At 43.9% G+C, this 111852-nt stretch overlaps 5 protein-coding genes and 1 long non-coding RNA gene across 11 annotated transcripts; 5 read left to right on the top strand and 1 right to left on the bottom strand.

Annotated features, from left to right (window-relative positions):
- Positions 1-495: 495 nt before the first annotated feature.
- On the top strand, positions 496-41698 carry kcnh2 (potassium voltage-gated channel, subfamily H (eag-related), member 2; the record flags this gene model as incomplete). The annotated part of the gene is given in 17 exon segments (NM_001124676.1): positions 496-646; positions 2994-3224; positions 8223-8375; positions 8550-8653; positions 8868-9207; positions 9295-9345; positions 10040-10239; positions 34687-35112; positions 35275-35692; positions 36020-36219; positions 37036-37288; positions 39178-39371; positions 39736-39823; positions 39955-40239; positions 40362-40551; positions 41223-41430; positions 41642-41698. Coding segments are annotated over 17 exon segments (3474 nt in total), but the record flags the coding sequence as incomplete, so codon positions are not given.
- Positions 41699-45348: 3650 nt separating this feature from the next.
- On the bottom strand, positions 45349-59434 carry LOC110486684 (DDB1- and CUL4-associated factor 7). Of its 2 annotated transcripts, none has more exons than XM_090196973.1 (7): positions 58875-59434; positions 56898-57470; positions 56573-56684; positions 55591-55709; positions 47093-47302; positions 46859-46976; positions 45349-46757 (listed from the first exon to the last, which is right to left on the bottom strand). In XM_090196973.1, exons 2-7 carry the CDS (start codon positions 56970-56972, stop codon positions 46585-46587), a joined length of 807 nt encoding a protein of 268 aa, XP_090053099.1. In that variant the 5' UTR covers positions 56973-57470; positions 58875-59434; the 3' UTR covers positions 45349-46584. The 2 variants fall into 2 exon arrangements, with proteins under 2 accessions (XP_090053099.1, XP_021414128.1); XM_021558453.3 differs by having other exon boundaries at positions 56898-57056.
- Positions 59435-59978: 544 nt separating this feature from the next.
- Positions 59979-66388, top strand: LOC110486683 (PAT complex subunit CCDC47). The gene is made up of 12 exons (XM_021558452.3): positions 59979-60388; positions 61349-61650; positions 61777-61869; positions 62049-62345; positions 62432-62497; positions 62637-62738; positions 62866-62976; positions 63163-63248; positions 63413-63471; positions 63594-63703; positions 63861-64028; positions 64160-66388. Exons 2-12 carry the CDS (start codon positions 61357-61359, stop codon positions 64238-64240), a joined length of 1467 nt encoding a protein of 488 aa, XP_021414127.1. The 5' UTR covers positions 59979-60388; positions 61349-61356; the 3' UTR covers positions 64241-66388.
- A 2673-nt stretch (positions 66389-69061) lies between these two features.
- setd1a (SET domain containing 1A, histone lysine methyltransferase) lies at positions 69062-83560 on the top strand. 3 transcript variants are annotated; one of them, XM_090196971.1, is made up of 21 exons: positions 69062-69135; positions 70019-70163; positions 70261-70359; positions 70469-70739; positions 70938-71062; positions 71229-71485; positions 71664-73350; positions 73489-74433; positions 75298-75471; positions 75689-75770; positions 75866-76026; positions 76335-76371; positions 76515-76713; positions 76874-76929; positions 77032-78359; positions 78774-79116; positions 79511-79692; positions 80116-80226; positions 80602-80721; positions 80906-81043; positions 81269-83560. In XM_090196971.1, exons 2-21 carry the CDS (start codon positions 70026-70028, stop codon positions 81440-81442), a joined length of 6627 nt encoding a protein of 2208 aa, XP_090053097.1. In that variant the 5' UTR covers positions 69062-69135; positions 70019-70025; the 3' UTR covers positions 81443-83560. The 3 variants fall into 3 exon arrangements, with proteins under 3 accessions (XP_090053097.1, XP_036797287.2, XP_036797286.2); XM_036941392.2 differs by having other exon boundaries at positions 78771-79116; XM_036941391.2 differs by having other exon boundaries at positions 69096-69808; positions 78771-79116.
- Positions 83561-83882: 322 nt separating this feature from the next.
- LOC149978940 (uncharacterized) lies at positions 83883-86813 on the top strand. The gene is made up of 2 exons (XR_016486025.1): positions 83883-85066; positions 85428-86813. It is a non-coding gene; the product is annotated as an uncharacterized LOC149978940 (long non-coding RNA).
- A 3172-nt stretch (positions 86814-89985) lies between these two features.
- Positions 89986-102798, top strand: hsd3b7 (hydroxy-delta-5-steroid dehydrogenase, 3 beta- and steroid delta-isomerase). 3 transcript variants are annotated; one of them, XR_016486024.1, is made up of 8 exons: positions 89986-90711; positions 94325-94587; positions 98491-98646; positions 99874-99982; positions 100403-100502; positions 101068-101230; positions 101411-102592; positions 102677-102798. XR_016486024.1 is itself a non-coding variant. In XM_021558451.3 (7 exons), the coding sequence occupies exons 2-7, from the start codon at positions 94428-94430 to the stop codon at positions 101821-101823; spliced, it is 1101 nt and encodes a 366-aa protein (XP_021414126.1). In that variant the 5' UTR covers positions 89986-90711; positions 94325-94427; the 3' UTR covers positions 101824-102798. The 3 variants fall into 3 exon arrangements, 2 of the variants coding, with proteins under 2 accessions (XP_021414126.1, XP_090053096.1); XM_021558451.3 differs by having other exon boundaries at positions 101411-102798; XM_090196970.1 differs by lacking the exon at positions 89986-90711 and having other exon boundaries at positions 94288-94587; positions 101411-102798.
- Positions 102799-111852: the final 9054 nt, after the last annotated feature.

Genomic DNA, 111852 nt, shown 5'->3' with positions numbered 1-111852 from the left:
ACTCCCCCTGCCCGCGCAGTGCTTGGTCAACCCTGTCAAATGGGGAGGGCATCCGAGATTCGCCAAATAGTAGCTTATTCTACTGAAACGTAGCGGTTAGGACTTCGATTTACCCCTTTTCTTTCACTTCTCTTTGATCTTGTTGACGGGGAGGGCGGTGTGGGTTTTTCTCCTCTTCATTAGATGATAACGACTGTCAAGGATAGACTAATTCTAGAGCCTGTTTATTATTTTGTAGGCAAAGTTAAACGTTTTATGACTTTTATGACTATGAAATACCGTTTTTACACTTTCCTGTGTACCGCACGCAAAAACCGTCTTCCAGTTCTCTCTCCTGTGGAGCGAGCGCCTTTTTTTTATCGCCCTAGCAACTGGTCCTCGCCGCTGCTGCCTTGTGACATTTCCTTGTCACTTTGCTCACCAGCCATCGGATATTGAATTTGACTTTTTGCACCCGCCTGTATGCGGGGCCATTTTTGCATAGGGTATTTCCCTACTTCGTCTATAATTTGATTTATTTAAAACTCTGGAGGTTCATGCGTCGGAGAAGTCTCATCTTTCTGCGTCAAAATGCCTGTGAGACGCGGTCATGTAGCCCTCCAGAACACTTATCTGGACACCATTATCCGGAAATTCGATGGACAAAGTAAGCGGACACACTTTACATTATGACTGAAAAAGTAATAACATAATGTGACCATGAGCAAGCTGTTATAACTGTATAATCCCAACAACAAACAATTAGACTGGTTAGATTAGAAATGAAAGTGAATGCCTTTTCCACGTAACCTTTCAACCATGCAAAGTGTAATAAAATGTAAAGACAAATGCATTTGTCTAGTGGTTTCTATTGATCCTAATATGAGTGCTACAAGGCTGTTTCTGTAATCAAGCAGATGATTCAGTTTAAGTCTGTCTGTCTGTCTGTCTGCCTGCCCGCCTGCCTCTGGCGATACTCCTATCTCCACATTTGATTTACAGTTCAAATTGTCCGTATGCATGTGCTGAATATGCCAAATTGTCATGTTAATACTATAGGTTTGTGTGTTTATTATGTCTTTGCACCTGCCTATGTTTTCCACATGTTGCATGAATTCACATGCTGCACTAGATTATATTGCATGAGTTAACATGTTCTCCGTTCTTAAACTGGTCAGACCACTGGATCCTGATAGAAACTGTACATAATGTATTTGATTTACAGAGTTTGCATGTGACCACTAACCACTACTACACACTCTGTTAGTGCATATAACTGAGTGATATCCTTCTTGAACAGGACCTTACGCAGCACATCACAGCACGCTTTACACCCACAGTGCCTCTTCGTTTTCGTGCTTTTGTCTTGAATTAAATGGTACCGTAGAAACTGCCCCAGAATTTCTTTGCAACCCACTCAAACAAAACATTATTGATCCATTCAGCAAAGAAGAAATCCAGTTGTTTAAAAAAGAGGAATGGCTCTGATTAGCACTGAACTTCAATTACAGTAGAGCCCTATAACCTAGCTCAATAGAGGCCTATAACCTAGCTCAGCAGAGGCCTATAACCTAGCTCAGTAGTGGCCTATAACCTAGCTCATTAGTGGCCTATAACCTAGCTCATTAGTGGCCTATAACCTAGCTCAGTAGTGGCCTATAACCTAGCTCAGTAGTGGCCTATAACCTAGCTCAGTAGTGACCTATAACCTAGCTTAGTAGAGCCCATAACCTAGCTCAGTAGTGCCTATAACCTAGCTCAGTAGTGGCCTATAACCTAGCTCAGTAGTGGCCTATAATCTAGCTCAGTAGTGGCCTATAACCTAGCTCAGTAGTGGCCTATCTCTATGCTACTGTAAGTCTGACTGTGACTACTGTGCCTGTCACTGTCAGTGTTCTTCAGTCACAGTGTGAAGGCAGTCTGTTGACCACAGGGGTACGGCTCAAAATAACCCTCTCCACATTAAAGAGAGAAGATGCAATGTTCCACTTTTCACCTCAATTTCATGTTAAAGGATTTCAGCCTGTTTAATTTGCTGTGCTGGCAGGTGACATTTCGGAATTAATTGTGTTACTCTGGGATTTTCAAAGCTCTCTGCAGAGGGGTCCTCAGAGACAGACCGATAAGTCCCATCAAACTGATGTCTTCCTTATCTCTGTGTGCGTGTGTGCGTGCGTAAGCACCCTGCCGGGTGATGCGTGTGCCAAACCACTGCTGCTTAGCAACAATCTGAGTCTGGGTGTCTGTGTTCTGAGGCATTGATAATGACTTAGGATTGGATGTACTTTCCACCAAACGACCTCACCTATTTACTCTACACAGAGCAGCAAGGAGGGGGAAGGGGTTCTGCGTTTTCTGGGTGAAGCTCCAAATCGCTCTCCTCATATTTGTTTAAATGGGGAAGAATGAGAGATGTGTAACTCAGTTTCACGAGGGGATAAAAAGAGGAGTAGAGACAGAGTCAGAGGCACAGATGTTTGAGCAGCTTTTCAACATAAACTGTACTGATTGAATATCACGCTGTACGACAATATCAGTGTAGCTGATGTGACTTCGAAGGCAATTGTCATTAGCTCTGGAGACAATAGCCACACTCATGAACCTAGGTAAGGACAGCTGAAACCTATTGCAGTATATTATAATCTTGATTGCGGACTGTCACTGCTGAGTCCAGCTGCTCCGTATTAGTCCCTCTGGGGCCATCTTGAATCATTGCACTGATATGATTTGTGCCGCAGAGGGACAGACTTGATTACTCCAATTTCTACTTGATGTTGAGGTGAATGTGATTAGTTGAATGCGATACTGAAATGAACACAGTCCAGACTTGAATTGGATCTGATTGAGAGACTTCTCCTTGAAATGATCATCACCTGATTATGATAACTGAATGTTTCTGAAATTGGATAAACTTTGATTGTCCGATTTTGCATATTGCATTTGATGTAATAAGCCTTCAATTATAATTGTACATTTTCATATCTGCTCTGACTCTCGCCTTGGTTTCCTCCCAGATCGTAAGTTTCTGATAGCCAACGCTCAGATGAAGAACTGTGGCATTATCTACTGTAACGAGGGCTTCTGCCAGATGTTTGGCTTCTCGCGGGCAGAGATCATGCAGCAGTCCTGCACCTGCCAGTTCTTGGTGGGGCCTGGCACCATGAAGACTGCCCTGGCACAGCTGGCACAGGCCCTGCTAGGGTCAGAGGAGCGCAAGGTGGAGATCCTCTACTACAACAAAGAAGGTAAGGAGAAGGTGGAGGGTTAGACTGAGAGAAAGAGATGGAAAGAGCAAGAGAGTCAAAGTGACAACATTACTCCCCTTCTTTATAGTGGGGAGTGCTGTAAAGGTCACATACAGAATATTTTGGTCCCTCCAAGTGTCATGGCTGTCTCCCTCTCACTTTTATATAATGCTTCTGTATGATGCAGTGTTACAGTATGTGGAGCCAGCTGCTGCAGACTCAGTGAACTCTCTTCTACTAATTTATCTGTCTGGGGAGTGGACATGGTGGAGCTGTCTTGGCCTGCTTATCTCACCTGCAACATGTTTATTCATCCCCTATAACAACACAGGGCAAGACCCAGATGCAGACACAGGAGGCAGATGGTTAGAGTCTCTGATATTTATTAAACAACAAAGGGCAGGCAAGAGGGCAGGTCGAGGACAGGTAAAAGTTCAGAACCAGGTCAGAGTTCCAAACGGTACAGGGAGTCAGGCAGGCTCAAGGTCAGGGCAGGCTGAATGGTCAGGCAGGCGGGCTCAGTGTCAGGGCAGGCAAAAGGTCAAAACCAGGAGGACTAGAAAATAGGAGACAAGAAAAAGCAGGAGCACAGAAAAACACGCTCGTTGACTTGACAAGACAAACTGGCACAGACAAACAGAGAACACAGGAATAAATACCCTGGTAATAATTGGGAAGATGGGTGACACCTGGAGGTGGGTGGAGACAATCACAAAGACAGGTGAAACAGATCAGGGCGTGACATCCCCACTCCCCATTCCCATCCTGTGCATAGCTGCACTAAGTAGTTTGGGGGTGGGGGTGCTGCAGGAGGATAGGGGGGGTGCAGATTATTTATTTTTTGCACGCTCTACGGAAGACTATATAGGTCCGCTAATACAGGACAAGTAAAGGCCCAGTGCACTACTTTTGTGATTTTGTTTTATTAAAAAAATAAAAATACTTGAATGCTCCTGTGTTTTGTCTCTTGTACATGTACACAGGGCCCGGGGTTGGAACCAAAATTATTTTCCAATTGTTTTGTTCTGAACAGAACCATATATAATATTTTTCGTTACACTGTTCCGACCAGCAAACTACAGTTCTGAACCGGTTCAACCTCCCCAAAGTACCTGTTTATATCGTTACTTCCTGTTCCTTTTTAAACCTTTATTTATTTTCCATTTAACTCAACATTAAATTACTTTTCCAATCATGCAGTATGGATAGAGATGCTTTGTCACGACTTCCGCCGAAGTTGGGTCCTCTCCTTGTTCGGGTGGTGCTCGGCGGTCGGCGTCGCCGGTCTTCTAGCCATCATCGATCCACTTTTCATTTTCCATGTGTTTTGTCTTGTTTTTCCTCACACCTGGTTTCAATTCCCTCAATCACTTGTTGTGTATTTAACCCTCTGTTTCCCCCCATGTCTTTGTGTGGGATTGTTTATTGTAAGTGCTTGTGCACGTGTTGATTGGTGCACGACGGGTTTTTGTACCCAATATCTTGTTATTTTTTATGCCGTTGGTTTTGCGATTAAACTGCTCCGGCTATTACCAAGTTCTGCTCTCCTGCGTCTGACTTCCCTGCCACCGGTTACGCACCCCTTACAAGCTTGCTATAGAGCTGGCACGCTATAGCTCAGTGAGTTGTTCACATGCGTTATGGAAAGACAAGTGTAGGGCGTGAGATGCAACTGAAATTTTGCGAGTGGGGAGACAGCGAGAGAGGGTGGAGGAGGAGGCCCACAGATTTATACCTACGGAGGAGCGGTTTCTAGGGTAGAATTTTGAATGTCTTTGAACTTCAGAGTTGGCTTAACGTTGGACCAGAGTAGCTGGCTAGCCAACAAGCTTGTGTATGCAGAGCGGCACCTGAATTAAAAACACATCTTACCTTTTTATAGTTAATAAATCTAATGTGAACTATAGGATCCCTAACTAGCGTTGAAAAAGTTAATCCATTCTTCTGTAATAAAACATCTCTCTCCCTATCTTGTAGATTATGTCTGTAATGTCCGCAGGCTACAGCTATACTTCTAAGGGGCAGATAGACTACACGCACACACTCTGGCAAAGATTTTCACCTGGCAGACTTTGGAAGAAGTTAATGATTGACAGAGGGAGAGCTTTGCATAGGCGCTTTGTTGCATTTTTTAATTTTAAATAATGGTTCTGTTCCAGAACAATATAGATCACTTTCGTTCCCTGGTCTGGTTCTGATTCTATTCCTTAAAAATGTCATTATTTTCCAGTTTGTTTGCGACCCCTGCAAAGGACAGAGGGACAAGCAAACAGACCTGGCTAGTGAGGCTGTAGACACAATGCCGTTACGTTGGTCATTTGGGCATGAGAAGTGCTGTGTCGGAGAGCTTGTTGTCATGGAAATATTGTCAGTGTGCCAGCTCAAATCCACTGAACATCTATTTATTTTGTATCCCAGTAATGCATACAGTCATGAACGCAGGTGCCCACACAAGCACGAATGAATTGTAAATGGGTACAATTCATCATACACAATAAAAATGCATTATATTGTTGTACTTGATTGATCTTAATTGATCAATCACTGAATGCATGTGTTTGTTTGTTAATGTGTGTGTGTGAGTGTAAAACAAGGACATTTCCTGGGAACATTACTCCGAGAACATTTTGCCAGTCCCCAAAATGAAAATGGCTGTTTTAGGCTTAAGGGTTAGGGTTAGGGGTTAGGGTTACAATTATGATTAGGTTAAATTGGAGTTAGGGTTAGGGTTTAGTTAAGGGTTAGGTTTAGGGGTTAGGGAAAATAGGATTTTGAATGGGAATCAATTAGGCTTGGGCAGTGGTTTTTCAATACCGTCAATACCTTTGAAACTGTTTCTTTCAAGTCTTTCAATAAATTGTAATATTTGTGTCTGTTTTTTAGGTAAATACCTGCAGTCAACCTGTGCAATATGTTAGGAGAGCGTTAGGAGATAAAGCAGATTGTGTTCTTCTTTTCACCTGTCACATTATTTTACACTATGAGACTTAGTAGTTCCCCAGAACAGTTGAGCCAGTCACATGTTTGTTCGTGTTATAGCACAATGGGAGTAAGCAGGAACAGGTGAGTCCATCTGTGTATTGACGAGGTTGTGTTTTATATTGAAGGTCAACAATGCCAAAGGTGCTTCAACAAAGTACTGAGTAAAGGGTCTGAATACTTATGTACAGTAAATGGGATATTTCAGTTTTTTATTTTTAATAAATTTGCTACAAGTTTTTGTTCTGTCATTCTGGGGTATTGTGCGTAGATTGATGAGGACAAATAAGGCTGTAACGTAACAAAATGTGGAAAAAGTGAAGGGGTCTGAATACTTTCCAAATGCACAGTATCTAAGTAAGTGCTGAATTAATAAGGTGACGGGGCATCATATTGTGTTAGCTTTCTGCCAAGTTTGAGAAGTCAAAGCCCTTTGGATGAGTTATCTGTACAACTGCCACTATCTTTTTTTCTCCTCTCTGTTCTCGGCCCATCTCCTCCCCCATTTTCTCAGAGCAGAACAGGCAGGTCCGTTGCCCTAGCGACTCCGGACTCCACACAGACACAGCGTGTACACATGCTGCTCCAGAGCCAGTACTGTTCGTCCTTCAAACAAGCATGCGTCAAACTTTGTTCATTTGCACAATGTCTCTCATTCACATACACTTGTAAATGTCCAAACTCACCCAAAATGTTATTCGTAAGCTTCTACCTACAGTACCAGTCAAAGGTTTGGACACACCTACTCATTGCAGGGTTTTTCTTTATTTTACTATTTTCTACATTGTAGCATAATAGTGAAGACATCAAAACTATGACATAACACATATGGAATCATGTAGTAACCAAAAAAGTGTTCAACAAAACAAAATATATTTTATATTTGAGATGACAACTTTGCACACTTGGCATTCTCTCAACCAGCTTCATGAGGTAGTCACCTGGAATGCCTTTCAATTAACAGGTGTGCCTTGTTAAAAGTTAATTTGTGGAATTTCTTTACTTCTTAATGCGTTTGAGCCAATCAGTTGCAAAATATAGCCCTATTTGGTAAAAGACCAAGTCCATATTATGGAAAGAACAGCTCAAATAAGCAAAGAGAAACAACAGTCTATCATTACTGTAAGACATGAATGTCAGTCAATGAGGAAAATTTCAACGTTTCTTCAAGTGCAGTCGCAAAAACCATGAAGTGCTATGATGAAACTGGCTCTCGTAAGGACTTCCGCAGGAAAGGACGAGCTAGAGTTACCTCTGCTGCAGAGGTCAATGCGGAACATTTCAAGAACTTGTTGTAGGGGGTTGTAGTTCCGAACAAGCCAATATTCTACATAGTTTAGAGCATAAAGCATGGTAATTAACTACAATGACTATAATCCATTGCACATCAACTTGTTCTGTCTGTGTTTAATTTACGCCTACTACAGAAGAGACAGAAGAATGCACCTCAAAAGCACTAATCGCTCAGTACTATGATTGATATGCCACTCTATTCCCCTCTCTTCTGTAGTTCTCTTGCTGTCTTTCTTCCTCTCTCTCTTTCTCTAGCTCTCCCTCTCACCCGCTCTCTCCCTCCCCTCTTCCTACAGTCTGTCTACGTTTTGATTGGTCTTATTCTCTATCTCCCTCTATATCTAATTTTCTGCATCCCCCCTCTATCTGTTTCTCCTATGCTAGGACATGTTGACAGCCCTCACCCTGGCTTCACTTGAACAGAAAGGAAGGTCTCATAAATGCCCTGGGAAAACATCCAGTCATGGAAAGAAACTACAAGACTGTACTGCTGTTTAAAAAGGCCTCTCCACATAAAACTGAAATGAGATGGCAGTAACAGCCCACCAACCATGAAACCTGATACTCTGAGTCTAAATGTGTTCAGTGTTAAAGAGAGCACAGTCAGATAAGATTAAAGAATATTTATAGTTACTTGAGCTGTCCTGAAGTCTACTTAGTTAGCTTTGAGCCCAGGTTCGGATGGCCATTAGCAGCTTTACAATGTTATGTCTCTCCCCCCTGCAGGAACCTGCAGGCCCTGTCTGATTGATGTTGTTCCTGTGAAGAAAGCAGAGGGACAGGTCATCATGTTCATCCTCAACTTCCAGGAAATCATTGACCCCTCCCTCAAGAAACCAGGTCTGAGACAGAGGGTGGCCCAGGGCTGGGTATGGGCAGGTCAGTGTGGAAGTGTGTGTGTGATACTGTCTGTCTGTCTGCCTGTCTGTCTGCATCAACCTGTTGATGCCATGTTGAATGTAGCTGTGTTATAACATACAGAATGTGACTACCTCCTGGTACTGTAGGTGTATGTATGTAAAGTGTATGTATAAGCACTCTGTGGTTTCTCAGGGCAGAGTCGCAGGCTGAAGTTGAGACTGCCATTGGTACGTGCAATGCGTCGGTCTTCCCTCGCCAAAGACCAGTTTGGGGGGGTGGTGGTGGACTACCCACAGGTAAGGTGGCCAGAGACTCCCATACACACACAGTTCTATACACACAGTACTCATCTAAATATGACCTTACATATAATATATCTTGATTATCTCAGTTCCTGTATCTCTTATGTTTTGTAATGAATATAGCTTCAGTCACATACATTTAGCAGTAAGTAGAAATCTAGTACAATATTTAACCTATGATTGTCCTCTTCCTCCTTCCCTAATTCAGCCCAACAGTGAAGAGATCCCTCTGAAAGAGTTTCGTATCCCGTCCAAGGAGAGCTGCATGCAGTCTGAGACAGAGGCGCTGATAGAGCAGGACCACGAGTTCTCCCAGCCTGCAAGCCACTACTCCCCCAAACTGCTGTCCCTATTGTCAGAGCGGCTGGAACCCAGCGTGCCCTTCCTCCCCAGCAGCCCCTTCTCCAGTGCAGCCTTCCCCAGGACGGTCCTGCCCCGGAGCCGCTCCAGAGAGACTGTCGGCAGCCTCCGCAGAGCTTCCTCCCTGGATGACCTCGGCAGCATGAGGGCCGAGTCGGGCCGACCAGGAGACCCACGCTCCAACAGCAGTGAGTTCGTGTGTGTGTGTACCCAGACGTCTGTTGCCATTTTTGTACCCCCTCTGACAGGAAGAAATGTGGCTGTCTCCTTCACAGCTCCATCTGAATCAAAACAAACCAAGCCAAAGCTACCTGGGCCTGTTGGAGGTATTCTGTTCTCTAGAAAATGCAAATCTTCACTCCAATTCCTCAAGCACTGAGCATGTGCAGCAGCAGGGTCACTAATCAATGTCTCTAACCTATAGCCTATGTGTGTGTGTGTGTGTGTGTGTGTGTGTGTGTGTGTGTGTGTGTGTGTGTGTGTGTGTGTGTGTGTGTGTGAGTGTGAGTGTGAGTGTGTGAGTGTGAGTGTGTGTGTGTGTGTGTATGCCAGGTCTATAGGAGTCCCAGTCACTCAGAGGCCATCCTTTACTCATCAAACAGCTAATACTATGGGCTATGGAGTGTGGGGCTGTGGACTTCCCATCTACCCCAGGGAAATAATTTAGAGGAATACATGCATCCCCGCAATGCATTAACACACTCCCTCTCATTTCATTACTCTATCAATTCAATTTAATTGTCTTTATTGGCATGAGAAACATATGTTTACATTGCCAGAACAAGTGAAACAGATAATGAACTCTCTCTGTGTCTTTCTCACTCAGATGCTTTGCTCAGTATAAACCAAGATGTTTCTCACCTAGAGGAATGGAAATTGCATTATAACACATTATATTTTTAGTTCTGAATGTGTTACTTGCAGTTTAAATAAAGGATTTGAATGATAATATAATATGTAAACTAGTCGTTGAAAGTAGATAGAGACACAGTAATGAGAGATGAGTGTTGTTGTGTGCAGACCTGAAGGCCGGTACTCTGAGCTCCACCTCAGACTCGGACCTGATGCGACGCAGGACCAGCACTCGTAACCCCCTCACACTCAGTTTCGCCTCCGACCTCTTGCGACCGCCCTCGCCCACTGAGATCGAGATCATCGCTCCCAGCAAAGTAAAGGACCGCCACCGAGACGTCACAGAGAAGGTCACACATGTCACACAGGTGAGACACATGGTCCTCAATAGCACTCATATCACACAACCACAACCATGTGATTGCCTGACTCAACCTTTATTCTGCTTATATATTAAGGGATTTTTAAAGTGAGCTTTTTCAGAACGGCACTGTGTACACAGGATGTTGTGTAAAAGGAACGTTGGGTTATTGAGAAGTGGTGGATTACATCTCTTCGGTCTGACTTCCTGTGTTGCAAGCTTTCTGCTGAAGAAGCAGCTGCATGTCACTCAGGAGTTTCCACATGCATCCACACACACACACACACACACACACACACACACACACACACACAAACAGGAACGATATACTGTATATAAAATGAATGTTTTTTTCAGTCACTGGTGCTATTTTCAAAAGTATGTGGTGCATTTTCTTAAAACAAAACTCCAAACTGGTAACACTTGTAACAGGGCAAGTCTCATAAAGCGTGTTATTGTGCATTTATTTCGTTTGAATGCATCTTTCACCACCCAACCATTCATCCAACATATAAATGTACTGTCAAATACTATGTGAACATTTATTTAATCATCAAAACACAACATATTAATATCTTCTCAATGTAGTTATTTTAACAGCTAGTTAATGGAAAAAGGAAACCGCACACTGCTCTTGGTAGTATCACTGATATTTAATAAGCTAACGTATCGGCCTCGCGGCCTTCGTCACAGCTAGTTAATCCAATAGATAGATATACATGTTTCAAAATGCCCTTTGAATATAATATGCTACAGTACTGTTTTCACATTAGACAATACACTTGCACTATCTTTTGAAATTGACTGAACATCAAATTTCAATCATTTCTATCCCATGTGTGATCTTTCACAATCGATGAAAAGAATATCTGTATTGTTCAGATATAATTCCAACATAGGTGTACTGTAATCAAATGAAAGAAACAGCATTAGTTTGCATCAGGCCTGTCTTGAGCATTTGGCCATTGGTTCTCATCGACATCGCAGTAAATGTACTCATTGTTCATGCATCTGGGGAAAAACCTTTTGGCATGGAGAATCCAAGCCTGACGAAGCCTGGATTGATGTCATTACATGACTCATTCATGGCCTGAAGGAGCATGGTACGCTCATGGGGATGACAATCATATATCTCCCACCTGTACTGTAATATGTATTGTATTTTACAGTATTGTATTGTACTTATGTATTGTAGTGGTCCTGTATGTGGCTCAGTTCATAAGAGCATGGCACTAGCAAGACATGGCACTAGTAAATGGAATATATTACAGTATTACAGTACTGTACTGGCCAGATCACCATGCGCAGTGCCAAGTGTCGGCTGGAGTGGTGTTAAGCTTGCTGCCATTGGACTCTGGAGCAGTGGAAACGCGTTCTCTGGTGTGATGCATTACACTTCACTAGCAGTCAGACGGACAAATCTGGATTTGGTGGATGCCAGGAGAACACTACCTACCCCAATGCAACCCCATCAAACACCTTTGGGATGAATTGGAATGCCGACTGCGAGCCAGGCCTAATCGCCCAACATCAGTGCCCAACCTCCCTAATTCTCTTGTGGCTGAATGGAAGCAAGTCCCCGCAGCAATGTTCCAACATCTAGTGGAAAGACTTCCCAGAATAGTGGAGGCAGTTTAGGCAGCAAAGGGGGGACCAACTCCATATTAATGCTAATGATTTTGGAATGAGATGTTCGACGAGCAGGTGTCCACATACTTTTCGTCATGTAATGTGTAAGAGGATATTATCTCCTGTATGAACATTTTGTTGGCTACATGTATGGGATGTTATTTAGCATCACTACTGTACTATATGCGCTTGTCTCTCTGCATGTATATGAGGGAGAATGGGGAAAAGACAGTTTGTATGCGTGAAAGAAAGATCCCACCTTCCATAGTGTGACATCTGTGCCAGCAGAAGAACTTTTCACACCCACATGTCATCACACTAAGTTTGAGTACATTGTCATAACCTGTAATGCCATGGAAACACTAACGCAGTGAGATGGCCCCACAACTCTACTGCGTAGCACACTGACCCACATGTCTGTGGTGGGACAGTCTGAGTGGCCACCAGCCAGATGAACCCACACACTAACCCTGGCTGCTCTGACTTCACTTGTCCACTACAAGTAGAATAATGTGACTCAATATTAGGGATTTTTGTGGTATTACTAGATGTGTGTGTGTGTCAGGTGAACATACATGTCTTATGACAGTACATTTGAGTGTTATAACGGGGGTTTATATCATCAGAATTTAGTTGATTGATTGTGAATGGGCAGTTGGACTTGCTGCTAATGTTAGCATTGCTCTGAGTGAGAGGTGAGCTCTTTAGGTTGCTGTGTCAATGCCCTCTGTCTTGCTCGCTGGGTGCACATGGGAGGCAATTTGGCGTGCCTCTCATTCCTACCAATGGAAAAATCGATCGGGCCAATAGATGCCTCCCTCTCCACTTCCTCCAAACCTGCTCCTGGTAGAGTCCTCAGCTGCTGATCACCATAAATACCACACACATGTACTCTCAAATTATATGAGCTGTGGTGTTTGTTTTTTATTCACCCTCACCAACAAGTTCACACATCTAGAAGATAATTAGACTGGAGAAGTCATCAGGTTTGGCAGGACATGGAGTGGCAAGGAGTGAAATGTTAGCACAAACAGACTGGATTTCTCCAGTCTGATTATGTTGCCTTCCCAGGGTTGGGGTCAAATCCATTTCAATTCCAGTCAATTCAGAAAGTAAACCACGTTTCAATTCCAAATTGTCCTCATTGAAAAGCATTGAAGAGAATTGGAATTTCAGAGAATTCCTGAATTGACTGGAATTGGAAATGGAATTTACCCCAACCTTGTACCTTTCCAACTGATATTTGACGATTTCAACAATTTCTTTCTAAAAAGTAAGTGTTTTAGAGATAATGTACACGAAACAAAAATATAAACGCAACATGTTAAGTGTTGGTCCCCCTATTTAATGAGCTGAAATAAAAGATCTCAGAAATGTTCCATACCCACAAAAAGCTTCTTTCTCTACAATGTTGTGCACAAGTTTGTTTACATCACTGATTGTGAGCATTTCTCCTGTTCGAATATGACCCAACTACCTGACAGGTGTGGCATATCAAGAAGCTTGTGCTGAGGACAATAAAAGGCCACTCTAAAATGTGCAGTTTTGTCACACAACACAATGCCACAGATGTCTAAAATTTTGAGGGAGCGTGCTATTGGCATGCTGAACAGGAATGTCCACCAGAGCTGTTGCTAGAGAATTTAATGTTCATTTCCCCACCATAAGCCGCCTCCAACGTCGTTTTAGAGAATTTGGCAATACATCCAACCGGCCTCACAAGCGCAGACCAAACCATGTGTATGGTGTTGTGTGGGTGAGCGGTTTGTTGATGTCAATGTTGTGAACAGTGCTCCATGGTGGCAGTCGGGTTATGGTATGGGCAGTCATAAGCTATGGATAACAAACACAATTGCATTTTATCGATGGCAATTTGAATTACCAAAAATACTGTGACGAGATCCTGAGGCCCATTGTGAGCCCCATTTTTTAAAAAGGTATCTGTAACCAACAGTTGCATATCTGTATTCCCAGTTATGTGAAATCCAGAGATTAAATCCATAGATTAAATTAACTGATTTCCTCTGTAACTCAGTAAAATCTTTGAAATTGTTGCATATTGGTTTATATTTTTGTTCAGTATAGAAACATGCCCAGCCCGGGGGTGATACAATCTTCGGCAAAATCATTCGCAAGGAGATTCCTGCAAAAATATTATTTGAAGATATGATGATGATATATGATGAAAAAATATATATACAGCACCAGTCAAAAGTTTAGACACCACTACTCATTTCAGAGTTTTTCTTTATTTTTACTATTTTCTACATTGTAGAATAATATTGAAGACATCAAAACTATGAAAAAACACATATGGAATCATGTAGTAACCAAAAAAGAATAAAACAAATCAAAATATATGCCTTGATGACAGCTTTGCACACTCTTATCTTTCTCTCAACCAGCTTTACTTGGAATGCTTTTATATACATATATACATATAACACACTATTACAAACATATATAATATACTAGCGCAATGACCCAATAAATACTCAATCTAAAAAATATTGATTCTTCATCTACTATAGTCCCACATCATTTTTATATACTATATTTAAATTGTTTTAAAATAATGTTTAAATGTATATATTGAAAGGTTTCTAGTTTGCTCAGTTTCTAGTTTGCTAATTTATTCCATTTCTGTATTGCTCTAAATCTAAATGTTATTTTGCCTATTTCTCTCTTCTGTCTGGATAACGCATAGATGGTGGACAATCTATTCCTAGTATTTACGGAATGTCTGTCTCTTACCAACTGAATACCTTTGTGAATAGAACTTAGCCGTTATAAATTATGTATATTATAAAATAAAATAATGTTTTTTTCAATTACCTTGTCGATTGATGACCAACCAAGAACACTGCGCATGACTGCAACAGAAGAACCATATCTCCACCTTAAAACAATCCTTGCTGCTTTATTCTGTGCATTCTGCAGCCTCCTAACTTCACTTGATGATGCATTTCCCCAGACCACCGAACAGTAGTTCACCTGACTCTCAATTAATGCTTGTGTTATTTGCTGAATAATTTTTCCTGGTAAATATTTAGCTATCCTTCTGATTATGCATGCTGTTTTAATTTTATTTTTTTACATAGATTAGTTATTTGAGACGACCATGACCATGGTTTCTGCCACTTCTTCAATTTGTACTCCTCCCATACTTAATTGTATCCCATGCTGTTTTGGCCTTTTCCTGGTTGAACAGACCAACATAACTTTGGTTTTCTTGATGTTTAAAACAAGTTTGTTTTGGCAAACCCACTTCCTGATATTCTCCAAATCTCCTTGTAAAGCCTGCTGTACCTGTTGAACCGATTGTCTTGCATAAAATTGTAGTATCATCTGCAAATATAGTAGATTGAGTTTCAACTAAGGCATATGGAAGGTCGTTGGTATATATTAAATAAAGAAGTGGCCCAAGGCATCTGCCCTGCGGTATTCCACAGTTTAACACATTAGGGGAAGAAAATTAACCATTGATATAGGTGGACTGTTTCCTGTCACTTAAAACCATAATGCATTAATTTTGTCAAAATTATTTCATGATCCACTAAATCAAATGCTGCACTGAAATATAAAAATAGTACACCTACAAATTTGCCATTATCCATAGCATTGAGCCACTGGTCAGTCATGTCAACCAATGCAGTGGTAGTGGAATGGTTTTTGCGATAAGCATGCTGATTGGCTGTAATCAGATTCTTTTCCATGTACTCTCACATTTGTCTACTCACAATACCCTCCAATATCTTACTGAGTGTAGGGAGTAGACTAATTGGTCGACTATTGGCAGGAGTAATGTTTTTTTTGCTGTCTTTCAGAATAGGACACAGTTTTGCATGCTTCCATACATTTGCAAACAGGTTTAGGTTTAACACCTCCTCCACTGACACCGTTTGTAGACTAAAAGAGCAGATCTTCTTGCTCATAATATGATCATCAATCCATTGGACAATAGCTTGTTTGGAAGAATATATGTCTACATTGTTGCTCAGTGATTTAATTTTCTGTGTAAAAAAATCTGCAAAATGATTGTCAATACCAACTGGTTTTGTTATTATTCTCCTGTCAACCTCCACACTAGATGGGCATGATGAGATAGATGTACCAAGTAAGCCCTTAACTGTGTTCCATACCTTTTCAGAATCATTTTTACAATCAATAAAAGCATTGTTGTAAAATAACTTTTCTTTCCTTTTGATTCAATTTAACTGCATAATTACGCAAAGTTCTATAATTCTGTTCATCAATTTCTAATTTTGACTTGGCTGCTAAGACTTTTGCCATATTTCTTTGAGAAAAAGAAATGACCCATTTCATCATCAGGCTGGTAACTCTAATGAACTTATCCTCTGCAGCAGAGGTAACTCTGGGTCGTCCTTTCCTGCGGCGGTTCTCATGAGAGCCAGTTTCATCATAGCGCTTGATCGTTTTTGCGACTGCACTTGGAGAAACTTCATTGACTGAAACTTCATTGACTTTCCTCATTGACTGACCTTCATGTCTTAAAGTAAGGATAGACTGTCATTTCTCTTTGCTTATTTGAGCTGTTCTTACCATAATATGGACTTGGTCTTTTACCAAATTCTGTATACCACCCATACCTTGTCACAACAAAACTGATTGGCTAAAACGCATTAAGAAGGAAAGACATTCCACAAATGTACTTTTAATAAGGCACACCTGTTAATTGAAATGCATTCCTCATGAATGAAGCTAGTTGAGAGAATGCCAAGAGTGTGCAAAGCTGTCATCCAGGCAAAGGGTGTCTCCTTGGAAGAATCTCAAATATAAAATATATTTTGATTTGTTTAATTCTTTTTTCAATTTAAAGTTTTATGAAGTTTTCTTGTTTTTCAATCAACCAACAAAACACATTCCACATTCACAGATGTGACAGGCTTTAAAAAATAAAATAAAATAAAAAAATAATAATACTTTTGAAAAAATAAAAATACAATTAAAATGAATGATAAAGTCAAATAAAAGCATTTATTTTTCTTAATCTATATATTTTCCTTGGTACATATATATGTACATACATACATACGTACGTACATACATACGCACATATACATACACACACACACCTACGCACACGTACTCAAAAACTAAATTAAAATAAAAACACACACACAAAAAAAAAAAAGTTGCAGCAGCACTATCAAGGTTCTTATCAGCTATTTCAAGCATTCGCTGAGACGACGGGCCAATAGTTCGTTTTTAGGTTTTACAGTACCTTACACAACATGTATCTGCGCATTTCCCTAGTCACCCCGTTCACTCTGTCCAGTTTGAAATATAGTTGAATAGTGGAGACCAGAGTCTATCAAACTTGGGCTGTCTCTTGTGGAGGTCATAAGTGAGCTTTTCAAGAGGGAGAAAGTCAACAATCTGGCCAATCCACATTTTAAATGTAGGAGGGGTATTAGAGGCCAACAATAGAAGAATACATTTCTTAGCAAAGTATGTAATAGTCATAAGCAAATTTTCTCTGTCAGGATCAAGAACAAAGTCCTGCTGGGCATTAAGAAGATAGATACACGGGGTCATATCAAACTGTACATCTAGTATTTTCTGTGCAGCAGTATGTACAGATTGCCAGAATCTGGCAATCTCCCTACAGCTCCAAAATACATGCATATAGGTTCCACTTTCAGAGGTACATCTTTTACAGTTAGGAGACATATCTGTTTTCATTCTATGGAGTCTCAAAGGAGTATAATAAAATTTGTACAAAAATTTGTAATTAGATTCTTTCATTTTTACACTGGTAGAGGAGCAGTATACCCTGTCGCAAACCTCCGCCCATAACTCATCACTGATAGTCAGACCAAGGTCCTTTTCCCAGATTATTTTCAAAGGAGTAAAGGAGGAGCTTCCTTTCTCAGAAAGGAGTCTATAGATGTAAGATATTTTGCCTTTAATGGATTGTGCTGTGACAAGAAGGGTTTCAACTTCATTCAACTGAGTTCTAAACCTCCTCTTGGAGGTAAATGAGGAAATTACATGTCTAATTTGAAGATATTTAAAAAAATGGGATCTTGGCACATCGAATTCACTGCAGAGCTCTTGAAAGGATTTCAGTGTAGTGGTTTTCTGATGAAATAGGTCTGAAAAGGTCCTGATTCCTAGAGTATGCCAAAGATTAAAGTTGGCATCCCTCAGGGCTTTTGGCAAGTCTGGGTTGCCTACTATAGGCGAGTGAGAACATATTTGGGAGGAAATGCCCAGGTATTTCTTACAGTCCCTCCACGCTAGTAGGGTGCTGTAAATCGCAAAGGTTTTGGCTATGTTGCCCACTTCACTAAAGTTATTAATTAATATAATTGAGCTTAAGAACCACAGGATTGGGCTTCTATCTGAATCCACGTTGACTCTTGTCTGTTTGTGATCCATGTTAGCATGCTGCGGATTTGGGCAGACCAGTAGTACAGTTGAAGGGAGGGAAGGGCAAGACCACCTTTAGATTCAGGTTTTGATAAAGTGGAAAACTTGATCCTAGGTTTTTTATTGCCCCATATAAATTTGGTGATACTTTGGTTAGTTGTTTTGAAGAAGGAAACTGGGAGATAGCATGGGAGCATCTGAAATAAGTAGTTTAGTCTAGGGAGGACGTTCATACGGATTACATTAATTCTTCCTACTAAGCTAATTGGGAGGGAGATCCAGGTTTGGAGATCGTTCTTGATTCGATCCAGGAGTGGAAGATAATTTTCCTTAAAAAGGCTATTCAGATCTGGTGTTATGAAGATCCCGAGGTATTGAAATCCGTGTGTTTTCCATTGGAAAGGACAAAGTGTCTTCATAGAGCTGGTGAGTGTAATATTGAGAGGGCAGACAGTGGATTTGTTAAAATTGATCTTATAACCTGAAAACTTGCCATACTGAGCAATTGTGTCTAAAATGAGAGGGAGGGATTTCTCAGGGTTGGATATGTAGAGCAAAACATCATCCGCGTAAAGCGAAATCTTGTGCTGCAGGCCACCTGCAGAAACACCCATAATACTTGGATTGCTCCTTATCAGCTCTGCCAGAGGCTCCGCCCCCAACAAGTAGAGCAGCGGGGACAGCGAGCACCCTTGTCTTGTGCCCCGTTCCAGAGGGAATCTGTCAGAGTTCAGTCCATTAGTAGTCACCATGGCATTTGGATGAGAGTATAATGATTTGATCCATTTAATAAAATTTGGGCCCATATTGAACTTTTCTAAGACTGAAAACAGAAAGCTCCACTCCATCCTGTCAAACGCCTTCTCAGCATCCAGTGAAGCCAGCAGGACAGGGGTCTTCTGTGCGTTTACTTGATCAATAATATCAAAAAGACGGCGAATGTTATCAGAAGAGTATCTGTCTCTAATAAATCCAGTTTGGTCCGCTTTTATTATTTTGGGAAGAAGAGTGTTTAGTCTTTTGGCGAGCAATTTGGTAATTATTTTATAGTTGAAATCCAACAAGCTTATGGGCCGGAAGGACGAGCAGGATAGGGGGTCCTTGTCCTTTTTTAGCAACACTGTAATGCGAGCTGTGTGCATTGAGTCTGGGAGAACTCAGTTTTTGCAAAAATCCTCCAGCATTGGCATGAAGATAGGGCTGAGCTGGGGCCAAAAAGCTTTGTAGAACTCTCTGGGGAATCCATCTGGGCCTGGGGACTTATTAGGTGGCATGGAGGTAATTGCCTCCAGGATCTCCTCAGGAGTGAAGGGGGAGTTGAGATCTTCCTGGTCGGTCTCTGATAGTTTAGGTAGCGAGATTCCCTCTAGGAAAGAGTGGAGTTCTGCCTCTGTGTGTTTTCTCTCAGAGGTACATAGTTTGCAGTAAAAATCATGAAAAGTTAAATTGATCTTTTTTGGGTCATATGTGACCTCGTCCTCTGCTGTTCGGATAGCCATGATTGTACGCTCTGACTGCTCCTTTTTTAATTGGTAAGCAAGCAATCTACTGGGCCTATTGCTATACTCATGGTATTTCTGTTTAGTAAAGAAAACTTTTTTTTTTATCTCCCGAGTGTAGCCCAAATTCAGTTTGGCGTTGGCTGCTTTAAGATGACTCCAGGAGGTGCTGTCAAGGGATTGTTTATGTATTTTTTCACAGCATTCCAGCTCCCTCTCAAGATCTAGCCTGTGTGCTTCCATTGCTTTTTTCTTAGAGGAGGCATATGCAATTAGATGACCTCTTAGTGTGGCTTTAGCAGCGTCCCACATTGTGGCCGGAGAAACAGGAGAGTCTTTATTGTCTTGTGTGTAGTTGTCTATCCATGTAGTTACCAATGTATGGAACTCGTCATTTGATAGCATGGAGGTGTTGAATTTCCAGCTCTTTGACCTCGGGATGTTTTTGCAGAGGTCAAAGCAGAGGTGGACAAAGGCGTGATCTGAAAGTGCTATGGGTCCGATTGTACATGTGGCTGAATTTATGAAACTCTTTGGGATAAAAATGTAATCTATACGGGAGTAGGTGTTATGGACATTAGAGTAGTATGTATAGTCCATAGATGAGCTATTATTCTCTCTCCAGATATCAGTCCCATCTCTTTAGTAAGAGAGTTCAACATCTTTGCAGATCTAGGATTTGTGGTGGGGACTTGAGATGATTTGTCTAGGGTTGGGTTAAGGGTACAATTAAAATCTCCGGCCACCACGCCAAAGGAGACACAATGCTCATTGAACAGGGTTATAATTTTTGACATGAAGGCAGGAGTATCTGTGTTAGGGGCGTATATGTTTAATATAGTAATTGGTTGACCATATAGTGACCCAGTTATCAAAATAAATCTCCCCTCCGGATCAGATATGTTTTTGTCAATTATGAATGGAACATTTTTATGGATAAGTATGGCTGTGCCTCTACTGTTTGATTTGAAAGATGAGAAATACACCTGTCCCACCCAAGCTCTGCGGAGTTTGGCATGTTCAGCATCACAGACGTGTGTCTCTTGTAATAGCGCAATGTCTGCTTTTTCATTTTTTAGAGCACATAGTATCTTTTTTCGTTTTATTGCATGCCCTAGACCATGGCAGTTCCATGTCAATAGATTTAAGGTACTAGTCATCGTCATCGAGCAGTAATCGAACTTTAGTGCAGGTCATCGCTGGGTAAAAGTGGATAGTAATTACAGCTGCGTTCACATAAAAGGAAAATAAATGGTGTACATAAAATAATAATCTCTGAACACCCCAGCCGAGTTCCCAAACAACTCGACACATCCCGTTGGATCTATTACCCCCCCCCCGCTCAGTCTCAATTCTGTGTTCCGAATAAAACAAAAACCGGGAACAGTTAGCAACGCACAACGTCTCCCCACCAAAGAAATGCCTCATCCTCTCCACCCCGCATTGAGTAAATAACACAGTTGCCCTCGTCCAGACCCCAGTAAAAGAGGGGAGAAAAATAAAATCAATAGCCCAGCCTACATATGCCTCTCCCAAGGGACATAGGGAACCCCAGGTAATAATAGCAACAACAAAAAAACAGGGAAATAAAAGTAGGCTGAAACATTAGTAGGCCTAGGTTAGGCTATACAGCCCATCCCTCTCAGTTAAAGGACAATAAATATAAATTGGACGGCTATAATGACATTTAGGGGGTGGATCTCTGGATATCGGCTATATGTTGTCTTACCTCCTTTAGTAATGGCATTAATCAAATTTAGTCATTGGTCTGTTTCTCATTGGCCAGGATTTTCTTTCAAAAAACGTTTTGCCTCTTCGGGAGTTTTGAAGTGTCGCAAGGCTCCCTGGTGAAGAATCCTGAGCTCGTTTGGGTATTTGAATCCCCTGAAGATGCCTCGTCAATGGAGTATTTCTTCACTTCGTCAAATTCTCGGCGCGTTCGGCGTATTCCAGCTGACAGGTCCTGGTGTAAAGCGAGTTTGGCGTTTCCCACTGTGATGGTGTTGTTTTTCGCCGCCTGTAGGACTCGTTCCTTGTCGGTGAATCTCAGGAAACGTATGGTGATTGGGTGCGCTGGTTGTCTGGCTGCTGGTGGGGGCCTCAGTGCTCGGTGAGCTCTCTCGAGTTCTATGGGCCTGTCGGTGGGCAGGTGGAGCCACTCGGGAAGTTTGTCTTGCGGGTAGCGGATCAGTGGCATGTTTCCCTCTTCTTTTTCGCCCAGATTGAATAGAACACAATTATTCCTTCGCCCCCTGTTTTCCAGGTCCTCTGTTTTCTCTTCCATATGCTCAATTTTCTTTTTAGCATATGCTATTGTTTCCATGGCATCTGTCAATAAGTTTTCCATGGATAGGATTCGCCCCTCTGCCTCGTCCAGGCGCCCCGCGTTTATGGTTATCTTGTTGTTGATGTCAGGCAAAGCGTTTTCCAGGATTGTCACCTTGCCCCCTATCGCACTGAGCTGAGAATTAATGGCATCTAATTTAGTGTTTAGTTCTGTACGTTGGGATCTCAACTCAGAAAGGATGTCTTCGACAGAGTGCGAGGTTGGCATTCGTTGTGCCTCGTGGGGGAGCGGGTTCTCTTGCTCCTGGCTAATGGCGCTAGTTTTTTCTGAAGCTAGCTTCTTCTTGGAGGCTTTTTCCGTCGCTAATACTCGAGTCCGGGTAAAAATGTCACCTGTAGTGTCGCCTTTTGTAGCCGCCATGACTTTTTCTTGCTAAAGCTAAATGAGTGTGAACTTGGAGTGGAGGTAAGATTAGGAATTGGAAACTACTTGTGCGGAGCTCTTAGTTCATGCGGCCATCTCGTTCAAGGGTCACGTGATCCCCCCCGATTTGTTTAATTCTTGATACTAGCCATCCCGGATCCGGGATCATGAATACAGCCTCAAGCTCATTACCATAACGCAACGTTAACTATTCATGAAAATCGCAAATGAAATGAAATAAATATACTAGCTCTCAAGCTTAGCCTTCTGTTAACAACACTGTCATCTCAGATTTTCAAAATATGCTTTTCAACCATAGCAAACAAGCATTTGTGTAACAGTATTGATAGCTAGCGTAGCATTTAGCGTAGCATTCAGCGGGCAACATTTTCACAAAAACAAGAGAAGCATTCAAATAAAATAATTTACCTTTGAAGAACTTCGGATGTTTTCAATGAGGAGACTCTCAGTTAGATAGCAAATGTTCAGTTTTTCCAAAAAGATTATTTGTGTAGGAGAAATCGCTCCGTTTTGTTCATCACATTTGGCTACCAAAAAAAACCGAAAATTCAGTCATCAAAACTTTTTTCCAAATTAACTCCATAATATCGACTGAAACATGGCAAACGTTGTTTAGAATCAATCCTCAAGGTGTTTTTCACATATCTCTTCGATGATATATTGTTCGTGGAAGTCTGGTTTCACCTCTGAATCACATGGAAGAATGCTTGCAGCTGAAGATTACGCACCAATTTCGACAAAGGACACCAGGCGGATCAATCTTCCAATGATATGCCTACAAATACGTCACAATGCTGCAAACACCTTGGGGAAACGACAGAAAGTGTAGGCTCATTCCTTGCGCATTCACAGCCATATAAGGAGACAATGGAAAACAGCGCCTCAAAAATTTTGCTCACTTCCTGTTTGAAGTTTCATCTTGGTTTCGCCTGTAGCATCAGTTCTGGGGCACTCACAGACAATATCTTTGCAGATTTGGAAACGCCAGAGTGTTTTCTTTCCAAAGCTGTCAATTATATGCATAGTCGAGCATCTTTTCGTGACAAAATATTGCGCTTAAAACTGGAACGTTTTTCATCCAAAAATGAAATACTGCCCCCAGAGGTTCTAGAGGTTAATACTTTTTGGGTTACTAAATGATTCCATAATAGTTTTGATGTCTTCACTATTATTCTACAATGTAGAGAATAGTAAAAATGAAGAAAAACCCTTGAATGAGTAGGTGTGTCCAAACTGACTGGTACTGTACAGTCGTGGCCAAAAGTTTTGGGAATGACACAAATATGAATTTTCACAAAGTCTGCTGCCTCAGTTTGTATGATGGCAATTTGCATATACTCCAGAATGTCATGAAGAGTGATCAGATGAATTGTAATTCATTGCCAAGTCCCGTTTTGCCATGCAAATGAACTGAATCCCCAAAAAACATTTCCACTGCATTTCAGCACTGCCACAAAAGGCCCAGCTGACATCATGTCAGTGATTCTCTCTTTAACACAGGTGTGAGTGTTGACGAGGACAAATCTGGAGATCACTTGTCGTGGAAATTTCCTGTATTACCAAATCATGAGAGAGCAAACCACACACGTCAGAGTTATCATAAAGTCCATCTTTAATTATATGAGCTTCACCATAGCCCTGTGACTCTCAGATCACTTCAGTGTCTATAAATTAATTCCCTGAGAGTGTCAACATAATGGCAACTGAGATCCTTTACAGCAAAGATCCACCCCCTAGTCGACATGACAAACCACAGGTCTTAGGAAAACTGCACAAAGGAAGGATTTTACTTGAGATAGGAGTATCCCATAGCCAGACAGCATTAGCTATAAATTATTGTTCAGTTTGCTCTCTTAGATGAGGTTCTACTTCTCGTTCTTGGTACAACATAGTACCAAAACATTACCTCCTCCAATGGCATATATCAATTGTCAATTATCGATACTCCCATATCAAATACAACCACTCCTGGACAAGATCACAGAGAGGAGTGACTGGCACACAGACATTGTGGAGCCAACTAACTGGTTCCCCTTTAATCACGCCATCCCTTCACATGGTTTTAGAATAGTTATAGACACATTCACAGATAAGACTAACCTGAACTCTCCCCTCTCTGGGCCCCAAGTAACTGAGCCCTAGCTGAGAAGGGATAATTGCATACTGCCAACACTATTATTCAAAAAGAAGACATTCTAATGACAATAAATAAGATAAAACATCTTATTTACAGTGCCTTGCGAAAGTATTCGGCCCCCTTGAACTTTGCGACCTTTTGCCACATTTCAGGCTTCAAACATAAAGATATAAAACTGTATTTTTTGTGAAGAATCAACAACAAGTGGGACACAATCATGAAGTGGAACGACATTTATTGGATATTTCAAACTTTTTTAACAAATCAAAAACTGAAAAATTGGGCGTGCAAAATTATTCAGCCCCCTTAAGTTAATACTTTGTAGCGCCACCTTTTGCTGCGATTACAGCTGTAAGTCGCTTGGGGTATGTCTCTATCAGTTTTGCACATCGAGAGACTGAATTTTTTTCCCATTCCTCCTTGCAAAACAGCTCGAGCTCAGTGAGGTTGGATGGAGAGCATTTGTGAACAGCAGTTTTCAGTTCTTTCCACAGATTCTCGATTGGATTCAGGTCTGGACTTTGACTTGGCCATTCTAACACCCGGATATGTATATTTTTGAACCATTCCATTGTAGATTTTGCTTTATGTTTTGGATCATTGTCTTGTTGGAAGACAAATCTCCGTCCCAGTCTCAGGTCTTTTGCAGACTCCATCAGGTTTTCTTCTAGAATGGTCCTGTATTTGGCTCCATCAATCTTCCCATCAATTTTAACCATCTTCCCTGTCCCTGCTGAAGAAAAGCAGGCCCAAACCATGATGCTGCCACCACCATGTTTGACAGTGGGGATGGTGTGTTCAGCTGTGTTGCTTTTACGCCAAACATAACGTTTTGCATTGTTGCCAAAAAGTTCAATTTTGGTTTCATCTGACCAGAGCACCTTCTTCCACATGTTTGGTGTGTCTCCCAGGTGGCTTGTGGCAAACTTTAAACAACACTTTTTATGGATATCTTTAAGAAATGGCTTTCTTCTTGCCACTCTTCCATAAAGGCCAGATTTGTGCAATATACGACAGATTGTTGTCCTATGGACAGAGTCTCCCACCTCAGCTGTAGATCTCTGCAGTTCATCCAGAGTGATCATGGGCCTCTTGGCTGCATCTCTGATCAGTCTTCTCCTTTTATGAGCTGAAAGTTTAGAGGGACGGCCAGGTCTTGGTAGATTTGCAGTGGTCTGATACTCCATCCATTTCAATATTATCGCTTGCACAGTGCTCCTTGGGATGTTTAAAGCTTGGGAAATCTTTTTGTATCCAAATCCGGCTTTAAACTTCTTCACAACAGTATCTCGGACCTGCCTGGTGTGTTCCTTGTTCTTCATGATGCTCTCTGCGCTTTTAACGGACCTCTGAGACTATCACAGTGCAGGTGCATTTATACGGAGATTTGATTACACACAGGTGGATTGTATTTATCATCATTAGTCATTTAGGTCAACATTGGATCATTCAGAGATCCTCACTGAACTTCTGGAGAGAGTTTGCTGCACTGAAAGTAAAGGGGCTGAATAATTTTGCACGCCCAATTTTTCAGTTTTTGATTTGTTAAAAAAGTTTGAAATATCCAATAAATGTCGTTCCACTTCATGATTGTGTCCCACTCGTTGTTGATTCTTCACAAAAAAATACAGTTTTATATCTTTATGTTTGAAGCCTGAAATGTGGCAAAATGTCGCAAAGTTCAAGGGGGCCGAATACTTTCGCAAGGCACTGTATCTATGTTACCTAACTAATTCTGATTCTGCTACCACACACTCTGTCATGCTGATTGAGTTTGAATAACAGATTGGAAGCTTCAAAAGGAGGATGGTGTTTGGAATCATAATTCTTCCTCTGTCAACCATGGTTACCTGCAAGGAAACGTGCCGTCATCATTGCTTTGCAGAAAAAGGTCTTCACAGGCGAGGATATTGCTGCCAGGAAGATTGCACCTAAATCAACCATTTATCGGATCATCAAGAACTTCAAGGAGTTCAATTGTTGTGAAGAAGGCTTCAGGGCGCCCAAGAAAGTCCAGCAAGCGCCAGGACCGTCTCCTTAAGTTGATTCAGCTGCGGGATCGGTGCACCACCAGTACAGAGCTTGCTCAGGAATGGCAGCAGGCAGGTGTGAGAGCATCTGCACGCACAGTGAGGTGAAGATTTTGGAGGATGGTCTGAAGGGCAGCAAAGAAGCTACTTCTCTCCAGGAAAAACATCAGGGACAGACTGATATTCTGCAAAAGGTTGGACTGGGGTAAAGTCATTAATGTCCCGTTGGTAGGATATCCTTGATCGGAGCTCATCCATTTTGTTATCCAACGATTGCATGTTTTATGTTTTAACCCGGAAGCCAGCCACACCAATGTGTTGGAGGACACCTGGCAACCATTTCAGCGAGGATGCGCCCGGCCCGGTCACAACAAAATCTCAGCCTGCCAAACCCTCTTCTAACTCGGGCGATGCTGGGCCAATTGTGCGCCGCCTCATGGGTATTTCAGTCACAGCCAGCTGTGATACAGCCTGAGATTGAACCTGGGTCTGTAGTGATGCCTCAAGAACTGCAATGCAGTGCCTTAGACCACTGTGCCACTCAGGAGGACACCACAAATTGATTTTAACAAGCATTTGGTCCCCAAAAAAATGCGGCCCACTGTAGAATTTCAAAATCCGGATTTATCCCTCGAGCCCAAAAGTTTGCCCAACCCTGCTCTACATGGTTATAAAGCGAATTAATGTGCTTAATTTTAAGAAGTTATTTGACCACTTTAGTTGTGATACAAACCTTAACAAAACACATAGGCCTTTGGGCTAGGCTACATGAGGTGTGCGACTATGATTTAAAAAAATCGCAATAGAAAGGCATGAACTGTTTCTTGCGTTACAAGCTGGGCATCATTCACAAGTGATAATATATCATTCAGAAGTGATAGGCTAATATTGTCACCCATCAGACTATTCTTGATTTAATCTTGTCTTTACATATACTAAATAGCATATGTGTGAAGTTTGTTTTGATTTAGAATGGACCATTATCATGCCCCTGTCTCGGAACAGGGGCAGGGGAAAAAATACATGTAATCTATGCACTTAAATAGAGAATGGAAAATGCTTTTCCCGTGGTTCCTTTTCATGCCAGCCAGGTCGACTATACTCCTGTTGTAAAGCGAAGCAGTGTGCTTAATATTAGGAAAGTTGATAAATAAATATAGTAGGCCTAGCCTATAGAAAGCTGATGAGATCCTCCTCTTTTTAATAGAGGCCATCAAAACTGTTTTCTCACATAATTGCATAGCCTATAGAAATGTTGCTCAACATGAGCTCATGGGCTCTCATGAAGTGTTTTATTTTATTTTTGATAACATTTGCATTGATGTCAGAGTGATTATAGGGACAATAGAATGCTCAGTACCAGGCAGTTAGCAAGTTTGGTAGGCTACTAATGACCATCAGCAGCATCAGAGCTTGGAGAAGCCTAGTTACCGTGACTACAGTCACATGGAATTTGACTGCGGTCATATGACTCGTGACTGCAGGTGTGACGGTAATACTGTCACTGTAATAGCCCTATGCTCTGGAGATACTGGAAGGGGAGGCGTTGGGAGGCAGGTGGGTATCGAGCGGCCCTCTGGTGATGCTGGAAGGCGTTGGGAGCCAGGGGGGTATCGAGCGGCCTCTGGTGATGCTGGAAGGGGAGGCATTGGGAGGCAGGGGGGTTTTGAGCGGCCCTCTGGTGATGCTGGAAGGGTAGGCGTTGGGAGGCAGGGGGGTATCGAGCGGCCCTCTGCGCGGCCTGACACTGATGATGACCTTGGCCTCTGGTACTAATGGAAGTAGAGGGCAGCAGAGGTCTCTCTCTCTCAGTCTGTCGTCTGTCTGTCTGTCTGTCTGTCTGTCTGTCTGTCTGTCTGTCTGCCTGTCTGTCTGTCTGTCTGTCTGTCTGCCTGTCTGTTTGTCTGCCCTCCACTATCTCCTTTATGTTTGTTGGTGTCTACAAGGTGTCAGTCATTATATTCCATCACCTCTCTCATCTATCTCTCTGGTTCTTCCCCTTCTCCTTTTCTCCACCTCCAGTCCATTCTCTCTACATGTTGTTCTTACTGTATCCCTGTATCGTTTGAAGAGCTACAATGTTCTGAACAAGGACAATCTCCACCATGACATAATGGTCTGTTTTTAGGTCAAACAGATCGTTATCACTGCAAGAGCACATTACAGAGGCTAACTACTAAACAAGTATCCATTGGTCAAAATAAATGGTCTGAAAAAGCAGTCAACATGGCAGTTACCTTATCTATTATGAGTACAGAATACATGTAGGATTTTGCCTGGGTTACGTCTCGTTACACAACTGAGCTTCTTGGTAATCCCCTGTTTTATAATTGAATTTCGATTTGCGCCTTACTAAAAGAGGGAAATAATCCCTGTCATTGATCTTTGCTGGTATTGATTAGTCTGCGTAAGATTAAGCACATTATGTGATTGACTGTCCCTCTTCCGTAGAAGAGGGACAGATGGTGAATGACAGTCAGTGAGAGAGACAGACCCTACATCTCCCCCTACTGCGCCCCCTGTCTCTGACTAAGTCTGTAGGGTAGAACAATTCTTACTAGAATAACTCCAGACAACAGGAGGTTGGGGGCACCTTAATTGGGGAGGATGGGCTCGTGCTAATGGCTGGAGTGGGATTGATGGAATGGTATCAAATACATCAAACACATGGTTGAATAACATTGCATTCGCTCCGTTCCAGCCATTGTTATGAGCCGTCCTCCCCTCAGTAGCCTCCACTGCTCCAGACGTTACCTACGGATATTGTTTATGTTTTTCTAAATTAAAACATGCTGCATGATTCTGCGTATACTGTATTTGTTTGTGTTAGCTATAGGTTTGTGTGCATATGTGTGTTTGTGTGTGTGTCTCAGTTTGTGTCTGAGTGTACTGTATGTATGTATGTATTTGTATGTGAGTGTGTGTGTGAGTCTGTGTGTGTGTGTGTTGTGCATACTGTATTAGCAGCAGTGTTGCCGCGGGGCTCCAGCTGTGAAGGCTGGGCTGCCGGGTGCAGAGGGAGAGGGAGAGTTTTCTCCCGCCCTCTCTTCCAGCCACACTCCTCAACATGAGCCTGAAACAGAAACTCCAACCTGTGAGTACTCCAACTCTACTCTCTCACTCCCTATTCTCTTCTTTCTTTCTCTTCCTGTCTCACTCCTGTCCTTTTCTGCCTCTCCTCTTACCCTCATGGTCATCTGGTGGTTCGTAGCAGGCTACCTAGCTCCATCCTCCGTATTGACAGTGAGGCAGGGACAGTGACGGATGTTGTTAGTCCTGTTGTCACCTTGTTGTCGTCATAATTTGTCTTGTGTCACTTGTCGCCCACTTTTTTTTCATAGGTGATAAATATGTTGATGTTTTGTGGGCTCCAGGGTACTTGTTGGTCTCTGGAATTTGGAATGTTCATTTGATTAGCATGAATCAAATTTGATTTTGTTCTGAAAATGATTATTCTAATTTAAAGAGAACAGTTCACAGTACCTTAGTGGTGTTTGTTTTGGTGTATGAAACTAAACTTGTGTCAGAGGTTTTTAATTTCAGACTGGATTGTTACTGAAGTATTAACATAGTTAGGTGTTCTTTATGCAAATAGCTAGTGTTTGTTTTTAATCTTTAAAAAGGTATTTGTTGTATTCTATGTCAGATGTCATTGTATTTTCCAATAAGGACTGTTAACTGTTATAAGCCCTGAGTGGTTTGGGTAAAACATTGTGGTGCAGACAGCATGGATCTTATTCAGGCTGTCATTATGAAACAGGACTGGAAATGATGTCAATAATCTGAAATTACCCAGATGAGTGAATCTGGGTAACACACACGCACACTGCCCATCCCTCAGCTTGCTCCCACAGGTTCATCATGTTAGATGTTAAACTCAGTCCTCAGGGGGAGAATCCTGATCATTGGTACGAGAGCGCATCGGTCAGAGAAAGAGCACAGTGACACGTGGAATCACAAGCCTCATTTAGCCACAAACATTGGTAGCAATAAGGCCTAAGGTCCTGAGCCCGATGTAGCCCCCAGCAGTCAGGTCTCCTTTCATACGGTATGTAGCAAACAGTACTGCAGGTGTACAATCTTCATTTCATCATCCTGTTGCAGGAGAACTTTCCTGCAATGCAGAAAATGTAAAGCGTGTTGTGTATTTGAGGTTTAAAAAGGCTTCTGAAGTTTATAATTTCCACTTTGAAATGCCATTCATTATAATCCACATAATAATTCACATTTCCTGTTGCTGCAGAGTTATTTTCCTGCTGTATCGAACTGGCTAAAATGAAGATCCTACATCTGTACAGTACTTTAAATGCTCTGCTATGAGAGGTTCTGCAGTGCATTTTGACATCCCCAGTCTTCAGTCAATCGTTTCAGTTTGTTGTTTCAAATTGTTTATTCAGGGTAAGAAATGCATTAACTGAACTATCCATTTAATTAAAGCTCAGTCCTACTATTCCCAGTATTAGATTAGTTTACTGACTACTGGAGCAGCACCCCCTGGACTGGATGAGAGTTGGGTCATAGAGTGGTAAGTGGGCAGTGTGTAGTCTGGATGGGAATCGATAGGAGACTAACCATGTGGTGTCATTTTACCACCTCTAGGACTGACTGTATGTGGGGACTTTAGCCTTACAGGTTTGTTCTCTTACTTTGAGTCTGAACATCTTTTCCATTTAAGAATCAAAGCTGTGAGGGCTGAGAGAGGTCAGATGTTCTGGAAAAATGTGGAAATTGTCATAAGAAGCTTTCACCTTGTACTCAGGTTATTTAGTAGGGAAAAAACCTTGTAGCACTGAACATGCCACATTTAATGTACCTCTATTTTGTGATCCAGCTAAGTAGGGATATTGGAGAGGGTTGGCAGCAAGGGCACCCTGGTACTGCTGTGTGTTTTTACAGATTATTCTGTCACCATGGCTATGTTCATAGTTATGCAAACTATACATGCAAAGTAGGATGAGCCAGTGGAGGTTCCACCAGCCTAGCCTGCAGAACATGTTGACTGTGGAGGTTACACCAGCCTAGCCTGTAGAACATGTTGACTGTGGAGGTTACACCAGCCCAGCCTGCTGACTGTAGAGGTTCCACCAGCCCAGCCTGCAGCACATGTTGACTGTAGAGGTTCCACCAGCCCAGCCTGCAGCACATGTTGATCAGGGAGGTTCCACCAGCCCAGCCTGCTGACTGTAGAGGTTCCACCAGCCCAGCCTGCAGCACATGTTGACTGTGGAGGTTCCACCAGCCCAGCCTGCAGCACATGTTGATCAGGGAGGTTCCACCAGCCCAGCCTGCTGACTGTAGAGGTTCCACCAGCCCAGCCTGCAGCACATGTTGACTGTAGAGGTTCCACCAGCCCAGCCTGCAGAACATGTTGACTGTGGTGGTTCCACCAGCCTAGCCTGCAGAACATGTTGACTGTGGTGGTTCCACCAGCCCAGCCTGCAGAACATGTTGACTGTGGTGGTTCCACCAGCCTAGCCTGCAGCACATGTTGACTCAGTTTCCACCAGCAAAGGCTGCAGGTTCCACCAGCCCAGCCTGCAGCACATGTTGACTGTGGTGGTTCCACCAGCCTAGCCTGCAGAACATGTTGACTGTGGTGGTTCCACCAGCCCAGCCTGCAGAACATGTTGACTGTGGTGGTTCCACCAGCCTAGCCTGCAGCACATGTTGACTCAGTTTCCACCAGCCCAGCCTGCAGGTTCCACCAGCCCAGCCTGCAGCACATGTTGACTGTGGTGGTTCCACCAGCCTAGTGTGCAGCACATGTTTATCAGGGAGGTTGCACCAGCCCAGCCTGCAGCACATGTTGATTAGGGAGGTTGCACCAGCCTAGTGTGCAGCACATGTTTATCAGGGAGGTTGCACCAGCCTAACCTGCAGCACATGTTAACTGTCATGAATCTTGAGTGAGACAACAACAGAGTTTATTTATTTTCTATTGAACCTTTATTTAAATAGGCAAGTCAGTTAAGAACAAATTGTTATTTACAATGACAGCCTACCCCGGTCAAACCCAGACGACGTTGGGCCAATTGTGCGGCGCCCTATGGGACTCCCAATCACATCCGGATGCGATACAGCCTGGAATCGAACCAGGGATTGTAGTGACTTCTCTTGCACTGAGATGCAGGGCCTTAGACCGCTGCACCATTCGGGAGCCCATATGGGTGATATCAGAGAGCACATTGTGCACCATTGTCTGCCTATGTCCAGAGCTGTAAAAATACTTGAAAGTACTACATAAGTAATTTCTTGGGGTATCTGTACTTTACTTTACTATTTATATTTTTTACAACTTTTTTTTTTTTTTCAAAAGAAAATTATGTACTTTTTACTCTATACATTTTCCCTGACACCGAAAAGTACTCATTACATTTTGAATGGTTAGCAGGACAGGAAAATTGTCTAATTTACACACTTATCAAGAGAACATCCCTGGTCATCCATACAGCCTCTACGTCAAGCACACAGACAGTTTTGACCAATACTGCCCTCCTACACAAGCACTCACAAAAGGTGTTAGTGAAAATGAACCAAAATCACCCAGCTCTTTGCAACAACCCCTGTCGATTTGCTTGTAAATTAGGGCACTTACCCTGCTCTGCCATTGGCCGAGGGACAGTGCAGGGGGTCACATGGTGTGGCAGGTGAGCTGCAGCAGGGTCTTTTAAAAGGCCAGTGAGCGGGGTGGGGCGGGGGATAAGGGTACAGACAGCCAGGCAGCCAGAGAGGGTCCACTCCCCAGCAGTGGTCTGTTAGAGCTGGGCACATAGGCACTGGGCCACTGGGTAGCTGATCTGGAGCATTGTGCTGGACATAGTGGGCTAGGATGGAGCAGGGGAGGACCAATATGTTCCGGGGGAGACAGGGTGGGTTGCTGGGGAATTTGAGGGGGACCAGGGTGTCGTGCTCCTCCTCCTCCTGCTGCTGCTGTGGTCGGGACCAGGATAGACTGGAGCTCCTGGATATGGAGGCTCTCATCGTTGTACCGGTTAGTAGGAGCACTAGGCTCAGACTGATTGAAATGGTCTATGTGAGTGTGATCTCTGATTGAAATGGTCTATGTGAGTGTGATCTATGTGAGTGTGTGATAGGTTATTGTCGTCCATTCAGGTACTGTGGTTTCGGTGATGGTGTGTGAGGAAAATATACATTTTTAGGTAATATTATGGTCTGCCGTCACTATGAGAACACAATCAATCCTCTCTGTATTTCAATTTGCTTTACTTACCTTTAATTATAGTTGATTTGGTTCCTACTTGGCTGTACTGACTGTGTTGAACACTCAGAAATCAGACCCCCGTCAACCATGTAGATATTTGTCTTGTGAAAAGCTGTGCTTCGGCTTCTACATTGTTTGTGTTGAGTCCTTTGAGACAGATATTGTTTATACTCCAGGACATAATTGTCTTCATGACAACATGACTGGCTAGCTGTGAGACTGAGGGATGTTTGTGTGAACATTTACACTCATTGCATTGTATTACACACACGCACGCACGCACGCGCACACACACACACACACACACACACATTAATTCTCCCTCTTTGTCACTCACTCTGGAATACACATGAACTCTTTTTTTTGCTGCTGCTGTTCTAGTTGTGCTGAGGTGATAGACATGTGGGTTGAAGGCCCGCGGTGTCAGACACAGTAGGTAGTTAGACAAAACACAGTTGCTCCCCTTCCTTCCCCCAAAGGGCACAACAAAGACAATATCAGGTCCTGTTCTGCTCCTCTCTTCTGAACTGTCTTCTGCTCTGGTTCCCTGAACCCATGTCCCTCGGGTTTCTCGGCACAGTTCTCTGACATGACTCACTCTCTTTCCCATTTCTTATACTGCTTCCCATTTTGCTAAGGCTGTTTGGCTTATCATCTCATATTCTTGGGGTTCTAATCAAGGCCTTTTCAGCAGGGTGGTGAGGGGCCATTGTAAAGATATTCCGTTTAAATTATGTTTCACTTTTACTGCCCATGATTAATCTAGATTCAGTAGGACTCTCTGACCATCTCTGCCCTCTCCCCGTTTAGGTACTGTCCCTAGGGGCTGATGTCCTGCCAGAGTACAAGCTCCAGGCGCCTCGCATCCACAAGTGGACCATCCTCCACTACAGTCCCTTCAAGGCGGTGTGGGACTGGGTCATCCTCCTGTTGGTCATCTACACGGCCGTCTTTACCCCCTACTCCGCTGCCTTCCTGCTCAACGAGATGGAGGACGAGCTCCGGCGCTCCTGTGGCTACACCTGCAACCCCCTCAACGTGGTGGATCTGGTGGTGGACGTCATGTTTATCGTGGACATTCTCATCAACTTCCGGACCACATATGTCAATCACAATGACGAGGTGGTCAGCCACCCGGGGCGCATCGCCCAGCATTACTTCAAAGGCTGGTTCCTCATTGATATAGTGGCAGCCATCCCCTTTGACCTGCTCATATTCCGCTCTGGCTCTGATGAGGTGAGATGCATGGAGAAGGTGGATCATTTACATCTATGTGTAGTAATGGTCCTTTTTTTGCAGTGTTGGTCAGTGTACCAATTCAACAAAGACTCTCTCATAAATCTTCTTGTTCTTTCATGTGAATTGCTTTATTTGTACTTTGAACCTCTCTCCTCTCAGCCCCAGACAACCACTCTGATTGGCTTGCTGAAGACTGCTCGGCTGCTGCGATTGGTGCGTGTGGCGCGGAAGCTGGACCGCTACTCAGAATACGGCGCCGCCGTTCTCTTCCTCCTCATGTGCACCTTTGCCCTCATTGCCCATTGGCTGGCCTGTATCTGGTACGCCATCGGCAATGCGGAGCGCACCAACTCGGCCCGCATCGGAGGCATGAAGATCGGCTGGCTGGACAACCTGGCTGAACAGATTGGTAAACCATACAACGACACAGACCCTGCCTCCGGCCCCTCCACCAAGGATAAATACGTCACAGCGCTTTACTTTACCTTCAGCAGCTTGACCAGCGTGGGCTTCGGCAACGTTTCCCCCAACACCAACCCTGAGAAGATCTTCTCCATCTGCATCATGCTAATCGGCTGTGAGTACATCACCAGTGTGTCTGAGTACGTCACCAGTGTGTCTGAGTACATCACCAGTGTGTCTGAGTACGTCACCAGTGTGTCTGAGTACATCACCAGTGTGTCTGAGTACGTCACCAGTGTGTCTGAGTACGTCACCAGTGTGTCTGAGTACGTCACCAGTGTGTCTGAGTACGTCACCAGTGTGTCTGAGTACGTCACCAGTGTGTCTGTATTGTGTCTGTGTGTCCAGAGTGTTCATATGCATTGCTGCATTACTTTAAGTGTAGTACCACCTATCATTTTAGGTGGATGTCACTGACATGCCTCTCTGTCGTCTCCTGTAGCTCTGATGTACGCCAGTATCTTTGGTAACGTGTCGGCTATCATCCAGAGGCTGTACTCCGGCACGGCCCGTTACCACACCCAGATGCTGCGTGTCAAAGAGTTCATCCGCTTCCACCAGATCCCAGAGGGACTACGCCAGAGACTGGAGGAATACTTCCAACATGCCTGGTCCTATACCAATGGCATCGACATGAACGCTGTGAGTCACTCTCAAACACACATTCATATACAGCCAAACACACACACATTCATATACAGCCAAACACACACACATTCATATACAGCCAAACACACACACATTCATATACAGCCAAACACACACACATTCATATACAGCCAAACACACACACATTCATATACAGCCAAACACACACACATTCATATACAGCCAAACACACACACATTCATATACAGCCAAACACACACACACATCCATACGCACGGGAAAAACACACACGTTCATATTCACTCTCAAACACACATTCATATACAGCCAAACACACACACATCCATACGCACGGGAAAAACACACACGTTCATATTCACACGAAAAACACGTATTCCTACTTGCCACCTGAGTTTTTCCGTCATTGGGTGCTCAGACAGGGAGACCTAACAGTGGAAATGATGTGCGTCATATCCTTTGTGTTAGTAGATAGATAGCGTCCTGCTGGTTGCAGAGAAGAGAAAAGCATTAGCCCTCTAACACCACAGGAACATGACGTAGCAGAGAGCACGCCTGTCAATTCAATCTGAACAGAGTTGATCACATAGACACTGTGTGTGTGCATGTGTCCCCTTGTCAATAGTGAGCATCAACTGAAACCGCTCTCCCCCCACTCGCTCTCTTTCTCTGTTTCTCTCTCTCTCTCTCTGGCTCTCTCTCTGTCTTTCTCTCTTTCTGTCATTCTGTCTCTCTGTCTCTCTCTCTCTCTCTCTCTCTCTCTGTCTCTCTCTCACTCTGTGTCTCTCTCTCTCTCTCTTCTCTCTCTTTCTCCCTTTCCCATTTCTCTAGGTGCTGAAGGGTTTCCCTGAGTGTCTGCAGGCTGATATCTGCCTCCACCTGAACCGCTGTCTGCTCCAGAACTGCAGGGCCTTCAAGGGGGCCAGTAACGGCTGTCTGCGGGCGCTGGCCATGAGGTTTAAGACCACCCACGCCCCTCCGGGCGACACCCTGGTCCACATGGGAGACGTCCTCTCAGCTCTCTACTTCATCTCTAGAGGGTCCATAGAGATTCTGAGAGACGATGTGGTGGTGGCCATACTGGGTAGGCTGAAGGGTGGTTGTGGTTACTGGGTAGGCTGAAGGGTGGTTGTGGTTACTGGGTAGGCTGAAGGGTGGTGGTGGTTACTGGGTAGGCTGAAGGGTGGTGGTGGTTACTGGGTATGCTGAAGGGTGGTTGTGGTTACTGGGTAGGCTGAAGGGTGGTTGTGGTTACTGGGTAGGCTGAAGGGTGATGGTGGTTTCTGGGTAGGCTGAAGGATGGGTGTGTTTACTGGGTAGGCTGAAGGGTGGTGGTGGTTACTGGGTAGGCTGAAGGGTGGTGGTGGCCATACTTGGTAGGCTGAAGGGTGGTGGTGATTACTGGGTAGGCTGAAGGGTGGTGGTGGCCATACTGGGTAGGCTGAAGGGTGGTGGTGGTTACTGGGTAGGCTGAAGGTTACTGGGTAGGCTGAAGGGTGGTTGTGGTTACTGGGTAGGCTGAAGGGTGGTGGTGGTTACTGGGTAGGCTGAAGGGTGGTGGTGGCCATACTTGGTAGACTGAAGGGTGGTGGTGGCCATACTTGGTAGGCTGAAGGGTGGTGGTGATTACTGGGTAGGCTGAAGGGTGGTGGTGGCCATACTTGGTAGGCTGAAGGGTGGTGGTGGTTACTGGGTAGGCTGAAGGGTGGTGGTGGTTACTGGGTAGGCTGAAGGGTGGTGGTGATTACTGGGTAAGCTGAAGGGTGGTTGTGGCCATACTGCGTAGGCTGAAGGGTGGTGGTGGCCATACTGGGTAGGCTGAAGGGTTGGTGATTACTGGGTAGGCTGAAGGGTGGTGTAGGCCATACTTGGTAGGCTGAAGGGTGGTTGTGGTTACTGGGTAGGCTGAAGGGTGGTTGTGGTTACTGGGTAGGCTGAAGGGTGTTTGTGGTTACTGGGTAGGCTGAAGGGTGGTGGTGGTGGTTACTGGGTAGGCTGAAGGGTGGTGGTGGTTACTGGGTAGGCAGAAGGATGGTGGTCATTCTTCCCTTTCAAGCTTATGTGGTTTAGTGCATCCTCTGTCTGTTTGCCTGTCTCTGTCTGTCTGTCTCTCTCTCCCTCTCTCTCTCTCGCTCCCTCTCTCACACTCACACACATCCACACACACACTGCTGTGTTGTGGTGTGCTGTTTAGCCAGAGGTGTTTGGGCACGGCTCCACTTCCATTCCACAGTGTCATTGATTACCGATCACCCGATTGCTCAGACCCACTCTCTCTATGCTAGCCTGTCTCGCTTTGATTCGTCTCCCCTCTGCATTTAAGTGGACACAAAGTCAGGCCTAACTGGAATAATGTAGAGCATTAGTGTTATTGTTCTACTCTCTGAAAAATCTAGAAATAATCCAGAAGAAATGATCTATCAGGGTAGTCTTGTAGACGGAGGCTTTCACTTCCCCTGGTGGTGTACAGTGGGGCAAAAAAGTATTTAGTCAGCCACCAATTGTGCAAGTTCTCCCACTTAAAAAGATGAGAGAGGCCTGTAATTTTCATCATAGATACACTTCAACTATGACAGACACAATGATACCATTTTTTTTTGAAAATCACATTGTAGGATTTTTCATTAATTTATTTGCAAATTATGGTGGAAAATAAGTATTTGGTCACCTACAAACAAGCAAGATTTCTGGCTCTCACAGACCTGTAACTTCTTCTTTAAGAGGCTCCTCTGTCCTCCACTCGTTGCCTCTCTCATCTTTTTAAGTGGGAGAACTTGCACAATTGGTGGCTGACTAAATACTTTTTTGCCCCACTGTATGTAAGTGAGCTTATGAGTGTTTTTAATGCTTATGTTGTCCAATTAGTTTTTTGTTCAAACATTGCTTTCTCCATTGTCCTTTTCCTCTTCACCTGTGTCACACCTTTCAACATCTCTCCATTCTCTCTCTCTCTCTCTCTCGTTCTCTCCGTAGGTCAGAATGATATCTTCGGGGAACCCATCTATCTTTTTGGGCGTCCAGGGAAGTCGAGTGCAGACGTCAGGGCTTTGACCTACTGTGACCTCCATAGGATCCTGAGGGAGGACCTGCTGGAGGTGCTGGACATGTACCCAGACTTCTCTGACTGCTTCTGGACCAACCTGGAGATCACCTTTAACCTCCGAGATGTGAGTACCATCAAGGGGGGACAGAGAGCACCCTCTCCAACCACTAGTAGGTACTGTCCATGTTGGGCCGGTTTCCTGGACACAGACTGTGTAGTCTTGGACTAAAAATTCATTCTCAATGGAGAATCTCCTTTGAATGGGCTTTTTAGCCCAGGACTAGTCTTAATTTGTGTCTGGGAAACCAGCCCTTAGTCATAAAGAGAGCTTAGCACAAGGTCAATGAGTTTTAGTTAGGCAAACTAATGCAAAAGCATTACTTCTTGAATATTTAGTGTGTATAAAGCTGATGATTGATGAGGTGTGTATAATGTGTTGTAAAGTGTGAGTTGTTTTTTGTTGAGTTACTGAATCTGATGTGTATTAGGTAGATAGAATGAACCAGGCACCTCCCAGTGAGGATTCTGAATGTGGATACCGACGGCCGCGTCCACGACGCACGAGAAACCGGCCTGGTGAGTGTGTGTGGTTCTGCTCATTATGTCCTCCTGAGTTTCTTATACATCGTTAAAAGTTGAAGTAGTGTTACTATCAATGATATGTCTAAAGCTGTGGTAATCATTGTACCTGTCCTGGTTGTGTGTAGACGGCATGGACCGTGAGGACTCATTTCCAGACCAGTCGTGTCCTTTGGGGAACCACAGCGGCCCGGACACAAGCTCCCACTGGGAGGGCATGTGTAGCAGCGCCAGCGCCTGCTCTCAGTCCAGTGACGATGAGATGAAGCCCCTGGGACATAGCAAAGCAGAGCTGTACCCCTCTGTGGACGACACCGATGACTACCCCCCTGCTGTGATCAGCCTGCTGCCTCCCAGTGGACCCTCAGCCGGCATGGGGCCGCCCCTGGACCGAGGAAGTCACCAATACACAGGTAAAGAGAGACTGAGATATAGATACACAGTATTACGCATGAACTACTAAGATCAGTGGACTGTAATATGTTATAACCTGCATCAAAGCATTCCCACAGGCATATCTGCTCTTTCATCCCAGCTGCAGCCCCCATCAACATGCCAGGCCCAGGGGTGTATGGGTATTGGCCTGACCGGAGGACCAGTCAGTTGTCAGATCCCCAGCGGCGCTGCTCCTCAGTCAGGGGCACATACCACTCTCCTCCCTGTGCAGAGAACAGGCCCAATGACCTGGAGTCCAGAGTGGAGCTGCTACAGTCCCAGCTCCACAGGTATAGAGGAGATGAGAGAAGAGAGGAAAAGTGAGGAGAGGAGAGAAGAGGAGGGGAAAAGGGATAACAGGAAAGGAGAGGAGGGGAAAGGGATGACAAGAAAGGAGATGAGGGGTAACGGGATGACAGGAAAGGAGAGGAGGGGTAAAGGGATGACAGGAAAGGAAAGGAGGGGAAAAGGGATGACAGGAAAGGAGAGGAGGGGAAAAGGGATGACAGGAAAGGAGAGGAGGGGAGGGGAAAGGGATGACAGGAAAGGAGAGGAGGGGAGGGGAAAAGGGATGACAGGAAAGGAGAGGAAAAGTGACGAGGGCACAGCAAAGGGGATCTTTAGAAAGGAACTGTGAGGAGAGGAGAGGAGAGGAGAGGAGAGGAGAGGAGAGGAGAGGAGAAGAGAGGAGAGGAGAGGAGAGGAGAGGAGAGGAGAGGAGAGGAGAGGAGAGGAGAGGAGAGGAGAGGAGAGGAGAGGAGAGGAGAGGAGAGGATTTACAGACAGGTAAAGGAAGATAATAATTGGAGAAGAAGCCAAAATAAATAATGGAGGAAGACCAAGAAATTATTGAGAGAGATCACAGAGGAAGAAATGATTGAGAGAGATCACAGAGGAAGAAATTATTGACTTTATTCATCTATTCCTCTCCCACCCTGCCTCCATCCTTGGCCCTGCCCAGACTGGAGACTCGGATGACTGCAGACATCCACGTGATCCTGCAGCTGCTCCAAAGGCAGATAACCCCAGTGCCCCCGGCCTACAGCACTGTGTTGCCCAGCCCTCACCCTGCTCACCCCACCACCCTGTACAGCACAGCAGCCCCCACCATCCACACTGTCCCCTCCATGCCCCCAATCAAGATTGACAGCATGCCTTCGCCACTGCAGGTGGGTACTGGTATAGTGTACAGATAGTACAGTATATATCAGTTTTTGCTTGCTACAATGCTCTGTCCTCGAAGAGCTAAATGATATTGTGAAACAGTGGGCTGATAAAATGAGTGAGAGCGAGGTATTGGTATTAAAGGTTGTCCAGTATACTGAGTTACTGAATCGCTTTTGTGCTTCACCTCTCTACCCCCTGTTTCTTTCTTTGCAGAGCCCGGACTCAGAGAAGCACAAGTCCAAGGACTCCCTGTCCAGTGGGATCCACCTCACGGTGGCCTCTGATGACACCATGTCCATGTCCCCTGAGACAGAGCCCCTTCCAGGGTCCTCCATGGGCTTCAGCCTCCCCCATGTCTCCTGCCAAACCCTGGGGCCCTCTGGACTGCTGTGTGGCAGCCTGCGTTTCCCCTCCCTCCCTGACAACCTGGAGACCTCCACAGAGGGGCAGGAGATTCAGAGGCACATTTCTGACCCCATCCTGCCAGGCAGCTAAAACCCTCTGACCTTTAACCTTAAACCTGATCATCCCTCACTCCTAGCACCCCCTGCACCACCACAGGAGGACAATCATATGTTGGCAGAGTCACTTCTCTAATCGTCAAATCTCTCATTCCTCCTCTCCAATCCCCACCCAACCCCCTAACCTGTACCATGCTGCTGATCAACGTGGGTTGCCTTCCACATAGCTGAGAGGAGGTTCTATGGAGGGCCCCCTCTCACTGACTCACAGTGCCCGGGGCTGGGGCACCTCTGGTCCTGTGTGACAAACAACCTCTCCTCTCTATCAGGGTCTAGGGCATTATTGAGAGGGAGTTTAGGATTTCTGCAACCCAGACCCCACAAAGCCTGGGGGCCTGGCACTGCCTATGGAGATCTGATATGAAACTGGGCTGACTAGAAGCACACGTACACACACGTCACACGGACACTAACAATAACCCCAAGCCCCCTTTTCCCTGGATCTCAAAGCTGTAGTATTGTCATTCCTCTCTCCTTTTCCTTTTGTTAAGTGATGGTCCTTTTATGCCATGGTCCTTTTTGTTGGGAGATAAGAATTTGGCCAAAAATACATATAACTGTGTGTACTGTATGTTTACACTGTAGAGGAACTGCACATTCAGGCTCAGTGCTGTTTATAGGTTGAACTGAAACGTATTTTTATAGTATCATGAGGATCTTACCGTCAATCTGGAAACCTAATAGTTATGAACGCACACATGTATTTCTTTCACACTATTGCTATGTTGGTGTAACATATTATCAACAGATGATATAAAGAGATGGTATAAATGCCATCTAAATACTGTTTATGTCTGTATGGTAGGAATGACTACTGTAAAAGTGGCCATTTTGAATACAGTAATTCTACTCTCATGTTCTACCAATCATATGACTTAATGGAAAGCAATATTTGTTAACATGAAGTGACATGTCTCATTATTGAGTCAACATTGTCAGGGGTCATGAGAACAGATAATTGACATGGGAAAAAAGCAGACAGTTTTCTCATCTCTTTTATGCTCTAGTTATGTAGCACTTGTGAAGCATTATAAACACCTTTCATGTATACAGCCATTACTGCTTTGCTTGGGTCATCATGTTTGTGTATGTCTATATATCTGTTCTGTTTCACAGGACTGTTGTTACACCAAGGATGCATCATCTCTTTTTCAGGTGTGTGTGTGTGTGTGTGTGTGTGTGTGTGTGTGTGTGTGTGTGTGTGTGTGTGTGTGTGTGTGTGTGTGTGTGTGTGCAATGTTTGTTGACTATGTTTGAGTAAGTGACATGGTCACATATTTAACATCACCCTTCTGAAAGGCCGGGATTCAATCTGATTCTACAAGACAATGTTCCTGCTTTTGAAGAGACCACATTAACAGTAAACACTGCATATGTCGGCTCAATCGGAAATTACGTTCAAGTGGTGCATTGTCCAAATCTGAAATCAGATTGAATCCTGGCCCAAATGTGTGTAATGACTCAAGGTGCCAAAGTTAGTGGATGTTTGATGCCCACCTGGGAGGAAGTGATGTGGATGGAATCTGCCAATCAAGTGATGTCACTGGGATAGTGTCATTTTCCCAGAATCCCAGTTTCAAGATGTTTTTGAGTTTCAGGAGAATGTAACTCTGTTTTTTAAGCCTTTCTTGTTCTGTAAAGGTTTCTTGAAGCACAAAATCATAATTCTTATTCATCTTTTTTAGATTAAAGATTATTTATAACAAATAATACAGAAACCTCAACTACTGACAAATTGTTTATTTTTGGTTGAGGGCTTGGACTTAAGTGGTTTGCACCATTTACTATTCTTCAGTTAGGCTTACTTTTGTGGAATTCATAGACATTAACTTATAAACCATATTTTAAAACCAGGGATTCATTCAGTTCGGCCATGTTAAAGGCCCAGTTCATCCCAAAGGTGTTTGATGGGGTTGAGGTCAGGGCTCTGTGTAGGCTAGTCAAATTCTTCTTCCACACGATCTCGACAAACCATTTCTGTATGGACCTCGCTGTATGCATGGGGGCCTTCCCCAAACTGTTGCCACAATGTTGGAAGCACAGAATCTTCTAGAATGTCATTGTATGCTGAAGAGTTATGATTTCCCTTCACTGGAACTAAAGGGCCTGGCCCGAACCATGAAAAATAGCCCCAGACCATTATTCCTCCTCCACCAAACTTTACAGTTGGCACTATGCATTAGGGCAGGTAGCATTCTCCTGGCATCCACCAAACCCAATTTATCCGTTGGACTGATGCGTTTCTACTGCTTCAGAGTCCAATGGCAGCAGGCTTTACATCACTCTAGCCGGCGCTCGGCGCATGATGATCTTAGGCTGTTGTGCGGCTGCCTGGCCACAGAAACCTATTTCATGAAGCTCCCGACTAAAAGTTATTGTGCTGACGTTGCTTCCAGAGGCAGTTTGGAACTCGGTAGTGAGTGTTGCAACCGAGGACAGATGATTTTCACCACTTGGCGGTCTCTTTGAGCTTGGGGAGCCGTTGTTGCTACTAGACGTTTCCACTTCACAATAACAGCATTACAGTTGACCGGGGTAGCTCTAGCAGGGCAGAAATCTGACAAACTGAGCTCTTCAGTAAGGCCATTTTACTGCCAATGTTTGTCTATGGAGATCGCATGGTTGTCTGCTAGATCTTATACTCCTGTCAGTAGCGGGTGTAGCTGAAATAGCCGAATACACTAATACTGAAATTGTGAAAATTACAAGTGAGAAATGTTGGTTTGGCCTGCCTGGTGAGTTTTGGCCTGCCTGGTGACATCACCAGGAAGTAAATTAGTTAATTGACCAATAAGAGCGTCCCCAACCTCTGCCCATAACGGCTAGTTTTCAGCAGGTTGACATTTGTCATGAATCTTGCCCTGGAGGCAGAACTGAGCTATTTCTGCGAAATGGGCCAGTTGCAAAGTCAAAATTGGTTATATCGTAAATTAATTTAAACTAAATTATATTTTTGGTCTTAATTTAAGGTTAGGCATTAGGGTTAGCAGTGTGGTTAAGGTTAGGTTTAATATGAGACGTTATGACTATGTGGCTGTCAGCAGCGAGTCACAACTCTGTAGAACTGCCTCCAGTGCAACATATATGACAATAAATGCCAACCAGTTTTCCCCTACTTAACAGAAATAGCTCTTTTTGACCATTTTAATTGAAAATAATCACTAAGGTAATTCACTGTTACCCAGAAATGATTTAATGTTGAGATCAAAACAGCTGTATTGGCCCTTTAAGAACACTGCAGAGAGAAATGTAACATTAGGAGCTGACAGAACTTCCCTCTCACTGCAATACATTGCCATTTGCACATTGAAGTGACGTTATGCCCACTTAAATAAACCATGACATCCTGACCTATCAGTGTGTATTCAGTGATGCAAATAACACTGATAACTACAAAAACACATGAAGGAATATTTATTAGAGCAAATTTGGTAATACAAACTTTTATGAAAAAAGCTACTACATGTAGATTTGCCTTATCAATATCTTGGTTCATATATTTAAGAATGTACATTTCCCCTTGTACAAACATGCAAAAAGGGGGTTGACCTTCGAGTACAGAGAACAATAAAAAGATAGGGAGAGCGAGATGAGAAAAAGGTTTCACTCTCCTTCAGTACTAGGCTAAGTAAACGTATTTGTTTCACACAGTCTTGAATAGGAACTGCAGTTGTTCCAAGCAACTCTACTCAAAATGAAGAAAACATTATGAAGCTTGTTTTTGGTAGGTTCTGGTCTAGTCCAAAGGGGCTGATGGCAAAGTATCCAAACTGTGAGACATGCAACTGTGTGTTGAACACAGGAGGCTGCTGAGGGGAGGACAGCTCACAATAATGGCTGGAACGAAGCAAATGGCATGGCATCAAACACCTGGAAACCATGTGTTATATGTATTTGATACCATTCCACCCTTTCCGCTCCAGTCGTTAGAACGAGCCTGTTCTAAAGTACCACCAACTTCCTGTGGTATTGAACCATAACACTTCAGTCACTTCACTATATGTCAGATTATCACAGTATAATCATGGAAGTGATCTGGTACCAGCAAACCATTAAAAAAAAAACACTTTAAATAATTATGAGGCCTTTAAATTAGCCTTATGGTTTCAAATTCAGAAGTCTACAACTGGATTCAAACCCATTCAGAAAGACACCCAGATGATCCTAAATGACATTTTCTGACAGTGAGTGTCATTTTAAATCCAGTTTCCTGACCCTAAATATGTCGTTATGTCATATAGCAAGCTAAAACAACAGGTTATACACACTCAAGAGGCAGTCTACAGTTGGAACTGCACTGTTTCACTCCATAATGAATTGACCATCTAGAATTGTTGAACCCACTGATGCATTTTGGCGCTGTACAGACACTGATGATTACCAAAACAATAAATAAAGACGACAACATACTCCTTTTGACACAGGGATTAGTTCTATCAAAAACAGAGTAAACCAGGACATTGTGGAGTGGGACAAAGTTCTCACCGCCTCCCATACGTACATCAATCAGCCAGGACAGAGTAGTGGTTTGAGGCAGTCCTGCAAGATTTACTTCCACTCAAAAAAACATGTCCAAGTTCTGAATCCACACATTGTCCTCATCCTCCACATCCACACCTGAGGTGAAGGTTGGCTTTAGACCCGCAGGATCTCTAGGCAGTTGTTGTAGCCGATGGCGATCCAGTCAGGCTGGGTGGAGGCCCACTGGACATTGTTGATCTCCCCCTCGGCTGTGTAGGCCAGAATAGGGTCCTCGATGGCCCTGGGCATCTGCTGGATGTCCCATATCAGCGCCTGGTGGTCGTCGGCTGAGGAAAGACATTATTATTACGCTGAAGGGAGAAGGTGAGAAGACTTAGAATGGGGTCTAAGGAAAGGTGAACTGGTGAAGAAGCTGTTTGTGCCTTACCTGCAGTGCAGATGTGACAGGAGGAGTGGGGAGCCCAGGCGATGCCGTTGACACAGGCCCGGTGGTTGTTGAGGCGGGCCACCGGCGTGCAGGGAACACGCACGTCCAGAATCACAACCTGAGACACACAGCACAGGAGAGAGATAACACAGATGGGAATAAGGAGAGGGAGCAACAAAGAAAGAATGGACAATACCAAACTGAAAGAGGAATGAGACAGTAAAATAGACTGACCTCCATGCCGTCCATAGCCATGGTGGCCAGGTAGTTGGGGTCCTGTTTGTTCCAGCAGAGGCGCAGTAGGGGGTGGTGCTGGGGATCTTCATAGATGATGGTGCTGTGTTCTAGGTGCCGCAGGTCAAACATGCGTACTGAGCCGTCCGCTCCGACCGACGCAAACATGTCCCGACCACCGCCTGCGCGGCTGAATGCGATGTCATACACCTACAGACACAGAGAACACCACCAACATACAGAGTTATTACACTGATGTACCCACGGACACACATTCAGACTTCATGATCTCAGGACCAGGGGTTGGAACCAAAATTATTTCCCAATCGTTCTGTTCTGAACAGAACCCCTATTTGTTTTGTTCCAGTGGTCCGACCAGCATAATAAAATTCTGAACTGGTTGGAACACCAAAAAAGTAACGGTTCATATTGCTCCTTTTGGTAAAATGTTTAGGCTGGGGGGATAGGAGGGACGCCATGTGCGACTGACGTGTTTTCCGTTTGCTCCCGTGGTATTCTTAAAGTTTATGTGAATTTTGCAGCAAAACCGTATTTATTTTCAAATATTAATTTGGTGATCCCTTTCCGTAAAAACCAAGACTACTTTGCTTCCAAATGTCAGCATGTCGACCAAACATAAGGCCAAAAGCATGACTTTGAGAAAACCCGGCCTACAAGACCCGCTCTCATCACCGCCCTCTCCTGAGTCTGAGGGCCCGAGGACGCACACTTTACCCGGGGGTGCGGCTTGGCCTGGCGGTGCTGAAATGAACATTCGAGGCCATCAAACTACTACGCTCTGAGATAGTTGAAATGAAAACAAAGATGGTTGCTACGATTGAGGCCAGAATACAGGAGGTTTCTGATACTTTAAAAGCAGATTTAACCATCCTGCGGAACGAGACTGTGCCAGCAATCACATTACTCAAAACAACAACTGCATCACACACTACAACGATTGCAGCACTGGAGACCTCCGCTACTAATGTCTCCGACTTAACTACATCCCTGGAGGCTGAAGTTAAACGCCTAGCTGCGGATTTGAAAAAGGTGAAGGAGAGCTGTGTGAGTTTAGAGGGATTCTCTCGCCGCAATAATCTGAGACTTGTATCGGTCCCAGAGTCAGCGGAAATGCATCGCGCCACAGATTTCGTTTCAGGGCTGCTGAAGGATGTTCTTGCTTTAGATGAAAAGCCCCTGATTGATCGAGCCCACCGGTCGCTGCGCCCAAAGCCCCGGGATGGGGAGAGGCCCCGTGAAATAATTCTTCGAGTGCACTTTATTCATGAGAAGATGGAGATCCTCCGACGAGCCCGCAATACCACTCTGAGCTTTCAAGGACAGAGCTTCTCCATCTACCAGGACTACTCCCCCACTGTTTCCAGGCAGCGCGCAGCTTTCAACACGGCCAAACTAGTACTTCGGGACCATCCAAGTGTGAAGTATGGACTGGGATTCCAGGCCCGTTTATGGATATCTCATGAGGGTAAAGACTACACATTTGAATCTCCGGATGAGGTTATGGCTCACATTCAACGTCACATCAAGAAGTCTTGAACATGCTCACAGTTAAGCAACTGTTGCTTGCGAACTGTGGATAGTAAGTAACCCACCTGTGGTACAATTACGTTTAGATATAACAGGCTAGTCTTGTATAGTTGGCGAAACTATTCAGGCTTATTTGATGTGATCTAATGTTTTGATCATCTAGTGTGCGTGCCTTACAAGCATTCAGTCATTTTAATTAAATTGTATTAAGGTTTTACTTATTAACTCCTGTGTTTCTAGGCTGTCTCGCGCACCTATTTAGTTTGTTTACACTGTCTCAGTGACTCAAAATATTTTTGGTTATTTGTTTACGGCATCCGTTTGCATTGACCCAGTAAACAGTAAATGTCTCCCGAGGCTACACGGTTTTTGGGGTCTCACTTTAATTTTAAAAGTTTTGAGCGTCATTTATGCCCAGCAAACGTTCAACGTTGCGCACACGTAGTTTTTTGGTATTGGTTGTAAAGCTGTCTCAGCGTCAACTAGACTACTATTATAATTACTATTATTTTTGATTGTCTTACTACGATTTCCTTACTTCAAATTTGATTTTTGGCTGAGAGCCTTTATACATTTTATTTATTTTCTCTCTCAATGCCTGTTATAAGACTGGGAATATAATTATAATTATCTACAAGTGGTGCTTTTGTCATTCCGTTTGCACAAGGGATTCGCCTTTTTTTTATTTGAAAAAAATATATACAAATCTTTCTTTTTGCTGCTTGATCCACTAACAAAACGCGACTTTAAAGAGCGGGACTGTGGGTTTAGGTTTAAGACCGCACTCTCACAGACATACTGTGCGAAGAGAACATGTTCTATTTAGGCTTGTACCTCGTTTGGGGAGGTATTGTCTGGGATGGGGGGGGGCAGGTTGAATTGTTCAGTTCTAATGTCATTCTGTCTTTTTAGGTTTTTTTTCTGTACTTTTTCCAAACATTTACCATCGTACATTATTACTCTGAGTAGTTATTCTGGGGGCTTTGGGCGCTCATTGCTTTTCCATTCTATGCTCTAATGACAGGGTTGAATAACGGGAATGCCCAGAGGGGCCGAAATAATGCGATCAAGTACATTTCATGGAACACCAAAGGGGTTAATAACCCGGTGAAGCGTAAGAGGGTGTTGACACACTTAAAGGGTTTGAATGCAAATATTGCATTTCTACAAGAGACTCACTTGAGGACTGATGACCATTTTAGGATGCGTAAGGACTGGGTTGGTCAAGTGTTCCACTCAAACTTTCATAGTAAATCAAGTGCTCCTGCTATTCTGGTTGATAAAGCTACTCCCTTTGTAGCTTCTGAGGTTATTGCTGATCCTAAGGGACGATACATTATAGTAACCGGTGAACTGTTTTCTACCCCTCTTGTTTTGGCTAGTGTTTATGCTCCCAATTGGGATGACACAAGTTTCATTTCTGTCTGCTATTCCCAATTTAGATTCTCATTTGTTGATTTTAGGGGGGGGGATTTCAACTGTAAAATGTCCCCAGTTCTTGACAAGTCCTCACAAACAAATACAGGCCCATCTAAATGTGCCCTACTTATTCAATCCTTTCTTCAGAAATATGCTATGTTTGAGGTCTGGCGTTTCCTACAGATAGACAGTATTCCTTTTATTCTCATGTTCATCAAACATACTCCCGGATTGATTACTTCTTTTTGACAAAAAACTTCTGCCTAACCTTCGGCAGTGTACTTACGAGAGTATTGTTATCTCTGACCATTCACCATTAGTGCTTGAACTAGTTTCCCCAGTGACCTCCTATGTGTTATCAATGGCGTCTCAACCCCATTTTACTCTCAGATAAGGAGTTTGTCAATTTCATTTCTTCTGAAATCACCTTATTCCTAGAAACTAATTCAACACCGGGTATGTCCTGCTCTACCATATGGGAGTCTCTCAAAACATACCTACGTGGCCAAATTATTTCTTATACAGCCAACCAAACCAGAGTTCGCTCCCAGTGACTTCGGGACCTGAGCGAGTCCATAGCCACATTGGATGAGAAGTATGCTACGGATCCTTCCTCTGATCTGCATAAAGAGCGCCAACTACTCCAATCTGAATTTGATGAGCTTTCTACCAGGCAAGCTGAACAGTTACTCTTGCGAGCTCGATACAAAGTCTATGAACAAGGCCAGTAAACTCCTTGCGCATCAGATCCGTAAATCTGAGGCCTCACGTTTAATCCCACAAATAAGGACCCCATCTGGTGCCACCACAGTTATACATAAAGAGATCAATGATCAATTTAAACAATTTTACTCTGCGCTATACACCTCTGAATACCCTCAAGACCCTTTGCTGATTGACTCCTTCTTTAATGGCTTGAATATGCCTTCAATTGATAGACTCCCATGACTGTCTAGAAGAAGAATTTATGCTTGAGGAGATTGCAACAGCAGTGTCCGCAATGAAAAGTGGTAAATCACCGGGTCCGGACGGTTTTCCAACCGAATTATACAGGACGTTTTCTGGTCTGCTTTGCCCATTCTTGTCTCGACTATTTGCAGAGTGCCTTAATACTTCAAAGCTACCGCCTAGTCTTTATCAGGCTTCAATTTCATTACTACTAAAGAAAAACAAAGACCCCCTGGAATGTGGATCCTATCGCCCAATCTCGCTTTTAAACTGTGATTACAAAATCCTAGCTAAGCTTTTAGCCATCCATATGGAAGGCTTGCTGTACCAAGTAATACACTCTGACCAGACTGGCTTTGTGAGAAATAGGCATTTATTTTTCAATATTAGGCGCCTTATGAATATACTGTACTCCCCAGCGTCGAAGGACCCGGAGGTGGTGGTCTCACTTGATGCCGAAAAAGCGTTTGACCGCTTTGAGTGGGATTACCTAACAGCTGCCCTTTATAGATTTGGCTTTGGCCCCAAATTCATTGCGTGGATAAAGATTCTTTATTTTTCCCCCATGGCTTCGGTACGGACGAATAACTTGTCCTCTGACTATTTTCCCTTGCACCGCGGATCCAGACAGGGTTGTCCACTCTCCCCCTTGTTGTTTGCTTTGGCAATCGAGCCTCTCGCCATTGCACTACGCTCTAATGATGCCATTCAAGGTATAATCAGGGCGGGCTGGGAGCAGAAAGTCACGCTATATGCTGACGACCTCCTTTTGTTTATCTCCAACCCCGATACCTCATTGCCACGTGGCTTCTGTTCTTAAAAAGTTTGGATCAATCTCAGGGTACAAGCTGAATATAGGCAAGAGTGAGCTTTTTCCGGTAAACAAGGCTGCTTTAAAGTGCTATTTTACAAGTTCTCAGTTTAGGATTGTCCGGGATCAATTCACCTACTTGGGAGTTAACGTCTTCGATATAGGGGGTGCTCTTTTAATTTTTGGATGAAAAACGTTCCCGTTTTAAACAAGATATTTTGTCACGAAGAGATGCTCGACTATGCATATAATTGACAGCTTTGGAAAGAAAACTCTGACGTTTCCAAAACTGCAAAAATATTGTCTGTGAGTGCCACAGAACTGATGTTACAGGCGAAACCCAGATAAAAATCCAACCAGGAAGTGCCCCATTTTTTTAAAGACCTGCATGCCAATAACTCCTTATATGGCTGTGGAGGAGCTAGGAGTCAGCTTACGTTTTCCACGTTTTCCAAGGTGTCTGCAGCATTGTGACGGATTTGTAGGCATATCATTGGAAGATTGACCATAAGAGACTACATCTACCAGGTGGTCGCTTGGTGTCCTCTGTCGCAATTATTGCGTAATCTCCAGCTGCAGTATTTTTCTGTTTGCCTTTGATGAGAAACCGACTGCCAGGAATGATTTTTCATCTAATAGAATTGTGAAAAACACCTTGAGGATTGATTCTAAACAATGTTTGCCATGTTTCTGTCGATATTATGGAGCTAATTTGGAAAAAAGTTTGGCGTTGTGTTGACTGCATTTTCGTTATTTTTTCTTAGCCAAACGTGATGAACAAAACGGAGCTATAACATTTGCTCTCTAACAGAGTCTCGTCATTGAAAACATCCGAAGTTCTTCAAAGGTAAATGATTTTATTTGAATGCTTTTCTTGTTTTTGTGAAAATGCCTGCTGAATGCTAGGCTTAATGCTATGCTATCATTACTCTTACACAAATGCTTGTGTAGCTTTGGTTAAAGCATATTTTGAAAATCTGAGATGACAGTGTTGTTAACAAAAGGCTAAGCTTGTGTTTCAATATATTTATTTCATTTCATTTGTGATTTTCATGAATAGGAAACGTTGCGTTATGGTAATGAGCTTGAGGCTACGATTACGCTCCCGGATACGGGATTGCTCGACGCTAGAGGTTAAAGTGACAAGGAAATATTCAAATTTGTTTCAGGAAAACTTTTTTGCTCTAGCAGACAGCTTGAAACAATCTTTTACTTTTTGGAATTCGCTACCCCTTTCTCTTATCGGAAGGATTAATGTCATTAAAATGAATGTGTTGCCCAAATGTTTATATTTATTTCAATGTTTACCCATTTACCCATTACCCAAAATCTTTTTTTATTTCACTGGATCAAACATTTATGCATTTTATTTGGGATGGCAAGGTACCACGGATTGGTAGAAAACATTTACAGAAGCCTAGGTCATTGGGGGGTTTAGCTCTACCAAATTTTCAGACATACCACTGGGCTGCAAATTTCAGAGCCGTTCTGTACTGGCTGCAGACTGATTCTACTGGCCCTAGACCACTCTGGGTCCAGGTGGAGTCTGAATCGTGTAAACCTGCAGCACTTTCCTCTGTGTTGTGCTCGTCTCTCCCAGTGTCCCTAGGCAAAAGGTGTGTCAACCCAATTGTAAAGCAGTCTCTTAAAATTTGGAATCAGTTCCGTTTAGCCTTTAGCCTCCGAGGCTTTTCTCTATCAGGCCCAATCAATCAGAACATTTTATTTCCTCCATCTTTGAATGATGGGGCTTTTGGCATTTGGCACTCACTAGGCCTCTCCTCGCTAGCCCAATTATTCTTTGATGATACATTTGCCTCTTTCTCAGCTGCAGGAAAAGTTCAATCTCCCCCAATCCCACTTTTTCCGCTATCTCCAGACTAGAAACTTTGTCAGAGCTAACACACCTGGATTTCCCAATAGGCCTGCGAATACAGCTATAGAGAGCATCTTGGAGCTGAACAAGCTTCCTAGGGGTGCAATTTCAGATGTATATGCAATCATTCATGACTTACAGAACCCTTCTTTGGTGCCTTTAAAGACTCGATGGGAAAAGGATTTGGTGGAGGAACTTGGGGAAGACGCCTGGGAATCTGTGCTGCACAGGGTGCACCCGTCCTCTTTTAGCACTAGACACAGCCTCATTCAATTCAGGGTGGTTCACCGTATCCACTGGTCGGGGGCCAAACTTGGAAGAATATTCTCTGATTTTGATCCTACCTGTGTCAGATGTAAAGTGGAACCAGCCACACTGTTGCATATGTTTTGGGGCTGTCATAAACTGTCGGGTTTCTGGGAATTAATATTTAAAATGTTTCTCCGATATATATGACACTGTTATAGATCCGTCTCCCCTTACAGCCCTTTTTGGAGTACTGCCCATGGGTACCCCCCTATCAAGAATCCAGTCGGACACTGTTGCTTATACAACTCTTTTAGCTAGACAGCTAATACTACAGAACTGGAAGATGGCAGCTCCCCCATCTTATAAATATTGGGTGAGAGATGTGTTGTGCTCTCTGAAACTAGAAAAAATTCAATTAAATTCACGTGGGTACCCCCAACTGTTTAATGAGGCTTGGGCTCCATTACGGTCTTACTTTAAACAGTCCATCCTCTGATGGCATTCCAATTAAAACTAAAATAAGTCTGTATTTGACCCCCCTGTGACTTAAGGGTTGGAGGAGCTTCTCTCTGTGTTTTTGCTGGGGGGGGGGGCATTAAGGTCCATGTGCTTATTGATTGTGATCCGCGGATGCCTTGTTCATCTTACCCGGGAAGAGACTGAAGTGTGAGCTTGTTTTTCCCAGTTATTTTTACATTTTGTTCACGCCTACATGAATAATTATTTAATTAATTAATTAATTAATTTTAAAGCATTGTAAACTTTATTTTTGGTCCAGTGGATGGTCGGTCTGTGGCCATGACTGTCTGTGAGTGGTTGCATTTCTCCACCCTTATCCCTTGACTGTTTACAGGAACAATGGTGAGGTGTTTGCTCTGTCCCTGTACTATAGATTGCCCTTTAACCTCTGTAGCCTTCTGCCTGGTGTGTTTAACTTGTCTAAAGTATGGTATCTTTAAAGCTATTTTTTTATTTGTTTTTTATTTGTATTTTTTTTCTAGTTGAGTATATTATTTATATTGCTTTGTCTTGTCTGTGTGTGTGTCTGTGTGTGTGAAACTTAATAAACAGAGTTAAAAAAAAAAAAAAAAATGTTTAGGCTGTAAAATAAACCGTATTCACATTTAGCTCATTCATTTGCTTCATAAATTAGTTCGGGTGGAGCAGCTTGCCGTGTATGTGCAAGCTATTTGTTTACATGTTTAATTGGCCATTTAAGTGCAGGCGCTGGATAAGACAATTTCATGGGTGAGGAGAGAGAGAGAGGGGTGGACATGGAGGGGGCTTGGTTTGAAGCGCTAAACATCACGAGAATTGGGATGCGTTTAGGCTATTACTAGAATACCTTTAGAGGCGTAACTTCACTGAATGACATAATTAGACATTAGAAATATTTTTTGAACAAAAAAATAACATTATTAAATCGGTTCTCAAGATTTGGAATGAAGGATTCTGTTACGAAACACTAGAGACCAGTTTCGTTCCCAATTCCGTTCCTCAAAAAATGTCATTATTTTCCGGTTTTCGGTTCTGCTCCCTGAACAGGTTCTAGCCCCTGCTCACAACAACTAGACTTTACTTACTCATTCATACACTGCAAACTAAACTTCAAGGCAAGGCTTATATTCCCCCTCAGCCCTCACACACCTCTTTGTCATGAGCAATGAGCTGGGTCTTGACGTGGCCGGATACGAGGTTGACTCTGCCCAGCACTTGGCCAGTCTCCAACCCCCAGATAGTACAGGTGGTGTCAATGCTGGAGGTGCCTGTAATGGACAGATCAGAACCAGGATTAAAAGCAGACACTCACCAAACAAGACATACTGTAAAACTTCAACATTTATTTGCATTAATCACTCTACACAACCAGCGCTCATTTGAGACAGGCTTCTTTTATACCCAGGCATCTATTTCCATTATGCCACAGCTCAATAGAATGTTGAAAAGACTACCAGTATGACCTGTATAAACATTATAACAAATGCATAGCAGATCAGACCTGCAAAGGCTGCCTATCACACACCCCCCATTTCACGCTTTAGCACCATTCATTTGATGCTGTGTTTTATTTTTGGTGGCGCCATGGCTTGTAACATTGACAGAATGTAATGCACGACTGTGGGAATATCAGAGCTGTGTCCATGGTAACAGTTGTAAACAATTAATTTAGACCCAGCATTTATTTTATGAAATATGTGACGATGCCCAGATTTTAAAAGTGACAGGCAGCTATTTGAGATTGTATTTAAACTGTTATATGCTACTTACTCTGACACACGTTGTAGACACTGACAGCAAACCAATAGACTATATGCTAGAGCTGGGCAATATAGGCAAACATCCATGTCACAATAAATGGACTAAATTATCACGATAACTTGAATGACAAGTTTATAACATTAATGTGCACTACAGTTATTTTTTTAGATTACTCTTAAATCTACTACTTTGAATGTTGTAGCTATCAATTGTTGTATTAACAATCACCCATATTAGCAAACTTCTCATTTGAAACTTCACATTTACTGTAATGAACGAGATCAGCAAAATGTCCATGATATTTGGTCGGTGTCAATCGTTTTCGGTTTATAGTCCCAGCTCTACTATATGCATATGCCCCATCTCTTACCCAGTAAATTAGGATCCACTTCATTCCAGTCAAACGAGGTGAGTGGGGCACAGAAGTCAGAGTTCTTGTTGTTATTCAGTAAGCATTCCAAACGCGTCTCTGTTTCACTGACCTAAGGGGTAAGATTTAACAAGCCATGAGATGCTATACAACAACGTAGAAAATAGTCCCCCCTGGGCAAGTAACTGAGCTAGAGTGCAACTCCAGATGCTGCAAAAGGGACACAATAGTTAGAAGAGGGTGCAGGCCAGGGAGCGCCCAACATATGACATCTATTATGTTTATGAATGATTTAGTATCAAGGAGGCTGTGGGTGCATGCATACCCTCCAGATGCGCAGGTAGTCCCCGCTAGTGGCAAGCAGGTCTGGGTAAACACCCTTGCTGTCAGGGATCCACATGATCTTGGTGGTGGGGTAGGGGTGGTCAAAGGTGTTCCTGCAGATGAACTCTGAACTCTCCTCCTCCAGACCCACAATCTGCACCTGAAGAGAAACAAGAATTAAATCAGAAACCGCTCTTGATATAGTTGTGGCCAAAAGTTTTCAGAAAAACAAATTAATTTTCAAAGTCTGCTGCCTCAGTTTGTATGATGGCAATTTGCATATACTCCAGAATGTTATGAAGAGTGATCAAATGAATTGCAATTAATTGCTAAGTCCCTCTTTGCCATGCAAATGAACTGAATCCCCCAAAAACATTTCCACTGCATTTCAGCCCTGCCACAAAAGGACCAACTGACATGTCAGTGATTCTCTTGTTAACACAGGTGTGAGTGTTGACGAGGACACGGCTGGAGATCCCTCTGTCATGCTGATTGAGTTTGAATAACAGACTGGAAGCTTCAAAAGGAGGGTGGTGCTTGGAATCATTGTTCTTCCTCTGTCAACCATGGTTACCTGCAAGGAAACACGTGCCGTCATCATTGCTTTGCACAAAAAGGGCTTCACAGGCAAGGATATTGCTGCTAGTAAGATTGCATCTAAATCAACCATTTATCGGATCATCAATAACTTCAAGGAGAGCGGTTCAATTGTTGTGAAGAAGGCTTCAGGGCGCCCAAGAAAGTTCAGCAAGCACCAGGACCTTCTCCTAAAGTTGATTCAGATGTGGGATCGGGGCACCACCAGTACAGAGCTTGCTCAGGAATGGCAGCAGGCAGGTGTGAGTGCATCTGCACGCACAGTGAGGTGAAGACTTTTGGAGGATGGCCTGGTGTCAAGAAGGGCAGCAAAGAAGCCACTTCTCTCCAGGAAAAACATCAGACTGATATTCTGCAAATTTCTACAGGGATTGGACTGCTGGGGACTGGGGTAAAGTCATTTTCTCTGATGAATCCCCTTTCGGATTGTTTGGGGCATCCGGAAAAAAGCTTGTCCGGAGAAGACAAGGTGAGCGCTACCATCCGTCCTGTGTCATGCCAACAGTAAAGCATCCTGAGACCATTCATGTGTGGGGTTGCTTCTCAGCCAAGGAAGTGGGCTCACTCACAATTTTGCCTAAGAACACAGCCATAAATAAAGAATGGTACCAACACATCCCCCGAGAGCAACTTCTCCCAACCATCCAGTAACAGTTTGGTGACGAACAATGCCTTTTCAGCATGATGGAGCACCTTGCCATAAGGCAAAAGTGATAACTAAGTGGCTCGGGGAACAAAACATTGATATTTTGGGTCCATGGCCAGGAAACTCCCCAGACCTTAATCCCTTTGAGAACTTGTGGTCAATCCTCAAGAGGCGGGTGGACTAACAAAAACCCACAAAACCTGACAAACTCCAAGCATTGACTATGCAAGAATGTGCTGCCATCAGTCAGGATGTGGCCCAGAAGTTAATTGACACCATGCCAGGGCGGATTGCAGAGGTCTTGAAAAAGAAGGGTCAACACTGCAAATATTGACTCTCTGCATCAACTTCATGTAATTGTCAATAAAAGCCTTTGACACTTATGAAATGCTTGTAATTATACTTCAGTATTCCATAGTAACATCTGACAAAAATATCTAAAGACACTGAAGCAGCAAACTTTGTGGAAATTAATGTGTCATTCTCAACTTTTGGCCAGGACTACTATATAACAAGGAACAAATTACTTAGAGCTTAAACACACTTCATACTGTTTTTATTCACTTTTTGGTCATGTTCATTCTTTGTGGGTGAACTCTTATAACATAGAAGCGAAAGTCTGTTCTGGGTGGCCCACATCACAGCATTGTGTGATTTACGGTGGTCCCAACTAATTAGTTCTGAATCTACACTGGGACTGGTTAACAAAAATATACAGTTCATCTTCTCACTCACCTTATTGTTATATTCTTCAACGAAACTTCCAAGGGCCAGGCGAAAGCGTTTGTCGGGACGAACGCTCCAGTTCATTGCATACACCGTCCATGGCGCTTCGTATTTGTAGATCTCTTTTCGCTTACCGTGGAGCGACATAGCTCAATAAACGAGCTCTATAAACGAGCTCTTATAGCAAATCCTTACCTATATAAAGAAAAACAACTGTTTCCTTGGAACAAAATATACCCCACGGCTCGTTAGACTTTCCGAATTGAAAATTTGAACAGTTCAAATGACAAAGGCTGCCAAACGTCAGCTAGCTAGCAAACAGTCGTTAGTTATGGATACTACACTAGCCCAGTTAACGCCATTAGCTAGCTAGTAGCGCGTTGTACCGCGTGATAGCTATCACTGTCGGACAACGAAGGCGACGTTAAAGCTTAAACGAAGCTTCGAGATACACATTAGCTTACGGACAATAGTCTGAATTTGCTATTCGCTCGATTTTGATGATCCGGGTAAGTGAGCCTGCTTTTCGAATTGAGTCCCCTGCTAGCTTTGACCCGACTCCGACTTCAACAACACTGCTGCTGTAACCACAAAGAGGGATGGGGGATCACTCTCCTCCCATCGAAGAAAATGTCGGCGGTGTGACGCTTGCTAGCTCATAGACTACAATCAACCCATTTAAGTGTGGAAATCATCATAGCAATCACACCATTCTGAAAATATGCAAAGATGTTATTTTTTTACTATTTTAACAGCGTAACAGGGGTGGTGGACTATGTTTGGGGATTGTGTCTAGAAGGGATATAGTTTAAGTCACAATTAACTTTTCGTAACAGGTTAGGATAACTTGCTCAGCAGGTGAGGTAAATATATATATATTCGTCAATTTGATAAACTCTATACAACTGGGAAACTACTTTTGAACAGTCACGCAACTCGGAATTCCAAGTCTGGAACTCTGGCATCTTTCTAGCGCTCCGACTTTCTGACCCGAAGATCACTGGAGTTATTATTTCACCTCGTTTTTTCCCCGAGTTCCCAGTTGTCTTGAAAGCACCATAAACTGATTATCCAATAGAAACCCCTAATCACACTTGTAGGCGGTGTCATGGCGAGGTTGGTAGGCTAGCTAAACGTCAACGGGTAACGTCTCGGCCGAACTGCGCATGTGCACACTGTCAACTCAAAGACACTTCTTCGCTATAACGTTGTTTTTAACGAACATGAAAAAGTGTCAGTTTGTCACTTTCACAAGGTTGGAGTAATAACATATTTAACTACTTACAATATTGGCTTGAATCTAGGCTGTGTCTTTAGATTTCGAGAAAATCAACAAGGAAGAAAATTTGACTTCTCAAACCCCGGCCTGGTCTGTTTCGCAAGCGGTCCAGGAAGTATCGCGAGGTTTTTTTTTTTTTTTTTAGAAACTCTGGTAGAATCTACTGTCAAGGGGACTGTATTGAACAGTTAAGCGAACGACGACCTCAGCGTTTTCTAAAGGAACGTATTTTAACACTCCATAGGTATTCATTCAGCAAACGTTATATGTGTTGTTTTGCTTTAGTTTGATTCAACTTGATAAATCCGGCTATTGTTATATTGTCATCCACTTATTAGCTATAGCGTGGCAATAACTTGGTTGGTGACGTTAGCTAGCTTGCTCGGTTAGAATGAGAAGAGATGGGGTGGGACACGTTGGCTAATCAGTCAGTTATCTAGCTTGCTAGACTAACGTTAGTTAGTTAACCAGATTTTGTGAACTGTGTTGCATATTTGCTAGCTCTTTGTAATCTTAGCCATCTGAAATGTTCTATGATTTCAGCTAGCCACTCCAAGTCAAGCTAGCTAGCTAACAGTCAGAGAGTGGATTTGGCTAACAGCAGACAGCTAACTTTTAGTTAGCTCACCTGAATGCGAAGCAAGATTTGTAGCTGTGGTTTGTTAAACTGGTAGTTATCTAGCATAATCGGACTACAGTGTCTAGAATGATGATGATGTGTAAATAAAGAAAGCAACGCGAGCCATATATTTTTAGAATATTGATGACTTGTGAATGATAGGGTCACTGGGTCATTACCAATAACCACAGTCCATGTCCAGTCCTATTGATGAATAGATTCTATGGCGTTCAGACTGACACCTTTTTGATTTACGTAATTTGACAGTGTCCAGACCTAGCTACCACTCTCTTGGATGTTGACCTTTTCAGTGGGAGTGGATGTAAGAGGCATGAAATTATAGATATGTGTTGTAAAAAAACAAGTTACTATCCTGGGCATGTAACTAAATCAACTCACAGTAATGCAGATATTTGTTGGAAACATCTTTGTGCCAGCCATCCTGTGTGAGACTGACTGAGGCATTCTGTCTAGTGCTGGTTTGACCTGTCACCTCCAAACCCACCTGGTTTGACCTTTCCCTCATCTTCCTCCTGCTCTTCTCCTCCCACCTGCCCTCTCATTTTCCGGCCTGTGCTGGCACAGCTTCAACCATGAGGAGTGTGTACCTCTTGCTGCCCACACTGCTACTTCTCCTGGCACTGCCCGTCTCCAGGGGACGCTACAACGATGACTTTGACGACGGGGAAGACCTGGCAGACTTTGCAGATGACAATGACTTTGCTGAGTTTGAGGATGTGAGCGAGGACACTGCGGCCGAGCCAGAGACGGCCCCTCCACCCCGTGGGGCCCCCCCTGCTCAGCCTGCTGAGGACGATGAGGACGAGGCCACAGTGGAGCTGGAGGAAGACGGACAGGAGGACGGCTTTGAGGATTCCGATACACAGGTTAGGGGCTGCTGTGGCCTGGTAGCTTGCATATGACCAGGGACAACTTAGTTGGCACACTATCCCATGCACTGTGTTTTTGGTTTGTGCCAGAACTAATCAATATTTATTTTTGTATTGCTGTAGGATCAAGACATGTACAGCAAGTACGATCCAGACGAGTTTGATGGCATGGAGAAGCCCAGCCAGTCCCTTAAAGACCCTCTGATCATCCACACAGTAAGTTCACTGTTAACACCATACTAGTGACCATTAGGAAGCCATTGATTACAGACCTATTTCTTAAACTGTACTCTGACAACCAAGAAGAAAATCCCTCTTAAATGTGAGTGCCAAGATCAAACATCCTTAATGTTGTGCTTGTCAAGGTGATGAGTCTGTCCGTCTTCCCCTTCCAGGTGCCGGCCCACCTTCAGAACAGCTGGGAGAGCTACTACATGGAAATTCTAATGGTGACGGGCCTGCTGGCCTATATCATGAACTACATCATCGGCAAGAACAAGAACAGCCGTCTGGCCACAGCCTGGTTCAACTCCCACCGAGAGCTCCTGGAGAGCAACTTTGCCTTGGTGGGTGACGATGGCACCAGTAAGGATGCAGTGAGCACCGGGAAGCTGAACCAGGAGAATGAGCACATCTACAACCTGTGGTGCTCAGGTCGAGTCTGTTGTGAGGGCATGCTCATCCAGCTTAAGGTATTCACAGTGTGTGTGAGTAAGATAGAGATAGTGTTTGTGTGAGAACTAGCTGCTGTTTCAATGTTTTCTCTGGTCTGTTCCAGTTTGTGAAGAGGCAGGACCTGCTGAATGTACTGGCCAGGATGATGAGGCCAGTCTGTGATCAAGTGGTGGGTACATATGATGCCTGCATACATGTACATCACCAGTCACATTGTCACTCACCTCAGCGCTTACAAATACTTTCCTAAAGGTAGACCTTTTCTGTTGTCTGACTTGCTGTATATTTCTGTCTCTTTTTCTTTGTAGCAAATCAAAGTTACTCTGAATGATGAGGACATGGATACGTTTGTGTTTGCTGTGGGCACCAAAAAGGCCATGGCCCGGATGCAAAAGGAGATGCAGGACTTGGTGAGGGGCGGGCCAACATCACTGTACATTCATTCAGCCTTCCAGACACTATTAACCATCTATAAGCCTCAGGCTGCGTGGGTGTATGTATTGACCCGTCTTTGTTTGTGTGTCTGTCTGTCCCCAGAGTGAGTTCTGCAGTGACAAGCCCAAGTCAGGGGCAAAGTACGGCCTTCCTGAGCTCCTGGCCATCCTGACAGAGATGGGTGAGGTCACGGATGGTGTGATGGACAGCAAGGTGAGCAAGGGAGGGGACCTCTGTTGTGGCCTACTCACTACAGTGGGGACTTTGTCACTAGGCTATTGCAGAGTGGTCTCTTATTGTTTGTAGTGGGAGAATTTGACTTGAAGAGTACAGTGTGCTACAATTTGACAGACCCCTTGTTTTTCTTTCATTCACCCTTCCACTGTCTTTGTCTTTCAGATGGTTCATTATATCACCAACCATGCTGACAAGATTGAGTCCATCCATTTCTCTGACCAATTTTCTGGTACAAAAGTTGTGCAAGAGTAAGTGTGCCTGCAAGCAAGTCAGTTTTTCCACAACATATTAACTATATCACAACAATGTCCTTACTCCACCCCTACCTCTGGTCTTGTATTAAATCCTCTTATGAAATGATGTAGTTGTTTCTGTTACCTGAAGCTTCCTTCTCAACCCTGTTGTGTTTCAGGGATGGGCAGCCCTTAAAACTGCCTGAGACCAAGAAGACGCTGCTGTTTACATTTAATGGTGAGCCAATTGTCTTCACTTGAAATGCTTTCCAACACTTGGCATGCAGCCGATTCACCATATTTGATACGTAGTGACTGAATGAAATGTTAACAAATGTTTTCCTGTGTTTGTGCATGTAGTGCCTGGCATGGGGAACACATCTCCCAAAGACATGGACACTCTGCTACCCCTGATGAACATGGTCATCTACAGCATCGACAAGGTCAAGAAGCTCCGCCTCAACAGAGAGGTGAGAATGGCAGGATAATTACACTAGTCTCCTAGTACACCCTCATTCTGGCCTATTGGCAGACTTTAATTATTATTTATTTTTTATCTACAGTCTGCCTTTCATCCATCACTGCATCTCCTTGCTCCCCCTCTTTCTCTCTGTATCTGTCCTCCAGGGAAAACAGAAGGCGGATAAGAACCGTGCCCGTGTGGAGGAGAACTTCCTGAAGCAGACCCACAATCAGCGCCAGGAGGCTGCTCAGACCCGACGGGAGGAGAAGAAGAGGGCTGAGAAGGAGAGGATCATGAGTGAGGAGGATCCTGAGAGACAGCGCCGCCTGGAGGTCAGCTCCACCACAGCCCACCAGCAGAATAACACACTGTAACATTACACATTGGAACACAGCACACTGTTCATCTTGGCCTTCTTTGTACCTCTTGCTCTAACTGTCTATGGTGTTTCCCCCTTTTCCAGGAGGCTGCTCAACGTCGTGATCAGAAGAAGATTGAGAAGAAGCAGATGAAGATGAAGCAGATCAAAGTCAAAGCCATGTGAGGACAGACAGCTACAGGGATTCAATCACACAGCTCAGACGGTTTCCACTGCTTCCATCCATCTCTCTCACTTCAGCGCCCAGTTCTGGCTCACAGGCTCACACAGACATTCCCTTCTCCATGGGTGTGTCAAGCTTAGCTGTTTCTGTTCTCATGGAAACACTTTGTCCAATCAGAGTGGTGTTTTCCTTGGCTGTGAGTGAGCTGCTAGTGACAAGCGAGAGGGACAGAGGAGTTTTGCATATCAAGTCTGTCACCATGACAACCCGTGCAAGTTTTTTTCCTTCTGTTTTGACTTTCTCCTGCATAGGTTTTCATTGCTCTTTTCAAAGCAAGTCGGCTCAATGAGCCTATTAATCAAATCGACAGGGATTGGGGGTTGCACCTCTTGATGGAAAATAAAATGCTCATATTTTAAAAGGAATGAAGGCATGTGAGGCCTGTTTGAGTTATTAAGTTAACACTGTGGATCCTACAAGACGAGATCCAAAGTATCCAATTTTAATTTATATCTACAGTGGGGAGAACAAGTATTTGATACACTGCCGATTTTGCAGGTTTTCCTACTTACAAAGCATGTAGAGGTCTGTAATTTTTATCATAGGTACACTTCAACTGTGAGAGACGGAATCTAAAAAATCCAGAAAATCACATTGTATGATTTTTAAGTAATTAATTTGCATTTTATTGCATGATATAAGTATTTGATCACCTACCAACCAGTAAGAATTCGGGCTCTCACAGACCTGTTAGTTTTTCTTTAAGAAGCCCTCCTGTTCTCCACTCATTACCTGTATTAACTGCACCTGTTTGAACTCGTTACCTGTATAAAAGACACCTGTCCACACACTCAATCAAACAGACTCCAACCTCTCCACAATGGCCAAGACCAGAGAGCTGTGTAAGGACATCAGGGATAAAATTGTAGACCTGCACAAGGCTGGGATGGGCTACAGGACAATAGGCAAGCAGCTTGGTGAGAAGGCAACAACTGTTGGAGCAATTATTAGAAAATGGGAGAAGTTCAAGATGACGGTCAATCACCCTCGGTCTGGGGCTCCATGCAAGATCTCACCTCGTTGGGCATCAATGATCATGAGGAAGGTGAGGGATCAGCCCAGAACTACACGGCAGGACCTGATCAATGACCTGAAGAGAGCTGGGACCACAGTCTCAAAGAAAACCATTAGTAACACACTACGCCGTCATGGATTAAAATCCTGCAGCACACGCAAGGTCCCCCCTGCTCAAGCCAGCGCATGTCCAGGCCCGTCTGAAGTTTGCCAATGACCATCCGAATGATCCAGAGGAGGAATGGGAGAAGGTCATGTGGTCTGATGAGGCAAAAATAGAGCTTTTTGGTCTAAACTCCACTCGCTGTGTTTGGAGGAAGAAGAAGGATGAGTACAACCCCAAGAACACCATCTCAACCATGAAGCATGGAGGTGGAAACATCATTCTTTGGGGATGCTTTTCTGCAAAGGGGACAGGACGACTGCACCGTATTGAGGGGAGGATGGATGGGGTCATGTATTGCGAGATCTTGGCCAACAACCTCCTTCCCTCAGTAAGAGCATTGAAGATGGGTCGTGGCTGGGTCTTCCAGCATGACAACAACCCGAAACACACAGCCAGGGCAACTAAGGAGTGGCTCCGTAAGAAGCATCTCAATGTCCTGGAGTGGCCTAGCCAGTCTCCAGACCTAAACCCAATAGAAAATCTTTGGAGGGAGCTGAAAGTCCGTATTGCCCAGCGACAGTCGGCCAAAATCCCTGCTGCAGTGTGTGCAAACCTGGTCAAGAACTACAGGAAACGTATGATCTCTGTAATGGCAAACAAAGGTTTCTGTACCAAATATCAAGTTCTACTTTTCTGATGTATCAAAAACGCATATGTCATGCAATAAAATGCAAATGAATTACTTAAAAATCATAATGTAATTTTCTGGATTTTTGTTTTAGATTCCGTCTCTCACAGTTGAAGTGTACCTATGATAAAAATGACAGACCTTTACATGCTTTGTAAGTAGGAAAACCTGCAAAATCGGCAGTATATCAAATACTTGTTCTCCCCACTGCAAGTGACAGTCCTTACAAGTTATGTCTGTATGGTGAATTTCTAAGCAAACAATAAAATGCACTGGAAGTTATTGAACAATCTAATTTCTGTCTTTTTTTTTTTATTGAAGAGTTGTGTCTTGAGGGTAGGTGATTATAAATGGACCAATGGGACGGTAAGTCTAGCGCTAAATTTGACCCAAAGATTGAGTCCGCAGAGAGATTGTCTAGACTACTGGGTTCAAACTAAGCTGTCCTGGTGGGCTTAATATCAACTCCCTTGTCTCCTATACTGTACAGTAGCCTTTTTTGGAAACCACCATTTCTGCCAGCATGTTGATTCTTATTGGGGAGTAAGTATTGTAATTTTTATGACCTAGTACTGTAGTTTAACAAAAACCAGCATTGGACAGTATGTGTTACCAATTCAGAGAGCTGAATGGCAGCATCTGATGCCAACTGATAATGTACTGTACTCCATCTTGGCCAGGAAGGGTTCCTTGATGTTGTCATTGAGGTGAGCGAAGGTCACATCCTTGAGGGGAATGGGGCCCACGTCAAACTCATCCAGCTTTGTGAACAAGAGACAGAAATTAGAGATGGCAGTTCCTATGAGGTCGAGGGTCCCGCAAATCTGGAATAATGACTGAAGTCAAAGGCCCATGTGGCAATACAGGACGTGTTCAACAACCCCACTCCGACATAAAAGTCATGTAAAAACAATACCAACCATCAAACTGAAATGCACCACATCACACAGTCCTTTCGGAAAGTATTCAGACCCCTTGACTTTTTCCACATTTTGTAACGTTACAGCCTTATTCTAAAATGCATTAAATAAATAAATCCTCATCAATCTACACACTGAATGACAGAGTGAAAACAGGTTTATAGAAATGTTGACAAATGTACTAACAAAATTATTCAGACCCTTTGCTATGAGACTCGAAATTTAGCTCAGGTGCATCCTGTTTCCATTGATCATCCTTGAGATGTTTCTACAACTTGATTGGAGTCCACCTGTGGTAAATGCACATGAGAAGGACCTTGGTCAGGGAGGTGATGGTCCCTCTGACAAAGCTCCAATGTGGAGATAACCCAGAAGGACAACCATCTCTGCAGCACTCTACCAATCAGGCCTTTGTGGTAGAGTGGCGAGACGAAAACCACTGCTCAGTAAAAGGCACATGACAGCCCACTTGGAGTTTGCCAAAAGACACCTAAAGACTGTCAGACCATGAAACAAGACTCTCTGGTCTAATGAAACCAAGATTGAACTCTTTGTCCTGAATGCCAAGCGTTACGTCTGGAGGAATCCTGGCACCATCCCTACGGTGAAGCATGGTGGTGGCAGCATCCTGTTGTGGGTATGTTTTTCAGCGGCAGGGACTGGGAGACTAGTCAGGAATGAGGGAAAGATGCAAGGAGCATAATACAGAGATCCTTGATGACACCTGCTCCAGAGCACTCAGGACCTCAGACTGGGGCGAAGGTTCACCTTCCAACAGGACAACAACCCTAAGCACACTGCCAAGACTAGGCAGGAGTGGCTTCGGGACAAGTCTGAATGTCCTTGAGTGGGCCATCCAGAGCCAAGACTTGAACCCTAATAATATCTGTGCCAAACTTGTAGTGTCATACCCAAGAAGACTCAATGCTGTAATCGCTGCCAAATGTGCTTAAACAAAGTACTGAGTAAAGGGTCTGATTACTTATGTAAATGTTATGTTTTATTTGTAATTCATTTGTGAAAATGTCCAAACCTGCTTTAGATTTGTCATTATGGAGTATTATGAGAAACAAAATGTGGTAAAAGTAAAGCGTCCTGAATACTTTCTGAATGCACTGTATCATGTATATTTTGTTAACCGTCCGGATGGCTTGGTCTTGGATGAGCTTATAGCAAGCACTTCCATTGCAAAATGAAAGCTCATTGTGTATTTAGCTCACTGTCTGGATCCGTGCGATAACTGGAAGAGTGAAGTAGGAGATGGAACTTAAGTGTTTGTCAGTAATGTTACCTTTTTTTTATCGTCATAGCAGGCACAGGTATACATTATGCTAGCTACATACTCGTATTTGATTAATAAACAAACATGTTTTCGCAAACCTTTGATAAAAAGGAGCTTCAAACGTCCGTTGTATACCTCTGGCTTACTGCAAACTTGCCCCCAGCCTGGTGCTGTTGTCAAAACAATGGCAACGTCACACACTAGCTAGTTGTGCTTTGCTGAGGAATATTTTTATTTTTGTCCGCTCACACAGGAGTAATGTTTTTGTTTAAGGGTTGCTGCAGCAACCCTACTTCCCGCAGCTATGAACGTAACCCTTTTTACTTGTGTGACGTGTGTGATCATGTCTCGTTTCCCTGCGGTGCCATGTTTGGCCACATGATGGCAATGTTGTCACTTGATCGTTTCCTTGTGCAGCAGTTCTTTTGAAACTTCTTTGGTACTCCGTATGCATATAACTAAGTAAAGAAGTTCAAAACTGGAGGTATGAGGATAATTAAATAATACATTTTTCTGTGTCAATGTCCTGCAAGTTATAGCATGTGGAATGGGTATCTCTAAGGCCACATCTGAAACATTGATCCGTAGATTCGCCACAAGTAGTCATAGACAAGAGAAATGTTTTTAAAATCCTATAGCTACCTGTATGTAGTAGGCACATCCAACAGAAAAAAATGTAATATATTTTTAGTCGGGGACGTTTGTATTTTGACTGAGTTGACTGTTCCCTATATTTTCATGGATCTGGATGGATTGTGAGGAAAGTGCTGACTTCGAATGACGAAATGAATTAGCAAAGACTGATGGAGTGCAGGCGAGGCTTTCAGGTTTGTTACGCGATGGCCGCTCGTTTAACATTATTTTGTTGTAGGACATAAACAAATATTTAGTGAAATATTACGCTTTGTATGGTAACTACACAGCACCGGGAAAGTATCGACATTGTTATAACTGAGCTATTGTGCCCACTGGCAAAAACGGAGTTATCTTTTCAGTTTGGTACTCAGTGTTTTTCCCCGTTCGTCCTAGGCCTAGCTTCACTTGAGCAGCGGGTTGGTAGTTTCGGATGAAACGGGCAATCGGTTTGAAAGAGGCAGGTTCGGTTAGGCGAGTGAATGACGTTTAGCAAGCTAACTTAGGTCGATATTTGCATCGTTGTACAGAAGTAATATTTTGAATAACCACTTTCAAATTTATGAAACTTAACTCGCTAGTTGGGATTTGAATAGCTAGCTAGGTAACATGCTAACTTGTTAAATGAAACTGAGTATGGTAGCAGCTAACGCTAGCTACACATGCTAATCTATTTATGATAGAGCTAGTTAGTCAAGGTGATCCGAAGTATATAACGAACGTTACAATAAGCTACCATAGTTATCTAAATCATAACTAGCGGATTGAAAATAGTGTAATCCTATCAAAACACAGCTAGCTAGCGTGTGACGTTGTCATTGTTTTGACAGCAGCACCAGGCTGGAGCGAGTTTACAGTATGCCAGAGGTAGGTTATCATGACAAGAACTGACGTTTGACGCTACATTGATGTGAGCTGTTTTATCAAATAAGTTTTTTTTTAACATGGTTTATTTAACCAAATACGAGTATATAGCTAGCATCATGTATACTTGTGCCTGTTATGAGGATACAAAATGATGGTAACGTTAGTGACAAAACACTTAATTCAGTTGCATCTCCCACTTCACTCTTCCAGTTATAGCATGGATCCAGACAGTGAGCCGGATACACAACGAGCTCTCAGTTTGCAATGGAAGAGCTATAAGCTCGTCCAAGACCCCGCCACCCGGAGGGTTAACAACAAAATATACCGATATGATGGGGTGCATTTCAGTGTGCCGGTTGGTATTGTTTTTACATAACTTTGTTTATTTTGGAGTAGGGTTGTTGTACATGTCCTGAATTGTAACATGAGCCTTTTACTTGTCATCTCTCCAGGACTCGGGGTTCCCCCCAGTGGGAGATTTGCGGGACCCTCGACCTCGTAGAATCTGGTCCAGGCACACAGAGATGGCCCTGCCAGTGCCCAAGTTCAAAGTTAGAACCCTAACTAACTTGCTGACTCATCATACACTCACACCAGCCTCACTCTCCAAAAGCTGCACTGTAGCATGCTATCTCTAATTTCCTTATTTTGTTCCCAAAGCTGGATGAGTTCTACGTGGGCCCCATTCCCCTCAAGGAGGTGACCTTCGCTCGCCTCAATGACAACATCAAGGAACCCTTCCTGGCTGAGATGTGCGCAAAGTTTGGAGAGGTGGAGGAGATGGAGATATTGTTTCACCCCAAGACCCGTAAGCACCTGGGCCTGGCCCGTGTGCTCTTCACCAGCACCAGGGGGGCGAAGGACACGGTCAAACAGCTGCACAACACCTCCGTCATGGGTAACATCATTCACGCTCAGCTGGACATCAAAGGTATGACATGGATTCATGGCTTAATATCTGTGGTTTGATTTGATATATACATCTATTTTGTATAGAAAAAAACTTCTATTTTCAATTACTATTGAAGTATAGAGGTGTTTTATGGAGACATAATTGTTGTCACATTAGAATTTGGTGAAGATATTAGCTACATCCTTGTCTTATGGGTATGTTTGTGTGTATCTGCAGGCCAGCAGAGGCAGAAGTATTATGACCTGATAGTGAGTGGCTCCTACACGCCCCAGACTGTGCCCACAGGAGGCAAGGCCCTGACAGAGCGGTTCCAACCCCCAGCGCCAACACAACCAGACACGGTACACTCACCAAGGGCTCATCACAACCATCCTACTGACATTTTCATGGAGGATTTATCTTTATGGTCCATCATTCTTGAGAGGCTTTCATAATTTTCTACTGTGTAATGTGTTTTACTTTCTCTATCTAATTCTCCCATCTTCCTGTTCCTCTCTGTCTGTGCAGTCGTCAGATATCAGGCGGAGACTGTCCTCTGAGATAGCTGGCCTGGCTGCGGGCTTGGCTGCAGGGGTACCGGCTCTCACCCCTGGGAGCACCACCCCCTGCTCTGTGGACACAGGCTTCAGTGAGCAGCGTCTAGACACGACCCCCTCCTCCATGGGGGGGCCCTACACCCCAGGCTCCTCCGCTTCCTCGCAGGGAGGAGGAACGCCCTACACCCCTCGCTCTGTCTCACAGGACTCGGGCTACGCTGTTGCCAGGTCAGTATTGGGGAACAAACACCCTGCATAATAGCTCAGTTGTTAATTTATCCAAAAATGTGTTTGTCATTCCAAAAAGGTATACACATTTCTCTTTATTAGGATAGTAATAGTCAATGTGGTAACTTGTGTTATATATAAACCCTCTATGAACCCTCTTTCTCCTTTTGTTTCTTAGACAAGTTGGATACAGTGCTGGCCCGTTGACCAGTGGCTACCCTCCCCAGGACATGCTTCCATCCTCCTCCTGCTCCTCCTCTACCGTCTCCTCCTCAGTCGGGGCATACAAAGCTCCCCGGTACTCGGAGGACCCCCATGCACCTCCTCAAGACCTCTACCAAAGGTGTCGCCCCACATACCCCCCTACCGGCCCTTTTCGTCCTAACGAGCCCCCGCTCTACCCCACATACCCAAATGCTGGAGGGGCTGGACAGCACATGGCACACCACCCTGCAATGCCTCCCCCACCTCTTGCACCCCAGTACGAGCAGCCCCCTCTGGCAGACCGGGACAGAGAGCGGGACAGGGACTCAGGAGGGCGGCACAGTGCCGGTGGGATTGGCTCTAGAAGGTCATCTTACCAGGAGGCCAACTCTTCCTCCAAGTATTCTCACCACTCGCATCACTCAGAGAGGGAGAGGGGCTACAGACGGGACAGCCTGGGCTCCAGAGAACACGGCAGACACCGTAACCACCACTCGCACAATCACAGCAGTAGTAGTAGCAGCAGCCGGCGACGGAGCAGCCACGACCGAGACAGCAGGGAGAGGGACAGAGACAGCGACTACTCAAACAGCTCCGACCCCAGATTCAACTCCAACTCCCACCGCTCCTCCTCCAACAGCCTGTCCCCGCCTCCATCTGCCTACCCCTCCTACTCTTCCTCCAAAGACCAACCCCCTCCCCACAACCCCTCTGTCTCCTCCCGCCTAGAGCCCTCCTCAGTGTATCGTGCCCAGCCTAGTGGTGCTGGTTCTGGGGAGAGGGGGTCTGTGTCTGACAAGGACCCCCGGTCCCACCACACCCCTCTGCCGCCCCCTCCACCACCTCCCCTGCCCCCTGCCTCTGTGATAGCGGCGGCTGTAGCAGAGACGCTCAGCGCCCTTGACTTTGGCCAGGAGAGCCCAGCCAGAGAGGAGACGTGGACCAAGCCCAAACGCCGGCCCACCACCCCACCTCCCCCTCCTCAGCATCCCTCCACCCCTCCCTCTTCTCCACCCCACTCCTCCATCGCTTCCTCCTCCACTTCACCCTCCTCCACCTCCCTCCCACACCATCTCCCCTCCTCCACTTCCCTCTCCCCACCCCCCCAGCGAGACTCTTCCTCCCCGGAGCCAGATTCCACCAATGAGAGCCTGCCATTTGTCTACCACAGCAGCAGCTTAGACTCTCGTATTGAAATGCTCCTGAAAGAGCAGAAAGCTAAGTTCTCCTTCCTGCCCTCTGATGAAGATGAGGGAGAGGACAGAAAGGAAGAAAGGCAGAGAGAGAAGGTGGCAGCAGCAGGAGAGGGAGGAGCAGCAGGCGAGGGCAGGAGCAATAAGCAGAGGGAGCAGGATGGGGAGAAAGACAGGCGGAGGAGACAAGGAGGAGATGGTGGAGGCCAGCAGAGGAGGAAAGGAGAGAGGGATAGAGATGGCCGTAGAGGGAGGAAGCAGAGAACGGGGGGAGAGGGGAGGAAGAGTCCCACTGTAGTAGCACAAGCCCCCTCCTCCTCCACCTTCTCTCCCCGTGTCCCCACCACAGATAACCATACTAGTCTCCATGGAACAGGACCTCTGCAGCAGGAGACAGCCCAACCTGAGCCTATTGATCCAAGGACCAGACAAGGGGCACAGACACCCCCCTACAACGGAAAGAGTCAGGTAAGAACATCTTACTCTGTTAATGGAAATATTGTAGGAATCAGATTGTATGGAAACATTGGTGTATTGTTAGCAGGGATTGTCAGTTGATGCAGAGTGTGGGGAAATTGTGAATTCTCTCCTCTTTCCTTTCTGCAGTCATCCCCTCATTCCTCTGGGGAAGACATGGAGATCTCCGACGAGGATGAAGAACACACCATTACAGCAGTGACCACCCACCACGCCACTCCTTCCTCCGTCTCTTCTCCATCTTCATCCCAGGCCCCCCTGCCCTCCCAGACAGACCCCTCTACCTCCCCCTCTGACCCCACACAGCACTTTGGCACGTCCATGCCTGCTCCACCCATCCCCTCTTACCCCTCTCACCTCCCTCCCCCAGGCTTTTCCCTGCAGCCCCCTCCACCCCCCTGCATCCCCCCACCGCTGGGCCACATGGAGCTGCACCCTGAGTACCCTCCTCACATGCCCCCACACATGTATGACTATGCCAGCAGTATGGAGCTGATGAACCAGTACAGTGGCGGAGCCCCCATGTCCTTCCAGATGCAGACCCAGATGCTGAGTCGGCTGCACCAGCTGAGGATGTCCTCCTCTAATGGCACCGCTGCCCCTGGCGACGCCCCCCCTTCAGACTACTACCACTCCATGCCCCCTCCCTCACACCCCCACCACCCCTACATGGACCAAGAAGGGGGTGGCTATGAGCAGGATCAGCACTACATGCCCCCCCACATGCCCTACGCCTACCCTGGCCCCTCTCAGATGCCCCACCACCACGCCATCCCCCCTCCACACACGGGCTGGGCCCCGCATGTCTTACCCGAACACTACGCGTACCACACCCCTCCGCCCTATGGGACTATGCCTCCTGTGGGGGGAGAGGCCCAGTACGGGGCGGAGGGAGACCCCCAAATGCCCCTGCTAACAGAGAACCCCCACGAGGCCACAGTGCAGCTGGTGCTGGCCACCCTCATCCAGGAGATGAAGAGCATCATGCAGAGGGACCTCAACCGCAAGATGGTGGAGAACATCGCCTTTGGAACCTTTGACGAGTGGTGGGAGCGCAAGGAGACCAAAGCCAAGGTAAGAGAGTGGAACAACATGTTCAGAAAGCACAGAAAAATTGGCCTATACTACATACCTGGTTTGAGGAGTTAGTGAGGTAACTTTGGTCAACCCTTGAGTTCAACTCGGGATAACTGGTACCATGAAAGTGACTCACCCTTCAGCAACGAATCCTTCAGAACTAACCTGCAGACTAACTCAGGGCTAACTCCATTTATCCCGAATGAAGTGTCTGCCATGAGTTGAGGACCAAATAAATCAGATTCCCTCCCTCCATCATCCCCCTCATTTTATTAATCAAATGTTTTTTTGTATGTTAAACATAAATGTTAAAATACCTATCACATTACAATTAGTAATGACAGAATGCATTTGAAACTTTTATCTATAGGATTTGGGAAAAAGGTGTTTGTGCATTGATAAGCACACCAAAGTTGACATTAACACCATAGCCTGCTGAATTTGCAAGATAACCTTTCTTGCAATTTGATTTTGGGACAAATTCAAATGTGTCACTTACTCGCCCATGGATTGATGTTTCAGTATTGTCTCGACGAGTTCGTTGTTTGATTATTTACGTGCGACATCCACGCGCAGTTACAAGCCTGCTAGAGTTAGCGACAGGCTGACAAGCAATATCCACCGTTGTATTATGGATGACATCTGAGCTGGAATGTGAAGCTAATTGAAGCTGGCTAGCTTCAGAAAACTGATTAGATATAGCTAGCGTAGTATACCCATCTGGTCAATTTAAATGGGTTTCTGATTTCCGTTTTACAAGTCGCACATGGTTTTCCTGTTATTGTTTTTTTAAAACCCATTATTTGATTTGCCATGACACCCATTGACTTTTGTAAATACACATCTATCCTCCCTCCCCAGCCGTTCCAGACCATGGTTCGGGGTGTGGCTGCAGTGAGGGACGAGGACAAGAAGGAGGAGAACAAGGCCAGCAGCAAGCCCCGGGAGCCCCTCATGTCTCTGGTGGACTGGGCCAAGAGTGGAGGAATGGAAGGCTTCTCACTGAGAGGGGCTCTACGACTACCATCATTCAAGGTAAACAAGTACACAGAGGCAACAGTTGGAACTCGGCAATTGTCCGTTACTGATGTACATACATTTTTGTACTGAGCATAGGAAATAGAGATGTATAGACATTACACTAATACATGTTCATGAAGAGATATTACTCCAATGTATCCAGCCATTCACTTAGGGATTTTTTCCACCATAACGTACCATGATATTAACTGTCTGTGTGTATTGTGTCCAGGTGAAGAGGAAAGAACCTCTGGAGCTAGCAGAGGTAGGAGAGATGAAGAGACCCAAGACACCGCCAGAGGATGACGACGAAGGTGAGCTTTTCATCAATGACCCCCTCCTTTGGGGATTTGTCACCGACCGTCTTTGTGTTTCCTATGTTGGCTCACCATCTCTCTCCTCCCCCCAGACTCGTACCATGACAAGGGTCTAGAGGGAAGAATGGCAGATGGGGAGGGCCACAGGGCTGAGAGGGACAGCAGGCGGAGGAAGAAGAAGACGAGAAGTCGTAAACCTTGGGACCTGGACAGCGAAGGAGAAGAGACTTCTGATGGTTCTTCTTCAGATAAGGTGTGTGTGCATGTGCAAGGGATAATTTAGCATGAAAATAATGTTTCTCCACATTATAAAGTTTATCTTATCTCAAATTGAATAAATGGCTACAGAAACAATAATGCATGATTCTTCTATTCCGTTGATGATTTCCGCAAGCAGTACATACTGGCAGTGTTGTTGTATTTCCCCATAGTGCTGGCTAGATGGCAGCATTTCACTGTGTGCCTCTTCATACTCTGCTGTACTTTGGCTTCATTGACTTGGATTGAACCTGAGACACTGTTGTATATTATCACAAACTGTCCTTCTGTTCCTCTCTGTAGGAGGATGAGGAGGAGGGAAGTGACAAGGGGTCTGAAGGTAAATCTAGCATTCTTCATGTTATCCTTATTGAAGCCAATGTGCCCCCCTCAAAGGCATTCTTATCTACCTTTTACATCATGCCATCTTATCTCTCACTTTCTCTCACTTAATCTCTCACTTCATCTCACTTCTTTCTTCAGATGAGGCCTTGAGTGCGGACAGCGATGATGAGAGCCTCTCCTCATCCACAGAGAGTTCTTCCTCCTCAACATCATCATCCTCCTCTTCCTCTGAAGACGAGGATGAGGAGGAAGGAGAGCAGGCCGGCAGTGGACTGGACACCATGGATGAATCTACGATGGACAGCACAGCTCTGGACACAGAGAAGGGGGATGACCGGTACATTTTGAACAGTGTTCCTGTTGTTGAATATACCTGTATATAAGTATCCAAAATGTTTTCTATATATTTCCTATGGAAGTGTCTTTATTGAAACTTGATTTGTTGCTCAATGTGTGTCTGGGTTGATACTGACCATTCCACTTGTTGTGCACTCTAGAGAAAAGTCTGCAGCTGCTGTTCCAAAGGCACCGCTCAGCGCCGAGATCAAAGCTGGTTAGTCACACATTTAATTTCTCTGTTATGGATGTTCATTTCCATGGCAAGTGCCAATGTTTTTCTCCTGATTCATAATTTAAATATGTGCCCATATCTCAGAAATTGCTGCCAGCAAGAAGGATTCATCAACACTCAGCTCAAACGCTCGTCCTCCAGCCCCCCGTCCCTCCTCCCCAATTGTCATTGTGCCTCCTCTCAAGAAGCGAAGGAAGACCGTCTCGTTCTCTACCGGGGAGAGCGACTACAAACCCCACCTTCCAACTGTCCCCTTGTCCCCACCTCCCTCCACTGCCTCTCCTCTCTTGTCCCACATGAAATCTCACCTTCCAGACTCCATTTTCATCGCCTCCATACCTGGAACCACCCCCTCCAAGACTCTCTCACTCCTCCCCTTTGCCTCCAAACCAGGCGAAGGCAATGCCCTCTCTCCCTCCCCTGTTCTCACTGTTCCCTCGCCTGTACGCCCCGAAGACTCAAAAAAGAGCCCTGTCCTTCTGGTGTCCCCCCCAATCACCCCCACCAAGTCCCCCAACAAACGGGGGGCCACCCCCAAATCCCCCGCTCCAGTGTGGGTGTGTCGCACCGTGCAGAACCTCCCCCTGGACCACGCTTCCATGGTCAAGATGGCCTTCGAGGAGGCCCCGCCCCCTGTCACAAAGGGCCGGGGCAGGGGACGCCCCAGGACTGTCAGCCTGTCGATCCCCACCCCTCCCCCCTCTTTCAACACCCTCAGAGAGGAGGAGGAGGAGGAGGAGGAAGAGGGACTGCAGAGGCTGAGACTCAGTGAGCAGCTGGGAGCATCCAGCCTGCTACAGCTGGGCTCGGCCCCCACGGCTGATCTGTCTGTCCTGGCTGATGTGGCCCTGAAGCTGGCCCCAGATGCTGGAGACTCAGAGGAGACGGAGACGTCAGACGAGGCAGAGGAGCAAAAGATGGAGGAGGAGATGCTCCTCTCTCCCAAAGCCCTCTCCCTGGTTATGGACCCACAGGGCCTGTCTGCCCTGCAGGAGCACAACTATTCCAAAGCCCCCTTCCACCTCATCCCTGCCCAAAAGAGGAGTGTCTCCAAACAGGAGTCTGGGGTGCTCCTCCCTGCAGACTTCAACCATCACGCCATCTCTGGGGTGCTGGAAGCTCCTGAGGAGGTCATAGGGGAACCCCTGCCCTCTAGGGACAGACACCAGGCTGAGTACCTGTCTGGCATGGGGCTGCTGTGTGAGGATGGAGACATGGCCAAGGCCTCTGTGCTGACATCTCTCACCCCATCAGACAAGAGGAAGGGAATGGTGGCGAAGGGCAGTGAACTGGAGGAGATGGGGAAAGAGAAGAACAAGAAGAGGAGGAGGAAAGATAAGGAAAATCTGGAGTTGCAGCAAACGAAAAAGCAGAAGGAACATCAGACCAAGAAACAGAAGAGGAAACTAGAGGTGTGAGGTTTTGTGGGTTTGTGCTTGAGTCAAGTGTCACAACTAAGAAGTGTTGAGCATGGTGTGTCAACAACATGTAAAGATAGGGGATTGCTCAACCACAGCTTACATTTACTGTAACTTTGTCATCTTAAAATGACATGCAAAGCAATGTCTTTCCTCAATTGCATAAAGTTTCACAGCTTGACAGTTACATGGTCAAATTGTCATGTAAATATATATTAATAATGTCAAACAAATTACTAGTAAATTACAGTCTAATCTAGAAAGTCCCACCCTATGGCCTGATTTGACCAGTATTTAAAAACCTGTTACAGGCTAATTTTAGTTCCTGAGTTGACATCTCCCACTCTCTCCTTGTTCCTGTCCCTCTCCCACTCTCTCCCTCTTCCTGTCCCTGGTTCCTGTCAGGAGGTGGACCTGGAGGAGGATGTGGACGTGGAGCAGCTGGAGCCGGGTGAGCTGTCTAACACGGAGGACGAGGAAGAGTGGGACGATGTGAGGAAGAGCGAGCGCCTCTTCCTCCAGGAGGCCGGGTTGACTTCGTCGCAGCGTTGGCCCAAGCCCATCCCTGCCCCGGAGGCCGTCACGTTTGACCAGCGCAGCGAGTTTGAGCAGATGACCATCCTGTACGACATCTGGAACTCTGGTCTAGACATGGAGGACATGACGCTGCTGAAGACAACCTACGAGAAGCTGCTGCAGGACGACCACAGCACCGACTGGCTCAACGACACACACTGGGTCCACCACACTGATATCCTTTACTACTGGCAGGGCAGGGGGTTTGGAATGAGGGTTAGAAGCCCTGCTTGTGGTTTAGGATATTCCATGTGTTGATGCCTCTTATGAACAGTTATGCTGTGTTTTTAAGTAATGTACCAGTATGTGGAAGTCAGTGGAGGCTTCTGAGAGGAGTGTGGCGCAAATAGAATGGCATCAATCACCTGGAAACCATGTGATTGATTTATTTGATACCATTCCACTTATTCCACTCCAGCCATTACCACAAGCCCATCCTCCCCAATTAAGGTGCCACCAACCTCCTGTGGTGGAAGTAGATGAAATGGTGTGTAATGATGCATGTGTATTTAGATGGACTGGTGTGTGTTCATCAGTAACTGTTGTTAGCCTTAACGTATGGCCTGCACTTACCAACATCCCCAACCCGCGGCGTAAGAAGAAGAGTGCAGACGGGCAGCTGCGGGAGCACGTGACAGGCTGTGCCAGGAGCGAGGGCTACTACGCCATCAGCAGGAAGGAGAAGGATGTCTACCTGGATCTGGAACTGCCTGAGCAGGCCCTACTGGAGGCTGCCGACTACGACGCCTCGGTACGCACACCTCTCTTTACCATCTCTCTACTTTTTATATTATATATAGTCTCTGGCTTTTCATACAATGGTGTCATGTTGTTGCTTGTCATTGTCTCTGTGGTCACAGGTTTTGTTCCAATAAGATTGATGATCTTTGGTCATTGAATACAGGGAAGTTGGTGAACAAGTAGTGTATTTCTTATTTTAGCATATGCTTCACAATGCTGTAGGAAGTCCCGCAGAGTTTGTCATGCAGATGTATTCAACAGCTTTGCTGCGTCTGCTCGAGGCAATGAAAATGAACTCGCTTAACACGATATTGGGCGTTTAGGGCAAAGTGCCTCTCACTCAGTAGTATTTACATCGAGGCCATGTGATGGTGTGTGTCACCGTGTGTGTGTCACTGGCCCAATGTAACTCTCCTCCTGTCCTCCCCCTCAGGGCTCAAACCGGCTGCTGTCAGAGAGACGGTCGGAGCAGCGCCGCCTCCTCAGTGCCATAGGCATCCCTGCAGTCATGGACTCTGACCTGCTCAAACTCAATCAGCTCAAGGTACACAACAGCAGCCTGAAACTGTGTGTACCACTGATATTATGTAACTGCTGTGTTACCTCTGCTCTTCAACCACCATGTTATTTCCCATGGGTTTCATTCTGAGAACTCACTTCTGTTACTGTGTAATGAAGACCGTGACCCTTTAAACCCATGCCAGTGTGTTGAAAATGAGACTTTGATCCAGGACTATGGTGAAATCTAGAGGGAAGGCTGATAGTACATTCAATCCGGTTGTCTAGACAAAGCTTGATGAGTTGGTTATTTTAATCAGTTGTGTAGTGCTGGGGGGGTGGAACTGAGTTTGTGAAACCCTGGACTAGAGTAACTAAATTATTGCACCACTATGGCACTAACTCTTGCTTCCTTCCTCAGTTCCGGAAGAAGAAGCTTCGATTTGGCCGCAGTAGGATCCATGAATGGGGCCTGTTCACCATGGAACCCATTGCTGCTGACGAGATGGTCATTGAGTATGTGGGCCAGAATATTAGACAGGTACTGGTCATTGTACTGCTTGAGGACTGTAGGTGTGTAGGGCCATATTCTAGTCTGTACTTCATTCATCCATAGTGTGGTGTCATAGCATTAGCAATAGACACATGGCAAACATCAGTGTTAGTCTTTCCTGGGTGTTCAGCTGGCATCATTGTTTGACTGTTTGTGCCCGTTTCTTTGCCAGATGGTGGCTGACAACAGAGAGAAGCGTTATGCCCAGCAGGGCATTGGGAGCAGCTACCTGTTCAGAGTGGACCACGACACCATCATTGATGCTACCAAGTTAGGCAACCTGGCACGCTTCATCAACCACTGCTGCACTGTGAGTCAGCCTATACCTGCACAAGCAAAACAATACAGGATATAACAATGGAGTGAAGCAACGTGAAGACTAAATAGAAAAACACACATTTCCATCATAGATATTTAGTGACTCTGATACACACACAATGTTCACAGTAACATTGACTGGTAAGATCCTCTTAATTAAGTCGTTTTGTTTTCTTTGAATTACCCATAACTGGTCTTCATCCTCTTCCTTCCCCAGCCTAACTGCTATGCAAAGGTGATCACCATAGAATCCCAGAAGAAGATCGTGATCTACTCCAAGCAGGCCATTGGCATGAATGAAGAGATTACCTACGACTACAAGTTCCCTCTAGAGGAAAATAAGATTCCCTGTCTGTGTGGAACAGAGAACTGCCGTGGGACGCTCAACTAGATACCACAGCATGACCACTCATGCGGCAGTACCCCATTTCAGTCCCTCCTGTCCCCGCACCACAACCCCTGACTATAACCAAGAACAAAGCCACACCCACCACCAACAGCCCCCCTCCAGACCCCAAAGCCCACCTGCTCCTCCAGACTGTCAAACAGTTGTCTGTACCATATCCAGAAAACAGAGAGAGAGACATGCAACGTTTGCACTGTTCACACGCTTTAATTTACCTGGGGTTATGGTTTATTATCTTAGGGGCTGTGAGACTCTCCTTCCCAGGGGTGTGATTAATATTCGGGCCCCCTCTCCTGTACCCCAAACCCCTGAAATGCAGCATTAGTCTCCGCTGTAGCAGGATTTAATAACTTAGGACCACTTGTTCCCGTTTGGTCAAGGGTGGACATTTTTTCCCCCCCTGCCAACAGCCTTTCCTTGGAATAGAGAATGCAACCGTAACCTATCAGAACTGGTTTTGTGTGTCTTGTCTGCCTCCGCACAGATAGGGAGTGGTCCGGAAGCTTCCGCTAACCCAAACCCTCTGCCCACACAAACCAATCCGCACATAGACGCACAGGATTTACAAACATATTCAGGGTTTTAAAGGCGTTCGTTCGCAGCGCAGTGTTAGTTACACACTAATCCATTGGGACTTCAGTTATGCAAGATTTCCAAAAATGAAGATTGTTAGAGCTTTGTCATTTTATAGTATTGCATATTCTTATTACTATTCTTGTTCTGATTTAGTTGCGTGAGCTGTAGGTGGGTGCGTGACTCCCCTCACCAGTTTGTTTGGAGGAGAGACCATAGACTTCAATATTTGTTTTTCACCATGCTACATAAGAACAAATCATTTGTAGATGAAATAGTCTATGGCGTCACATCAGTTTATCTTTAAAGCTTCAGATAGCTGCTGAGTTTTAGTCTGCAGGTTTATCTCAATTTGGAATGCTTTGTTTGTTCCTTTTACGTTCCCCTTTCCCCATTGTGATGTTGTCCCTCCTCACGTTAGGAAGCAGAGAAAGGACCTGACCCATGTGTATCTGTGTGTGTGTGTGTGTGTGTATCTGTGTGTTTTAAGAGAATGTATTCTTACGGAAGCGAGTAAGTTTTTATTCCTGTCGTGTGAATGTGCTCTCACTGTCAATTAGTAGTTTTGTGCTATTGAACAACCTGCAAATGTCAGGTTGTCTGTGCTTTTTGTATGACATGGTCAAGGCACACTTGTCAGGAAAAATGTTTCTATGAAATCTCCCTTATTTGGCAAACCATTACAGACAAATCTGTTCAAAAAATGTTTTTAATTTAAATGTAACCTTTATTTAACTAGGCAAGTCAGTTAAGAGCAAATTCTTATTTACAATGATGGCCTACCCGGCTCGACACTGGGCCAATTGTGCGCCACCCTATGGGACTCCCAATCACGGCCGGATGTGATACAGCCTGTAATCGAAACCAGGGACTGTAGTGACGTCTCTTGCACTGAGATGCAGTGCCTTAGACCGCTGCGCTACTCGGGAGCCCGAACATATCTCTGCCCCATTGACCCTTATACAAATGTTGAGGTCTGTGTATGTTGGACTTAGTCATTGAGTGTGTGTTCTGAATGGTTTTAAAGGGTTAACTTATGTGTAGATCAGATCTGGTAAATCTAGTTTCTAGTTAAGTTGATCTCGAGGGGTCATTTTTCACTGTTATTCATGCTCTCTCAACTCAAGCAGTCGCTGTCCCAAGTTTTAATCTTTGATTTAGATGTTTTAAATGTCACAAGGCCCCTCCATGTTCTCTTCCTTCCACAGCAGAAAAGTTATCTATATTTCTTTTTGCAACAGGCGATTTTCAGTACAAACCAACCTCTAACTTTAAAAATAAAAAGATGGGAAAAAAGTTCTGACAAATGTACATATTGTAGAAGTGTTTGTTTCTCGTAGAAACACACTGGTTCCAGTCTGTAAATACGTTGTTCCTTTCCTACTTCCCATGAGGAAAACTGTACATACCTTCCATTGTTCTTTTTTGTTTTTCCTTTTAATTTGATTTTAATATTATTTGCAATATTTCTCTTGTATTAATGCGTTGGACTCTTTTATTAATGGTGCATTAAAATATTTTGTAGAAAAAGTGAAAGCTTTGGGTTTTTTTAAAGCCTTGGTTTAGTGTCAGGATTTCCCCTAGCCCCTGGGTTGTCTATAGGTGTTGTTATATTCATTCTGGCTATCTAATGCGATTTCAGAGCACTCTCGTCCAAGTGTGCCGGAGTGCAGAATAACTGAGGAATTTACGAAAGCGCAACAACGGTTGAATGTGTCGGCAAAAAAGATAACGTTCCTAGCCCTTTCATGCGTGAGTTCCAAATATCTCTAACGGTCGACCCAGCGTGAGTTTTTTTTTATCCACGTGATGTTAGAATGTTCTCCATTCCAGAATGTGATTGATACGTAACAGTACATTTTATCCGCGCTGTCCTCAAACTAAAGCACGCAGCCTGTTCATATTTATAGGTTGTTTCAACTTCAATTTCAAATGATTTTCTAACAAGTTTTTATTTTCTAAAAACAGTTTGAATTTAGGTGTGTTCCGCCTCATTCATTCACATAAAAATAGTCATTTTTACTTTTGCGGACAATTACATTTTTGGGACATTTCTGACACGGACAAAATTTCCCAAGCACTTCCCAATTGTTAGTGCAGTTCAGGTCTGCAGACATTTGCTCCTCTCCTGTCAGAACAGTATCTGCACACGTGTTCACATTTTCCATTCCACATTTCTATTGTAGCGTACTGTATGTATGGAGCATAATATATTTGTGTATATTCTTTATCACCGCGGACACGTGAGGTAACGTTACTCATTTTATAACCTTTATGGTGTTATAGTCAATCGTGCTTATGTAGCCACATTCTTCTATTAGCTCTGTAAAACAATGCTAATTGAGTCAGAGAAGTATTATCTTGTTGTATTTTGAAGCTACATGGCCTTATGACTCCCAAGTGGTGCAGCGGTCAAATGCACTGGACATCTTTGGAGCTGAAGAATGAGGACAGCTTTTGTATGCTAACGTACACTCCTTAACAGTTTTACTGGATGAAAACACAGCAAGAAAACACATATGCCAATATGTAATACTCATCTATTTTATTGCAGTATTGGTAGTTGGTTCAACAACTTGATTTACTAGAGGACAAAAACTGAATATGCAAAACACATATTTAATATCCATGCAGTGACTGAACAACAACTGCATTTCCACCCCCATCTCTAAAGGCATAGTATCATGGCTGGTCACCTGTTAAGTCACCTGTCAGGTCAGTCAGTCACTTATTGCTACAGATGTGCTCAATAATGCTTGAGCATGTGATACTCCTCAAAGCATGGTGAAATACATAGAGGTGTATCACAAGCTAAACACATGTATTTTGTCATCTTCCTCTGCTTACTTCTCCTGGCGCCAGACAGGCAGACTTTGCAATGCCTCCGTGTGCGACTACCTTGAGAAGCACTTTGCAGGGAAATGCAGTGCAGTGAGGCGTAGGGGATTGTCTACAGCAGGACGACCCCCAGTGGATGGGTGCCGAGGGGTGTGGTGCTCCTCCAGCAGCTCTCATGAGGTTCTCTCTGTATTTTTGGTAGGTAATTACTTTACCTATGAGGGAGTGGGGAGGATGAGGAAAGTTAGAGGATGATGAGGCAGTGGGTAGGTGGGTGAGATATTGTCACTATAGTTGCATAATGGATTTGTATGTGAACTGTACATCCAATTACAAAAATACCTTGTTCAGTAATCATCTCACCTGTTAGTTGGCGGTGAACTATGCTGCCGTTGAGGACAGCAGTGTCGATCAGATGGAAAAATATATTCTTATACCACTTGTTCGTTTTCCGAGTGCATTCCACAAAGCTGTTTATCATGTCCGCCTTATCCACAGCCCCCATTTTCAGGTTATAATCAAGCACACAATCTGGTTTGATCAATCTCTCTCCCGTCAGGTGGTCCACCTTCCCTGTGGCCGACATGGTTGCTGTATGGACAGTGGAGAGGACATGGACGTCTCGCTTGTCATGCCACTTTACTGCCAGCTGTTGACCGTTCTCCTGGAACTCCACCTCCCCTCTCTGCATCTTCCTGCATCCGAATGCTGGCATCCCCTTTCTGTTCGACCTGACTGTGCCACAGGCCCCTGTGCTGTTGGAGAGCAGATGCTGGAAGAGTGTGGGACTGCTGTACCAATTGTCCACGTACAAAGTGTGTTCCTTGCCGAGATGAGGAGACAGCATGGTCATCACCACGGACCCTGACACCCCAAGCCCCTCATAATGTTTGATGTCAGTGGTGGACCCTGTGTAAACTATAATTTCCTGGACAAATCCTGTCTTTACGTCGCACATGACAAAGAAATTGACTCCAAACCTGTGCCTTTTGGAGGGAATATATTGACGGAACGCCAGCCTACCTTTCCATAACATCAGGGACTCATCAATGCATAGGTCCTTGTATGGCACAAAGACCCAACCAAATGCTGATGTCAGGCTGATAAGAACATTTCTTATTTTGTATAACGTGTGACTTAGGATGGCAGTAGCATTGTTGACGAAATGCAGGCATCGCAGCAGAACTAGGAAGCGGTCTTGGGAAAAGAGGGTGGCAAAGGAGAGAGTTGCAAACATAAGATCTGTGCTCCAGTATTCTCTTAGGGAGTTCTTCTTTACTATTCCCATGAGAAGGACTGTCACCAGGAAGGTATACATTTCACTAATTGTGGTTGTCACCCATTTAGCGAGTTTCCCCCTCACTCCTGGCTCTCTCTTCTCCTGTAGCTCTAAGGCATAGCGATTGGTCTCCTCAACTATGTCTCCCACCAGCTCCTCTGTCAGAAACAACTTGAAGCACTCTGCCTAAGTTGGAAATGGCAAGGGGCGTTGCACTCCAGACTGGGACTCGTCAAAGCAAACAGCAGGGCCAGGAGGGGTGAAATGACTGGTGGCCATCCTGCTACCACAGAACTCCTGTACTTCATCCACTGTCGGTCTGCCTCCATCACCACCAGCATCTTCAAAGGGACCTGGTACTTCGTCAGTGGACAAGGGAAATTCAGATTCAGGGTTCTCAATTGCTACAAGGTTGGGGGGCAGCTCCTCACTGTCACTGTCAGAATATGATTCCTGACTTTCATACTCAGACTCATTGTCAGAATTTTAAAAAATCTCCCGAATTTCCACATTTGTGAGTTGTCTCCTTTTGAAAGGCATTGTTAATGCTACAGCTTAGCTCACTAGTTACATACATAAACAACAACACGGAATGGCGCAGAGTGGGAGGTTACGTGGTTGACTGCCAGCACGCGCCACTTGTATCAATAAATCACTATCAGAAAATGTTTTGTGTGGCAATTATTTGTGTATTTATGGTTTTATTCACATGTTTTCAATTCTAGGTGACAAATCATGCATTCCGATTCTTGCACAGTTTGTAATGGGCACATATTATGTGTGTAAAATACTTTTTTGAAGGTTGTACTGATTATGATGAGCTAAGCTAATTCCCGCTGTGTAGCCATGTTTGTTGACATACAATGCATTCTGGGTTTCATGTCTGTTTGACCAAAGATGTTATAACAAAATGAGGTGAGTAAGAGTTCACTAATTTTTTGAGGACTTCCGGAAATTAATGGTGGGAGGTGAACAACGGTAGATGACACACCCCTTCAACACAAACAGACCAAACTCATCTCGTCTTCTCTTATTATCTTCGGTTTCTGTGAGGAAGAAATGCATGGCTGCGCGCTGAAACTAATCGTCGGATTACTTTCGATTTCTATAAAGTGTTTTACCTAGTTATTAGAAAATATGACTGCTTGTGTTGGGTCAATCTTTCCTCAGCGCTACGGACATAACTCACATTCTCCAAATAAGACCCTTTTTACCCAATTTACCAGGAAAGTACAGGATTTAAGCATCAAATAGAGGCTTTTCTAATTATTTCAGGGGATTTGAATGAAACACCTGATGCATCTGCTGATCGTTTTCCTTCTACAACGAGTCAAAGCCCTCAAAATAGCAATATTATCACTACATTATGCAAGGGTCTCTGTGCTGAGGATGCTTGGCGTTATTTCAATCCGCATGCAAAGGGCTACAACACCTGGACCAACAAAACTATGTCAAGTAAATCTAGAATAGATTTATTCCTAATGTCCCCCTTTTTGTTACAATTTGTTATAAATGTAGATCATCAATTGGCTCCCTTTTCTGATCATCACTTGATTTCCCTGAGTTTACAAGCTACTAAAAAATCAAAAGGTACTCGAGGATATTGGAAATTAAACAATACACTTCTTAAAGATACTACTCTCATTGAAAACATCAAATCGTTAGCTGAAGATATTTTTGCATTAAAAGACTTGGGTCATGGAAGTAGATGGGAATTTTTCAAATATAAAGTCAGAGTGGTAGTCATTAAACGCGCCAAAGAGCTGATGCACTTAAAGAACCATAGAGAAAAGGAGATGATGAGCAAGTTTGACAGTTTTCTAAAGAAAGATAATCTATCTGAAGAAGAGGAGTCTATTCAAGTCTTTACAACTAGAATTAGAACAGCTTTACACGGATCTGGCAAAGGGTGCATTTGTAAGGTCAAGAGCAAAATGTATTGAAGAGGGGGAAAGAAACACTAGTTTATTTTTTGCACTTGAAAAGAGAAACTACAAAAGAACATCTATAACTGCACTCAGAATTAACAATGTTTTATGCAAAGATCCCATTACAATATCATCATTTGTCAATTCCTTTTATGAAAACATTTGCAGCTCTCAATTTCAGGAAGATGGTTGTGAAAGCTACATTTGCCACATTCAGAATTATGTCCCTGTAATTGAGGATGATTTCCACTCAGTTTGCGATTCACCTGTGTCAACTGAAGAAATTAGAGAGGCTCTGAATTCAATGAAAAAAGGCACATCACCTGGCCCAGATGGCCTGTCTGTTGAATTCTATAGACAGTTTTGGGAGTTACTAGAAGACCCGATTTTTTAATGTTTCAAGATTACATTAAAAGTGGGGGAACAGTCTCCACTATGAAACTGGGCCTTATTTCATTGATTCCGAAGCCCGATAAAGACCCTTCTCTCATTGACAATTGGAGACCAATTACTTTATTAAATATTGATTACAAATTGATTGCTCTGGTTTATGCCAAAAGTTTAAAGAAAGAAATAGATACCATTATAAATGAGACTCAAACAGGGTTTATGAAGGGCCGTCACATAAGCTCTAACATTCGTTTAGTCTTGGACCTTATAGATTATTCAGATGCAATTGACTCAGTTGTTTTATTTTTGGACTTCCGTAAAGCCTTTGACACAATTGAACATGAATTTCTCTTTAGGTCTCTTAAATTTTTTGGATTCTGTGAAAATTTGACTCTGATGATAAACAAATAGAAAATATTCCTGTAAAGGACTGTGTTAAATATTTAGGAATACATCTGTCATCTGATTCCTGCACATCTGTTTCCTGCACAATTTTTCCCCACATAAAGCTCTCTTGTTGAATAATTCAGACATAACTGTAAGGAATAAGTCATTGTTCTACCCCAGCTGGCATGAGAGGAATATTGACTTTGTTCTTCATGTTTTCGACCACAAGGGTAATATTCTCACATATGAATAATTTATAACATTGAAAGAGTTTCCAATACCTTTCAGATAGTTTATTTCTGTGATCAAAGTGATCAAAGTCTAACTACACTAATGAAAACTCATCTTAGCTTTGGTAATGATCACAAAGTTTATCCAGAACTCAGATTGGAAGGTGTGGGCTTACTTGATAAATCTTGTTGTAATAAATATATAAGACAAATTCTTCATTCACAAAACCAACTTACACAGAGAGGAACATTTTTCTGGAACATGCTTATTCCTGACATTGTCTGGAAAAATGCATGGTTAAGGCCTTACAAATATTGTATACCAAACAAAGTTAAGGAAATGCACTTAAACATTTTACAGAAGATATATCCATGTAATTCTATGATATCCAAATTTGTGGCTATTGATGATATCTGCGTTTTCTGTGAAAAAGAAGGTGAGAATCTCTCACTTGTTCTTTGAATGTAAATGTGTGTCAGAATTTTGGGAAAACCTTGCAAAATACTTATTTACCATTATGAACACTACCCATGTTTTTGACATGAAAGATATATGTTACTATTGCAATGATAACAAGACCATTGAAATTATTGTGATTTTTTTTTATTCTTGTTGCCAAATATTTTATACACAAACAAAAATGTTGATTGAATTTAACTATTTTATTAAAACATTAACCCTAGTGAATAATAACAAGAATAACATTTTCCTAAATCATTACAATAATATTTTTTTCAGAGTGATTACATTTGCACTAGAATTGTTTATTTTTTTTATGTGTTTTGTTTGTTTTAGTATTTTCTCGTTAATACCTGCGTTCTATGTTGTATGATGTAAGAATGTAAATTGTTGATCTGTATTTTTTTTTAATATAATTTAAAAAACGTTGCCAAAAAAAAATTATTAAATTGTTGTCAGCAGCACCGTTAGTCACTAACGCTCTAGATAACATGAAAATGGCCTAAGCAGCTCTGCTAGGGCGAGTAAAACGGTCAGACTGATGTTCTCTCATTTCTGTCTGGGAATAGCTAGCCAATTTGAGCAAGTTAGTTTAGGTGATTGACTGCGGTTGTGAGGTCAGAACGCTCGGACCAACCCTACTCCTCTCTGACCGCTCCGGATATACAACGGGACAATCTGACAACACACTGAATTTACTAACGCCCAGAGCGCACTCTGGCACTACAGGGTGATTTTACAAACACAGAGATAAGATTGTCTTACAATGAAAGTTAAGACACGTTCAGACTAGTTTGAAAATATACTTGTTATGACAACGTAATAATTGCATGCGGCAGCTTTCGAAAATAAACACATGAATTGGACTAGCGCCGTCCCATTGTTGCAAAGAGTTATGGGATATTAGATTTCCGTTTTCTTAGTCATTTGCAATCTAGCTTTCAGGGGGGAAGTTCCAGACCGTAGTAGAATAATATCCATATAGGGTCGTCAAGCGATTTTGTAATACATAGTAGTCTTTTGATATTGTCTTCTCCAACCCTGTGTGGTACTATACTGTATGTCATCAGGGTGAGTGTGCATAGTGGAACGCACACAATGTCGCACAGGAACTTGCAGGCTTGCCGGAAACTGCAATGCCCTCGTGCATAGAGAGGATACAACAGAAGGTACGTTTGTCAGTCAAGTTCCACCTGAAAAACTGAGTGTTTCCTGTGTGTGTGAGAGCGATAGAGATGGAGAAAACGTGGTGCTTTCTAAATGAAGCCAAGTGGATTGCAAAGTGTCGTGTCAGAGGAGGAGGAAACACAAATAAGGAAGACGTGACCTTGTATGGAACTGGGTTAACAGACACTTAGACCATTATGTGGCAAAGAAGTATGCATTTTCTGAGCTGGTTTAGTTATTTTTTAACTTCATGAACTCTGCTTCTTTAACAAGGGTGATTGAACTAACGCATGTTGCATGTCGTAAAATAATTTACAAAACTAGGTGAAGCCAAGTTGTAAAACCCTAAATAGGACATTTTAGAAGTTATTTATTGAATGTTAATCATTCATCCATTTAGGACATACCTCATTGAATGAGCATAATCCAAACACAATGGCTAAATTATTTACTGGAATTGCATCTGTTTCACTTTGTTTTTTCAAGCATCTAGTGGCCTTCAAAATGAAAGCGATGAGGCTCGGAGGGTTCTCCCTACCTAGGACACTTACAAGCTTGGTCTGCGCTTTTGGGGGCACTTTGTGACATGCATTTTAAGATAATAATTTGCATTCTTCATTGATAGTTGATTTAGATTGTCAAAATCAGTTATAGTCCACATTCAACCAAATCAATGAGACTGTTTAGCAGATGGTCAATGGTAACTTAAAGTTCAGGATGGGTATAACGGGGCTGTTTAACCAGTAAATACTGCCTGATTCAGCGCTGTGAGTAATATGCTCTCATTTAACCTGGCAATGACAATGTTTTGCAGTCTGTAGCTGAGACTATAGGTAACTTGTCTGTGAATCGTGTGACTGTCTGGAAATTTGTAAGGAATGGAAATACAATACAGTGTGTGTCACTTTCCATGTAGGTCTACGCTAGTACAATATCTGTTTCACAATATGTTGTCCATTCAAATGATGCTGTGAGCATGGCTTACAGGGCTGTTCAAGAAGGCTATTATTGGACACAGAGAGATGTTGGATGAATGGCCATGTTGTTAAAACAGGAGAACAATAAGGCTTCTGACATTTGACATGATATCCAATCCAGTCTAGTCAGAGAGAAAGAATTAAAGGAAGTAAGACTTTTTCAGACCACTGGGGCTGTCTGCTTCATTGCCCCAGACTGACAGGTAGTAGAGTTCCGTGGTTAAAATCATTGAGCAAGCCAAGCCAAGACAGTAAAAAAGTCATATTACAACCTGTTGTGACAATTGCATTGTTTGCGCTATAGCCGTTAGTTCATACACCACCGTTACAGCTAGAAGACAACAGTCACACAGTTGCGGAATAAATTCAACGACACATACTGTTTGTTTCATCACAAAACCGGAGAGCCACATCTGTGTGAAGTCCACAATGCAAATATCGCATGTAACAAACAGTTAACTCAAGCAAGTTAATGTTTTCGACAGTTTACTAAATAAACAAACTACGGATTTACAACCACAGAGTTACCGCAAGTCAGCACAAAGTCAACAGGAGCACTGCCGCCGCCATTCCAGCACCAATTCAACTTAAACATTTCAACATCATAAAATCAACAAGGCTATATATGCTTAGTTTAATAGACTGAAAACAAACTTAAAGATACCAAAAACAATTTATTTCAATCGATGTTGTTAAATATCATGTGTCTGTCCATGGTACTGATTTCTGTGTGTGTGTGTGTGTGTGTGTGTGTGTGTGTGTGTGTGTGTGTGTGTGTGTGTGTGTGTGTGCAAGTAAAACATAACATGTTAACTCACCCTACTTGTAGACTAGTTGAACACTAATGCCATCCTCTCTTTCATGTTGGGAAATCGGTCTATGACTCTGTCATACACTTTTAGTTTTTGTTGTTATAGGATAGTTAGCTAAAACGCTTGCTAGCCTAACTTCCTGGCATGGGCAACAATAAACCAGCTAAGTTAGCTAGCTAGTTAGTTACCGTGAGCCTACTCAGCTACATATTGAACTTCGATCGTCTCAGGCCAGTGGCACAACATATTCATTTATGGTTAGCTCAGAGTCGATGTCATAATCATTGGCCTGTGCAGAGAATTAAGTAAAAGTCCAAATCCCTTCTCCATCCATGGCTTAGGAAATGGCGGATTTAGCAAGCTAGTTACTGCAGGACATCAACACAAGCAGACCAGAAAATGACATTTTGCTTAGGAAGTTATTTGAATGGTCTGAAGCCAAATCCAAACTGGCCTCCCTTGGGTGGCGTTTTGTGGTACCAGGACAACACACAGTTGAGCTTAGCTCAATGCTGATGGGCTAATTATTATTATTTAATATTATTAATTTTTTTAATCAAGGGAGACCAAATGCTTGCTGGCATCAATCAATCAATCAAATGCTATGGCGGCAACATATAAATAGTATTTTGGTTCAGACAGCATCAGATACATGGGCTACATATTCTGAGACCGATGGAAGCTGTTGCCCTGCTCGGATGATTTCTCCGGTGAGATTCAGCTACTTGCGAATTGACGTAAATTTATGAAAACACAGAGATGAAAGATACATTATTTTAGATTTAATTTTATTGGTTAAATATTTGGGAAAGCCTGGCTTCCCTTGGCGTCCATGAATACACGCCACTGCTGACAGTGAATAATATATTTCTAGTGAACATAGCAGGTCCGTACTGATTATGACTGTTCTAGTCCCCAAACCAGATTCCCTCTGTCATATTGCCTACACAATAAATAAATCATTCAGTGCTCCACATAGATGTTGCCTTCCTGTAGTTTTTTTGTGTGGAATGTGAACTTGCGTGGGTGAGGTGTAGAATACAGTAGAATTTTAAGGTGAAAGCCTGCAGCAGCCTGGAATGGCAAGTCCACCGCTGCTGACGGTAAGGCGCTACAGAGTGTGGTACGCTCAGCCGAACGCACCATTGGGTGCCCACTGCCTGCCCTCCAGGACACTTAAAACACCAGGTGTCACAGGAAGGGCAAGAAGATAATCAGGAACCTCAATTCCCTTTGACCTGCACTGTCGGAGCTCAGAGTTGAAGGATTCCACTCTACCTTGCAATTACATCTGCAACCCTGTGCATGTGACTAATACACTCTAATCTAATCATGGTGGCATATAGCCTATCTACAGTAAGCTACATTTAAACGAAAAGACCAATCGAGTTAATTTTGCATAGTGATCTTTGCCTTTCTTTGATGACAGAACAAACACTAAATCGAAGGTCATCAATTAAGTCCAGTGAAGCGGAGCAGTTTACGATCGCTGTGTACAAACCGATCAGGGCTGCGTTCAGTACGTTTTTACGTTCTGGAACGTTCAATTGAACGGAAACGGTGCTGTACTGAACGACCAGGGTTGGGGAGCACTGTCAGCATGACCACTTCCCTTTAAAACACGTCACTCTGCTTCCAGCCACACCTCCCCACATCTACCAAACGGTAGTCTATTCAAGAGCGTACAATAACCTTTTGGGGGAACGTGTCGTTCAGTACAAACCGTTGTCCAACGCAGCAAACGTTTAAGAGGACTGAACGCACCTCTACCTCTCCCTGTCTTTTTTCATTTTGTTCTCTCTCGTTGTTTATCTCCGCTCTTTTAGAAGGTTGGATCGCAGAGGGAGTTGTAGAAGATCAACAAGGACGACTCAGTAACTAATCAACCAAACATCAATTGTTGATAGTAGCAACTAGCAACAGTGAAGAATGTCGACGAAAGAACGGGGCCTGGTTTATCTCGTCACTGGGGGCTGTGGGTTCCTCGGACAACACCTGTTACAGGTCCTTTTGGAGAAAGAGGATGCGGTAACGGAAATTCGACTTTTTGACAAACACATCGACTCAAGTTTAAATGGCCACAGCACAGGTAAAACAAAAATATATGATTGAACATAAATTGTACATGTTTGGCAGTTCACTGACATGCTCAAACCCCATTTGTAGTTTTCTTGTCTAATAATGTTTTATGCATATTTCATTGTCATAACCATACACCACACGAGGCTGCTGAGTTGAAAACGGCTCATAAATGTCCAGAATGATTTGCAGTTGTGGGACTGGTGGAGTTTTAAACATGAAAGTTAAGCTACTCTTAACCCTTATTCATGGTTACAATTATTATTGGGCTCAGCTACTCCTAGCAAGATATATAGAGACTCAAGTGGGCAAGACCTCTAATCTTGAATGTCCAGGGGTTTATGCACTGAAGAGGTGGGGTGTCAACTCCTCACTGAAACAGTTCGGGTTTTTATCTACCGTAGCGCATTGAAATGACTGAAAGTGAGATAACCTAGACTAGCATCACAGACCTTTACCCACATACATACCCAATCAAATAGATTCTGAATATCAGCTTTATTCCATAACTCTTTTCTGACACCCTTTATTTTTGGCTTACACCTTTCTTAGTCATATATTCTCAGGCATAATAACATGCACATTTTAATTTACTAACTTTGTACAACATTTTATTGCATTGTCAGTCTTCACTACAGAAACAGAGCCATATATGGGATAGAGGTTGAGAGTGGGCAGTAGGTAGATGGACTGAGAGGGAGAGATGGGAAAGCTGAAAGTCAGATACATACTAGAGTGTGACAGAGATGAGAGTTAGCGTATGTCACTGAAAGGGAAATGTTAGGATAGTAAACAACACATATCTACACTCCGCTGAGGTCACTTCTACATCTGAATTGCTTGCTGTTTGCGGTTTTAGGCTAGGTTTCTATATAAGCACTTTGTGACATCTGCTGATGTAAAAAACTCTTTATAAATGCGTTTGATTTGATTTGACTGCATCGGTCTGCATGAACAATGTCATAACATGATGGGGTCATGGACACAGATGGGCCACACCCCTCCTAATTCCATTTCCTGTCCTTGAACACTGCAGCCGGCCTATGTAATTTCCCCTAACCTGTGACATGTCACTGTCATAACAGGAATCTCCGCCTGCACCCTGTCACCTTGTGTGACTTTTCAGTTTTTGTGGAATATGAATCAGAAAGGCAGGGCGGTATGTGGGGAAGGTTGCGCTCTTCACAGAGTGACAGGTTTGTTGGACAGAGCCTTCCTCCAAACTCAGTGATAGAAGATCACTCCATAGATGTGTTTGACTGATGAGCTAAATACATGGCATTGATTACAAATGAAATCGCCCACATAGGCTTACATTGTTAGTCTTTAACCTCTATATTGCCATAGGCTACATCCAGGTAATATTAGAATACCTTGTTTTCTCTTAAATACCAAACATATATATTTATCCCCTGGTGAGAATGTGCTTTTCAAGTAGAGGAGATATAGGGTCTGAGGAAAAAATGATTTGCTTACCATTCATTATGTAGGCCAGTGGTATTCACCTCCTACTATGTCTGGAGCTGTTGTATTCGGTGCATGTGACTAATACAATTTGATTTGATTTGCTACTTAACCAAGCCACTGAGGCAGAGCTAAAAGAGACAGCTGCAGTAGTGTGACTTCAAGGCAAGTGTGTGTTTTTTAAGAGTCAGGACCATTCCTGTGGTTACTTGGACTCCAGCCCCGTCCTGGCTTCATGGTCATCAGATATATTTCAAGGCCATGATCTAGATAAGCCAGGGACAGCACATTGAGAATAAGGGCAGCTTCTTTTCCATCTTATCATTCCAAGAAGGAAAGACGGAACAAACAGACAAATGCTCACAAAAGACACATTTGTGAAGAACGTGATTTTGTTGAGACCCACCTACCGGTGTTCCAATAAACATGAAGACCTTGTATGAGAAGACATTAATTGTGGTGGGGTGATTGGGTCTTTTATATCAACAATCAGATTACATTTTTTCCAGAAACAGAGACAGAGAGTTCCTCAGTGGACCCAGCTTTGGTTAGGTAGCTAGGCAACGTAGGATCTGATTTAGAGGAAACAAATTAACACTCAAGTCAAAGAATCAAAGAATACTTCATATAGCCATGGAAACATGCATAGAAAGACTTGGTTCCTCCTCACACAACATATGTACAGTGGGGCAAAAAACTTATTTAGTCAGCCACTAATTGTGCAAGTTCTCCCACTTAAAAAGATGAGAGAGGCCTGTAATTTTCATCATAGCTACACTTCAACTATGACAGACAAAATGAGGGGAGGAAATCCAGAAAATCACATTGTATTATTTTTAATGAATTTATTTGCAAATTATGGTGGAAAATAAGTATTTGGTCAATAACAAAAGTTTATCTCAATACTTTGTTATATACCCTTTGTTGGCAATGACAGAGGTCAAATGTTTTCTGTAAGTCTTCACAAGGTTTTCACACACTGTTGCTGGTATTTTGGCCCATTCCTTCATGCAGATCTCCTCTAGAGCAGTGATGTTTTGGGGCTGTTGCTGGGCAACACGGACTTTCAACTCCCTCCAAAGATTTTCTATGGGTTGAGATCTGGAGACTGGCTAGGCCACTCCAGGACCTTGAAATGCTTCTTACGAAGCCACTCCTTCGTTGTTTGGGATCATTGTCATGCTGAAAGACCCAGCTACGTTTCATCTTCAATGCCCTTACTGATGGAAGGAGGTTTTCACTCAAAATCTCACGATACATTGCCCCATTCATTCTTTCCTTTACACGGATCAGTCGTCCTGGTCCCTTTGCAGAAAAACAGCCCCACAGCATGATGTTTCCACCCCCATGCTTCACAGTAGGTATGGTGTTCTTTGGATGCAACTCAGCATTCTTTGTCCTCCAAACACGACGCGTTGAGTTTTTACCAAAAAGTTATATTTTGGTTTCATCTGACCATATGACATTCTCCCAATCTTCTTCTGGATCATCCAAATGCTCTCTAGCAAACTTCAGATGGGCCTGGACATGTACTGGCTTAAGCAGGGGGACACGTCTGGCACTGCAGGACTTGAGTCCCTGGCGGCATAGTGTGTTACTGATGGTAGGCTTTGTTACTTTGGTCCCAGCTCTCTGCAGGTCATTCACTAGGTCCCCCCGTGTGGTTCTGGGATTTTTGCTCACCGTTCTTGTGATCATTTTGACCCCACGGGGTGAGATCTTGCGTGGAGCCCCAGATCGAGGGAGATTATCAGTGGTCTTGTATGTCTTCCATTTCCTGATAATTGCTCCCACAGTTGATTTCTTCAAACCAAGCTGCTTACCTATTGCAGATTCAGTCTTCCCAGCCTGGTGCAGGTCTACAATTTTGTTTCTGGTGTCCTTTGACAGCTCTTTGGTCTTGGCCATAGTGGAGTTTGGCGTGTGACTGTTTGAGGTTGTGGACAGGTGTCTTTTATATTGATAACAAGTTCAAACAGGTGCCATTAATACAGGTAACGAGTGGAGGACAGAGGAGCCTCTTAAAGAAGAAGTTACAGGTCTGTGAGAGCCAGAAATCTTGCTTGTCTGTAGGTGACCAAATACTTATTTTCCACCATAATTTGCAAATAAATTCATTAAAAATCCTACAATGTGATTTTCTGGATTTTTTTTTCTCATTTTGTCTGTCATAGTTGTTGTGTACCTATGATAAAAATTACAGGCCTCTCTCATATTTTTAAGTGGGAGAACTTGCACAATTGGTGGCTGACTAAATACTTTTTTGTCCCACTGTACCTAGACCTTCTAACCACAATATGTCTGATTCTTCTCTTAGGCTATTATTCTGTACATGATGTCCATGTCTTGTTGTCCAATCTCAATCTAGGATCAATTGTATTATTGTGCATTGTAGATCAGTTTATAGACACACACACACACACACTTTTTTCCCTCTCTCCCCCATCAGAGCGGGTAAAGGTGGTGGTGACGCAGGGGGACATCACAGATTACTCCAGTGTCCGGGAGGTTTCCAAGGGGGCAGACCTGGTCATCCACACGGCCAGCCTGGTGGATGTCTGGCACAGAGTCCCTGAGACAGTCATCCAGGCTGTGAATGTTCAAGGTAAGGGCTCAGACGCAGCAATAGCATTAACTGGCCGAGAATATGCACCAATTTGTACATGTAGAATCGCATAAAAATGTGATCAGTCTGACGTCTACAGCGGGTGGTCCCTAAAACACAGCGCGCTGAACGGTGGGCAGACGAACACTAGATCCACATTCGGTGCGATGTGTGGAAGCCTTAAGACACAGGAGGATTTACGAAGAAGGGAATGGAAAATATGTTGAGGGAAAGGAAAAGAGAAGAGGGAGAAATGTTTGCCTTTGAGATGATTGATGATAGAACGAGACAAACATAGGAGGGGTGGTTGGCTTCTCTTGACTGTAAATTAAACCACAACAGGAACTGTTATGGAGACTCATGAAAACCCATGAAATAGTGTTCCCTAAAGTTATTGTGATTCATGGTATAACCCACGTTTTTCCTGTTTGCCTGTCGCCTCTCCCTTCCTATAGTGCCTGGTGTTTTCCTCTGAACATTCTGACTATAAAACTGCCCCTTGAGTCTGTTAAAGGATGACAACTACAACAATGGTTTTATAGTCAGCAAACATAGACATACACAAATAAGGTCATTATTTATTTATTTATGTAGTGGGTAAATGTGTGTGAGTCTCTGAGAAGTCCTGTTTATAGAAATTGTGTGTGTGTGTCTCTGAGAGGGGCTGTTTATAGAAATTATGTGTGTGCTTGTCATGAGATTGAAATGGCTGTTGTAAACTGGGGATTTTTAGGTGACTGTGATGGTTTGAGGGCCAGATTGGGAATTTAGCCAGGACACCGGGGTTAACACCCCTACTCTTACGATAAGTGCCATGGGATCTTTAATAACCTCAGAGGCAGGACACCCGTTTAACGTCCCATCCGAAAGACGTCACCCTACACAGGGCAGTGTCCCCAATCACTGCCCTGGGGCATTGAGATATTTTTTTTTAGACCAGAGGAAAGAGTGCCTCCTACTGGCCCATATCAGATGTTTCACATCCTTCTAGGATGTTTGTGTTGAGCTCTGAGAAAACACTTATCATCCCGGGCTAGTTCCTAGAACATGCTCGTCCAGGTGCTTGTGTACTCATCGTCTGCCAATGTCTCTGTCCAGATGTTCTGCACACACTTCCTGTTGACCGCATCACACCCTAGCCCTTTCTTTCTGCAATTAAATCAATGATAACCTCTAGTTATTGTCCTCTAGAATGTTTCTCTTCCTCTCTCCTTGTCTCTCTAACAGGAACTGTGAATGTGATCAATGCCTGTGTGGAGAATGGTATTCAGTATCTGGTCTACACCAGCAGCATGGAGGTGGTCGGCCCCAATGTGAAAGGAGACCCTTTTATCAGGTAGAGTTTTACTTCACAAATATCTGTTTCTCCTTTAGGCTTTCGTTGTTTTTTTTCCTCTTTCCACTAAATCACTACCTCTCCTCCCTCTGTCTTTTGTCTGGCCCGTACGGTAGAGATTTCCCTTATCTGCGATGTGTTTGGCATTCTCTTCCTTTTCACATCAGCTAAAGCACTCCCATATCTGTAAAAATGTCTATCAGCCTTTGCATGCATGACTGACTTTGCTAAAATATTCACAGAAACAACAGGATGAGTCCTGCACAGCCAGCAAGGAGAAACAACATCATGAAAACTGCCAATGTCCATCTGGCTATTATATTGGATCATTCCACATGTGAATGTGATATTCTGTTCAAAGGTCATCAAATAATAACACCCCCCCCCTCCCCCATCTCCCTCTCTCTCTTTCATGCACAGAGGTGATGAAGACACCATCTACAATGTTTATCACGATATGCCCTACCCCAGGAGCAAGGCCAAGGCAGAGAAACTGGTGCTGGAGGCCAACGGCAATAAGGTACTTGTATTAACACATCGCATCTCATACAAAGACGTGGTAATAACACACACAGACCAACTCACACACTTCTATTTGATGGACATTTGAAAGATCCGGGGGATAGTTGCCTTTAAATGTACCCTCATTAATAGCCTGATTCAGATAGGGAATCCCCTCATGGACCATAATCGGATACTTATTCTCTCTCTTTGACTGAACTGCTCCAAAAGGTACCGCAGAACACAAATATACTATAGTAATTAATGAAAAAAATGGTTTGGAGCTTATGATGCAAGTAAGATTTTTTCGACCAATGGCCATTTTGTGCTGTTACTCTGCGCAAAAAACGAATATTTCTGAGTTATGATAAATGGCAGAATTCTTTTTGACTGTTACTCTGCCAAAAAGCTGTTGGAGTGTTCCCTTGTGGCCTTGTGTGTTAGTCTACTCCACCCTTCTGTTAACATGTTGAGTTAAAACTGCATATTTGGGATACTGGGTTTCAAAACTGTTCATTTCCCGTCCACTCCCATCAGTTTCTAATGCTCTGTTACCACATCCTTCCTCTCCTCTCTCTGGCCAGGTGAAGGAAGGGGCCTGCTTGTACACATGCTCCCTCCGTCCCACAGGGATCTATGGTGAGCAGCACCAGCTGATGAGGGACTTCTATCAGATGGGTGTGAGGACAGGGGGCTGGATCATTCGAGGCGTCCCAAAGGACACGGAACATGGTCGTGTCTATGCAGGTAAGTCCTGAAACGCGTGCTGATACCTAGCCACACCTACAAGATCTTGAGTCGTCCTTTTAGCTGATTTTCTACTGGGCTCTTGGTTATGTACCAAGGTGGCTACTTAACTTGTTCAACAGCCCTAGTGGATTAGGCTAGTGGTATACACTTTCTCAGCATAGTTTTCTTTTTTTTCAGGTAACGTGGCTTGGATGCATCTGCTGGCTGCTCGCTCCCTGAGAGAGCACCCCCAAAGGCTTGGAGGGGAAGTTTACTTCTGCTATGACGACTCACCCTACAAGAGTTATGAGGATTTCAACATGCAGTTCCTGTCTGGGTTCAACTTCCGCCAGGTCCATGTGCCGCTATTGGTGTTGTGGTTGGTGGCGTGCCTGAATGACCTGCTCCGCTGGGTGCTGAAGCCTGTGTGCAGCTACACACCATTACTCAACCGCTACACACTCGCTGTGGCCAGCACCTCCTTCACAGTGGGTTCAGACAAGGCCCAGCGCCACTTCCAGTACCGCCCCCTCTATGACTGGGACCAGTGCAAGGCCCGCACACAGAGATGGGTGGACACCTTTCCCTTCGCAGGCCCCAAGGACTCCTGATCTGGGCTGATCTGCTGGTCTGGTGGAACCTTGTCTGGGCTAAACCGATGCACCACACATCATAACCTGGGATGGATGGAGGAGTGAGAGGACTTTCTCAGATTTATATTCTCACTATGTTTGCTCCATCATAAGCAGTATTATCATTACACATATGCAAACAAACTCTTGACCCCTGAACTCTTAAACCCTGAACTATGACCTCCTGCACGTGTTCTTCAAAAATGGTTATGTCCTCCTACCTGTCATTACTTGTGGCTAGCCTGTAGCTCCTCAGGCAAAATGATGACAAGGCATGTTCCACACTGAAATGGGTCATTTATCCATCCCATGATCTTCTGATTCACATGAGACCCTTCCCAGCCTTAAATAAGAGATAATATATTGGAGATTCAATATAAATGTTTGGGGCTTTATCGGACATTGCAATATTAATCTTCTTACAAAAGCGGTAGATATAATGTGATAGTAGTCATAAAAGGGCATAGATATGTGATATAGGAAAGCTGCTCCTGAATTGTTTTGAGTCTATTTCCAACAATACATTGCTATACATATTTTGCAATACATACATGAAAATGCAATACATTTTTCACAAGACATCATCACTACATAGACTTGATCTGTTTTTGTTGAAGAGCACTAGTGCAGAAAATAAGTATTTACATCTTCTTTTTACATCTACAACATGCATTAATGCACACAGAATATTCTCTGAATATGTTCTATGTGATTTTAGAGTTTTATGAATCACCTGCTATACATTAAGGTCATTTTATAATCTGAATGCACTGACAATTTAAAAACAATAATAAAAAAAATCTTTAAAAATAATATTTGCCAGTGCATTCAGATTTTAAACTTCAGACAGAGAAAAGGTTAATATTATATTTCATGCCTATTGATGAAATTATCATTTTGAGAAGTAGCGTTACTTAAAGAGCAACTGAAGGCAATAAAAAAACATATATTCTATTCTCTGTTAGAAAATGGCCTGTCTCAAAGCAACTATACATTAATGAAATGTAAGCATTTCATGAGACGCCTATAAAAGGTGTGTAACATGAAAATATTGTCCCATTTACAATGTGTAATTTATTGACAGTCGCTAACTAGCCCCAGAGATAGGCTATCCAAAGTCAAAACTATTTTGACACTGTCGCACACCAGCCGGCAAAGAAGTTGGATAGCGTGCTAGCTAATTTAGGCTTCTTCCAGACACAAGACCTTGTTCGACTGTTTCAAGTTATCTCAAAGGGTGTGTACTGTTTTGGCAGAGTGTAAGTACAAATGCTTCCCACGTCGGAAAACACAACAGACACCCACATCAAAGAGCGCCGAGACCCAAAACTTGTTAAGTTTAATTTCCTAATGAGGATAATTGAAACCAGGACTCGATCAGGAAGTTCAGCCCTCTTTAAGAAAACAATAGACATACTTGGAACACAGGAGGTTGGGGGACCTTAATTGGGGAGGATGGGCTTGTGGTAAGGACTGGAGCGGAATTGGTGGAATGGTATGTGTTTGATGCCATTCCATTAGCTCCATCCCCACCGCCACCATAGTGCACTTTGTTCACAACCTTGACATCAACAAACCGCTCGCCCACACAACGCCATACACATGGTCTACGGTTGTGAGCCAGTTGGATGCGCTGCCAAATTCTCTAAAACGACATTGGAGGTGGCTTATGGTAGAGAAATTAACATTCAATTCACTGGCAACAGCTCTGGTGGATATTTCTGTAGTCAGCATGCCAATTACACACTCCCTCAAAATTTCAACAAATGTGGCATTGTGTTATGTAAAAAAAACTGCACATTTTAGAGTGGCCTTTATTGTCCCCAGCACAAGGTGCACTTGTGTTATTTTTATTAGGATCCCCATTAGCTAACGCCGTAACACTAGCTAATCTTCCTGGGGTCCAACACCAATGAACAAGACTTCACAAACATGCAACAAGTAGACAATACAGACAATTACAATACCTGACAGGAAACACATTTAATATTCAGTTGATGCTCTCTATTTCCTCTCCAGTCATATGGTCTGGTTTTGCAGCTCTTTCAGAACATCTGCAATCTGGATTTGGGTGAAGGAGAAGCTGGGGAGGCTCGGGTAAGTAGCTGCGGGGGGTGGGGGGGGTGGAGCTGTTGGCCGGGGCTGGGGTAGCCAGGAGGAAAGCATGGCCAGCCATAGAGAAATGCTTATTGAAATTTTCGATGATCGTGGATTTATCGGTGTTGACCGTGTTACTTAGCCTCGGAGCAGTGGGCAGCTGAGAGGAGGTGCTCTTATTCTCCATGGACTTTACAGTGTCCCAAAACTTTTTGGAGTTAGAGCTACAGGATGCAAATTTATATTTGAAAAAGCCAGCCTTTGCTTTCCTGACTGACTGTGTGTATTGGTTCCTGACTTCCCTGAACAGTTGCATATTGCGGGGACTATTCGATGCTATTGCAGTCCGCCACAGGATGTTTTTGTGCTGTTATCTTTCTTTGCTGCAGATGACCATATAACTGGACAGTACTCTAAGTGTGATAGGACCAGGGATTGAATCACCTGATTCAGTGTGCTAGATGTTACATACTCTGAACATTTTCTTGTAACAGCAATTCCCTTACCCATCTTAATAACAATATAATCTATGTGTTCTGACCATGATAAAGCTGCGTCCAACATGATGCCTAGTAGTTTAGTTTTTTTCTTGCTCTACATGCATTCTATTCATTAACAAATTAAATTGGGGATCATCAGCAAGCATATATATTGAACCAAATACAATACATTTAGTTTTAGAAACGTTCAACACCAATTTGTTCTTATCAACACACTCAGACACCATTCTTAGTTCACTGCTCAGGACATGTTAGCTCATTACATGCTGATGCTGCGTGATACATTGTAGAGTCATCAGCATACATGACCACTCTTGCTTTGTTCATTATTGAAGGTAAATCATTAGTAAAGATAGAGTAGAGAAGTGGGCCTAGGGAACTTCCTTGAGGAACACCACAGTGTATATCTACTGTTTGAAAAGCTACCATTGAAGAACACTTTTTTCCTTCTGGATAGATAGCTTTCCATCCAGGATAGAACTGCAGACTTAGCCCTTGTGTTGTCTTAAGGGTCAAAAATGACCCGCCACTATGTTAAACAGCAGAGAAAACCCCCTAAATCATATTTTTTTAACTTTAAATTGTATTACTTTTCCTAGAGTAACCACAACATTAGAAAAAGTGAAACATCGCCTTTGTTCATATTTCCATGAAAGCTGTACACCACCAGGGTACAAAGATTGTATAAAGGTCATTTTTGACCCAGCAGTTATAAAACAATTTTACACGCCACAAAAACCAAAGACACACACACACACACATACACACAATGAGAAATGGAGATTATGTGTGCTACTGATTGAACTCAGACAACACTAAAACTTTCTTGTGTGTGTGCAGCATCTCCCCTCCACGACCCCACACATGACTCAAGTTTACAGACAAAATATAAACAATTTCAGACAAAATAAACATTTCTTGAAAGCATTGTTTACTAATGGGGAATGCAGTCAGAGGCTATAAAGGTGCTGCAGATGACAGTCCCCCCAGTTCTCTCTTTGCTGAACCATGAGTGTGCAACATGTCGTAGATCTGATTTTTTCAGATGTCCAGGAGGAACAAGAGAACAATGATTTAGAAGAGGAGCAGGCATCTGAAGAAGAAGATGGGGAAAAATACAACCCAGAGCACGATGCATCATCTTCAGATGAAGAGGAAATCCCCCAAACTGAAAGAGACATTTTTGTCAAAGAACAGCAAAAATTGTATTTATCCATTATTTTACCAGGTAAATTGACTGAGAACACATTCTCATTTGCAGCAACGACCTGGGGAACAGTTACAGCAGAGAGGAGGGGGATGAATGAGCCAATTGTAAACTGGGGATTATTAGGTAACCGTGATGATTTGATGGCCAAACTGGGAATTTAGCCTGGACACCAGGGTTAACACCCCTACTCTTACAATAAGTGCCATGGGATCTTTGATGACCGCAGAGAGTCAGGACACCCATTTAACATCCCATCCAAAAGACAGCACCCTAATCACTAGCCTGGGGTATTGGGATATTTTTTTTTTAGAAAGAGTGCCTCCTACTGGCCCTCCAACACCACTTCCAGCAGCATCTGGTCTCCCATCCAGGGACTGACCAGGACCAACCCTGCTTAGCTTCAGAAGCAAGCCAGCAGTGGTATGCAGGGTGGTATGCTACTGGCTAAAAAAACATGGTCCTTGTCACCATAAGACAACCAGGGCCGAATGGCAGCACAAAAACCAGGGCCAAATGTCAGCACATAAGGTTGACTACAGGGCCCACAAGACATGCAGTTGCCCATGCCCATGACATCGCCTCAACATGCTACATGTTCATCACACCAGCCATCGAAAAACTCATCCTGGAGATGACAAATTTGGAGCGTTTCCATATATGGAGACAACTGGAAAAGGTTGGATGAGATTGACCTGCGTGCCTACATAGGGCTGCTAATCTTAACGGGTGTGTATAGGTCCCGAGGCGAGGCTACATGTAGTCTCTGGGATGCAGAGAGTGGATGGGTGATTTTCCGTGCCACGATGCCACTGAAAGTCTTTTACACTTTCTCAAGAATGCTACGATTTGATAACCGTGAGTCAAGACCTGCAAGACGTTTGAGAGACAAACTGGCGGCCATAAGAGAGGTCTGGGAGAAGTGGGTGGAGCCATAAGAGAGGTCTGAGAGAAGTGTGTGGAGCGTCTGCCATACCTCTACAACCCTCGGCCTGAAGTAACAGTGGATGAGCAACTGGTTGCATTCAGAGGTAAATGTTTATTTTCATATCTGTAATGTAAGTGATTTTCACTGTTCATTTTATTATGTATTGCTGAAATGTCATTGATTTATGTGACTGTTTTCTGTGACACTGATACTAATTACTGATAGTAATCTCTTTTGTCAAAGGTTTGCTGTCCTTTCCGGCAGTATATACCCAGCAAGCCAGCAAAGTATGTGATGCACAAATCCAGCTATGCTTGGAAGACGCAAGTCTACACAGGGAAGCCGACCAGTGGAGGCCTGGAGAAAAACCAGGGGATGCGGGTTGTGCTTGATGTGACAGATGGACTGAGGGGGCACAATGTCACATGTGACAATTTCTTCACCTCTTATGAACTCAGTCAGCAGCTCCTGAAGAGGAAGATCACCATGGTTGGCACAGTTAGAAAGAACGAGCCTGAGCTCCCCTTGCACTCCTCACAACAAGGGGGAGAGAGGCCTTCTCATCAAAGTTTGCCTTCACCCCCACCACCACTCTAGGTTCTTACCTCCCAAAGAGGAACAAGAATGTGGTCCTCCTGAGCACAGTGCTTAAAACAGCTGAGATCAGTGATCGTGAGGACAGGAAGCCACAGCTGGAATTTACAGCTGCAGGAGGATGACTGCCCGCTGGCCCCTGGTCATCTCCCCTAACATCATTGATGTGTCCTCATACAATGCCTTGGTGATATGGAACAAGATCAACCCTGTTCCTGGAGCAGCTGGGAAAGGCACTTGTAACCTCACACATTCAAAGAAGGGAGTGCCTCCCCCTACAGCAGCCTCTGCTGTATGTTTACACCTATGCAGTACCTTTAGCAATAATAATAATAAACCTCTAATTTAGTAAAGAAAACAATTATGACAGGTGTGTTGTAATAAAAACGAATGGTGTCCACTGATTAAATGAGGTTTTTCTGCATTGTGAAGAGGGAAAACCCAGATATTCACAAAGTTTGTAATGAATGACAGGTTGTTTCTTCATGCAAATAGATTTGGGGTTTAAAATTCAATTATGCTGCTTTCTCATTTTTGACCCTTAGAACAAGGAGAGTATACAGAATGTTAAGACTACACAAGGGTTAAAACCATAACATTTGAGTGTAACAAGTAACAGTTCATGATTCATTACACCAAAAGCAGCACTGAAATCTAGCAACACTGCACCACCTAACTTCCTGTCATCCATACTCTTTAACCAATCATCCGTCATTTGTGATATCGCTGTACTCGTGGAATGCCCTTCTTCGTATGCATGCTGGAAACCCATTATCAGATCATTACATGATAAATAATGCTGGATTTGTACAGATACAATTTTATCCAATAATTGACTTAACACAGGCAGCAAGCTTATAGGATGACTATTAGGACCAGTGAATGCATATTTTTTATCGTTAGGTAGTGGAATGACCTTTGACTCTTTCCAGACTTCTGGGCACACCCCAGAGATTGGGGTAGATATTTGGTTAGCTGTAACTCTAAGCAATTTGGTGTCAAGATTATCTGTACCAGGTGACTTGTCATCCGAAAGAGACAACAGCATCCTTTCTACCTCTTCCCTTTTTACTTGATGAAATTCAAACATGCATTGCCTCTCCTTCATGATACAATCTTTTATAAGGGTATGTGACATAGAGCCATCAGTTGGAATCATAGCATTCCTCAACTTGTCTACTTTGCCTGTAAAATATACATTTGTTTGATGTCATTGTCACGCCCTGACCTTAGAGAGCCGTTTTATTTCTCTATTTGGTTAGGTCAGGGTGTGATGATGGGGGGGCATTCTATGTTCTATTTTCTATGTTTTGTATTTCTTTGTTTTGGCCAGGTATGGTTCTCAATCAGGGACAGCTGTCCATGGTTGTCTCTGATTGGGAACCATACTTACTCAGACCTTTTTCCCACCTGTCTTTGTGGGTAGTTAACTTTGTTTGTGGCACATTGCCCTTAAGCGTCACGGTTGTTTTGTATTGTATTGTATTGTATTGTATTGTATTGTTTTGTTTTGTTTTGTTTTGTTTTGTTTTGTTTTGTTTTGTTTTGTTTTGTTTTGTTTTGTTTTGTTTATTGTTGGCGTCATCCTAAATAAAAGGAATATGTACACATGCTGCGCTTTGGTCTAGTTCTTTTGACGGCCGTGACAGAACTACCCACCACCAAAGGACCAAGCAGCGTGGTAAAGAGGACTCCTGGAGGCAGGCTGGGGAGTATCGCCGTCCAAAGGAGGAGATAACGGCAGCGAAAGAGGAGCGGCGGCGGTGATATGAGGAGGCACGTCAGCGAAGCAGGCACGAGAGGCAGCACGGAGAGATTGGCGGAGTCGGAGTTTAGACCTGAGCCAACTCCCCGTGCTTGCCATGGCAAACGTCATACTGGTCAGGCACTGTGTTATGCGGTGGAGCGCACGGTGTCTCCAGTGCGCGTTCACAGCCCGGTGCGCTACATCCCAACTCCCCACATCTGCCGGGCTAGGGTGAGCATCCAGCCAGGACGGATGGTGCCGGCTCAGCGCGCCTGGTCTCCAGTGCGTCTCTTCGGCCCAGGCTCTGTGCACTGTGTCTCCGGTACGTCTGCACAGCCCAGTGCGCATTTGCAGGGCGAAGATAACCACCCAGTCAGGACAAGTTGTGCAGGCTCTAAGCTCGAGACCTCCAGTGCGCCTCCACAGCCCAGTGTATCCGGTGCCTCTGCCCAGAACTAAGCCTCCTGTATGTCTCCCCAGCCTGGTGAGTCCTGTGCCTGCTCCCAGAGCCAGGCCTCCTGTGTGTCTCTCCACTCAAGTGATGATCCATGGCACGAAGCCTGCAGTGATGATCAATGGCACGAAGCCTCCAGTGATGATCAATGGCACGAAGCCTCCAGTGGGGATCCATGGCACGAAGCCTCCAGTGAGGAGTCATGGCACGAAGCCTCCAGCGACGTCCTCCAGTCCGGAGCCTCCAGCAACGGCCTCCAGTCCGGGGCCCGCAGCGAGGGTCCCCACACCAGAGGTGCCCCCAAAGCGGGGTGAGCCAGAGGTGGAGCGGGGAGGTGGAGCCGCCACCGAGGATAGATGCCCACCCGGACCCTCCCCAATAGGTTCTACCATCACCCTTTACTTCATCAATGTTGTGCTGATAGAATCCCTTCTTTCCTTTGTTTAGCTTGGTCACAATATTTCTTAATTTACAATAAATTTGCTTATCAAACAGAGTGCCAGATTTATCTGCTACTTCTTTGGCATCAAACGTTGAATCATAAACTTTCTCAGCTCATCATCAATCCATGTGGCACCATTTGACCTCACAGTGCATTTTCTTAAAGGGACATGCTTATCAGCTATAGTCATAAATCATTTCCTAAACAAACTTAGTGACATTTCAGGATCATCCTTACTACACTTCCACTTCTAACCATTGCACATTCTTAAAAAAAAAAAAAAAGTTTAATTTTTCTTCCTAATTCCTCCCCAGTTTTCTCCCCAATTCCTCCCCAGTTTTCTCCCCAATTTCAATTGTTTATTAGCTACTATCTTGTCTCATCGCTACAACTCCCGTACGGGCTCGGGAGAGACGAAGGTTGAAAGTCATGCGTCCTCCGATGCCCAATCCAACCAAGCCCGATATGACTCTCTCATTACCTGGCTGTTAATCTGACATCTGCTATGGAACATCTGACTGAAAGATGAAGGATTGTTAAGCCTTGAGACACTTGAGACATGGATTGTGTATCAAATCAAATCAAATTCTATTGGTTACATACACATATTTAGCAGATGTTATTGCGGGTGTAGCGAAATGCTTGTGTTCCTATCTCCAACAATGCAAGATTGTGTATGTGTGCCATTCAGAGGATGAATGGGCAAGACAAAATATTTAACTGCCTTTGAACGGGGTATGGTAGTAGGTGCCTGTCGCACCGGTTTCAGTGTGTCAAGAACTGCAACGCTGCTGGGTTTTTCACCATCACCAGTTTCCCTTGTGTATCAAGAATGGTCCACCACCCAAAGGACAACTTGACATCCTGTGGAGTGATTTCGACACCTTGTAGTCCATGCCCCAACGAATTGAGACTGTTCTGATGGCAAAAGGGGGTGCAACTCAATATTAGGAAGGTGTTCCTAATGTTTTGTACACTCAGTGTATGTGTTAAACACTTTACATGCCAAGGATTTAATTGAGAGAGTGAGTGAGAGAGAGAGAGAGAGAGAGAGAGAAGGGAGTTCCCTTGTAAACAGTCATAGATTCCATCCTACTCTATGACATGTCTGGGTGTCCCCCGTTGGATTGGTTTCTCCATAGCAATCTTCTAAATATTTACACATGCAGTAAGAGCGGTGCTGGAGCTGGATCCATGAGGTTGGATCCATGACCGTTTTATTTTGGCAAAGCCTGGCTGGATCCATAACAATTGAGTAAGGCTTTATGACTTCCAAACCCTACCAAACACACAGTATTTGTACATTGTACCACTGAATATCAAATACATATATTATTACTGACTACAATGTATTTGTAGAATGATGTATCACAATATATACTTAATTGATAATGTACATTATTTTAATACTTATGATTGGAATGTAAAAAAGGTATTTCTGTAAGTCTGTCTGTCTCTCTGTCAGTCAATTGTGTCAACCCACAGTTTCCGGGGGTTTACCAAACTGGCACACCGGGCATGTGCCCGGGGCCCCGACCTCGAGGTGTAAACCCTGGATTGCTGATGCTAAGTATTGGCCATTGAAAGACTTTGACGCCACCGGTTGGCCATATTGGCACTCCCCAGTAGGAGCAGTTCTCCATAGGAATGAATGAATTTGTACAGTATTTACATTCATTGTATCAAGGGCAAAATGACATGTATTTAAGTGTTTTTTTGTAATGGAGACAGTAAAATAGTAATCTCAAAAAATGCAACTTTAAGTAAAATGTTTTTTATATTTACACTACATGATCAAAAGTATTTGATTGTCGAAAATCTCATTCCAAAATCATGGGCATTAAAATGGAGTTGGTCCCCACATGGCTGTTATAACAGCCTCCACTCTTCTTGGAAAGGCTTTCCACTAGATGTTGGAACTTTGCTATGGGGACTTGCTTCCATTCAGCCACAAGAGCATTAGCAAGGTCGGGCACCGATTGTTGGGCGATTTGGCCTGGCTCGCAGTCCGCGTTGCAATTCATCCCAAAGATGTTCTA

Source organism: Oncorhynchus mykiss, chromosome 13 (assembly GCF_057628025.1).
Source record: "Oncorhynchus mykiss isolate SJ-2025 chromosome 13, ASM5762802v1, whole genome shotgun sequence".
In the NCBI taxonomy this organism is placed as follows: Eukaryota; Metazoa; Chordata; class Actinopteri; order Salmoniformes; family Salmonidae; genus Oncorhynchus; species Oncorhynchus mykiss.
Note: the sequence above shows the minus strand (reverse complement) of the source record. Positions and strands in the feature narration are given on the sequence as shown.

Coding starts and splice junctions, on each gene's coding strand:
- LOC110486684 (XM_021558453.3), bottom strand. CDS start 59,012: ATGTCGCTCCACGGTAAGCGAAAAGAGATCTACAAATACGAAGCGCCA. Junction 56,685..56,897: donor ACTACCTGCGCATCTGGAGG/GTATGCATGCAC, acceptor CTTACCCCTTAG/GTCAGTGAAACAGAGACGCG. Junction 47,303..55,590: donor TCATTGCTCATGACAAAGAG/GTGTGTGAGGGC, acceptor CTGTGTCTGTAG/GTGTATGACATCGCATTCAG.
- LOC110486683 (XM_021558452.3), top strand. CDS start 61,357: ATGAGGAGTGTGTACCTCTTGCTGCCCACACTGCTACTTCTCCTGGCA. Junction 62,739..62,865: donor AAAAGGAGATGCAGGACTTG/GTGAGGGGCGGG, acceptor GTCTGTCCCCAG/AGTGAGTTCTGCAGTGACAA. Junction 63,704..63,860: donor AGCTCCGCCTCAACAGAGAG/GTGAGAATGGCA, acceptor TCTGTCCTCCAG/GGAAAACAGAAGGCGGATAA.
- setd1a (XM_036941392.2), top strand. CDS start 70,026: ATGGATCCAGACAGTGAGCCGGATACACAACGAGCTCTCAGTTTGCAA. Junction 76,027..76,334: donor ATGGTTCTTCTTCAGATAAG/GTGTGTGTGCAT, acceptor TCCTCTCTGTAG/GAGGATGAGGAGGAGGGAAG. Junction 78,360..78,770: donor AACAGAAGAGGAAACTAGAG/GTGTGAGGTTTT, acceptor GGTTCCTGTCAG/GAGGTGGACCTGGAGGAGGA.
- hsd3b7 (XM_021558451.3), top strand. CDS start 94,428: ATGTCGACGAAAGAACGGGGCCTGGTTTATCTCGTCACTGGGGGCTGT. Junction 100,503..101,067: donor TGGAGGCCAACGGCAATAAG/GTACTTGTATTA, acceptor CTCTCTGGCCAG/GTGAAGGAAGGGGCCTGCTT. Junction 101,231..101,410: donor ACATGGTCGTGTCTATGCAG/GTAAGTCCTGAA, acceptor CTTTTTTTTCAG/GTAACGTGGCTTGGATGCAT.